The following is a 144,179-nucleotide window of genomic DNA, read 5'->3' on the forward strand; positions in this document are numbered from 1 at the left end:
TTCACCAGCTCCACATCTTTCATTCTGTGAGGTAAATGACTAAAAACAATGCAAAGCAATTAATAGAACACCCTTCAAATCTGTTATTGTGCACACTACTTCTGCTGTATTTTGTTACTTATGCAAGGGTTTTTTAATGAAACAAGTTATGCATTCCCAGAAAAAAAAAACATGTATTCACTTGGCAGAGTAAAAATAACTCTGCATCATGATTTGGCATTAGTAGCAACATGCGGTACATGTACTGTTTGTAAAACATGCTACAGTATTATTGTGCAAAGACAGGGACTGCAGAAGGAGACCCCAAATCTCCATTCAGATATATAGATACTAGGTATTAGCTGAGATGTAAAACAGGACAAATGGCTTAAGCAAACCGTGTAGCATAAGGGAGATTGATGTTTTACATTTGAAAGGCAACTCTTCAAGGGATTTCCACACTCTCTTGCAATTGCACAATATGTGTATTATGACATAAGCCTGAAACATAAATGCATTTAGATAAACCCAAGAAAAACATGCAAATGTGCATTCCCTCTGCTATATGTTGATTTAGTGGTTGAAAATAAATGGTCTTTAGGTTGACCCTGAGCAAATCCCCTAAAATCAGACTGTCCTGATAGATTTTTTTTACATTTACCTAATTTTTGTCATGTTTACCCAGTTATATCAGGATTCAGGACTGCCCTCAAACATATCCACTGGCAGGCCTTTGGAACATGACAGGAGTAGCAGTATATGTACAATTCAATGCTGACTGTTATATTGTATTGCACATGATATTTTGTACTGTGGTTTTTATTTTGTTTTAATGGCATATCTTGTTTTGTTAGACAACTTGGCCTGACCTGACAGGAAGGATGGGTTATAATGGGGAATGATGATGAGAGCACATTTGTGCCCAAAATAAATAAATTCATACATCACCAAACTCCTGAGCCAGTACTTCAAGCAGAGATTTGCTGAAGGTTTGATACAAGGTATCATTGGTAGTTTGAACAGGCAACTGATTCCAGTTCTAACTGATACCAAAATGGCTTCCAGAAGTGAACTTGTGTACCATCCTATGTATTGTCACTCAGTGTGTGAACAGTTAGCCTTACACCTGGGTCTTTACAGAGTATGTAATTTTGGTGGCAGTTGCAAAATAGAAAAAAAACAAGGACTCAGAGCTGGGATGGGCATAGCTTATCTGCTAGCAATAATTCATTAATTTTCAACAGGGCTGACCCAAGCTCCACCCTCAATATCCCTGCACATGCTGGCTCCTTTTCTGACAGGTCTGAAGAAAGATTCTAACTGCTTTCAGTTGAATGTGGTTGGAGTCCTGCCTGCAGTTAGCAGCTTGCACAATCTAGGTTCCCAACTGAAGAGAGGATTCTAACCACGTGTTAGACACAGTTATGATCTCTCTGAGTACCTTCATACTGAAGTCAGGAGAAGGGCACTGCAAGGCTGGCACACAGGGAGACATTGGGGGTAGGCAGTGACCCCACACATCCCACATCTACTACTCAGGTTGAGCACTCATTATTTTGAATGTCTGAAGACAGCTAAAGTCACTGTTTAAGCAGGACTAGGCACATTTTGTTCAGTGTCAAAATGAAACCTGCAGTTGAGCGTATGGGATTTAATAAGGAGCTAAGTAGTTTCTAAAAAAGAAATAGATGAGAAAAGATGAAAAGAAATAGAAAATGAATATAAACATTGGTTCTTTTCAAATCTTTATAACCTTATACTACTAGTTAGTGTTTTTTTGGTAAAAATGAGGCACAGGTACTCACGTCTTGATAAAAGTACTGTGTGTGCCAACACAAAATGGCTGGCATGGGTAGCAAAAAAGAGGTGCTGGTACTCCATACTGATGTGTACTGTCACAAAAAAGTCCTGCTAATAGTATATTATGGGAGTAATTACTTGAATAGTTTGGGTGGGGACAGTGTGCTTGCTGCTTGTACAGTAGGAAGAAAAGCATAGAACAATCCCTGACATGGATAACACTGTTGCATAATGACACTAAATGAAGGCATGAAAGGCCCTTTTCACATCCACTGAATATTTTGATAAAAGGATCAAAATGGATCATGAATGATTTGGAGAAAGGGTGAAAATGAACTAAGGCATCAGTCTTCAGCTTTTTCAGACCCGGAATCCATCTTTAACACAAACATGCATTTGGGAATCCTCTTCTTCTTCCTTCCATATATTTCTATGGGGGTAGTGCTGCTTTTGTGACCCGCTTTAAGAACATAAGAACATAAGAACGTAAGAAGAGCCTGCTGGATCAGGCCAGTGGCCCATCTAGTCCAGCATCCTGTTCTCACAGTGGCCAACCAGGTGCCTTTATATCAGGCCACAACCTGGTAGTAGGTCCCAACTCACCAGATGAAGACCAATGAACTAAGAGGTTGGAAGCAATCAACACAGGCTTATCGTTTAGTGCTCTGGAAAGAAGCCTGGAAACTAGTAAGTCTCATACAAACAGAACCATTTGTTCATGTTAACTTCATTCGTTTTTTAAAAAAATCTGCATAGAACAACCAAGTCAGAGCACCACATGGGGAAATCCATGGATTTCTTATTTTAATTTTTTATTTATTTTTTCTTGCAAAACATCTGCAGGCTGGAAGTTTTGCCAGTGTTTCTAATTAATGCTTGACGTTGCAAGTTAATGGTGTGGATTCCAGTCAGACATTTTACATCACCATCCACTGCAAGATGTGTTCTGTAGATCTGGTGTACACTGTCATTTGACAGTTCTATATACAAAACATGATGCAAACTGAGAATGGGCTGTGCCATATTTAAACAAAAACACATTCAAAATCATTTTTTGAGCCTCTAGAAAACTGGTAAATTTCTCAAAGACACTGCCAGTGAGAATGAATACATTGCTGGAGTCTTTACAATGCTATCAAGGAAAACAGAAACCTTACTTTTTTCCTGTCAACTGCACTCATCTTTCACCTGCTGATGGTTTAGAAGCACTTTTCCCCAATGCTGCCATAGCACTCAGAGGTTTAAACATGGTGGTATTATTTTAAGCAGATTCCCCAAAGGCACATTCAGGGTGGATACCCTAAGGGGGCATTACCATGAAGTGTAGAGAAAATATGGGGGGGGGAGTCGGAATGAACATGCTATTCCTCACCCCCTCTGTTGTCATTTCCATCTCCCTCAACTCATGGAGGCAACTGTGTGAAGCAGGGAGCTCCCTGTATTTGTGGTGGTTCTTTGCCTCACCCCATGAGTTGAGGGTGATGGAATGATTATGGAGGTGGCAGAGCTAGTGCACTCATCCCACTTCCATCTCATGTGTTTTTTCTACACTATGTTAACATCTTCATAGGGTTAGAGCCACTTGTGATTAGGGTTGCCAGGCCTCCGTTTTTCTGCCGGAGTATCAGGGAAAATGGGGCCGTCTCCGGCCTCCGGCCATATGTCAGTCAAACTGGTGGATCTCCGGCTTTGTAGCGGCCCCCTCAGCCACGCATGCGTGAAGAGGCGGTGGCTGTGGAGGCCAGGCTGGGCTGGCTCCTCCTTAGGCAGTTCCCCTGCTCCAGAAAGGAAAAGAACTCTTTCCGGTGGCAGCTCAAGTTTAGCAGACCCGCAGAGCTGGCTCGCCCGGTGGAGAGAAGGCAGCGACTCTCGCCTGGATTCAGACACCCCAATTGCTTCAGCTAGCGGAGCCCAAATGCACAGGAAACTGTTCAAGGTGAGGCTGCCTTGATTTAGCCCTGTCCACTTTGGAATCCGTTTCCTCGCTTTCGTGTTATGTCTGGCCCCGAGATCTCCCTCCCCTCCCCTGTCGCTTCTCCCTTTCTCTCTCCGCCCGCCCCCTTTCCCTGGTAATAACGACACGTATGCCCTCCTGCCCACATTCTAGCAACCGGGAATGTGCCAAGCGCCACAGCAGGCAGCTGCTGCCACCCACTCGCCTTGCCTTGCCTTGCCCTGCCCCCTCGCGCAATGCAACAGACCCCCACCCTGGAATCCTGTGCCCCCTCCTCTTTCCCTTGGGAAAAAGGGGTGAGCCGGTGAGGAAGGGGGCTCTCTTTCAGCCTCCCCCCCTCAATTCAGGGCTCCCAAAGGCTCCCTGTCTCCTCTCCCCGCCCGCCAAGCCCCCGATCAGGGGGGGCAAGGCTGGCATCGGCCGACCTCCCTTCCCTTCTCCTCGCCTGCTGGTCCCCAGCCAGCCTGTGTGGTGCCTGGGGTGCGCACCTCTGCCGCTGCGATGCAGCCACTTGCGGCTGTCAACCTCTCACTCAGCCCCTCCCTGCCGATTGCAGCTCTCACACACTCACACGCACCCGGTCTCACACACATGGTGCCGGGAGGGAGCGCAGCGGCACAGTCAGGGCTCCCAAAGGCTCCCGGTCTCCTCTCCCTGCCCGCCAAGCCCCCGATCGGGGGGGCAAGGCTGGCATCGGCCGGCCTCCCTTCCCTTCCCCTCGTCTGCTGGTCCCCGGCCGGCCCGTGCGGTGCCTGGGGTGCGCGCCTCCGCCGCTGCGATGCAGCCACTTGCGGCTGTCAACCTCTTGTTCAGCCCCTCCCTGCCGATTGCAGCTCTCACACACTCACACGCACCCGCTCTCACACACACGGTGCCGGGGCCCGTGAGGGAGCGCGGCGGCACAGTCAGACAGGCGGAGCCGGACTCGGCGAAGATGGCGGGTGAACACTCACGCCCGGAGCGTGGGTAGCTTGCTGGCTGGTCAGCCGATGCCAGCCTTGCCCCCCCCGATCGGGGGCTTGGCGGGCGGGGAGAGGAGACCGGGAGCCTTTGGGAGCCCTGACTGTGCCGCCGAGCTCCCTCCTGGCACCGTGTGTGTGAGAGCGGGTGCGTGTGAGTGTGTGAGAGCTGCAATCGGCAGGGAGGGGGCTGAGCGAGAGGTTGACAGCCGCAAGTGGCTGCATCGCAGCGGCGGAGGCGCGCACCCCAGGCACAGCATGGGCCGGCCGGGGACCAGCAGGCGAGGGGAAGGGAAGGGAGGCCGGCCGATGCCAGCCTTGCCCCCCCCGATTGGGGGCTTGGCGGGCGGGGAGAGGAGACAGGGAGCCTTTGGGAGCCCTGAATTGAGGGGGGGAGGCTGAAAGAGAGCCCCCTTCCTTGCCGGCTCACCCCTTTTTCCCAAGGGAAAGAGGAGAGGGCGCAGGATTCTGGGGTGGGGGTCCGTTGCATTGCGCGAGGGGGCAGGGCAAGGCAAGGCAAGGCAAGGCAAGGCGAGTGGGTGGCAGCAGCTGCCTGCTGCGGCGCTTGGCACATTCCCGGTTGCTAGAATGTGGGCAGGAGGGCATACATGTTGTTATTACCAGGGAAAGGGGGCGGGCGGAAAGAGAAAGGGAGAAGCGAAGGGGGAGGGGAGGGAGATCTCGGGGCCAGACATAACACGAAAGCGAGGAAACGGGTTCCAAAGTGGACAGGGAAGGACACACTGTTCACTGTGGACTTTCACCGTTAAAACCATTTGGAACAGAAAAAAGATCAGAAGAGCTCTGTATTGCTAATTATAATAAGGAGTTTTGTAAAGACTGCACTAAAGAGTATCAGAGAAGCTATTGTATAGTGACCAGCACTATGGAAGCCCCAAGAGTGTTGACATCAAAAGTGAAGGAAAACCTCTACATAATAACAAAGAAAAACAACAAATTTTGTGGAGGCATGTTGGGAATGCTAGTGAAATGGACAATGGAAAGGAGGACAGTGGATACTCCTCTTTGTTGGCCAGTCAGCACGAGCCCACAGATAATGACGATAGTATGCTACTGGTAGGAAACATAAGTGATACACATATATGCATATTCTTTATCTTTTAAGGAGGCAAGTCCTAAATGGGGGGTGGGGGAGAGAGAACACACACCTCTGCATTATTTTAGAACAATGAAATGGTATATAAATAGTCCCCTGAAAATATATGTAGGTGACATTGTGTACTTTGTAAAGCCAGAAGCAAGTAAGCTAGATTAAATGTTCCCTAAAAGTGTTGGACTGTGACCTGGGAGACCAGGGTTCAAATCTCCACACAGCCATGAAGCTCCCTGGGTGACCTTGGGCCAGTCACTGCCTCTCAGACTCAGAGGAAGCAATAGTAAACCACCTCTGTCTGAATACTGCTTACCATGAAGATCCTATCCGGGATCAACTTGAAGGCAGTCCATTTCCATTTTGCATCACCCTAAGCTTGTGAGAAAGAATGACCTTGTCACTTCAGATGGACCTAGGAACACCCTATTTTAGATAAGATTTCTATTTTAATCTCCAGAGAATTTTTTTTTGAATGGTATGCTCCAAGCAACTGTGGTTGATACAATGTATCATGTTTAATGATGTCACTAGGGCCCGCCCCGTGACATCACTAGGGCCCGCCCTGTGACATCACTAGGGCCCACCCCATGACATCACTAGGGCCCGCCCCATGACATCACTAGGGCCCGCCCCATTTTCTCAGGTTTTTGGATGGTTCCAACCTGGCAACCCTACTTGTGATACCATTATTCTCACCCCAGATGTCACTGCTTTGCTGCACATGCAGGATCAAAATGCCTCTGCACCTGCTTCAGAAATATAACTTCTACAGATGTAGGAGTGGGCTGAAACCTGCTTTGCTCCTTTTTGAAGGTGAGGGGGGGCTAGAACAATTTTCACTAAACTTTTCAGTGTTTTGGATTTCCTTACTTAAATGAAGTGTCAAGGTTTCCCCTTTTTCTGTTTAGTTGGGGCAGGGAGAAGCCTCACATTGCCAACTGGAATGGGTACTAGGTCCCCCAGAACTGCCTGACAGTGCAACATTTCTGGTGATGGTAGGAATCTCCAACAGGAAATGCATCAGGGTCAGGAGATTGTGGTGCACCTTGTGCCTGCTTCCTTCCTTTCCTGTATGTGCTTGAACTATAGTAGGTGACCTTTCAAGATCCCTTCTAGTTCTATAATTCTATATTCCAGGTGGCTACATGAGGGTCAGGTTTGGTTCTAAAGGGCGGCCAGGTTGGGCACTGGCCTGAGGTCCCTGGAGCTACAGGAGCCCCTGAGGGGGCCTCCGCTACCCTTCCGCGATCTGCACACCCCACACACCCCACTTACCTGTCAGCCGGCTTTTTAGCATTGCCCTTAATGAAGATGGGGCCACAGCTTCCCTAAAGTACTGAAGCCGCTGCCGCCATCTTAGTTGATGGCAGAGATGTGCGCACGTAGCATGCACATGTGCCATCAGCAAAGATGGCGGCGGAGGCTTCATTCCCCTTATGGAAACCGTGGCCGCCATCTTCATTAAGGGCAATGGTAAAGACTAGACAGGTAGGGGGCCATCGCGGGGTGCAGGGGGGCACACACGTGCACACGCACACCCACCCACCGGGGGACCAGGGCAAGCTGATGCCCAAGGGCCCCCTTATGCCTGGAGCCGGCCCTGATGAGGCTTGTTCTTTTAAAATTAATAAGGAGGGTTACCTTGTTTAAATAAGCAAATCAAATCCTTCCTCCCCAATGCACACAAATACTAACAGGTTTGGTGAAATTTGCCCACCAATCCTCATCTTTGAGGACTTTCTGTTGTTGACCTGCCCTCCTCTCACAAAAAATCCTAGCTGAAGATTTTGGTTCAGCATTAATCTTGAATTCATATACAGCTCCAGTCCTGCGCATACCAAAGAACACGCACATAATCAAATCAAGATTGTTTGTTTTTATCAGTACAATTTGCAGCAATGTGACTATGACAGTTTCTAGGCACAGGTTTTTCATGCATATTTTTTTTTCTGAATGTTACATATTGTTTTCTCAATCATAAGGGGGAAAATACACCAGGGAGATAATTGAGGTCCAAGAAATGCTTCAGGCCATGTTCCTTGATAGTAAATAGTAGTGGTATCTGGTCTTACATTGTGTGTGCATCTAATTAAAAACAGCAAAGGTATCTCTGCAACTAAAGCTATTCAAATGAAAGTATCTGGACTAGAGTTGGAATATGATACCTAAAGCTCTGTTGCCAATTGCAAAGACAGTACTAGTCTAATATTCAAAACTGATCCATAAGGTTTGATGCTACTTTTCGGAGAGTGGCTCCTTTATTTTTGCCCTTGAAGGGATACATTTACTAGCGGGTGCACAGGCCCTAAGATTCTCCTTGTATCTATATCTGTATGTTTTTAAAAATTCTAATCTGTTTCTGAGTTCCTCAGTGCTCTTTCTGCTTTGATCTGTGCTTCAGGTTCCTAGCTGCTCTGTATTAAATCAAGCGCTGTGGTCCCCATTTACTATAATGGGGAATTTTAAAAGGACGATCCCTTTTCCCCCATTTGGACAACGTGAATGAAATCACAGGCACAGGAGTGGATTACACCTGCCAAATTCCATAAATATAGGTCCAGGGGCTTTTTGATGGAGGAAGTAGCAGGGATTAACTTGCCTCCATAATCCCTTATGGGGGGGAAGGGTTAATAAATAAGAAGTGGTTGAGTGGTGTGTATTCTTGTTTGAATATTTTTTAAAAACTTTACAACTTCACACCAGCCTTTCCATTCCAGTAAGAACATAAGAACATAAGAAGAGCCTGCTGGATCAGGCCAGTGGCCCATCTAGTCCAGCATCCTGTTCTCACAGTGGCCAACCAGGTGCCCGGGGGAAGCCCGCAAGCAGGACCCGAGTGCAAGAACACTCTCCCCTCCTGAGGCTTCCGGCAACTGGTTTTCAGAAGCATGCTGCCTCTGACTAGGGTGGCAGAGCACAGCCATCATGGCTAGTAGCCATTGATAGCCCTGTCCTCCATGAATTGGTCTAATCTTCTTTTAAAGCCGTCCAAGCTGGTGGCCATTACTGCATCTTGTGGGAGCAAATTCCATAGTTTAACTATGCGCTGAGTAAAGAAGTACTTCCTTTTGTCTGTCCTGAATCTTCCAACATTCAGCTTCTTTGAATGTCCACGAGTTCTAGTATTATGAGAGAGGGAGAAGAACTTTTCTCTATCCACATTCTCAATGCCATGCATAATTTTATACACTTCTATCATGTCTCCTCTGACCCGCCTTTTCTCTAAACTAAAAAGCCCCAAATGCTGCAACCTTTCCTCGTAAGGGAGTCGCTCCATCCCCTTGATCATTCTGGTTGCCCTCTTCTGAACCTTTTCCAACTCTATAATATCTTTTTTGAGATGAGGCGACCAGAACTGTACACAGTATTCCAAATGCGGCCGCACCATAGATTTATAAAACGGCATGATGATATCGGCTGTTTTATTTTCAATACCTTTCCTAATGATCCCTAGCATGGAATTTGCCTTTTTCACAGCTGCCGCACACTGGGTCGACATTTTCATAGTGCTGTCCACTACAACCCCGAGGTCTCTCTCCTGGTCGGTCACCGCCAGTTCAGACCCCATGAGCGTATATGTGAAATTAAGACTTTTTGCTCCAATATGCATAATTTTACACTTGTTTATATTGAATGGCATTTGCCATTTTTCCGCCCATTCACTCAGTTTGGAGAGGTCTTTTTGGAGCTCTTCGCAATCCCTTTTTGTTTTAACAACCCTGAACAATTTAGTGTCGTCAGCAAACTTGGCCACTTCACTGCTCACTCCTAATTCTAGGTCATTAATGAACAAGTTGAAAAGTACAGGTCCCAATACCGATCCTTGAGGGACTCCACTTTCTACAGCCCTCCATTGGGAAAACTGTCCGTTGATTCCTACTCTCTGCTTTCTGCTTCTTAACCAATTCCTTATCCACAAGAGGACCTCTCCTCTTATTCCATGACTGCTAAGCTTCCTCAGAAGCCTTTGGTGAGGTACCTTGTCAAACGCTTTTTGAAAGTCTAAGTACACTATGTCCACTGGATCACCTCTATCTATATGCTTGTTGACACTCTCAAAGAATTCTAATAGGTTACTGAGACAGGACTTTCCCTTGCAGAAGCCATGCTGGCTCTGCTTCAGCAAGGCTTGTTCTTCTATGTGCTTAGTTAATCTAGCTTTAATAATACTTTCTACCAGTTTTCCAGGGACAGAAGTTAAGCTAACTGGCCTGTAATTTCCGGGATCCCCTCTGGATCCCTTTTTGAAGATTGGCGTTACATTTGCCACTTTCCAGTCCTCAGGCACGGGGGAGGACCCGAGGGACAAGTTACATATTTTAGTTAGCAGATCAGCAATTTCACCTTTGAGTTCTTTGAGAACTCTCGGGTGGATGCCATCCGGGCCCGGTGATTTGTCAGTTTTTATATTGTCCATTAAGCTTAGAACTTCCTCTCTCGTTACCACTATTTGTCTTAGTTCCTCAGAATCCCTTCCTGCAAATGTTAGTTCAGGTTCAGGGATCTGCCCTATATCTTCCACTGCGAAGACAGATGCAAAGAATTCATTTAGCTTCTCTGCAATCTCCTTATCGTTCTTTAGTACACCTTTGACTCCCTTATCATCCAAGGGTCCAATTGTCTCCCTAGATGGTCTCCTGCTTTGAATGTATTTATAGAATTTTTTTGTTGTTGGTTTTTATGTTCTTAGCAATGTGCTCCTCAAATTCTTTTTTAGCATCCCTTATTGTCTTCTTGCATTTCTTTTGCCAGAGTTTGTGTTCTTTTTTATTTTCTTCATTCGGACAAGACTTCCATTTTCTGAAGGAAGACTTTTTGCCTCTAAGAGCTTCCTTGACTTTGCTCGTTAACCATGCTGGCATCTTCTTGGCCCTGGCGGTACCTTTTCTGATCTGCGGTATGCACTCCAGTTGAACTTCTAATATAGTGTTTTTAAACAACTTCCAAGCATTTTCGAGTGATGTGACCCTCTGGACTTTGTTTTTCAGCTTTCTTTTTACCAATCCCCTCATTTTTGTGAAGTTTCCTCTTTTGAAGTCAAATGTGACCGTGTTGGATTTTCTTGGCAATTGGCCAGTTACATGTATGTTTAATTTAATAGCACTGTGGTCACTGCTCCCAATCGGTTCAACAACACTTCCATCTCGCACCAGGTCCCGGTCCCCACTGAGGATTAAGTCCAGGGTTGCCGTCCCTCTGGTCGGTTCCATGACCAACTGATCTAGGGAATAGTCATTTAGAATATCTAGAAACTTTGCTTCTTTGTCCTGACTGGAACACATATGCAGCCAGTCTATGTCCGGGTAGTTGAAGTCACCCATTACTACCACATTTCCTAGTTTGGATGCTTCCTCAATTTCATATCTCATCTCAAGGTCTCCCTGAGCATTTTGATCAGGGGGACGATAGATCGTTCCCAGTATTAAGTCCCTCCTGGGGCACGGTATCACCACCCACAACAATTCTGTGGAGGAGTCTGCCTCTTTTGGGGTTTCGAGCTTGCTGGATTCAATGCCTTCTTTCACGTATAGAGCGACTCCGCCACCAATACGTCCTTCCCTGTCCTTCCGATATAGTTTATATCCAGGGATAACCGTATCCCACTGGTTTTCTCCATTCCACCAGGTCTCGGTTATGCTCACTATATCAATGCTCTTCTCTAAGACCAAGCACTCCAGTTCTCCCATCTTGGTTCGGAGGCTCCTAGCATTAGCGTACAGGCACTTGTAAGCAGTGTCTCTCTTCAAGTGTCTTTGGCACTTGTGGTTAGGCCTGTGGTAATTTTGCTCTTCTGAATTTATATCCTGTGCCCCTGCTCTCACAATGCCTACTTCTAGGCCTACCCCTTTTAAAATTTCATCATTTCTTTGGTTTTTATCCCAGGGAGGAGGTTTATTCCGAACCGGACCTTTCTCAGCTCCTGTCGGGTTTCCCCCCTCAGTCAGTTTAAAAGCTGCTCTGCTACCTTTTTAATTTTAAGTGCCAGCAGTCTGGTTCCATTCTGGTTCAAGTGGAGCCCGTCCCTTTTGTACAGGCCCGGCTTGTCCCAAAATGTTCCCCAGTGCCTAACAAATCCGAACCCTTCCACCCGACACCATCGTCTCATCCACGCATTGAGACTGCGAAGCTGGGCCTGTCTGGCTGGTCCTGCACGTGGAACTGGTAGCATTTCAGAGAAAGCCACCTTGGAGGTCCTGGCTTTCAGCATCCTACCTAGCAACCTAAATTTTGCTTCCAGGACCTCACGGCTGCATTTCCCCATGTCGTTGGTGCCAACGTGCACCACGACCACTGACTCCTTCCCAGCACTGTCTACCAAACTATCTAAATGATGGGCGATATCTGCAACCTTCGCACCAGGTAGGCAAAACACCTTGCGGTCTACACGCCCATCACACACCCCACTGTCTATGTTCCTAATGATCGAATCACCCACTACAAGGATCCCTCCACCCCCTGGAGATATATCCTCGGCACGAGAGGATAGCTGCTCATCCCCCAAGGAATGGGTCCCTTCTAAGGGATCGTTTCCCTCTTCCTCAGCTGGATGCTGTCCTTCCCCGAGACCATCGTTCTCCATGATAGCAGGAGAGCTATCATCGTTGGAGTGGGACACAGCTATAACGTCCCTGAAGGCCTCCTCCACACACCTCTCTGCCTCTCTCAGCTTTTCCAGGTCCGCCACCTTGGCCTCAAGGAAATGAAGTCGTTCCCGGAGAGCCAGGAGCTCATTGCACCGAGAGCACACCCACGACTTCTGTCCAACAGGCAGATAGTCGTACATGCTGCAGGCGGTGCAAAACACTGGAAAGCCCCCACACCCCTGCTGGCTTCTTACCTGCATAGTTTTGTTTAAGGTTTATTACGTCAATGGGTTGGAGACTGCGGTTTAGTTGAGGTCAGGGAACAGACGGGCAGAGTGGGGGGCCCTGGCCTCCTCGCCCTGCTGCCGAACTCACCCTGCTGCCGAACTTGCCTTGACGCTTTGTCAGCTGGGGCTCCCTCTAGCTCGTGGAGCAGGCTCAGTAGTCGTTTGTGTCCTCTGATAGGCCTTTATACGCCTTATAGGCCTTACTACATTATACTATCTAAACACTGCCTGCAGAGTTTGGAAGAGCTCTGAGTTTTTGTTTTGTTCAAGCAAAGCAATGTAGGATTTTTTTTCAAATCCTGAAATGAAGCTTTAAACTTTTAATAAAATCTTCCACCTTTACAGATGGGTGATGAACTCGATTCAGTTTGCATTTAAAGCCAAATCCAGAGCTTGAAAAAGTTACTTTTTTGAACTACAACTCCCATCAGCCCAATCCAGTGGCCATGCTGGCTGGGGCTGATGGGAGTTGTAGTTCAAAAAAGTAACTTTTCCAAGCTCTGGCCAAATCTATCAAATTTGCACTTTCCCAAACAATATGAGAACCAGAATACAGCCATCCTTCAAAACTTCCACTTCTCTGAATTTTGTGATGCCTTTCTCCAAGCAGTGTTTCAAAAATTGACATATTTGGGGGAAATATGCATAAAAATGAATATATTAGTGAAAATCACATGCAAAAATGCATTATGTTAGAAGAACTTGCTTGCAAAAATATGTACATTAGTCCAACCTGCAGACAAAAATGTTTTTAATAGGAGAAATTTGCACTGAAATATTGAAGAAACAATTCGCAGATTGCTGGAGAAATGGAAAGAAATTAGAAAAGAGATTGGAAAAATGAGAAACCAAGAGAACCAAAACTGACAGATTCTTCCATTCCTACCTGGGAGGAAGTCCTGCTGAACTCAACAGAACTTAATGAATGGTTTTATTATGAGAAATTTGCACTAAAAATGCTGACAAATTTTCATGAGGATTTTAAAAAACATTTTGTAAAAATGTGCAGAACTGAAGGAAAACTGACTTTCAGATTGGAAAAATGAGGAACGGAGAGAACCAACAATTGACAGATCCTCCATCCCTACCTGCTGGAAGAAAAAACCCATCAGAGCTCTTCAGTGAGCTGGGGGGATCACCGTCTGAAATGAGGGACCCTCCAGTATTCACAAAAGGTCCCCAGTGATACAGAACCATGATTTTCTAGGGTTCTATATCATGTGGGGAGCCTTCACAAGGACAGAAAGCTCCCAGCTTCAGAGAGTCTCCCTCCAGCTCATGTAGGGCAACCAGAATAACAACTGGGTGGAAGGGCAGTAGAGCTGGTCTGCTCATCCCCAGGACCCACTAGCACAGATTTACTTAACACACAGTCAGAATGCCTGAAGAGGGCTTATGAGTCATTTCATGCCAGTAGATTTCTCATAATCTATATCACATAGCAAAAATGGAAATAAAAGGGGGGCATTAGCATTATAATTAGAACAAAAACTAATTATACACCTTGGAGAGATACAAAACTGCCAGGAGGCGTCTAATAATTAAGGACTTTAAAATGTACTTGTAAGTCTTGGGCCTGTGTACAATTATTCAAAATCTGGTGTTTTGTTTTCAGTTACTTAGCTGCAATACCCATTTCCTGAAAGTAAGCTCCATTGAAGTCATCGGGGCTTGCTTCGAAGCTGCACCAGCTGCAGTTTCTAGACCAACCTCAAGGGCAGTCCCTAGAGAGCATTACAGTGATCCAGCCTCCAGGTTATCAGTGCGTGGACAACAGTAGTCAGGCTATCCCAGTCCAGAAATGGCCACAGATGTCTTACCAGACAAAGCTAGTAAAAGACACTCCTAGCTACTGAGGTCACCAGAGCCTCTAGCAACAAATATAGGTGCAGGAGGACCTTTAGATTACGAACCTGCATTTTCAGAGGGAGCTCAACCCCATCCAGAGCAGGCATCTGACCAATTATCTGAACTCGGGAACCATCAACCCACAGCGTCTTCATCCTGCTAGGATTCAAAGTCACTTTACTGGCACTTATCCAACCCACCACCAAGTCCAGGCACTGGTCCAGGGCTTGCACAGCTTCTCCCGATTCAGATGTTACAGAGAAATAGAGCTGGTATCATCAGTATACTACTGACACCTCACCCTAAATCTCCTGATGCCTCCTCTCAGTGGCTTCATATAGATGTTAAACAGTATTAGGGACAAGATGTTGCCCTGTGGCACCCCACAGCACAACTGCCAGTGGGGGCAAAAGACAATCACCCAATGCCATTCTCTGAAACTGACCCCAGAGATAGGATCGGAACCAGTGTAAAACAGTACCTCTGATACCTATCTCACCAAGTCATCTCAGAAGGATATCATGGTCAATGCCATCAAAAGCCGCCAACAGATCAAGAAAGAATAACACGGTGGCACTTTCCCCATCCTTCTCTCAATAAAGGTCATCCATCAGAGCAACCAAGGCTGATTCAGTTCCATAACCAGGCCTAAACCCAGATTAGAATGGATCAAGATAATCTGTTTCATCTAAGAGTACTTGCAATTGCTGCTCCACAACCCTCTTGATCACCTTCCCTAAAAAGAGGGAATCTGCAGTAGTTGTCACAAACCAATGGGTCCAGGGTGGGCTTTTTCAAGAGCAGACGGATCACCGCCTCTTTCAGAGCGGCTGAGACCACTCCCTCCTGTAAAGATGTGTTGACCACACCCTGGAAGATAAGGTGCAAGCACTGTGTATATATGTGCTAGAAAGCTGTGATTGGATTCATAGTTTTCACATACCTAGCTATTTAAACCAGTTTGCCAGTTTATATTTACATGGTGCACTTTCTCCCCAAACAGACCTTGCTCCTTACCTCATATACCAAAGCAGATGCTAGCTGTTTCAAACCAGGCAGGAAAGATTAGAGAATAGAAATATTTTTTTGTTTACTAGGCCTCTTGATGAAACAACCACCATCCAACTCCTGTATGCATTACAAAAGGAAACAAAGATTTGTTTGGGTTTATTCTAAACAGAATCAACTCCTTTAATAAAGATGTTTGTACTTGTTTTGCATGAACTGTGTAGATCTGTATTCCATTAGAATCTAAGATAATTCAACCTTTTAGACAATTGATAATGAAGTTCAATCTTTTCTGGTATCTTTGCAGATAATTCGATACATGTTCCTTTGGACTATTTCTTCTGCATTTAAGTATTAGCAGCACTACATTTGACTGCTACATTGTTTGCCGTTCTGTTCTCTTTGCCAGCTGCTTTTGGGGAAATCATAGAAAATCTGAGGCAGGATATATCAAGCCACAGTTGTTGACCAATGTTTTATAGCTCCCTTGTTCTTTATGGGTTTATAGGCTGAACATCTCATCCAGTCTTTCTAAATAAATTGTTCCTCTGCAGGCTTCTAGAGTGTTCAGTTTCACTGTTGGTAGACTGTGTTGCAATCATAGAACAGGTTAGTATCCCACAAAGCCAGTTTTCTTTCTTTCTTTCTTTTTTAGTAAGCTGTTTTTCAAACATGACATTGATACAATATATATTCAATAAAATAGAGTACCTTTTGGACAGAATGAAAATAAACATCTTTAAGATGGTGATTATAAACTCTGCTAATTGCTTCAGACATGCACTTAACCATGTCAGAAACCACACTGTTTTTGGTAGTTTTCAGAGTGATCCAACCCCCCTTTGTGCCAGGCTGGGGAGAGGGGTGGATTGGATGCAGGTGTCCCTCCTCCATCCATCCTGGCCAGCCTCCTCCTGCAGAGTGACACCAGCACCATGCTTCTGGCATGGAGCCACACACCCCCTTCCAATCTAGCACAGCAATCTATCTGCCCCCCCATCTGCCCTGGCCAGTATGCTCAACAGGGCTACGGATGCAGCAGTGACCCTCCTGCACCATTAAACCCTGAAAGGCAGCAGTTGGGGTTAGGATTGCACCCTAAGTTTATTTAATAAACTTTTATATTAAAATAATACTCAGAGCAGATTGCAATAAAAACAAAGAGGTACAATCTAATATTTAACATTTGTATCGCAGTCCCCCTGCTTCCCCATGCAAAGCTAACAAAGTTGTTATATAAAACAACCAAAAGCAACACAATTGTTCTGATCTTTATTACAAATGTATAAGAAGGAAGCCTAGACAAAACAGCACTATGTCCATGAATGACAAGCCCTGAGGAATATTATTGATTCTCTCCAAGGGTGCTGTGGAGAAAGAAAGAAAGAAAGAAAGAAAGAAAGAAAGAAAGAAAGAAAGAAAGAAAGAAAGAAAGAAAGAAAGAAAGAAAGAAAGCTCTCTGACGGTTGTCCCAGGTGTTCCCATCCGAGAATATCTTGCCTTGCTATGCGTATCATTACTACATATAATGTATCATCCTCAAAAGATGTTACCATTGGGTAGTCTCACCAGCGTTGAAAATATGATCCCTTTTGTTTGAAATCTCTCCAGCAGTCCTGTTTCTTTTTCTTATATATGCACTTTCAGTTGGTGAATAGTACCCATCTATGCACTGACATAAGTGAATTTTCTCTGATGCATGCGGAGACCAATTAAAGGGACTTTTGCTGCCACTTAATATTCCATTGCTGCAGCATGTCCAGTGAAGGTCATGTTCCTATATTAACTTAAGCCATTTTAGTCTTCCTGTAGATTTTTCCATTTCTAGAGAGAGAGAGAGAGAGAGAGAGAGAGAGAGAGAGAGAGAGAGAGAGAGAGAGAGAGAGAGAGTTTTGAAAGCAAGAAACAGAACTTCACTCAAGCTTGCTCTGGACCCCTGTAAGGATTCCGCTAATCACCTAAAAATATACGCACGTAATTACATACGTAATTATATGAAACCAGATCTTCCGTCCCTTCTCTGCTTCTAGTATTACTAATTCAAATGCCATAAGAGCCTGATTTACATTTTTTTCTGATTGAGGAATTAGAAAAAGAAAAGATGCATCTGAAGCTACTTTGCTGTCACACCCTCCTTTCTGTCCTTTAGTCGTGCCTCAGATAGAGGCTTGGAGTTGAAAGTATAGGTCACAAAACCTATACAGACCCTTGTCCTTCAAATGTGCAAATTGCTTATATTTAACTACACTGTAAAATGAGGGATGGTCTGCAGAAGGCAATAATGGTGAGAGAAAGGGAACCAGAGATGCTTGCAATTTCCACCACATCTCTGTGGTACCATGCAAAATTGTACAGCATTTTTAAGTGTGCAGAGTGCTTCATGTGCATGTAATCCTTACAACAACCTTGTAAGGCAAATTGATATTGTTATCCTCCACTTAGCTGATAGGTGCAAAAGAGGTTGAGTGTGTTGCTTGCTTAAGATCACTTAGTGAGTTCATGGCAGAAGTGAGATTTGAACTGGGGATCCATAGCTTAGTCTGTTAGCCACAATGGTAACCAATAAAGAATAGCCATAATATGACCCATCTGTTGCTCGTCTTGCTGTCTCCAGTTGAACATAATTTCCAAGACTTTGTCTGCAATAGGCCAAAGATCCCCCCAAAGGATTGCTAGCCCTTTGGCAGCTGTCTTCTAGGCAGCAGCTCCTGGAAGGAGAGGGTGGAATCATGTGGCACCATGTGTAGAAACAGACTTGCAGTATATAGTTGGACTATATTGTAGTTTCAAACTAAGACTTCAACATGTCACTGAAAGACAGATCTCTGGTGGTGCATGCTGAACCTACAGCTTCTGATATGGTAAGTACCATTTCCCAAACAGCCCTTATTTGCTAATAATGTTACTAGTAAGACAGAGTTGTTTGGCTATCAGCTGGGTTTCCCCAGCAAAATTTATAAACTTTAATCACAGCCTCACATGCTTCACTTTCTCTGCAGTTTAGTTTTAGAACTTCAATAAAATATTATTAAAATCAACATCTGGTTATTAAGATGCAATATGATTTTTAACACTTCAGTTATAACATTTTCAGACATGCCCCAGGTGTCGCCCTCCAAATGCCTCTCATTAACAAAAGAGACACAGGTTGGTGGTGCACTAATGGAAGAATCCAGCACTTTATGAAGCTTACCCCAAAATGGGTAAGAGAATACTTAAAAGAGAATGGGGAACTCATGGGAGACTTCTCAGAAAAGACATACAACATGCATACAAACATAGGTGGAAAGATCACTTCCATGGAGCTGTCTAATTAATTTCAACAGCAGCATTTAATTGAATCCAAGAACCTACGATTTGGCAGAAATTAGGCTTCCAGTTATTTTCCTAGAGAGTCTAATGTAATAAACTCCACCATTTTGAGTCAGCAAAATTTTGTTGTGCCTGTTTGCTTCACTCTGCAACCCCACCTAGTCCATGTACTCCCAACCCCTTAACCACCTACCCCCTCCCATTACCTCTTGCCAAAGCTACCCCCCTCTCTTTGCAGGTTACCAAAGCTGCCCACCTCCTCTCTTTATTCCTTGCGAAAGCTACCCACCCCCTCTTTGCAGGTCACCAAAACTACCCCTCTTTATCCCTGGTTCAGCAGGTCTCAAAAATCTGCCATCATGCTGTAGTTTTCAGCGTCACCTGTCAGCAGACATGCAAACTGCAGCTGCATGATGACATCCTTAGAGTTTTATGTATATAGGAAGAAAATGAAAAGATAATGAATTGTCCAAAGCAACAGATAGAATGGATGGAATCTATCTCCTATCACTTCCATACTTACACAATATGTCTCCAGTAAGCCAGGTAATTCTCAGCCTCTGTTGCATCCTCAGTGAATTGCTCAGCAGAGTGGTAAACAGGCTGATCCAGACCAATGTAGCATCATCAACAACAGACCACTCAATAGGCTGTTGTGAGAGATTTGTGAATTACTTTGAGGAGAAAATTACTTGGATCCATGCTGAACTTAATGTCACAATTGGTTCAGGCTTTTTGTAGGTTACTGGTGCACATCAAATTACAGATTGTGGGATCAGTTTCAGTTGTTCCAGCCTGAAGGTATGGACAGGATGCTTATGGCAATGAGGCCAACTACGTGCCCTCTTGATCTTTGCTCATTATGACTGATAAAATCTAGTAGGAGGGGATTGATTGGTTGGGTTTAGGGAGTGGCAAATGCCTCACTACGAGGTGGTGTTTCAATTTATCTCAAAGAGGTCCTCCCTTGAAAAACTATCATCCAGTCTCTAATATGCCTTAGTTACATCCCACTTAGACTACTGTAATGTGCTCTATGTGGGGCTGCCTCTGAAGACTGTTCGGAAACTTCAGTTGGTGCAATGAGCTGCAGCCAGAATGTTAACTGGGGCTGGTTACGGGGACCATACAACTCCCCTACTGCAACAGCTCCACTGGCTGCCAGTCTGTTTTTGGACACAATTCGAAGTGCTGGTTATGACCTATAAAGCCCTATACGGCTTAGGTCCAGGCTATTTGTCAGACTGTATCTCCCTATATGAACCTGCCCGGGTCCTGAGATCTTCAGGAGAGTCCCTTCTCATGATCCCAATACCTTCACAAGTGCAACTGCTGGGGACACGAGACAGGGCCTTTTCGGTGGCTGCCCTTAGGTTCTGGAGCTCCCTCCCTAGGGAGGCAAGAATGGCCTCCTCTGTGCAGTTCTTCCGCAGACAGCTAAAGACTTTTTTCTTCCGGCAGGCCTTTGGAACTGAAAGCTTTAAGGGTAGTGATTGAAGAGGGTGCTGTATATTATTGTTTTAATTGTATGCTCCTAAATTGGGTTGCAGTATTTTAATTGTATATCTATTTGGTTTTAATATCATAATAGTTTAATCCTGTTTTATTTTATTTATTTATTTGTTAAATTTTTATACCGCCCCACTAGCATAGCTCTCTGGGCGGTGTACAACAGAAAGTATATACAATAAAATCACATAAATCGGTACAAAAACATATATATATAAATCCACAAATCTAAAACCAAATTGAACATATTAAACTAAAATGCCTGAGCAAAGAGAAAGGTTTTAACTTGGCGTCGAAAAGATAGCAATGTCGGCGCCAAGCGCACCTCAACGGGAAGACTATTCCACAATTCAGGGGCCACCACTGAGAAGGCCCTGGTTCTGGTAACCATCCTCTGAGCCTCTCTATAAGTCAGAACTCGGAGGAGGGCCTTCGATGTTGAATGTAGTGAACGGGCAGGTTCATATCGGGAGAGGCGTTCCAGGAGGTATTGTGGTCCCGCACTGTATAAGGCTTTATAGGTTAAAACCAACACTTTGAATCTGGCCCGGAAACATATAGGTAGCCAGTGCAAGTGGGCCAGAACAGGTGTTATATGTTCGGACCGCCTGGTCCTCATTATCAGCCTGGCCGCCACATTTTGCACTAGCTGTAGTTTCCGGACCGTCTTCAAAGGCAGCCCTACGTAGAGCGCATTGCAGTAATCCAATCAAGAGGTTACCAGAACATGGACAACTGAGGTGAGGTCCTCCCTGTCCAGAGAGGGACGTAGCTGGGCTACCAACCGAAGTTAGTAGAACGCATTCCGTGACACTGAGGCTACTTGAGCCTCAAGAGACAGGGAAGGATCTAAGAGTACTCCCAGACTACGAACCCACTCCTTCAGGGGGAGTGTAACCCCATCCAGAACAGGGTGCATATCCACCATCTGATCAGAGAAATCACCCACCAACAGCATCTCAGTCTTGTCTGGATTCAGGTTCAGTTTATTAGCTCTCATCCAGTCCATTATCGCAGCCAGGCAACGGTTCAGCACATTGACAGCCTCACCTGAAGAAGATGAAAAGGAGAAATAGAGCTGCGTGTCATCAGCGTACTGGTGGCAACGCACTCCAAAACTCCTGATGACCACACTCAGCGGCTTCATGTAGATGTTAAAAAGCATGGGGGACAGAACTGACCCCTGCGGGACTCCACATTGGAGAGCCCACGGTGTCGAGCAATGTTCCCCAAGCACTACCTTCTGGAGACGACCCGCCAGGTAGGAGCAGAACCACTGCCAAGCATTGCCCCCAACTCCCAACTCCACGAGCCTCTCCAGAAGGATACCATGGTTGATGGTATCAAAAGCCACTGAGAGATCAAGGAGAATCAACACAGTTACACTCCCTCCGTCCCTCTCCCGACATAAGTCATGATACAGGGCAACCAAGGCTGCCTCGGTGCTAAAACCGGGCCTAAAACCCGATTGAAATGGATCTAGATAATCGGTTTCATCCAATAGCGCCTGGAGCTGGGCAGCAACCACTCGTTCCAAGATCTTGCCCAGGAATGGAACATTCGCTACTGGTCTGTAGCTATTAAGGTCTTCTGGGTCCAAGGAAGGTTTTTTCAGAAGTGGTCTCACTACTGCCTCTTTCAGACAGCTAGGGACCACTCCCTCTCGTAAAGAGGCGTTTATCACTTCCCTGGCCCAGCCAGCTGTTCCATCCCTGCTAGTTTTTATTAGCCAGGAGGGGCAAGGATCTAGTACAGAAGTGGTTGCATGAACCTGTCCAAGTACCTTGTCCACGTCCTCGAGTTGAGCCAACTGAAACTCATCCAATAAAACATGACAAGACTGTGCTCCGGACACCTCATTAGGATCAATTGCTGTAAACTGGGAGTCCAAGTCACAGCGGATGCATAAGATCTTATTCTGGAAGTGCCCAGCAAATTCATTATAGCGGGCTACCGATTGCACTATCATGTCCTCAGGGCCAGAATGAAGTAGCCCTCGGACTACTCTAAAAAGCTCCGCTGGGCGGCAAAGAGATGACTTAATAGTGGCAGCAAAGTATTGTTTTTTCGCCACCCTCACCGCTCCTAAATACAGGTTAGTAGAGGCACTCACCAGTGCATAATTACATCCGTCAGGAGTTCGCCTCCACCTCCGCTCAAGCCGCCTCCTATCCTGTTTCATCACTCTCAGCTCCGGAGTGTACCATGGAGCTGTATGAGCTCTACACAGGAGAGGGCGCGCAGGAGCAATCGTGTCAACAGCCAGGGTCATCTCTTTATTCCACAGTTCAACCAGGGCTTTGACAGGAGCGCCAGTCTTATCAGCCGGAAACTCCCCCAGAGCCCTTTGAAAACCTTCAGGATTCATTAGTCTCTGGGGGCGGACCAATTTAATAGGTCCCCCACCCTTGTGGAGGGGAAAAGCCGCTGTAAGTCTAAACTTCAGCAAGCGGTGATCTGTCCATGACAACGGGAGAGATGTAAAACTCCCCACATCCAGATCACCATCCCCATGTCCAGTAGCAAAAATAAGATCTAGAGTATGTCCTGACACATGTGTTGGGCCACTAACATATTGGGACAGCCCCATGGTTGTCATGGAGGCCATGAAGTCCTGAGCCGCCCCAGATAAAGTAGCCTCGGCATGGATGTTGACATCCCCCAGTACCAATAGTCTGGGGGATCTCAGCAATACCTCTGAGACCACTTCCGTCAGCTCAGTTAGGGAAGTCATTGGGCAGCAAGGTGGGCGGTACACCAACAATATTCCCAGTCTGTCCCTTTGACCCACCACAAGGTACAGACACTCTAAACCAGTTGCTACATGGACATGGTGCTTGATGAGAGAGATGGAACTCCGATAGACCACAGCAACCCCACCTCCCCGACCCTCAGATCTACCATGATGCTGAACCGAATAACCCGTTGGGCAGAGCTGGGAAAGACTAGCCCCTCCCTGCTCACCCACCCAGGTCTCGGTAATGCATGCCAGATCGGCTGCCTCATCCACAATCAAGTCATGGACGAGGGAGATTTTATTGTGTACTGATCTGGCATTTAAAAGCAGCAACTTTTAATGCTGATTTTATATGTTTTATATGTTTATATGTTCTTAATGATGTGTACTTATTTTTATCTGGAAGCAGCCTTGAGTCCCAGTTTGGGAAAAGGGCGGGGTATTATTATTATTATATAATAATAATAATAATAATAATAATAATAATAATAATAATAATAATAATAATAATAATAATCCCTTCCTGGGCAAGGTGGCCAGTGACCTGTGACAGGGTATTTTCAGTGGTGGCTCCCAGTTTGTGCAATGCACTCCACAGTGAGGTGCTGTCTCTGCTGCTATTGACTTTCAGGGGGATTTGAAAACATTCCAGGCATTTGATGACTGAAGGGAACTGTTCCTGGTAAACCAAAGATCATTGATGAAAGAATGTTGTTAACTATAATTGTGTTTTAGAATGTTTTAATTATTTTTAGAATGCTCTTCTTTTTCTTGTTAAATTGTCTTGTTAATATTTTTGCTGCCCTGGGCTCCTTCGGGAAGAAGGGCAGGATATAAATTTTAATATTATTGTTGTTGATGTTAATTATCTTACCCACCTATATTTCCATTTTAGCCAATTATCTTTAATTATATTGTTGTTGTTGAAAATCATATTAGACCCTACAGATGTCCTTTTTATTGTGCATTTATGATTATTTGTGCTCATCATGATATCAGGGCAGTTTCAATACTTTCAATACTGTTTTCACCTATAATCGTTTCAGGGTAGATGTACTGGATTGTATTCAACTAAGTCCTATGCAGAGTAGACCCACTTAGTTAGGTCTTTTAACTTGAATGACACTACTTTGAGTAGGAATATCATTGAATACCACCCACTGCCTTGTTTCTGCTCAGTGCATGTCCAATAGCTTCCTGCTGAAATCCTGTAACTTTTCATACCACAAATGTTCCAGGAGTGTCTGTGTGTGGATCCACACAGCAATAATGTACTAACATTGGCGGAGCATTGCAGAACAACTAATAAAGCAGAATGATGTAGGGATGGTCCAGTTTAAATCCTCCACTAATGCACTGTTATTGTGAAATGTCATGTTGAAGAATACACTCACCAACAAACACTAGTCTGGAGGGGCCCTCAGTATTTGGGAACACTGACCACAACTTTGGATTGTAATAATAATAATAATAATAAAATTTTATTTGTTAGTCGCCTATCTGTCCGACTTAACGGACACTCTAGGCGACTTACAGGAATACATTAAAATACACTGTACAATCAAAAACAAAATGATCAATTATTCTAAAACATCAATTTATACATCATAAAACTAATCCCTCCCGAGAATCCCATAGGCCTGCCTGAATAGCCAGGTCTTTAAGGCTCGGCGAAAACCAGTCAGGGAGGAGGCATGTCGGAGACCAAAAGGGAGAGAATTCCAGAGGGTGGGGGCCACAACTGAGAATGCCCTCTCTCTGGTCCGCACCAGCCTAGCTGTTTTGGCTGGTGGGACCGAGAGGAGGTCCTGTGTGGCTGATCTTGTCAGGCGGCATAATTGGTGATGCTGGAGGCGTTCCTTCAGATAAACTGGGCCGAAACCGTATAGGGTTTTAAAGGTCAGCACCAACACCTTGAATTGGGCCCAGTAGACAACTGGTAACCAGTGTAGATCTACTAACACCGGGGTAATATGATCCCGGCGGCGGCTATGCTTGATCAAGCGTGCCGCTGCATTTTGTACCAGCTGCAATTTCCGGACCGTTTTTAAGGGTAACCCCACGTAGAGCGCATTACAGTAGTCTAAGCGAGAGGAAACCAGGGCATGTATCACTTGTGGGAGCAGGTGCACAGGAAGGTAGGGTTGCAGCCTCTGTATCAGATGTAATTGATACCAAGCTGCCCGGCTCACTGCTGAAATCTGAGCCTCCATGGACAGCTGGGAGTCAAGAATGACCCCGAGGCTGCGGACCTGGTCCTTCAGGGACAATCTTACCCCATTAAGCACCATGTCTATATCTCCCAACCTTCTCCTGTCACCCACGAGCAACACCTCGGTCTTATCAGGGTTTAGCTTCAGCCTGTTCTCGCCTATCCATCCACTTACGGACTCCAGGCATTTGGACATGGTATCCACAGCCAACTCTGGTGAGGACTTAAATGAGAGATAGAGCTGAGTGTCATCCGCATATTGGTGACACTGCAGCCCAAAGCTCCTGATGATGGCTCCCAGCGGTTTCACATAGATGTTAAATAGCATGGGGGAAAGGATAGAACCCTGTGGCACTCCACAATTAAGAGGCCAAGGGTCTGAAACCTCATCCCCCAATGCCACCCGTCGGTACCTGCCTGAGAGATAGGAATGGAACCACCGTAAAAGAGTGCCCCCTATTCCCAACCCTTCCAGGCGATTTAACAAGATACCGTGGTCAACGGTATCGAAAGCCGCTGAGAGATCTAGGAGGACGAGGAAGGTGTATTCTCCCCTATCCAACGCCCTCCTCATATCATCCACCAGAGCGACCAAGGCTGTTTCAGTTCCATGTCCAGTCCTGAAGCCCGATTGGAATGGATCTAAATAATCTGCTTCATCCAAGTGTGTCTGCAACTGTTTGGCCACCACTCGCTCTATCACTTTGCCCAAGAATGGTAAATTAGAGACTGGGCGGAAGTTATTCAGCTCTTGGGGATCCAAGGAGGACTTTTTCAAGATGGGCTTTATCACTGCCTCCTTGAAGGCTAATGGCATTGCACCCTCTTTCAAGGATGCATTTACCACTGCCTTGATCCCCTCGCCCAGTGTCTCTTTGCAGCTCATAATGAGCCACGAAGGGCAAGGATCAAGCAGACAGGTGGTTGGCTTCACAGTGCAGAGCACCTTGTCCACTTCCTCAGCAAGGAGAGGCTGAAACCGATCCCATTGGACTGGAATGCAACTGGCCGACTCTGGCCCACTTCTTGTGTCCACGGCATCCGGAATCATGCTCTTCAGGCGCTCGATTTTATCGGCAAAGTGTTTAGCAAATGTGTCGCAGGAGGCTTTTGAATGCTCCATGGGTTCCTGAGCAACTGGACCGACCAGGCTTCGGACCACTTGGAACAACCTCCTGGGACAACACTCTGCAGATGCTAGAGGCAGCAAAGAATTCCCTCTTTGCTGCCTTTGTTGCCACCTGGTAGGCAGCTATTGCTGCTCTAACCAGTGTCCGATCATCTTCAGAGTGCGATTTCCGCCACCGGCGCTCTAGTCGTCTCACCTCCTGTCTCAGACCCCGCAACCGTGGTGTATACCAGGGTGCGATCTGAGTTCTATTCTCTCTCCTGCATTCTCTCTCCTGCATGCTTGGGTTATGGAACATGTATCTAATTTAATTGATGTGGGCAAATCAATTAATCAAAACTAACCTGTTGATCTTAAGCCTGAATATCTTGGGGCGGGGTGGGGAATAGTGGCATCTATATATGAAAGGTACTGTATAATAGCTCAGTATTATTTGCGGCAGAAGACAGGAAATAAATAGGCAACACACATGTATGGGGTAAACTAGGGCCATATTAGCTACAACTTAAGGACATAAGAACTCACAAACTTATAAACCACTAACCTCTAAATTGCATAGGAGAATTGAAGCCATGTGCAGGCAATTCATTAACCCCTGTCAGGCTCCTAAGCCTGTCGTGCCCAGGCGAGCCTATCCTGAAGGGAGTCAAGCTGCCCATGCTTCCAGCTCTTTCCCCCTGCCACACCCTCCAGGTGCAGAGGGAGGTCTTTCTGATTCACACACCCCTGAAGCCCCATAACTCCAGGTGAGTGAGACAGGTTAATCTCAACAATGACCCATACCCTGCCCCCCAAGGTCCCACAGCCCTGTGCACAAGTCTCTGAGATCACCATTCACCTGAAAAGTGCCTCAGGGTACTCACCACTTGTACTCCCCTCTTCCCTTTCCCACACACACCTGTCAATTGGCCAAATTAAACCAATTAACCCATTTATCCAATACCCTCCTCTAACTGCACCTCCCCAGAAATTGCAGTTTGGAGTAGGTGGAAAATCCCCCCCCCGCCAGCCAATCACAGGAGAGGTCAAAAATTCCTACTCAGCCCTGTCTATGGCAACCAGCTAATCTCATACCACTTACTGGGAGGGCGGGATGGGTGTCATGTTCCCTGCAGAAAAAGAGGAGGAGGTCAACAGGGGCATGGTTTTAAATAGCCTATTCCTGCTCCTCCCCTGCATTGGCACTCTTGGTGCCGAAAGAAGCCGGAAGTTGCTTCATGCCCTCCTTCCTGTCCCTGCTGCAAAAGTGCTCCCGCCTGGACACCTTTTGGTGGCAGATAGACAGGAGCAGGATAGGAATAAGGAGGATCTTTGTTGTTTTCTCAATAGTGGTGGTGCTTTCTATGCTTTATTAAATTTAATGCAAACTTTCCCACCTATAGAGAGGATGGGGAACCTGTGGCCCCCCAGATGATGTTGAGCTACAACTTCTATTGTCCCTAACCATGGACTATGTTGGCTAGGCCTGATAAGAGCTGAAGTCCAACACCATCTGAAGGGCCACTGGTTCCCCATTCCAGTTGTAACCGGTTTAAATATTCAGTAGTATGCAGAATCATTATAACCCAGATTTCCAAGTTATTTACTAACTTGAACCAAAGAGGAAGGAAAGAAAGCCAATGGGAATTATAAGGAAGGTGATTTTCTTTGAATGCATAAGAACAAATGCATCTTTAGTGGTGTTTTCTTAAAGGTGCTGTAGGTTTATTTAGTCAGTCATATCCCACACTGTGCCATTTGGAATATGCGCTGACTTTTAAAAGCAATTTAACAAGCGAGCATGTTAGCATATGGCAAGTTATTCCTACTAGAGTCTGTAAAAGGTCTTGGCACAGAAAAGGTGTGTGATAAAGTGCATTCCATAGAAAAAGCTCCAAATTAAGTATTTGACAAGAGCTCCCCAAGGTGTCATGGCAGATTGGGTAGGGGAGAGGGGGAGAGGTGACCTATAGAGTTGGCAAAAGCTCAGATCATTTGTGAAAGCATTACTGGGCTGCCAAAATCCCAGAGAATTCTCCTAAGGATAATTTGCTAAACCAACTGAAAAAGAGGCAGTCATAAATAAAGGATGCAAGCAGATGTCCACTGACTCCAGAGTTAACTCTAAGCCTATTAAAACTTTAAATGCTACCTTCCTGATTGTCCCAGAGGCTTGAAATAGCATACAGCCAGAAGTTCATCGAGGAGTCAAAGCCCGGTGGCTGAACACCTTCAGTGTCTTGTCTGAAGAACTCGAAAGCAACGTGCTTTAAATCAGTCCACTGAGGAGAATCCAAGCAGCTCAGCTCCAAAATGAAGGTCAGGGTCCAGCAAGCTTTAGTGATCTTAGAACCATGACACTTTTGTTCTCAATCTCAACCGTGGTGTGGATTACCCATAGTACCGTGATTTACAGCATTAAGGCGTGTGTAAACAGAGTTGAAAGTGCACTGCTCTTGTTTGCTGGCTTGCTTGCTTACTTCCCTGAGAGCACTGAAAGATATTGGTATGCATTCTATATCTAGCTTCAGCTCATAGTACAAAATGTAATGCTTGTTGATGGCCAAAAGTCAAATGTTACAGAAAGTATGTGTGTATGTGTATGTGGTTCACTTTTTGTAAATGTTATAAAATAACTTTATATGCTTTTAAATAATTTGTAACAATGTGTACAGTATATAAAGTCTTTTTCACAGCATTTATAAGGCTTCATACACACTATACAATTTTAAATGCTTGATTTCCCCCAAAGAATCCTGGGAACTATAGTTTGTTTGGGATGCTAGGCATTGTAGCTATGTGAGGAGTAAACTATAATTCCCAAGATTCTTTGGTAGAAGTCACTTGCCTTAAATGTGTCTTAAATGTGCTTTATGACGTGAGAAAATACACACACATCTGGCTTTGATTCATTCACTTTTTCCCTGAATAGAGAGAAGTTCAAGAGAGGCTCTACAGCAATAGTGGTTAACCTGTAGCCCTCCAGAATTGTTGTTGGGCTTCAAATCCAACAATCGCTGACCGTTAGCTATGTTGGCTGGGTCTGATGGGACTTGGAAGTCCAAAACCATCTGGAAGATCAGAGGTCTGCCACCCAGCTCTACAGGGTCAGTTTTCTTTTGAGAGGTGAACACCAGAAATGTAGGGCACAGTTCAGGTGAAAACCAATATTTTTAAGTTCCATTGATTTCATATGTATTTCCCAGTGAAATAAGTATCACTTTTACTTTTGGCTCCCTCATGCCTTCAGGCTACAACTCTATATACATGCAGTTGGAAATGAGCCACAGTGAAAGCTATGAGATAGGATTGCACTGTGTACATGAAATTGCTTTTCAGAGATTTGCAGGTAGTATTGTGGGGTGGTATTGTGGATTACCTATAGTACACATGTTCCTTTCCCTCCTGAACCATTACCATCTGCAGTCAAACACCTTTGGTCAATTTCTGTGTAACACTTTGTGTGGTACCTGGAAAAGAGCTCACAGCAGCACATCATCAAAGTGCTGTGATAGATGTATCTCATACTCATTTTCATGTCTCTTTTATTTGCACTTATTTGGACAGCAACTACGATAAGTCTGTCTCTCACTCACTCACTCACTCACTCACTCACTCACACACACTCACCACTCACTCACACACACACACACACACACACACACACACACACACACACACACACACACACACACAGAGGTCACAAATGCCTGGAACTGGTTTTAGAGTTTAAACATTTTGTGTGTGAAAAGATGAAAAGAAGATCCCCAACAGCACATCTGCCTCGTGTCTTTCAGAAATATTCAAGAACTTTCTATAGTTTTCTATAGAGTAAATGAATGGGATGGGAAATGAACCACTATCCCACTACAATAGCCACTAACAGATTTTCACCTGGTAGCAAGATTTCTTCCCTTCAGTGATAGCCTGTAAGCAATATTAATATGACATATTTCAGTGAATCTTATTCATCATATTCACATGAGCAACAAATTAGCATAGTCTCCTCTCCTACCCTAGGCACAGAGCTTTAGCTTTGCAGAACTCCACTTTCCCTGAGATCATAATCTCATTTTAAATTTTCTCATGAATATTTCTAAGGGCCAAGTTAACAAGACTTCTGGTGTGTGCAACTTCTTGTGAATGAGGTTGGGTTACATTCTTCTGCTTAAACATCATGTGCCCTGCTAATTGGTTTTGAGTTTTGCCTGGTTGTATGAATCTAATCTAACAAAGAAAGAATCTGAAGTCTTCATTTATGCCGTTAGACTTTTCCAGAACATAATATTGTTGGGCTAGTCTTGGAATGTCTTCCTGGGACTTAACAATACCGAAAACTGACATGGTTGTCTGCTGATGCAAATTAGTGGTGCAGTTCTATTAAAATCAAGACCATTGATTTCAATGGAACTGTGCCATGTGAACCAATGAGGAATGGCCATCTGTGCTGTCGGCTACTCAATCCAGAAAAAACAGATGAAAATATGCAATCATAAAAATGCTGCTGTTATTCTAAATTAGTCTGCCTTCATTTTCCAGAAAGGTTGAAACAAACCTATTTACCCTGCTGATCTTAGCTCACTGAACATGATAAACTATTTTACATTGACATAAAAGTTTCAAAGCTATGCAGGCTGATTGGGTTTTTTTAAAAGCCAGATTTATAAACAGAATATCTCTATCCAGAGAGCCTTAAATACTGACTCCAGATCTCCTGATGTACTACCCAAGTGACATCATATTGTTTTGATCTCCTGTAATTTATGTTGATGTCACTCTATTTATTTAATTTATTAATTGCTTCCCATGAAATATCCCAAAGTGATTAACAATATATATATATATAAAAAAAAGCAATTTCAAATCCAATACAGATTGGGATAAAAAGCTGGTTGGAAAAAGAAGGTCTTTAATAGGCACCAAAAAGATAATCGTAATGATGCTTATATCAGGTGAAATCACTTCTGACAGGTCCTACTCAGTGTATTGCCTTCTTGTTCTAAATCAAGTCAACTCTATAACTACCTCTGTCTTCATTCTTGGGCATGGTTGTATTCAAGTGGTATCTTCTTGACTTGTGATATATAAAAATATAGGTTAGGCCAGTTTATAATGAATCTCCAGTGGTATCTAACAGGGCATTTATTTATTTTGAACAGTCTGCATCCCAAATATTGCCAGGTTAATAGGTCCTTCCAGAACTTCCTGGGTATGAACTATAAAATATTTTTCAAACTGTAAACTAGTGGTCTCTCTTCATCCACTAAATATTTAGATAGCTGCATTAAAACTCTTTCAAACCAGCACAGGACAATGGATCTTATCCCTAGTCAGGGCAAGAACCTCCTTCAGAATATGCATTTGAGACAGTGTTTGGGCCAGCATTTTAGAGCAGATAAATGCATTTGATAATCAATCTCCTTAATATCTTTCTAAAGCGGCACTCCTGTGCCCACATTTACATGGAAGGTTTGCTTCCAACAATAAACATGCAGAAGATAAGGCCAAAAAAGTATTAATTCTTTGTCAACAGAGGTCAGAGAACTTATTGTCTGTGAATAATCCAAATTTCTTGGCAACTGAAGGATATGCTGTAGTGTGCCTGAGCTACAGAGTCTCAAGCTGGAGGCTTCTGAGTCAGAGCCAAGGCTTCTTTCCTCTCTCCAGAGAGAGCGAGAGAGAGAGAGCACAAATGTCTTGTGTGAACATTATGAACATCTGGTAGAACTATCATGAAGGAGACTGCTAAACATACAATTTAACAGAGCTGCTGGGATCTTTTTATTACATTCATTTTCACACACACACACACACACACTCATAAAAAGATTGGAGTTTACTCAGTTTTGCTAATGCTTTTGGAATTTTATTAATCAACATTAATAAAACAATGACACCTTTTAAAAAGCAATGGAGAGGAACGTTTCCAAATTCTTCCAATCCAAATAAATAAGCTTAAACTTCATATTACACATTAAAAAAGAAAAGAAAAAAGAACCCCAAAATTCATGAGTGTGAATTTTAAATTATCCCAATTAATGCCAGACCTAGAAATGAAGGCCAACACCTTAGGTTCTTTCTAAAGCTTCTCAACAGAATGCTGAGGTGCTGCAATATCAATAAAAGAGTGAAGAAGTGGGGGGAGACATCTCTCCTTCCCACCCCCACCCCCACCCCCACCCCCTTTTCAGGCGGAAGTCTGAAGCTCCATTGTTCAGACTGCTCAGCAGAGTCAGTGGGCACTTGCAGATGACCTGTTTGTTGAATTTTCATTCTGTATTGATTGCAGGGAAATTAATTACATTGGCTATATAGCATTCATTCTGATTTGTTTGCAGAAAGTGTAGATGATGTCACTTTAATGCAAGGGTTATCCCACACTTTCTTGTGCATTTCCCCATCACAAAAAACTACTATTTTGGGGAAATAGGTTTGTTGTGCAAGACTTCCCAATCAACTACAGTTGTGCAACCTGAATTTGCTGGCATGTGGCTGAATCCCACCCAACAATAACAACAGTCTGGAAATGCCCAGAATGAGAGTGCTATCAAACTATATGCCAGTGGTTGTATCATGGGGAATATGGGCTTCTGCTGGGAGGAAGGGCGGGATATAAATCAAATAAATAAATAAATATGAGTGGTGTATTGGCTCTAGAACGGCAGGATAAAATTTTTATAGGACTACATAAATAAATCTATGTTTTTGCCATTTGGGAATTTGAAGACATTCCCTAACTATACAGTTTAGTAATCTTGGCATCATCCCTTTGGGGCAAAGCAATTGCTTTAGTTTGGATTAGAGATGGGGGAGAAATTCAATTCAGTGTTCATTTAAAGGCAATTCACTCCTGATTCACATTTACTGAAACAGTACACAAACCAAACAGTCACCCTTTGAAATTCACATTTCTCTGAATTTTGCACTGCAGTTCTCAGCCACATAATGTATACAAAAATGCATATGTCAGTGTAAAGCTTGCATATACCTGCATATATTAGTTCAAATAATATACTAAAAAAAGTTCAGCAAAATGTGTATATTAGACAAAATTACATTAAAAATGTGTATATTAGGAGAAATCCACACTGAAATGATGAATTTTCATGAGGATTTTTTAAATAAAAATTTGCATTTGATGTGGGAATGTGGAGGTAGTAGTTGATTGTTGCTTATGCCCTGGCAGGAACCAGAAAAAGCCTTGTTGTGGCTCTACTAAAAGTTCTAACCCCCTGTTCTGTTTGTGGAATTTTTCGCCAACCATTAATATGTGATGGACTCTTTTTTTTACATAGGAACATCTGGTCCTAGATATTTTGCTGCCTGACACACAGGAAAAGATGGATGGCACCGCTCATGGCACTTGAGGACAGCAGGCTAATTTAGGGTGTGCATGACAGGCCATGTGGCACACACAGCTCTCATCTCCAACAGTGGGAAATGACTGGGGGGCTCAGGAGGAATGGCCAGGGGCTACTGTCACTGTCCCACAACATTTGCCACCTGAGACGACTCGTCACTTTGGCTAATGCTAGGCAAAGTGGCCCTGCCAATGCAGCATTTCGGGACATGAGGTATCAGGTCAAAGGGCCATATTCTGGCACACACCGTTCAATCTGCTGGTACTTCAGATCCTTGTTGATGGTTACACCTCATTTGTTGAGATGCAGACAAGGGCAGTTAGATCTTGTGCCTTGTTGCAACACTCTTCCCAAAGCATCGCTCCAGGCTGATTCCCTTACAGGCTTCCATAAGCTAGCCTAAATTTCCCCAACCCCACCCCCTGGAAAGTATTTTGGAGTGTATGCTTTCTATTTTGTTTAAAACATGTTTGCTTCTTGTAAAGCAGTTAGTATGTTTTAGCATGTTTTATTTTTCCTGTTTTTAGGCTTTTTTGTCTGTAGGTCTCTTTGGGAGTCGAACCGAGAACAGTGGGGTGGAAAACTTAAAAATAATTTTAACCTAGTACTGTCTACTCTGACTGGCAGCAGTGGCAGCTCTCTGTGGTCTCAGTTAGAAATCATGTCCACCTTTGCTTAATGAGATAATGAGATAATGAGGCACTCTCCTCAGGCCTTTATGAAAGCTTAGTTTGTATTCCGCCGTTACTGAGCAATGGCTCCTCAGTCTAAGCTGGGCCAGCTCAACCAAACTATGCCCCTTAAGACAACAGCTTCATGTACCTCTTCTGGGGAACAGTACAGCAGAACCGGGAGTTCAAGAAACAGCCTGATGTAAGACAGGTACTCTTGCAGGGCCAGGGCCAGGCAGGAGGGGGCCCTTGGGCACCAACAGCCCCCATGCAGTGGTGTCAACTTACAAGAGGCTTGGGCACCCTGCCTCCTACATCTTTGCGTGAGTGTGCTAGCATGCTAGTGTGCTGCGTGCACACCTTTGCATGCATGGCAATGCAGGAAGTGGGGTGGCTGGGCCTATTTAAGCTTGCACTAGCTGCATGTGGGTGGAGCTCCGCAATCCGCACCAGTGTCTGGTTGTGGGCTGTGATTTGCAGCCTGGGGGAAGGGGTTGATGTCTGCTGCAAATCACAGCCTGTGATCCAACGCTATCGTGGAGTGGGAGCCCCAGGGGCCCTTGGGCTCAGGCTCTACCTTGTTCCCTGTTGGCACCAGGCCTATACTCTTGTTCCATCCACCTCTGAGAGTATGGTAAATTGGCATTATAGATTGCACAGCCGGAACTATGTTTCTGTCTTTGTTTCGTCTGTTCCTGTGAACAGGGATCGGTCCGGACCAGTCTGAAGTTGCACCTGACTGGAGCGTAGAGTGACTGAAAGCACTGAAATAGTGTGCTGATCTCTGAGGTTGCATCCATCTAGATGTTCATTTAAGAGTGAGTCTGCACCACTTTTGCACAGTTGGGCTCAGCACTCTTATTGCTGAAGGTTGGCAAGATGGATCTTTCACCCAGGATTAATTGGATTTTATTTCACTAAACCATGGTTGCTGCCTTTCTTCCTCCTTTTCTCATAAAATCCTTAGGAGCTTGAAAATGCCTATTTTTAATTATCACTTTCAGAGAAGAACAAAAAACAACTGAGTTTTTAAAAAGGAGTCAGTATAATCTGCATCTCATAGGAACCTAGGATACAGAGTCAGACCATTGGTCCTTCTAGCTCAGTATTGCCTATACTGATTGGCAGTAGCTCTCTGGTAGACTCTTCAGGTAGGACTCTTCCTCAGCCCTACACCCAGCCCTCTATGTCAGAGATTGAAGCTGAGACCTTCTGCATGCAAAGCAAATGTTCTTCCATGAAGCTATGGCCCTACTTTATAACTCATATGAGTTTATTGTTTATTTATTTATTTGATCTATATCCTGCCTTTTCTCCCAGTAGGAGCCCAGGGCAGATAAGGTATGATGTTTGCTGTTTGAAAGTCTTTGGTTGTTATAGCAAGTAGATTTATTTTGTCTGATGAGGTCTTTCCTCAGTAAGTAGAAATCAAAAAATAACTAATGTCCCCCTCCCCGTCACTGCCTTCCATTTGGGAAGGCTCAGTGAGATTATAAGAGGCAAGTGTGTTCTGATTTAGTGAGAGACTGATCCAAATAACTGCTAGATCTTATATTTTCAAAGAGAGAGCAGCCATTGAATGTTGAACCATCCCAGCCCCTACAGCTTCTCTCCCTGAGGGCTTTTGTCCTCAGTCACTGTCAGATACTGGAAGTGACATCAGTCTTGGAGAAATGGCAGGCTCAGGGGGCTTCAGAATTCTTCATACACACACTCCTATTGCTGGCAACATCTACCCCTTATTTTCTACACGATTGGAGCATCTGTTTAAACATATGCAACTGCCACCATCATGTTTAGTTCAGTCTTTATAGATAAATCCACTCACAGCACTATGTGTGGCATTGCCCTCTGGTGGGTAACAAGTAGCAGCCTTCATCCCAACTTTGAAACTGCAGAAATGGACAAAGTTTGTCTGCTGGTGGTCTCAGCTACCTCTCAAGGTCCATGGCTGGGGATTGTTTGACAGATCCGTGTCTATGGACCAGACCAGCAATCTCATTTCTGATAGCTTTTCCTGCTCTGAAACAAGAAAGGCAGGATGGTGAAAGCATCAAACACTGTTGCCTGAAAGCACACTGAGTGCCTTCAGGCAGTGGTGCCCAAGAGTGCATGATCTCTGCCCAGCCTTTCCCAAGGTAAAGGCTGGGAGGCTCAATAGGTAGAAGAGCCACATCCTCAGGATGGGTGTATAGAAGGTGGTGCTGAATGCTTCCCCCCCCTCAAGTTGAGTCTTTGGTCCTCCTCAGGTCAAAACGAGGACTCTGAAGCAAAGGACATTACAATAGGTTCCCAATCTGGATCTAGGCCCCCACACTGGGTATTTGGCAAAAATACCTTGTGCTTTGTTGTTGATGTTGTTAGTTATTAAATTTATATCCTGGCCTTCCTCCCAAAGGAGCCCAGGACAGAAAACACATTATGACAAAACAGCTCGTTAAAAAGCATTTTAAAAACAGTTAAAAACATCCCAAAAGCAGTTTAAACATTAAATATCTCAGAGTTGCTAGGAACAGGGTCTTTCAGCCATCAAATATCTGGGTAAATAGGAATGTTCTTAAATTCCTGCTGAAAGTTAGTAATGAGGGAGATAGACAGACCTCTCCAGAGAGGGCCTCCTCAAATGGGGAACAGCCACTGAAGAGGCCCTGTCAAGGGTCAATGCCAACCGGGCAGCCCCTAGTGGCGGCACCACTAACAAGGTGTCCCCAGCTGATCGTAGGGATCAGATGGATGATTCTGGGGAAGGTGCTCTTTTAGGTTCTTGGTTCCCAAGCCATGTTGGGCTTTACATGCAAGTACTAATGCCCAGTAGCTCACTGGCAGCCAGTGCAATGCTTTCAGGACTGATGACACATGGTCCCATCAGACTGTTTGGCTAATGTCACATGTACTTTCACCGTTTCTTCAGGATTTCTAGAAGGTGAAAATCTCTAAACCCTTATTAATGCTCCTGTTTTGTCAAGAGTGTACCAAGTTGCCCTGCTCCCTGAATGTGTGAAGGCTTCCTTGCAACCTGGAATCATGATAGTGCAAAGAATCAGGTCACATAGAAGCCTTTTCAGTAGGGTTGCCAGGTTCAGGGCCTGAGACTGATCCTGTATCTTTAGGAGAAGAGAAAGTCAGCCAAGTGCAGGTGTTCTTGCAACACTGCAATAGGAAAAACCACAAGATGGAATTCTCCCTTCCCCCTGCACAACTTTTAAAGATACAGAAAACCTCTTGGAGGCCGGGCCTGGCATGAAGGATAGAGGGGTGTGTGTGGGTATAGAAACCTCTGACTTTTGCATAGCTACAAAAACAGCTACACTGTTCAAACATAAGAATCATGTCTGTTGCCTCACCCATTTTTGCCTCAGTGTCATGCAGCCCCCAGAAGGCTTCTTCAAAGGATTGTGACCCTCAAGCTGAAAAAGATTTCCCATCCCAGTTTTAAAGGGACAGGAGTTCTGCCAGAGTCTCAGCAACTCTAGATGCATCATTAAAATATATCTGTTTTAACCCTCACTTTATTTTTCATGGGTGGTAGTGGCATTAAAGTATGGCATCTCTGATCAACATCCTCGTGTCCTAGTGACTGTCACTGGAACGCAGTTCCACTGCACTGGCATTTGTTTCCATTCTGGACAAGGTAAGAGCTCCTCCTGTATTGATCTATAAAACAGAACAGTCTGTTGGAAGAGCTGCTGTAGGCTGCTTGCCAACAGGAGAAATGCTTGTGGTTAACAAGCCCTTGTTCCTACACTGTACATGTTGCAACAGTAAACACAAAGCATAATAAGAGCATGTGCAGATTCAGAGTTGAAAATTAAAGCATTGAGGTCAGTGAGAAAGGAAAACCTGTCAACAATATTCCGTTCTGCAATATGTTTCTGTCCAGGGAACAAGAAAATTACTGAGCCAACTGTTTTAAAGAACTTGGTTCCATTTGTTGCTCTTCAGATTTTCTGGTATGTTATAAAATTCAAATTCCATTAGGGCAGGCCTTGCTCTTTCAATGAGAGATAGGGTTGCCAGGTCTCTGGTTTTGCCCAGAAACTCTGGATTTTTCAGGTGCTCTCCAGGTCTCTGGGTGAGTAACCTTAATCTCTGGACTCTCAGCTTTCATTAAAAAGAAAAATTAACTTTCCAACACCTCAACATCAGACCCACCCCCCCCCACAACTTCAGTTAAATGAGCTCGTAGCTGGCTGCTCTAATGATTGGGAAATTTTGGGATTCGTTGGACCGGGGGTCCTTAAAGAAACTGAAGACACAGGCTTGCAACAAAGGTAGGCCTTTATTGGTTACGTGCACACGGTCAGTCTCCCTTGAGTGGGTGGAGAGCTGCGACATGGCACCGTTTGCCTGGGGTTTTTATATATTCCAGGACAAAGACATTTGCATTTCCCAATCAGGGAGTTACACGTAAACATTATATAGAGGCTACTAGCACATTTCTACTATGAGCTTATGCATTCCAGTGCTGACTGTTCTCAGGCCTTGGAGAGTACCAAGATGTCCAGTCCAAGTGTTCTGCTCCCCTTATCTTGTCTTCTGGGCCAGGCTGTACCATGCATTCCTTGTTACCATGGCTACATGTGCGTAACAGGCAGGGAAGACAGGAGACCAAGGAAAGGATTTTTAGTTGGCCTACTACATTAAATTAAAATATTATAAATCCTATAGATTTCTACAAGAATATATATTGCTTAGTGTTTGTATCTAAAAATTCCTCATTATTAATCCCACACTTTCAGGTTTGTAGCCAATAGGTGAAATCAAGGTTGTGATTGACAAGGCAGTAACTAGAGCCCTTTGCAAGTTAGAAAACTTGTTTTTTCCTGCTTTTCTGAAAATCTCATAAATTGAGTAAGTATATAGCTTTCAGTCTTTTTCTCTGTTGTGTGCAGGAGTCAAACACGTTTAAATTTTCCTGGTTGTTGAGGAGGTCACTGTTTTGAAAATCTTCCCAATACGAAGCTTTAATCCAGTACTTGCTTTTCTGGGAGTAAAGCTGCAATGCTAATCCCACATAGTACTTACTTTTGAGTAGACATGGTTAGGATTGTGCTGTAAATTGATGGGACTTTTGAGTGAACATAGCAAAGAATTGTGTTCGTGTTGTAAATCTTTGTCCCCCTCCAATCCTCTTTTTTAAAGCAACAAGGCAGGGCTTACTTAGGTATCACTGCTTTTATTATGTAGGAAACTAATACTCATTTTTTTTAATGTTCTGCAATGACCAACTGGTTTTGACAATAAGCTATTATATGGGGTATATGTATTTTTACATCTCCAGTGTGTGGGTGTATATGAAGTCTTTCCAACAACCCTGTGAAGTAGGATTGCAGATTGGAAACCAAGGCAGTTCACAATAAGAAATAAATCCCTTTAAAATCCAATAACAAGTATAAACAGTTGCAAAACAGTTTAAAGTGGCGTGATTCTGAATTTTGGGTTGGGCGAATGAAGTCTCATCACTTGAGGTTGCAGTTCTGTGCACACTTCCCTGTTTGAATAAGCCCCACTGGATACATTGGGACTTGCTTTTGAGTATACAAATGTAGGATTGCACTGTAAGTATCTTTACAGGTTGTGTAAATAATAAACATATTTGATAGTCATGCTTATATAAATATTTCTTCATACTATGTCCCAATAAGTACCTGATTTCACACTATGGTTGTACAGTATTACTTCCTCTACATTTTCAGTGTGCCCTTCTTCTTCCTTGGGGTGTTCATGGTTCCCCTCTGTTGTTTTCATCCTGAGGGGCAGATTAGGAGAGATGGTGAGTAGCCCATGGTCACCTAGTAAACTTTATAGCTCATATCCATTTTTTAAAAATTAATTAAAATGAATTACATCCAGACAGAGTTTATGAAGTCAGTCCACACAATGCATTAAGAGCATGTCAAACTTGCATTTAAAGTTTCTTCCCCTAAAGAATCTGGGAAGTGTAGATTTCCCCTTACAGTTATTGTTCCTACCACCCTTAACAGACTACAGTTCCCGGGATTCTGTGGTGTGATTCATGTGCTTCAAATATGTGTTGAATGTGTTTTAAATGAATGGTGTGGAACTGCCCTAGGAATGATGTGCATTCATTAGTGAATTGAAAAGAACAATTTTAAACCGGGGAAGGGCTGTCGCTCAGTGGTAGGGCATATGCTTTCCATGCAAAGGTCCAAAATTCAATTTCTGGAAAAGACTATTGTCTGGAATCCTGGAGAGCCAATGCTAGTCTATGTCATCAGTACTCAGCTAGAAGGCACCAAACGGCCTGAGTCGGTATAAGGTAGGTTCCTTTGTTCCTAGAAATGGAAAGAGACCCAAGGGCCACAGTGACACTAAATTTAATTTATGTATTTTAATTACAACATTTATATACCACTTTATTGTAAAAAAATACCTGACTTTAAAAACATTCAAAATAATAAAACCAACAATGAGTTAAAAATAGATAAAAACACAACTGCTTCTACATGCCTAGGTAGGCTCGCCTAAACAAAAATGTTTTAGCAGGTGCTGAAAAGAGTACAATGAAGGCGTCTGCCTAATGTCAATAGGCAGGGAGTTCCAAAGTGTAGGTGCTGCCAAGCTAAAGGACTGATTTCTTACAAGAGCAGAACAAGTACTATGTGGCACCTGTAACACACCTTGAACGTGGCCTTGTAGCAACTCAGCAACCAGTGCACATTTCAGAGCAGAGGTATTATGTGCTGATAGGGTCTCACTCATGTCAGCAATAGTTGCACAGCATTCTGTACTAACTGTAGCCCTCACGTCAGGTTGTACTGCATGGGGATTTCTGTGACCTTGGCTAACTGACTGTCAGGATTTTGTTAGTTTGGGTTTGGAATCCTGACTGGTTGTGGAATGCTGATTCTTCTGCCTTACTGATAGGAATCTTGTTGTGGTTGGTATGGTGTTGCATTTAGGAAATTACTGTCTTTTGTTTTTGTTTTTCTATTTGCATTTCATTTACCTTTATCCTCACTCCCTTACATTCATAGAAGCAACAACATTGGTTCCATGCACTCAGCTCAACCCCCTTAAACCAACTGATGATGCACCTTGTTGTTTGTTTTTTGCCCAATAGTGGTAAAAGAGTATTCACCTACTGGGAATTGTGGCTGCAATTGTTGTTGTTCCCAAGCTGCTGCCTATGAAGGTAAACCAAACCATGTGTGTTTTCTCTCTGTCAATTATTATTCACTGGAATTGGGTTGGCTGTCAAAGTGAGTTTATAGCAGCTCACTGGGGAGACAGAAAAGAATAGAGAATCTTCTTACTCTTAGTCATTTCTCAGACCTCTTTCTGAAGTGAAGGGTCAAATCTGTAAAGATATTTGAAGCAGCCATGTTAAAAGGTAGGGGCGGGGCATTCCAGGTAGGGGGTTGCCAACCCTGCTTGGATATGGATATCTTTGCAGAGGATCCCTAGTCAGGCTTTACCAAAAACACCATCCAAACCATATCTACTGAGAAGTAAGTCCTATTGAGTTCTATGGGGCTTGGTCCCTTAGTAAGTGTGTTTAGAATTGCAGCCCTTCAGGGGCATCCACTTTTACTCCTGAGTGCTCCCATCTAACATCCCACAACACTAGGCTACTTTCTTTTTACAGTGGCCTTCTGGTGACTGCTGTGGCCTGAGGGCACTTAAACCAATTTGTCAGAAGCAAGTTGGCTAGATTCAATGTTCCCTACAAAGGCTCCAACATTTAGCTAAGATTTCTATCTTAATTTCCAATCAGAGAAATGTTTTTGTTTGAATTGTATGCTCCAAGCAACTGTGGTTGATGCTTAATGTATCATGCTTAATGACATAACTTGGGCCCACCCCGTGACATCACTCAGACCCACCCCATGACACCACTAGGGCCCACCCCATGACATTACTCAGGCACACCCCTATGACATCACTAGGGCCCGCCCCTGAATTCTCAGGGTTTGGGATGCTTCTTACCTGGTAACCCTAATGGGAGAGTTAATTATGTACTTCTCTTTGTTAAAGACATTGGTAAAAATAATACATAAAATATTTTTAGAAGTTTTGAGTAGTATCCAATGTTAGTCCTATTCAGAAAAGACCCACTGAAATGAACAGACATGGCTAACTTAGGTCCATTCATTTCAATGGATCTACTCTGAATAGGATTATCATTGGATATAATGCAGGGCAGGATTAAAAGTCACCACAAGACACTGAAAAGTGTTTGTGTCATGGTCTGTAATCTGCCTCATGCCTACATATTAAAACTAAGATTTATAATCTATTTTTTAAATTTATAAATCTATTTGTGTACCACTATTTCAGTGGTTTACAACAAATAAAAAAACCATACAGTAAACACCTGTAAAAATACAGTAAAAACACAGGTCAGCTGTTGTAAAATGACATCTTCTTAATTGCCTGCATAAGCCTAGTGGAACAGAAAGATTTTCAGCAGGTGTTTAAAAGTTAAAACAGAAGGTGCTAGCTGAATCTCTGCTGGCAGAGCATTCCAGAGAACTGGGCTGATAACACTGAAGGCTTGATTTCATGTCGCTGACAAAAGAACCTTGCCAACTCAGTGGATGACTAACACCACTCCTGTTGATGTCTCAGTAATCGAGCTGGAATATAAGGGTTCAGATGGTCTCTAAGATACCCTGGACCTAAATTGTTCAGGGCTTTGTAAGTTAATACAATTTATGCTCCTGGGAGTAAATCCCATTGAACTGGGTGAGCCTTTCATCTCCATCAGCATGCTTAGAACTGAACAGTATATCATGTCTTCCATTGAATAATTAAAGCAAGATGTAAATCTGTACATGACTCTCACCTAGATTTCATTTCATCTTTACATGGGACAATTTAAGGTTATCGAGAATTTTTTAATCATGTAATAGCTAGAAAAGAACAAAGATGTTCTGACTCTAGACTCTATTAAAGTGAGTTTGTGACCATACATTTCTTTGTTGGATCCAGTTGAATCTCTTTTCAAAACTGTTTTCAGATGATAAATTAGGAGAGTCAAAGAAAAATGTTTATTTAGATGGTGGAAAAGTTTCAATTCCAGTTGAAATGCAATTTAGTTTTCAATAGTTCTTGTAATAAAAGGGAAATACAGACCAAAGAGCCAGCTGTCACATTGCAGAAGAAATACCAAATATATCCAGCAGCATATCCTAGTCATGTAGAATAATGTCTTTCCAAGATTAATGTCCAAACATTTCCCCCCTTTTCTGTTCTGCAAATGGTTGCTGGCAATTTCTTCTACATCCAGAAAAAGCCAAGTAGTGTTTTTAATATACTTTTTGAATTGTAGTGATTCTACAGACTTCCTTTGGCATCACTACAGCTCCCCAAAGCAATTGCAAGACCTAGAAAGAAAAAAATGCACATGGACATGATGTAGAATAATGCCAGTAAGGAGAACCCAGTAGAGAAGCAATCAGGAGTTTTGAAAACAAACAAGTCTTCAGAGCCAAGACATAATACATTTTTTTGTAGGTGATGTTGCCAAAGAACAGCTGGACATCTTGGGATATCACTTCTAATTGATTGATAGACTACTCCAGATTTAGAGAATTCAAATAAAGCAAACTGGCCATGGTGATGGGCAGTTACAAGAACAGCCTTGCAGGAGGCACAGCACCTCCAATAGTGGAGATTGAAAATAGCAGTCATTGCTACTAGCCGTTGATAGCCTTATTCTCTATGAATTTGTCTAATCCTCTTTTAAATCCATCCATATTAGTGATGGTGTCCAACTTGGATGGCTTTATTATTTTATTTATTTATTTATTTATATCCCACCCTTCCTCCCAGCAGGAGGATTAAAAGAGGATTAAACAAATTCATAGAGGATAGTACTATCAATGGCTAGTAGCCATGATGACTGTTTTCTGCTTCCACTGTTGGAGGCAATATGGTTCTGTATACCAGTTGCTGGGAATCACAAGTAGGGAGAGTGCCGAGTGTCCTGCTTGTGGGTTTCCCATAGACATCTGGTTGGCCATTGTGAGAACAAGATGCTGAACTAGATAGGTCTTTGGCCTATTCTGGCAGGGGTGTTCTTATGATCAGACCGAGAGTAAAGTCCAGCATCTGGTTTCCAACAGTACCCAGTCAGCTGTTTCTGGGAAGTCCACCAGGAAGGCACAAAGACAAACAGCCCTTTACTTCTGACTGCACTTTCCCACACATACACTCACATACCAGCAACCTTTACTCTGAGGTTCTATTTAGTGATCATGGCTAGCAACCAGTGTTAGATCTATTCTTCATGAATTTGACTAATTCACTGTTCAATCTATCTGAGTTCTTGGCTTGTAATGCGACAATGGCCATTAACACTTTTAGTGTCAGTGAGTTCCATAACTCCATTTTTTAGTTATTTGAAGAAATACTTTATTTCACCTGCCCTGAGTCTACAGGCAATCAATTTCATTGACTGACCTTGAGTTCTAGTGTTATTTTATTTATATTGCACTTATTAAATGGTTTGTACCTAATAGTGGCTTTGCCGTGGCACTAGGGTTGGGGGAGAAATTTGATTAAATTAACATTCAAAAGTAAACTTACTAAATTAACACTTTCTGAAACAGTATGTGAATTGAAACACAGCCATTCTTTGAAATTAACACTTTCCTGAATTTTGCAATGCAGTTTTCATATATTAAGGTAAAGTGCTCATATATTAGTGAAAACAGCATACAAAAATGCACAATAGTAGGGGAAATTGCTTGCAAAATGTGTAAAAATGACTTCACATTAAAATGCTAACAAATTTTCATAAGAAAGTCCTATAGGCATTTTAAAGATGAATATGTTTCTCACTGAAAATTATAAATCAGGCATGAAGAATGTGTGTTCCTCTAGATGTTATTGGACTACAACTCCCATCATTCCTTCCCATTGGCCCTGCTGGTTAGGGCTGATGACAGCTGGAGTTCAACAACATTTGGAGGGCCACAGTTTCCCCAAACCTATTATAAATGGTGATACAAAAAGGTGGGAAGAGCCACATAATTCATTAGCCTGCATTAACATCAACCAGTCCAGTAGTTGTTTGACAAGTCCAGATCTTTTGCCCAGATTTCCACAGAACATCTAGAATTGTTTTCAGAATCCACTCAGGCTCTCTTGTGCATGCATAACTTTTTGCTGGTTGGTACTATTATAACACACAAGGTACAGGAAGCTTCCATTCATGCCCAGTGAGATCTAGCACGATATGGGGTATGTCTGGAATAGGAATTGGGATGGGTAAGAAATCTGATTCAGTCCACATTTCAAAATTTGTACTTTCCAAAACAATATGAGAACTGAAACACAGCCATCCTTCAAAAATCTGGACTTATTCGAATTTTGCAATGCAGTTTGCCAACCAAACAATGTTTACAAAAATGCATGTGATAGGGGAAAGTGAGCATAAAAATAAATATGAGTGAAAATACCATTCAAAAATGTACTATATGACCAGAAATTGCTTGCAAACATGTGTACATTCATCAAAAGTGCCTACAAAAATGTGTTTATTTGGAGACATTTGCACTAAAATACTGGAGAATTTTCATGAGGATTTTTTTTTAAAAAAAGTGCAAATTGCTGCAGAAATGTGGAGGACTGAAGTTAAGAACTGAAAAATGAGAAACTGAGAGAACTTAAATTGACAGTTCTTTCCATCCCTACTCAGGAATTGAAAAGAAGTGCCACCAGATCTCAGTAATTCTCCCTTGTAATTTCTCTCACAACCTACCACTGAGTTCTGGTTCTAACTCATATCATATGGTATCCGACAAGAAGTAACTCATGCCTACAATTTAGCCTGGTCATGTACAGTATATAGGATTAAATGTTGCAACCTAACCTGTGCTTTCCAGGTAGGAAAAAAATAAATATAAATAAATAAATATAAACTCCAACCCATCAGATCTGACAGCAGTAGTTTCTTATGTGCTTGTGCCCTGCTTTTTCTTTTCTGTTACTTCAGTACTCCTGGATTTCTCTTTAGTTTAATAACTTATAAATTCTAATTTCCTTAGCCAAACATTTTAAGGCTTAAACACTGCAGTACTTGCATTACTCATATTTATTAGGTACTCTCCTTCCCCTTCCTTCCCCTAGGAATGTTACTCTCAGTAACCTCATCCACATTTTTGGATTTCTAGAAAACAACTTCCTTCATGGTGCCTTGTTGGGCTATTAACGTTTACATGCCAATGGCTTCCCGCTGAGATTGTGTTAGCCATCTTGGCACCCTTTCCCTCCACATCTGCTCTTTTTATAAAGCCAGTAATACTTTTGCCAGCAAGTAGTCCTGTTTATATATGTAGTCTAGTTGTCTTTTGGAGCAACTGCCTCTTTGGTCCAAGGCTATCTCAACTACAACCTATGACCCACCTCCAAAAATACAAAAGCTACCCACAAACCACATTCAGTAATTAAACATGTTCTCCTGTCAAAATTAATCAATTCATACATCACAGTAAAACTCAGAAAACACATTCCAACCTGGTACTGGAAGGCAATGAAAAATTATTCTGTTGTACAGAACCAGCCTTTCAATCTTCATTAAAGTTAAACTACATGTTACATCAAATCTTATTTATTTTTATGATTCTATTCTTAAGTTTCACGACTTGCTTTCATGTGGGTACCCAGCTTCTTGATTTATAAGTATGATATGTATCCAAGAACCATAAAATTGAGATGAATGAATTCATATGAATTGCCATCTGTAGTTGTCAGATTTTTACCTGTGGTCAAGTAGTATCTCTGATGTTGCATCCTGTAGGTCCGTTATTTACACAGTTGTCAGATGACCCAGTGTTTATCTCCTAAGAGGCTACCCTGGATCCTACTGAGAAGCATGGACTTCAGCATTCCAGTGACCATCAGGAGCAGGATAATAAAGTGGGAGGACTCAGAAGAGGTAAAGGGGTAAAGAAGGGGAGTGGAGACAGCGGTTTGGTGGACTGCTTGGAGAAGCTCAATACACCTAAAGTGGGGAGGGTCCATAGTTCAGTGGTAGAACACGTGCTTTGCATGCAGAAAGGACCAGGCTCAATCCGTGGCTTCTATTTATAGAGCCAGGAAATATTCCCGCTATGAGATTCCAAAAAGCTGCTGCCAGTCAGTGTAGACAACATTGAGCTAGATGGACCAATGGTTTTAACTCAATATAAGACAACTTCTTATATTCATATATCACAGAGCTGTATCCCATACTTCAAAACGTGGGAAGTGTTAATTACAACTGCAAAAGAACACCCATATAATTACAGGTAAAGTCAGGATCAGTGCTGGTACTAGGTAGAAGTCAAGTGCCGGTTCCAGAAGGAAGGGCTAAGGTGTTTCATATCAGGTCTTAGGGGAATGGAAGTAAATATATTGAGCAATAAATCATGGATATTTGGCATATTCCCTGCTATACTGAAAAGAATGAGGTTATGTGTGTTAGGCACAGGATTAGGTTTAGAGGATCAGCTATTTTGGGTTCATATATCTATGGTAATTAACGTCATGGACATTGTTGCCTTGTGCCAGCTCTCTCGATTTGTCTGTAGACAGAAAGCCAGCTTCATATCTGATTGGCTGGTTCTTTCCTATTGTTCTTCATAGGAACTTAAATAGAAGTTGACTAAGAATGTCAACAATTTGCCTTAGATCTTGTAAAAACTCTGTGGGATACAAAAATGTTTGTGGAACACAAAAATGTAACCAGATCTCCCAAGACCCAGATCAGAACATCATCACAAATTGTTATTTCCCCCATAGCTTTGTAGAATGTTGACAGCTGCATTTGCAGTGATCACAACTTGGACCTTCACAAAAAAAGTATTCCCAATGTGAAGCTTTCAGTTTAGATACATTCACAGTCAAATGACATACTATTTCTGAACATGTTAGAATAGAGTTTGTCCATCGTAAATGACACCTATGACCAATGTTCTATGCTTCCTTTTTTACCTTCCCTGTTGATAGTTATGGATTTAATTCACATTGTGTGAGAATGGAAAAGCATGGGTCATATATTTGACCCATGTTTTTCCAGCCTCACACAAAGTGGATTAAACTCTATTCATGCTCTCTACCCAATTTGTGTTATATTATTGCTACCCTATTGCTTCAACATCTTGCTAACCTAGCCTGAATAACTGAAACCTGGCTGGATGGACTGAAAGCACCTTGGACAGCTTCTTGAAAGTTTGGACTAAAACCCAGAGTGGATTCACTGCCCCACTGACATTGAAGCCACCAGCTTCCACGGGGGGGAGGGGGGGCTAAGATCTCCCAAGTGTGTCTACTAGGTTTCCAGTTGCATCAATGGACATGGCAAAAAGGGACAATAAGGAGAGGTAGCCTTGGTGTATAGGTGCTGGTTTTAACCTTTAAAGCCTGAAATTGTTAGTCTATTTTTTGGACCTGCTGTATCCATACTTGTCTGTCCACTTGCTAAGGTTTACATTGGAGACTCACTTGGTGTACTCACCACTTAGATCAGTGAGGGTAATGGCCTTCTCTAGGTTACCACCAGAGCTTTGGAACTCCCACCAGTGGATTTTTTGCAAGCAACCACATTTCAAGTATTTCAGAAGGCTTTCAAGATGTATTTCTTCCAGCTACTATTGCTGTGGGAAAACATTTTAATTGGCTGGCTAAGTATGTTTTATAAGCTTTTATCTGTTAGGGAATTTGATTTTTTTTACAGTTTTTTGCTTTGGAGTTCCTCTCTCTGCATTTTTTATTATTGTAGGCTGCCTTGGAAAGGCATTGCCTACAAAGGTTGCCTAGAAATGTTTTAAAGCAAACAAAATAAAATAAGTAATATTACATTACTTCAGCACATTTATGGGGGGATAAGCAAAAGCCCCATTATACATGTACAATCCCTTGTTCACGAGAAAAAAATATTCACTAGAATACAGATTACACTTTGCATGCACAAACTGCTGGCTGCATAAGGGACAAAGGCGGGAAAGACAAGCAAGATGGGTAGAACTTTGCTCTACAAACGCCCTTGCTAAGAAGAGGCGCTATACAGTATTCTTTATAATTTCCAGGGGCTATAATTTTACACCTGGCTAGCCTGCTCACAGCCAATTGATTTCAATGAGATTTAAGCAGTGTACCTAGGCATAGGAATAGGTATTGCTACCCAGCGAGAATGAATACAGGATAAACCAGTGAATCGCAAATATGCCTCCCACAAGCATACGATCCATCGAGTACATTTATACTCCCCATCCTGCAACGGAGATCTAGCGCCCTTCAACCAACGCTTCTCAATAGCTCCAAATGGGAATCATCTTCAACCTTGGAATGTCATCTCAGCAACTCACCTGTCCTTCAGTAAGCTCAACAGGTTCCCCAGAGGTTCTGGTGGTGCACTGGTTTCAGCTGGCCAGTCAACCTTGAGGACAGAAAGCACTCTGACGCTGCACATCCAGGGGAAGAGGATGAAGTCATACAAGAAGCTGCCCATCACACCAACAACAATTGGTCCGACCCAAAACACCTAGAATGAAGATGAAGAAACACATGGAAAGGGGGAGCAGTGAGATATGGGACTGGGGGGGCAGCATAGGAATATCATGGTTGATAAAGAAAGTGCTCGCCTTCACCAACCTGAGACTGTTCTTTTAGTTATAAAGCTGGTAGAGAAAATTGGTAGAGTTTAGAGGCAGCACTACTTCAAACTGCAGTAAGATTGTGTGTTAAAAAAAACTAGTGCAGTAGAGAGAAGGGTTTAGCTTAGCCCTACTGTGCTAGTTTACTACATAAAGTGCAGTATTTATTAGAAAGTAATGTTATTTGTTATTTAATTTAATTTGTTATTATAATGTTATTTGTTATTTAATTTAATTTTTGTAAATTGTATTGCTTTTATTGTATTTTTATTGTATTTTTATATTGTATTTTTATACCTGTGTTTATTTTTCTTTGTAACCCGCCTTGAAGGCCTTTGGCCGAAAGGCAGGGTATAAATTAATAATAATAATAATAATAATAATAATAATAATAATAATAATAATAATGCACAGAGCTCTGGATCATAGTTAATTGAATTTAGATCTCATTGAAATTGATGTAAAAATTTAGCCACGCCTTAAGTTAAGTTGATTTCAATGATAACTAAATCCCACTAATTTGGTCTGGCTCTAATCCATAACCCATTCAGTGTGCAGGTTTTCACCTTTAAAGCCTTTCATGACTTCAAGTCAAGACCATTTGCCTCCATATGTACCTAATCGTGCATTAAGACCTAAGGTGGAGGGCCTCCTGTGAGCACCCCCACAATCTGAGCTGAGGCAATTTCCTACCAGAGAGGGGGCCTTCAAGTGGACCCTAATTGTTAAGTGTCCTTCCCAGAAGGGATCACCTGGCACCTACTTTCTTTTTGGTGTCAGGCAAAGACCTTTAATTTTTCCAAGCTTTATACATATAACATTAATCTCAAGATGGCAGCATAGGAGGACGACGCTACAGTCGGAGCTCCATAAGCCAAGTTTTTTAACATTTATTTTACCGCCTTTAACATCTTTTGGGGGCTCACAAGTGAGTGGAGCTGAGCACCCCCCCATTTGATGAGGTCTACCTCCCTTACCTTGAGACGGTGGCGGCGAAAGAGCATTGTGGAGGGTGGCCGGAACATCGCAGCGAGAGAGCAACCGGAGACTGGATGCAGCCTGCCTCCCCTGCCTTTGACGCGGAGGGCCGCGGAAAGCACCGGCCCAGTGGTGGTGAGAGCACCACAGAGGGTGGCTAGGCTTTGGGCGCGGCCCGACGGCAGCAAGAGAGCGCCGCGGAGAGCAGTCGGGCGTGGAGAGGCCGTGGAGATCATCGGCCCGGCGGTGGTGAGAGCACCGCGGAGGGCGGCCAGGCTTTGGGCGCGGCCCAGCGGCGGCAAGAAAACATCGTGGAGAGCGGCCGGGCATGGAGGGGCCGCGGAGAGCTTTGGCCTGGCGGTGGTGAGAGCGCCGCAGAGGGTAGCCAGGCTGTGGGCGTGACCTGGCGGCGGTGAGAGTGCGCTGCAGAAAGCGGTCGGGCATGGAGGGGCCGTAGTGAGCACTGGCCCAGCGGCAGCTAGAGAGTGGCCAGAGTGTGGGCACGGCCTGGCAGCGGCGAAAGAATGCCGTGGTGAGAGGCCAGAGACTGGGTGTGGCCTGCCTCTTTTGCCTCGGCGTGGAACGACGGCGGTGAGAGAACGCCGCGGAGAACAACCGGAGTTTGGGTGCTGCCTGTCCCTTGGAGCTTGTACACAGAGGAGAGGAGGAGACAGAGTATCATCGCTACGGTTACTCTGGCTGCTCCAGAAGAACAGGACTGTGAGGGGAGGAGGACGACGAAGCATTTTAACACTTTTACGTGGATTTGTTTGGGGGTGGGGGATTTTGCTCGAGTCCTAGGCGGGAGGGGGAAATGTGCATATCGGAGAGGGCTCCTGTGGGGAGGGTGGGGGGGCCACGATATTGAGAGGCTAGGCGGCAGATGCTGGAGGGGTGTGAGGGGCAGGCCAGGCCAGTTTCGGGGAACAAGGGATAGATGCATAATATCCATCCCCTGTTCCGGGCCTGCTCACCACCAGAAGACAACTGGGGGATGTACGACTCCATCCAACCTTTGACTGCTGTTATGTAATGCCAGGTCTGTGGTACAGAAAACATTGCTCATCCATGACATGATCGTGGATGAGAACGCAGACCTAATGTGTATTACGGAAACCTGGCTGGATGAGGCCTCAGCTGCTGTGCTTGAGGCCATGTGTCCAGCCAGTCCAGTATGCGCAGCAGCCGAGGATTGGTAGGCGGGGAGTGGGAGTGGCAGTCATCTACCAGAGGTCCTTGAGTTTTGCCAGACTCCCTCTCCATGAGACCAAGTTTGTTGACTGCATGTACTGGAGGTTGGGCCCTAAGGGCAGTCTAGGGATTCTGCTTGTGTACCGCCCACCCTGCTGCACGGCTGCCTCCCTGACCGAGGTGCTCGAGGTTGTCTCGGGCGTGTGGGTTCTCTCGGGCGTGCGGGCGTGGGGGACTTTAACCTGCATGCCGAGGCAGCTCTCATAGGAGCTCCTTGGGATTTCATGGAAACCATTACTTCCTGGGAACTGCACCTTAGTAATTTTGGGCCCACCCATGTAGCCAGTCATGCTCTTGACCTTGTGTTTGTCTCGGGAGGGGGAGAAAGTGCTCTGAAAATGGAGTCTGTTTCTTCGAACCCCGTGTCATGGTCAGATCACTATCTGGTGAACATGGACCTCTCATTGCCGCACACCCTCCGCAGGGGAAAGGGACCTATTAGGATGGTCCGTCCCAGACGCCTGATGGAGCCAAAGGGATTCCTGAATGTGCTGGGAGATTTGGAGCCGTCAGAAGGTCGACCGGTCGAAACCCTGGTGACAGAGTGGAATAGGGAGATCACCAGGGCAATAGACCGGGTGGCTCCGAAACGTCCTCTCCCCATGAATAGAACTCAGATTGCGCCCTGGTATACACCACGCTTACGGGGTCTGAGGCTGGAGGTGAGACGACTAGAGCGCCGGTGGTGGAAATCTCGCTCCGAAGACGATCGGACACTGGTTAGAGCAGCAGTAGCTGCCTATCAAGTGGCAACAAAGGCAACAAAGAGGGATTTCTTTGCTGCCTCTATTGCATCCGCAGAGTGTTGTCCCAGGAGGTTGTTCCAAGTGGTCCGAAGCTTGGTCGGTCCGGTTGCGCAGGAACCCTTGGAACATGCTAAAGCCTCCTGTGACTCATTTGCCAAACACTTTGCTGATAAAATCGAGTGCCTGAAGAACACGATTCCGTATGCCGTGGATACAGGAAGTGGGCCAGAGTCGGCCAGTTGCATCCCGGTCCGGTGGGATCGGTTTCAGCCTCTTCCCTCTGAGGAAGTGGACAAGGTGCTCTCTACTGTGAGGCCGACCACCTGTCTGTTTGACCCTTGCCCTACGTGGCTCATTATGGATTGCAAAGAGAGACTGAGCGAAGGGATCAAGGCAGTGGTAAATGCATCCTTGGAAGAGGGTGCAATGCCATTAGCCCTTAAGGAGGCGGTAATAAAGCCCATTCTGAAAAAGTCCTCCTTGGATCCCCAAGAGTTGAACAACTTTCGCCCAGTCTCTAATCTACCATTTTTGGGCAAGGTGATCGAGCGAGTGGTGGCCACACAGTTACAGACACACTTGGATGAAGCAGATTATTTAGATCCATTCCAATCGGGCTTCAGGACTGGACATGGAACTGAAACAGCCTTGGTCGCTCTGGTGGATGATTTGAGGAGGGCGTTGGATAGGGGAGAACATGCATTCCTCATCCTCCTGGATCGCTCAGCGGCTTTCGATACTGTTGACCACGGTATCCTCTTGGATCGCCTGGAGGGAATGGGAATAGGGGGCACAGTTTTACAGTGGTTCCATTCCTATCTCTTGGACAGGCACCAATGGGTGGCATTGGGAGATAAGGTTTCAGACCCTTGGCCTCTCAATTGTGGTGTGCCACAGGGTTTTATCCTCTCTCCCATGCTATTTAACATCTATGTAAAGCCACTGGGGGCCATCATCAGGAGATATGGGTTGCAGTGCCACCAATATGCAGATGACACTCAGCTCTATCTCTCATTTAAGTCCTCACCAGAGTTGGCTGTGGATACCATTTCCAAGTGCCTGGAGTCCGTAAGTGAATGGATGGGAGGCAATAGGCTGAAACTGAACCCCGACAAGACCGAGGTACTGCTTGTGGGAGACAAGAGAAGGTTGGGAGATATTGACCTGGTGTTGAATGGGGTAAGATTGCCCCTGAAGGACCAGGTTCGCAGCCTCGGGGTCATTCTTGACTCCCAGCTGTCCATGGAGGCTCAGGTTTTGGCAGTGAGCCAGGCAGCTTGGTATCAATTACATCTAATACAGAGGCTGCGACCCTACCTTCCTGTCCATCTGCTCCCACGGGTGGTACATGCCCTGGTCTCCTCTCGCTTAGACTACTGTAATGTGCTCTACGTTGGGTTACCCTTGAAGACGGTCCAGAAACTACAGCTGGTTCAGAATGCGGCGGCACGTTTGATTAAGAACAGCCGCCGCCGTGATCATATCACTCCAGTGCTAGAAGATCTGCACTGGTTACCAGTTGTTTACCAGGCCCAATTCAAGGTGTTGGTATTAACCTTTAAAGCCCTACACGGTTTCGGTCCAGTTTATGTAAAGGAGCGCCTCCAGCATCATCAAATATGCCGCCTGACGAGATCAGCCTCACAAGACCTTCTCTCGGTCCTGCCAGTTAAAACAGCTAGACTGGTGCGGACCAGAGAGAGGGCATTCTCGATTGTGGCCCCCACCCTCTGGAATTCTCTGCCCTATGACATCCACCATGCCTCCTCCCTGGCAGGTTTCTGCCGAGAATTGAAAACCTGGCTGTTTTGGCGGGCCTATGGGACTTTTGGGTAATCTCGTTTTATTCTGTAAAGATGTGGGTGGGTTTTGATTATGTAGAGTTGCTGTTCATTTGTATTTATATGTTATTTTATTCTTTTGTACGTCGCCTAGAGTGGCCGTTTCATACGGCCAGATAGGCGACTTAGAAATAAAATTTATTATTATATTATTATATTAAGCTTTCTGACTGTTTTGTGCTACTTTTAATATCTTGTTCTCTTTCTTTTTATTCTAAGGCTGGTGTTATATGTTTACATTTTATTTGTTTTATTCTTTTTTCTAAATTGCCCTAGGAATATAACTGAAAGCCAACATAAAAATTCCTATAAATAAATAGTTCAGCCCAATGTGTTTCTGACTATTTCAGATTTGTCCATGTTTTCTCACCCCCATCCTTCATACATAGATACATGTATGTATGTATTCTTGTGCTTATTGAAGGCCTCCTTGACACACAATAGTCTATGAAGGCATAATCTTATACAGAAGCTAGCAATGGGCTGCATTTCTGTAATAATTGGATTTGCCATCAGATTAATTATTATTTCTGATATTCTCTGTCTTTGTGGAGAGAATTTTGCAGGGAGGAAATTTGCACCTGGTTTCTGATTCATTCTTCTGCTTTCCTGATTCGTTTTTTTAAAAAAAATACTTTTAAATCATCAATAGTGTGAGTGATACTTTTATTGATCTACTTTCTACGTGAGCTCTTCAAATGTGTATTTCTTTTCACTGATGTCAATGAAGTGTTGATTGTAACTGATAGACAGAAAGCAGGTAGGAATGAGGTGCTGGTTGTAAGCGGGGGGGGATAGACTGACTTGATCTGCTGTGCAATGCACTTGAAAAAGAATGTAAACAGGCAATAATTACAGGGTTCAGAATAAAGATCGATACCAGTGGAGACTTGTGAATAAATAGCTATTATAATAATTCTCTGCAAAGCAAAAAAAAATTGGAGGCGATTGGAAAACATGAAATGATATCGGAGGAAAAAGAAATCAGATTGTTAATGACCACTAAGGGACCAAACTGAAAATGAAATGTAAAAAAAGGAGAGGATTCCATCCCTAATGCAAGCGTCCATATGTCTGTAGAAGTGCATGCCTGAATTAGAATTCTCCTAACCATTTTTTATCTACTGTATATAATCAGCTGAACACTTCCGTAATGTTATGAAATGTTCATAGATATTACAGTGGTAGAATGCAGAGTTAGAACAAAGTCTTGAGAAATTATGGGGTTTTTTTCAGGAAAGTGAAAGGCCTTAAGTTATTCAAGCAGGGACAGGATATCTGAGCACTGCTGGTACCAAGGGTAGTGGTGGAGCAAGAAATATGAAGACCTGGATTTTAAAGAAGAGAGAGTAGCTGAAGGAAGACCACTAAACTAGCTAAACAACCTCAGAAAATATAAAGAGCCAGAAACTTAAGGAAAGTAGAGCAGAGGAGACATGGTCATGAGGAAGTGGTGGAACCACTGCTGGGGTGGACTTAGGGGAATGGCAAATGCTAAAGGAATTTAGACCGAAAAACCCACACACACATATGGATGCTTGATAATCGGGTTTTCACATTAATCTGACCACAAACAGGACATGTATTGATCTCCACCGACCAAATATGGAAAATGCAGATTTTGCAGTTAGGTATGGATGGCCCCCAAACCTCCAACGTTCTCAGACATGGATTGTGGGGTTTATATATTATGCAGAATACACGTTGTGTTTATGAGATGAATCCAAGCACTTTGCAGTGATTCATGTAATTAAGCACAGGTATTTAAAAGCTTGAATGCTGAGTACAGGTATTTGTTTATTCATATTAAATTTATATCCCACCCTTCCTCCCAGTAGGAGCCCATGGTGGCAGGTAGATGTGGCGCAGAGTTTTACCTCTCTAGGTGGTCTGTTTACACAAACACATTGGATGTTACAGTATGCATACATACTTAAAACAAGTGTGCACTCCAATACACACTTACCTGGGAGTAAGTCCCATTGAACTCAATGGAGCTTACTTCTCAGTAGACATGTATTGAATTCTAATCTTAGTAGACTGTTTGCCCTAAACAAGGTAATATTACTTTATAGATTTATTAAATTTATATCCCATCCTTCGTCCTAGAAGGAGGTTAGGGTGGCAAACAAAAACACTAAAAACACTCTAAAACATCTTAAAAACAAAAGACTTTAAAACATATTAAAACTAAATATCTGTAAAACAAAGCTTACTAAAACCAAACATAATTAAAAACTTCTTTAAAACATTAAAAACATCTAAAAAAGTAATTTTAGTAATAGTAGTAGCAGCTGTAATTCCTGTGAAATACCAAAGCGTTTCTTGTATAATTATGATGCATTAAAGAAATTGATTCAGATCCCACCAAACACAAGAGATCGACTTTGGACTTCACTGGCTACAGTCTGCAACCCATTTATTTGAAGGTAACCTTAGAACAAGTCAGTGGGCTGCAGTGGTAGCATTCTATCTAAGCTTGTTAGGGACAAGAGTTCCATCGTAGCCTAACACATCAATTTTGTATGCATGCACTGAGATTTTATATGGGGCAAAACATTCAAATATTCTCTCTCGCTGCAGGCTGAAGTATAAGAGCATGTTTATTACAGTTAACTTATAGTTAACTAATCAGTTGCACAACATACAAAAGCACAGCCTGTCAATAAAACTGATTATAAAAGGTGACAACCTAAGAACTGGCAATCATAACATGTCTTAGATTTATAACATTTTTTGTCAGCTGTTCAGTGATTAAAAAAAATCAAGACAAATCGTCAAGAGAGTCTCTAAAGACAGAAGTTGCTGAACTACAACTTGCACGTGAAACACCACAAGTTCCCCATCCCTGCTGTAAACAGTCTCATGAGAGGCTAAATTATATATTCTCGAACCCCTGAGAATAACAACTAGGAAAAGAACATATAGGTGATAGTTTCTACCCCAGAATGATTACAGGGGAAGCAACTCTAGGAAATCTGCCATCTAAATATTTTGCAGGTAAAACATTAAACACTGGCTAGGTATTGATTTTTTTTAAGGCATACCATTATTAAAGGCAGATCAAGGTGACCATGGGGTACATGCCAAGAGCGGCCCAAGGCATTTTTCTGCCTGAGGCAAAGGATTAGGTGATGCCCTCACATAATACATAGGGAGGCCAACTGGACTGGTCACTGAATTTAACTTCACTGGTGACCGCCAGTAAGCATCCTCCACTGTAATTAAGGACAGCAGGCTAGCTTAAGGAATGACAGGTTGGGTGGCAGATACTACTCTGTCCTCCAATATCTAGCCATCACTTCTCTTTGCTCCCCTCCCCCAAGCATTTGCTCCTTGAGACAGCTGCCTCACTCTTCCTAATCGTAGTGACAACCGTGTACATGCCCCACAGCCTCACACATTTGGCTCTTGCAAATCCACATATTTTATTCTCTTTTTAACTACAAATTTAGCTGGTTCTAAATCCACTGTCGGCAGATAAGATGAAGAGAAAAACCAACAACAGATTGTTTTCATTAACTCTCGCTTCCAGTGAAAGGTAGAGAGAGCGAGAGAGAAGATCATGTGTTTTAGGTCTGATTCATGTGAGGATTGTGGCAATTACATTTTTAAAAATTATTTTTAGGTTATATGTTTTAAGCATGCAGACTAGTAAGGCATGCATAGAAAAACAAGTCACCAGTCTACTAAGCAAGATATACTGAGTTAAAGGAATGCGAAAGTAACATAGACTTTCCATTTTTAACATTAGAAATTGCTGGGAGGAATATGTAGTGGAATTTTTATTTTTTTGCCAGAAGCAAATAAACACATCTGTCAACATGTAGATAATCCAATTGCCCAGAATTCCCTCAACAAGAACAAGAATTGGAAAAGAAAAAAAAAACTCATTTGGACATTCCCTTCTTGTTGTGCATGATATTTTTACTTGTTTGGAGATTAAGTTTTTCAGATTCTTACTTCCTATCATTGCAAGGTGTCTGCCTTTTTCTTCCCCATGTTTGGCATAAGTTTCCAATCAGATGGTGCAGTACCGTCTTGTGTTGTTTTTCACTGAGAAGACCCCTGTGATACTTTTGATTGTCTTGGATAGAAATGCATGAATTGTGATGTTAATTCAATGTTGCTTCATACTGTTCATACTTTGTTTGTGTTAATAAAAGACATTTGGAGACCAAGATCTGTATTCTCACACATATGCCCAAAAGGATTCCATTCATATTTTCAAAAAGAATCATTCAGTTGATATTTTATTTAATTTAAGCGGGGGGAAATAATTGTGTAGGAAGTACAGGGCACAGCTCAGTAGGACCTATGATGGTTGTGATCTTGCAGGTCCCTTCTTCATTCTGATGGAGCTTATGCAGGAGAACTTTCTGATGCGTCATGCCCACACACATTTTTTCCTATGATGTTCCCACGAAGATTCATTGCATTTGGTTCCAAGACAGAATTCCATGGTGAGCATTGTGTTCTTTTATTTGAAGTTAGGTTTGTTAACAGAGACAGATTGATCTCTACACTTTAAACCCCAGAGGGTCTGAACTCTAGAGGTAATTTACCACCTCTTTTGTTTCCTAAAAGCAAATATTACAGTATAATGCATCCAAGTGGTCTGGAAGAGAACCAAAACATTTGGTTTATCAGAAACTGAGGTTTTTATTTACTCAAGGTTACACTGTATATTGCTACATGAGATTCATATTTGTGGATTTGGCTAGTAGTTACTGATAATTTGAGTTTTAGATAATGGAGGACATGCTACTGATATTATTTCAGAAATTTTAATTTACAAATGATTAACACAGCACAGTCCTAACCATGTCTATTCAGATGCATCCTATTGAATTCAGTGGGGCTTCAAGTAAGTGGGTTAGGATTGCAGCCTAATTCTTTCTAATGATACTAACACCTGAAAACAATTTGTTTGCCATAAACAACAAGTTTTAATATATATATAAAGCAGATAATAAATTCTGCAACAATATTTGTATTGTTTATTGAATTTTTATGTATTTTCTAATAATTAATTAAATTATAATAAATAATCAATTCTAATAAATAATAATAATAAATAAATGAATTGCTTTGGGATGCCTCTGGTTCTAGGAAATAAGATATAAATATTCACTAATAGGCAAATGCAAACATAATTTCGGTTGGTCTTTCACAGTCCAATCCACTTTCTGTGTAACTAGGAAGAATTTGGTAACGTGCCTCTGAGCATATGGTAGTGGTGGCAACACCTGCCATCTCCATGGATGGAGAATTACATTTTTGTATGTTTGTTGGTGTTCTTACTTTGCTTCTTTCCTGTGTTACTACTGTTTCCACAGAGAATCTAACCTTGAAAATTATATTTCTCTCATTATTCATCCTAGAAATCTGTGTCAAATATATTTTTATTAATTTCAAAGCCTTTTTATTGGTCAATGTCATATGATGGTGAAGACAGCCTTTTGTGTTTCAAACAGGAGGTTATGTTCTATTTGTATTTAGGGTGCATTAACAGTTGAATGTAAAATCAGTTTGATGTAAAATCAGACTGATTACAATATGTTGCTACTTCAATGGCTCTAGCTGTTCGGGAAAACAAATTTGGCCTGCCCAAAATGCATGTTTTCAGCCTGCTATGCTTAAACCACTCCACTTAAGGAAAGTGGGCATGGTCAATTAAAAACATAGAGCATACCTAGAAATTTGCTAGAATATATTTCACCTCCCACTGTTTTATCTGGTGTAAACTGAGACACTCCTCATGTCCACTGGCGACTATTCTACAGAATAGTCAGTGCCATTATTCCACAATTGTTTTTGGAGCTTTTTTTTTACTGTTGCAAAGTGTTGCTGTACTTCACATATTTACTGAAACAGAAGCAAAAGAAAAAGATTTACTATAGGAAACTTCACTAAAATTGCAAAGTAAATCAAACATATTTAAAGTGACTATCGGAACTATATCAACTATCTTAATATTGTTGCTTCCACCCTGCTAAAACAAGATCAGCACAGCACATGCCTTGCTTCTGTTATTTGGGCTGATTTCAGGTGTTGCCACCACTTACCATATGCTCAGAGGCACATGTTTCCAAATTCTTCCAACCTACACAGGAACTGGATTGGACTGTGAAAGACCAACCCAAATGGTGTTTGCATTTTGACAACTTTGTAGGGCAGTCCAATATCTCAGAAAGGAGGTCAGGTCTCCTGCTCCCCTAGTGCATTCACTATAGCCACCCAATTTTCCTGCTTTTTAAAGTTTGATAGAAATATCTGTTGGCTATAAGTACATTCTTAAACCGTTTGCCTATTATTAAATTTCTCTGCTTTTTAATCCGGGAGGTAAGAAATGGGATCCTGTGCAAGTTTGCTTAGAATGGATTGATTATTTGCATGCTTATTGAGTTCAATGGGATTTACTCCCCTACAATCATGCTTAGGATAGATGAAACTGACCACGGGGGGATGGGAAAGGGAGGAGGAGGAAGGGCAGGAGTAGGGGAGGAGGAGGAATGGAAGGAGGAAGGGCAGAGGGGAGGAGGGGGATGGAAGCAGATGGGAGGGTGAGAAGGGAGGAGAAGGAGGGCAGGTTTGATCATTTGCATGCTTATTGAGTTCAGTGGGATTTACCCCTATGCAATCATGATTACAATAGGTGAAAATGACCGGGGGAAGGGATGGAGGGAGGGCTGAAGTGGGCAGGGGAGGAGGAAGAAAGAAGGGGAGGGGAGAAAGAAGGGAAGAGGAAGGGAGAGTAGAGGGGGAGGAGGAGGGGGAGGCAGGTCTGATAATTTGCATGCTTATTGAGTTCAATGGGATTTACTCCTGTGCAATCATGCTTAGAACAGATAAAACTGACCATGGAGGAGGAGGGGGAGGGAACAGGAGAAGAAGAGGTAAGGAGGGGAGAGGGAATTGGATGGGGAGGGGGAGGTAGGGGCAAAGGAAGGGGAGGGAAGAGGTAAAAGGGAGGGGATAGGAGGGAGGATGAGGGAAGGGCATGTTTGGTCATTTTCATGGTTTTTGGGTTCAGTGGGATTTACTCCTTTAAAATCATGCTTAGGATAGGTGAAATTGACCTGGCGGAGGGGCAGAAAGGGGGAGTAGGGGGAAAGGGAGAGAAGGAGAGGAAGGGGACGGGGGAGGAGATTGGGTGGGTGGGCACTGGGCAAAAGAAAAGCTCCTTTCCTTTCCAAAAGCAAACATTGTGAACAGTATCATTGTTTTTCAGGGCTTCCCCCACCTTTTTATTCTACAGCAGGCACATGTAGCCTCCCACCCAAATTTAAACCAAAGCTGTCCCTGCCCACATCCACACCAGGCCTTTATTTCACTTTAGACTGTCATGGCTTCCCCCAAAGAATCCTGGGAAGTGTAGCTTGTGAAGGGTGCTGAGAGTTGCTAGGAGACATCCTGTTCCCCTCACAGAGCTACAATCCCAAGAAGAGGGGCTGACTGTTAAACGACTCTGGCCACTGGAGCTCTGTCAGAGGAACAGGAATCCCCCAACAACTCTCAGCACCCTTCACAAACTATACTTCCAAGTATTCTTTGAGGGGAGCCATGATTGTCTAAAGTGAAATAAAGGTCTGGTGTGGGTGTGGCCACCTCATTAGCCAAGCCAACCAGCTGTGAGTCTGGCTTTTAGAACACTGATGGTTCTTCTGAGCATGCCTGTGCTGTGATTTGTCCAATGTTAAATTTCTTAAATTAATTAAAAATCAGCCAGGCATTTTTTAAACTGCAGAAGATGAAGGTCAGAGTTTGGGACAAGGGCAATAATAGGATTACAGGTACTCTGTGAACATGGCTGATTTTTAATTAATTTCAACAAATTATGAGACCACTGACAGAAAAAAGTCCAGCAGGGGTCTGGATTTCCCCCCCTCTTGTTTTGCGCTTTGAACTCTCAATTCTCTCTGTTTCATGTATTGCCATGAAAATGTACAGGGTCGTTATGCAAGCGTTTCTGAGTTTAGGACTATAAGTTTTGTAACATGAGCTTATGGGAAGCAGCAGAATGGCATGGGGGTATTTTCAATTTAACATTGCGGAATGCGAAAAATCCATGCTATAGTATACAACCACTCTCATGGCTGTATAATAATTAGCTAGCTAACGAAGTAAGGCTAAATGGAAAATGAGATGGGAAGTGACTGTGCAAGATTACTAGATGGTATGGAGTCTTGCTGCAGTGATATCACTTATATGCTACATCCAAACCATAAAGTTAAAGCACATTTAAAGTACACAGCTTCCCCTAAATAATCATAACTGTATTTTGTTAAGGTTGCTGGGAATTGTAACACTGTGAGGTGTAAACTGCAGTTCCCATGATTATTTGGGAGGTGTTCTTTAAACGTATGGTATGGATGTGACCTCTATGCACTAGCAAGCCTATCTACCCAAACAGTGTAGCAACATGGTGTGTAAAACTGAGACTGGATGCAAGCAGAAGTATACTGAATCAAAAGTGCTTATTCGTTGAGTCAAAATTTCTTAGCCTTTGCATGCAAACATTACAAATGTAACCAAAATGAGCTACCACCGTCACACCAAAGAAAGAGAGAAACCTGGTGTGGGTTTAGGGGTTCTTTGACTGGCTTCCCAGACCTACTAATTTACTCAAGGAATAAAGCTTTTATTGACATCAGTGGGAACTTTCCTCCCAATGCAATATAACAGGCATGGGGATGGCTGATATGGATTGAGACTGGGGGCAAAGGGCTAAGCCTCCTATCTATTTATCAGGGTCCCAATCCAGATTTGGCCCTCTCCACCACCTATTTAGTCCACAAAATACTCTCCACACAGTTGCAAATGTCATGTCTGGTTTGATACAAATTCTATGACATCTGAAAGCACTTAGTGATTGACTAATGCTAAGCAGCTGACCCTGAATAAAAATGGAAAGGTGTCATCAATGTGATGCATGTTATTCAAGAACAAATATTCCCAGGCTCAAACTAGATGTGGTGTTAATCACATCCTTAGCCCTTGCAGGGTTTTTAAAAAAGTATAAAATAAATAACTGTCATAGGAAGAGAGTTTTAGCCCCATTGCTCCCCCATAGTCCTGATCCAAATTGCACTCCCAGCACCTGGTGCTTGTCCCAAGAGAAAAGCTTCCTTTGACACCAATGTAAGTTTCTCTCTCAGGTAAATTGCAGATATTCGGGGGGGGGGGTCAAATCAGAGCCATTGCAGGCCCAAGGGTGAAAAAAAAAGTTCTCCCTGTGCCATGGTCCTGATTCAGTTCATTACAAAATTCATGCAGCAGCTAATGATGTGATTAACATCACATCTAGTTTGGCCCTCAGATAGCGTGGAGACAGCCTAGCAGATCTATGTTTAATTGGATTAGTAGCTAACTCAGCTTGATTTTCTAACTGTTGAAACTACCTTTGGGACACATATATTTTTAACATACACACCTTGGGTTCCACATTAATTAATAAGACGTATCTAATATCTCCAAGTTTCACATTCACAGTCTCTAATAACTGGTGCAAACATTATAATCTATGGATGCCACCAAATCTGATTCCTTCTGGAAAGTGATCTCTGTTATCTGACCAAAGTGTTTAAAACCGTTTACTACACAGATTGCCATGACCATCACACACGCACCATGTCTTGATACACATGCACCATGTGCCTGCTTGGAGGAGGAAGATGAGGTGTACAATCAGGGCCGAAACCAGAGGGCGGCCAGGTTGGGCCCTGGCTGAGGGCCCCTGGGTCCCAAGGGGTGACTGAAGGGCCCCTCCTTATGGTGGGTGGGTAGTGCTCCCTTCTGCAATCTGCCACAGTGTTGGCTCCCAACCCTACTGCAGATTGTGAGAGGGAGCTCCCAAGCACTCCCGTACTGCCGCACAGGCCCATAATGCCCGCCTTCATGCCCCACCTACCTTTCCTTTGACTTAAATGCTGGTCATGCTGCAGGCACAAGCCTGCCATCAACCAAGATGGCAGCTGAGGTTTCCCTAAGGGGCTGATGGCCCTGCCACCATCTTGGTTGATGGCAGGGATGTGCGTGCATAACATGCACATGAGCCATCAACCAAGATGGTGGCAGAAGCATCAGACCCTTAGGGAAGTCTTGGCCACCATCTTGGTTGGTGGCAGGCATGCGTACACAGCGCAGGCAGCATTCACCAAGGAAAAGGTAGGTAGGTGCGGCATGCAAGTGTGTGCCAGGCCTCAGGGAGGCTGGTGCCCAAGCACCTCAGCATGCCCGGCGCCGACTCTGTGTGCAATGTTCCAAGTGTTATGGACACAATCACTTATTATGGGAAAGCTGCTTTTTTATGGCTTCCCTGTTTTGAGCATAGCATGTGCATTGATTCTTAGAATCCCCATAGATGTGAATTCAAAGAGTAGAAGGCAATCCACCTTTGACAATCCTAATTGTCAAAACATAAATGGCCAAAGGATACTAAGCCGTCCACATTAAGCCTGCAATCCTATATCCAATTACCTAGGTGTAAGTCCCATCAGACTCAATAGGCCTAACTCCTGAGTAAACATGTATAGGATTGCACTATAAAAGACCCTGAAGATGTCTCATTAGAGATATATGAAAGCCATTATGGCTTAATATAACTCAAGTCTAGAGCTTCATAAAAGCAGTCTAGACATTTCTTTCATCCCAACATACCAATGTCCTTCATACATGATGGTTCCTGTGATCGAAACTGTTCCTGTGAAACCATCCTATGAAACTGCACTCAAAAGGAATCATGTGTATTATATCCATTTGTGGTGCATTTTACAAAGCATCCTAAATTGTCTACTCAAAAATAAGTTTCGCTGAGTTCAAAGGGACTTCCAGGTAACTGGCTTTAGACTACTCTTGTACAGAGTTGGCTGAGAGTATGCCCAATTAACTCAGTGAAACTTACTTTTGAATAGATACGTATATAGGCCTGCACTGTTGGTCGTGTTTTAGTTATCCTTACAATGAGAAAATATTCTCATTTATTTATTTACTATGAAAACAGCCCTGGGAAATTGAAACCTAGCAACCCTGATTTTACCCAGAAAGAAATGGAAAAAACAGTACATACTGATATTTCTTCTGAATCTCTCACTTGTAAACAAAACATAACATATGTTCGTGGGGGGGGGAAGAATCTTTAAAATTTCAAAATCCAACTTCCACACGAAGAAAAGCAAACAAAGATATTAATTTTTCCTCAGAGACTTTTCTTTCAAATTCTCAAAACAGAGTCAGAAAAGGAGTTTTGATACCTTTGTAAGATGTTCATCATCGCAACCTTTTCTGGCGCTGCCTTGACCTCTCAAGGCCATACTGCCAGCTGTAGTAACTATGGTAACTAATCTCATTGATTGCAATCAAAGCAGCTGTAATCGGACTTGCAAGGAATTAGTTTAATAGTACAGTAGGGCCCCGCTTTATGGCGTTCTTATTTTACAGCGTTCCGCTGATGTGGCGGCTTTCACTTAGGGGAAATTCCCCGTTTTAAAGCCGCTTTTGCACTTTTGTGGCATTTTGCGGCATTTTTGTGTTATTTTCACGTGACGCAACCCATTATAGTCAATGGGTTCCGCTTTACGGCGATTTCTGCTTTACGGCAGGGGCCTGGTCCCTAACCCGCCATATAAGCGGGGCCCTACTGTAGTGTAAAACATACCAGTTCTTCTTTTCCAATCTGAAGAAAATAAAAAGATCCTATTATTTTTGTCAAAACTATGAACACAGTAAAATTATGGTACATAGCCAAATATGCCACACAACTTATAAGAACCAGATCTGCCTGAAAAACAGCTCTATGGAAACTGTTGTAACATACACTAGTCTCTCTCATTATGTGGACAGTTAATTTATGTCACAGCTTGCTACCTCACCCATTAAAAAGAGGAAACACATGAGTATGAGTGTGTGTGTGTGTGTGTGTGTGTGTGTGTGTGTGTGTATCACATGTTTTGCTATGAACTGGCGGCACCTACCCTGTGGAATTCCCTCCCCTTAAATATTAGGCAGGCGTCATCTCTGTTATCTTTTCGGTGCCTTTTGAAGACTTTCCTCTTTTAACAAGACTTTTAAGTTGAGACCTATCCCAGTCTGTATCTGTGTTGGAATTGCTTTTTAATATGATTTTTTAAAAAACATGTTTTTAACCCTTTTTAAAAGATGTTTTAAAAGCTTTTGTTAAGAAATGTTTTTAAAGTTGTTTTGCTTTGGTGTATTTTAAGGTCTGTTTTTATGATGTTTTCATGTGTTTTTAGCGCTTCTGTTTGCTGCCCTGGGCTCCTGCTGGGAGGAAGGGTGGGATATAAATCAAATAATAAATAAATAAAGCAGTGGACACAGTGCTACCATTTAACATTCACAGAGTGCCCAAAGTGTCTGTGGAGTAAGGGCATATGTCATATTAGTACCTCCCCCACACACAACATATTTTTCATACCAAGAGGTAACTGTTGAGTAGGGATGGGATGCATTGGCCTGTACCACCTTGAAAGCATTCCATCAAGCTAACAGGCTGGTATCGATCAAGTTGAATTCATGCTGTTTAACATCTATATGAAGCCCTTGGGAGATCTGGGGCAAGGTGTCAGCAGTACACTGATGATACTCAGCTCTATTTCTCTGTATCTGAATCAGGAGAGGCTGTGCACATACTGGATTGGTACCTGGACTCTGTGGTGGGCTGGTTGAGGGCCAATAAACTGACTCTCAGTCCTAGCAAGATGGAGACGCTGTGGGCTGGTGGTTCCCGAGTTCACATAATTGGTCAGTTGCCTGCTGTGGATGGGGTCGTACTCCCTCTGAAAGAGTAGGTCTGTAGTCTGGGGGTGCTCCTGGATCCATCTGTGTTGCTAGAGGACCAGGTGACCTCCATGCCTACCCGTGCCTTTCACCAGTTTCAGATGGTAAGATAGCTGTGGCCATTTCTGGACAAGGATAGCCTGACCACTGTTGTCCATGCACTGGTAGCCTCCGGATTGGATTACTGTAATGCGCTCTATGTGGGGCTACCCTTGAGGCTGGTCTGGAGACTGCAGCTGGTGCAAAATGTGGCAGCAAGACTGCTCACTGGAGCAGGTTATTGTCAACATGTCACTTCGCTACTGAAATAATTGCACTGACTACCTATTAGCTACCAGGCTAAGATCAAGGTTCTAGTTTGGGGACAGCTTGGGACCAGGATACCTGAAAGACCATCTTATCCTTATATACCCAGTCAGTCACTGCTCTCTGCAGGTAAGGGCCTCCTGTAGATACCATCTTATCAGGAAGTCTGTTCCACACAACATAGGAAATGGACCTTTAATGTAGTGGCACCTACCCTTTGGAATTCCCTCCCTTTAAATATTAGACAGGCACCATCTCTGTTATCTTTTCAACACCTACTGAAGACCTTCCTCTTTCAACAAGCCTTTTAAGTAGAGACCTTATCCTAGTCTGCACCTGTGTTGGAATTGCTTTTTAATATATTTTGAAACCTTTTAAAAATGTTTTTAAAGGTTTTTAAAAATGTTTTAAAGATGTTTTGTTTTAATATGTTTTTAATGGTTATTGTGTTTTAATATATTTCAAAGTCTGTTTTTATTATGTTTGATAGTGTTTTTAGTGCTTTTGTTTGCCTCCCTGGGCTTCTACTGGGAGAAAGGGTGAAATATAAATCAACTAATTAACTAACTAACTGTTGTTGTTGTTATGTGCCTTCAAGTTGATTACAACTTATGGCGACCCTATGAATCAGTGACCTCCAAGAGCATCTGTCACAAACCACCCTGTTCAGATCTTGTAAGTTCAGGTCTGTGGCTTCCTTTATGGAATCAATCCATCGCTTGTTTGGCCTTCCTCTTTTTCTACCCCCTTCTGTTTTTCCCAACTAACTAACTAACTAAATAAATAATGTTTGTTCTTTGTGCTCTATCCACTGCCTTTACTGATCCATTTTCCCCTCCCCAAAAATAGATATAAATATTGATTTTAAAGGAAATATCAATATTTTGAAATGAAATGTTGATAAATGGAGGGAAATCTCAATACAATTATTGTTCTTAATATTGATATTTTAGAGGCATGTTTTTTTTAAAAAAATCAATTTTGAAAATAGCTGTGGTGAATGCTACATAAAAATCCGATCCACAACTACAGTGAATAAGTGAATTAATGGAAAAATTGGTACCAAATCTAAATTGGGTGGAATTCTGTTGAGTTACATTTAGGTAGCTACAAGCTTCAAAGTGTCTGGAAGTTTTTCATCAGAAAAGCAAGTAAAGAAAAAATAAAATGTTGGGGGGGTAAAGAAAAACAAGTAAACTACATGCAGCCTACTTGCAGCATAGTGTAGGAATCACAGAGCTCCATTATATACATAGACACTGCACATGAAATTATAGTGTGTCAAGTGATGTGTTACAAGCAAAAGTTCTATGTTATATCTAAACATTGATCAAAGTGGAGATAATCTGTACATATCTAACAAAGTTAAGTGCACTCAAGCAGCTGTGACTTCATTGGATTACATGTACATATATACAGACGTGAACACAAAGAGGCATTGTGAGTGTAATTTCAAAAAAGAAAGTACTCCTTCAAATAATGAACTCAGATGATGATTGTTGACAGAAAAAATGACACTGAGAAACGGCATGCTCAGAGGAACCCTAAGATTTACAGAAGTGTAAGAGAAGCTTTTTAAAAAAGCCCTGAGGGAACATGCTCAGTAGCCATGGAATACTGAGTATCAGTTGAAAAAGAAAAACAGAATAGGGGGAAATGGAATGGTATATCCTAAGAAAGAACACAACTGACCAGCTGGAACCCTGAGCAAGAGTATACATATGTGTTAAAGTAGGGTTGCCAGGTGAGAAGCATCCCAAACCCTGAGATTAAGCACGATACATTAAGCATCAACCACAGTTTCTTGGAGCATACCATTCAAATAAAAATATTTATCTGACTGGAAATAAAGATAGAACTCTTCCCACTATGTGAATTCTCTTTTACTACTATTGGGCAAGAATCAAACCATTATGCAACCAATAAGGTGCATCATCAGTGTGTTTAAGAGGGTTAAACTGAACACATGAAAATACTGTTGTTGCTTTTATGGATGTAATGGAGCAACGTCAGAGGTAAATGAAATGCAAATACAAAAAGAAAAAAAAGACAGCGATGATTTCCTAAATGTTATACCACACCAAGCACAAGTCAGGATTCCTAACCAAAAACCAAAACTAAGAAAACCTGGCAGCCAGTTAGCCAAGGTCACAGAAATCTCCAGGGGCTGCAGTTAGTACAGAATGCCGTTAGTACGATTGCTGATATCAGTGAAACCCTATCAGCACATAATACCTCTGCTCTGAAATGTGCACTGGTTGCTGACTTGTTACCAGGCCAAGTTCAAGGTGTGCTTTCCATGTTATGCGTGCCACATAGTACTTGTTCTGCTCTTGTAAGTAATGAATCCTTTAGTGTGGCACCTCCTACGCTTTGGAACTTCCTGCTTATTGACATTAGGCAGGCACCTTTTTGGCACCTGCTAAAAACCTTTTTGTTTAGGCAAGCCTACCCACGCATGTAGAAGCTATTATGTTTTTTATCAATTTTTTGCTCCTTCGTTTTATTATTTTGAAAAGTTTAGAAATACCTGTCTTTTAACTGTTTTTGCCAATAATTTCATTGTTTTAATTCCTTAATTAATTCCTTTAATTCCTTTTGTAAACTGCTTTGAGTTTTTTTACTATAAAGTGGTATATAAATGTTGTAAATAAAATACATAAATAAATTTTGGGGTCATTTTCCTCTTTTAGGAACAAAAGAATTTGCCTTATAATGACTCAGGCCATTTGGTACCATTTAGCTCTGTACTGATGACATGGACTAGCCTTGGCTCTCCAGGATTTCAGGCAATAGTCTTTTCCAGAGATTGAATTTTGGACATTTGCATGCAAAGGGTGTGCCCTACCTACAAGCCTTCCCCTATTTAAAAAAGTATCTTTTAAAAGTGTTCTTTTCAACTCACTAATGAATGTGCACTAATGAACTGTAGTTTGTTAAGGGTGGTGGGAACTATAACTGTGAGGGGGAAACTACATTTCCCAGGATTCTTTGGGGGAAGTCATGCACTTTAAATGTATTATGTGGATCTGTATTACTTCATAAACTTTGCCTGCATATAAATTGTTATAATTAATCTTTTAAAATGGAGATCTGCTACAAAGTTTAGCCATGGGCTACTCACTACCTCTCTGCCTAATCTGCCATTCAATTTGAAAATAACAGAGGGGGACCATGACCACCCCAAGGAAGAAGGGCACACTTAAAATGTGGAGGAAATAATAATGTACAGCCATAATATGAAATCAGATACATATTGAGACATAGAATGAAGAAATATTTATTTATGCTTGATTGTCAAATATGTTTATTATTTACACAATCCATCAAGATATTTATAGTGCAAACCTATGCAAGTTTAGTCATAAGCAAGTCCCAATGTATTCAATGGGGCTTACTCAAACAGAGAAGTGTGCATAGCGCTGTGACCTCAAGTGATAAGAAACTTCACTCATCCAACCCAAGATTCAGAATCATGCTACTTTCATGCCACTTTAAGCTGTTTTGCATTTGTTTTTATGGTTATTTGATTTTAAAGGGGTTTATTTCTTGTTATGAGCTACTTTGGTTTCCAATCAGCAACCCTACCTCACAGGGTTGTTGGAAAGACTCCATATATACACAAGTACTAGAGATGCAAAAATATATATGCCCCATATAGAATTGGAAGGGGCGTATAAGGCCATCGAGTTAAATCCCCAGCTCAATGCAGGAATTCATATATTAGTTTATTGTCAAAACCAGTTGGTCATTGCAGACCATTTTTGTAAAAAAAAAATCACTATTAAGTTTCCTACCAAATAAAAGCAGTGACACCTAAGTAAGCCCTGCCTAATTGCTTAAAAAAATTGGAATGGAGGGGGAGAGAAAGATTTACAACACAATCCTTTGCTATTTTCACTCAGAAATCCCATTGATTTACAGCACAACCCTATCCACATCTACTCAAAACAAAGTTCTACTGAATTAAATGGGGTTTTCTCACAGGTATGCAGGATTAGCATTGCAGCTTTACTCCCAGAAAAGTGAGTAAAGGATTATTGGGATGTTTTTCAAAACATACTATGAACTAGACAAATAAACTGCCCTCTTCAACAGCCCAGGAAAATGGAGTCCTTATAATTAGAAAAGTATGGTACATTGTAATGGCATCATAAGCTGCATGTACACTTTTTTATTTCTGTTCAAAAATTATTTGAAAGATAAAATGTATAATATGCTATTTTTGCAAGTAATTAAGAAAACCCCATGTACACTTTTATTATAAACATAACTGAAATTGTTTACTGGGCATACCTACGAAGATCCTTCTGTGACAACCAGGGAAAGGAAACTGTTTTGACGATTTGAAATGGATTCTAATTATTGCCTGGAGGTCAACAAATCCCTCGTCAATCACAACCCTGTGATTGTGATCATCAATCACAACGCCTTATTGGCTAAAAACCTGAAAGGGCAGGGATTAGGGCAGCTGGCTACTAACAGAAGTTGCAGGGCGGTGGCTGATATTTTTGTGTATGTCTCTTGAACCAGACCACCTGGGAACTTAACTTTTTTTTAATGAAAGTTAAGAGTCTGGAGATTGGAGTGACTCACCCAGAGACCCAGAGAGGACCCCCCAAAACTGGAGTCTCCAGGCAAAAACTGGAGACCTGGCAGTGAGGTTCCATTTTGTTGCAGGTCCCACTTGTCATGCATCTGGAAACATTTGAGAGGGAAAGTATGGGTACAAAAGCATACAAATAAATATAGGCAGAACTTTCCATAAACAGAGGGGGGAAATTAGATGGTTGAGTATGGTGGAAGTTTGCACAAAGACAAATTGCTGTCAGTTCAAGATAAGAAAGAGGAGGAAACAGAAAGTCCATAAGACAGAAAGAGGAAGTCAACAGAAAACCCATTGGGCTGGATCTAGATTTAGTCATGCTTAGATTAACTTAAATCCCATTGATATTGATGGGACTATTTGAAACATGGCTAAACTGAGAATATCCATCCCGTTGATTTCAGTAGGGCTTAATTATGTCTAAGTTTTTCCGGCTTAGAGGCCAAATGAATTTACGTCTTCTGCTTTCTATCAGAGCAACATCTGAAGAAGACACTGAGATCACAACATCAGGAAAACACAAATCATTCTGCTTTTCATCTTCCTTTCCTAACTTCATAAATACATTCATTGGCACTCTTTTTGGCTTTCATTGGTTTCAGTAAAATTGTTTCGCTTCCTCTTAGATTGATGCACACTGCATTTTATTACTGGCTTTGGCCATCTGTTGATGTTCCAGAAATTCTTTGTGCTAATGGAATTTCCCAAAATTAAGATCCAATCCAACTTCATCATAATTTCATACTATGCCATAGTATATTTTCTTGTAAATGAATGGCATTTTGCCAGCATCATTGCTTCCATTTCTATTACTTTTGAATAGACATGTATAGGATTGACCTTTCAGTCAGAAGCACTTTTCTTACTTGTGGAAGTTATTTTTAAAAACTAGTTACTGACACAGCACATGTACCAAGGTTGGTTGTTGTTTTCTGTCAAACCTACTGGCAGTATGTTTTGTTTATGCTTATGCATATGTGAAGAACTCAGTCTTGGCCCCCAATTTTTGATCATTTATAGCTAATGCATCCATGTGATCTCAGCTCCTAGGGCAAAGTTTGTGCGCGTATAACTTCCTTTAAAAGTCAGTAACAATACTGACATTCTAATTTCATTTTTTAAAGTCAAAACAGGTTTGTTATTTCACGTATATACCTAAGTGCATATTATGTGGCCTGACCACAATGCACTAAGGAAGATACATTCTCCATCTGCATAGCTGATGCATATGTGTATTTGGATCCACATTTGCATTATGATCTTTCTCCATGCTCCATTGAACAGGCAATGGTCACATTCACATCACATCTTTAAAGGACATGGATTGCCTGAAAGAATCCTGGGAACTATAGTTTATCCTTCACAAAGCTACAATACCCGGCACGTTTGAACTACAGTTCCCATGATTCTTTCGGGGAAGCCATGTGCTTTCAAAGTATGGTGTAGATGTGACTGCTACTATGTGTCTTGTGGAAGGGGAATTTTTTATTATTATTTATTTATTATTTGATTTATGTCCCACCCTTCCTCCTAGCAAGAGCCCAGGATGGCAAACAAAAGCACAAAAAACACTTCAAAAATCATAAAAACAGACTTTAAAATACATAATTGCATCTCCATTGCTGCCAATAGATGTTGTATATACCTAATTGTGTACAAATAAGGGTGCATCCCCATACCCATGAGCTTTCATGTGCCTCCACCAGGGACCAAGCCTTCAGCGTGTCAAGCCTACACTAACAGAGGCTCAGCAAGAACCATCACATCTTTCTTTCAGGCATCTCTTGAAAATTGAACTTTTTAGTCAGGACTTTTAACATTTTTTTCTTCCAATCAATGCAATATTTGTTGATACTTTGATTATTGTTTTTAATGATGTCTTCATTGGTTTTTAATTTTATAACATCTTTATATGTCTTGTTGTTATGTGCCTCCAAGTCGACTGCAACTTATGGCGACCCTATGAATCAGCGACCTCCAAGAGCATCTGTCATGAACCACCCTGTTCAGATCTTGTAAGTTCAGGTCTGTGGCTTCCTTTATGGAATCAATCCATCTCTTGTTTGGCCTTCCTCTTTTTCTACTTCCTGCTGTTTTCCCCAGCATTATTGTCTTTTCTAGTGAATCATGTCTTCTCATGATGTGTCCAAAGTATGATAACCTCAGTTTCATCATTTTAGCTTCTAGTGATAGTTCTGGTTTAATTTGTTCTAACACCCAATTATTTGTCTTTTTTGCAGTCCATGGTATCCACAAAGCTCTCCTCCAACATCACATTTCAAATGAGTTTATTTTTCTCTTGTCCGTTTTTTTCACTGTCCAACTTTCACATCCATACATAGAGATCGGGAATACCATGGTCTGAACGATCCTGACTTTGGTGTTCAGTGATACATCTTTGCATTTGAGGACTTTTCTAGTTCTCTCATAGCTGCCCTCCCCACTCCTAGCCTTCTTCTGATTTCTTGACTATTGTCTCCATTTTGGTTAATGACTGTGCCGAGGTATTGATAATCCTTGACAAGTTCAATGTCCTCATTGTCAACTGTAAAGTTACATAAATCTTCTGTTGTCATTACTTTAGTCCTGCTTTTGTGCTTTCCTCTTTAACTTTCATCAGCAATCGTTTCAAATCATTACTGGTTTCTGCTAGTAGTATGGTGTCGTCTACATATCTTAAATTATTGATATTTCTCCCTCCAATTTTCACCCCTCCTTCACCTTGGTCCAATCCTGTTTTTTGTATGATATGTTCTGAGTATAGATTAAATAAATAGGGTGCTAAAATACACCCCTGTCTCACACCTTTTCTATTGATGTTCAGCTGTAGTCCTGCTTTTGTGCTTTTCTCTTTAACGTTCATCAGCATTTGTTTCAAATCATTACTGGTTTCTGCTTATAAATACTTCAATCAATCAATCAGTCATTATCAGCAGAGCCAGTTCTAAAGGGCGGCCAGGTTGAGCACTGGCCCGAGGGCCCCAGAGCTACAGGAACCCCTGAGGGGCCCCTGAGGGGCCCTCCGCTCCCCTTCCGCTATCCATGCCCCCCCACACCCCACTTACCTGTCAGCCGGCTTTTTAGCATTGCCCTTAATGAAGATGTCGGCCGCAGCTTCCCTAAGGTACTGAAGCCGCTGCTGCCATCTTAGTTGATGGTAGAGATGTGCACGCATAGCACACATGTGGGCCATCAACAAAGATGGTGGCAGAGGCTTCATTCCCCTTAGGGAAACCACGGCCACCATTTTCATTAAGGGCAATGGTAAAGACTAGACAGGTAGGGGGCCGTGGGGGTGCATGGGGGAGACACACACACACACACACACACACACACACACACACGCGTACGTGCACACCCACCCACCAGGGGGCCAGGGCAAGCTGATGCCCAAGGGCCCCCGCATGCCTGGAGCCGGCCCTCAATATCAGGGCTTATTTTATAACAATGATCTAGCAGATGTCCAAAGCATCCAAGAAATCATTCTCAGCTAGCCCTGTGTATATTTTCTAAAGTCCGTATTTGGCCAGTTTCATAGCTTCACATATCGATCTGCCTCTCCTTCAAACTAGCCAGGCCTTTGTTCAAGGGTATGTAAAGACTATAAATACTGAGAACTTGCTAAAAACATTAACATTCTAGACCTTCATTTCCTATTTCTATGACCTGGTGAGTGAATACTCATCACCCATGAAACTGAGTGGGCAGTTATTAGATAAAAACTTTCATTTTATATATTGCCTAGAATAAGAACCATCCTTTTCAGCAGGTGTGTAGGGCTAGTCCCAAGCATTTCGCTGCTTGAGATGAAGGACAATATGGCATTGCCCCCAACTATATGAACATTCACTACTAGGCAAAAGATCTTGCACTTTAAGAATGAACCTATAGCCAACAGATTTCTATCAAACTTTAAGAAGCAGGGAAATTGGGCAGCTACAGTGAATGCACTAGGGGAACAGGAGACCTGACCTCCTAAATTGTGTTTGCATTTTGACAGTAGGGCAGTCCAATATCTCAGAGAGGAGGTCAGGTGTCCTGATCCCCTGGTGCATTCACTATAGCTGCCCAATTTCCCTGCTTTTTAAAGTTTGATAAACAGAAATATCTGTTGACTATAGGTATGTTCTTAAACCAAAAGGTTTTTTGTTTTGCCCTAGTGAATTTCTCTGCTTTTTAATCCGGGAGGTAAGAAATGGGATCCTGTGCAAGTTTGCTGAGAACGAATTCATTATTTGCATGCTTATTGAGTTCAGTGGGATTTATTCACATACAATCATGCTTAGGATAGATGAAACTGACCAGAAGGGAAGGAGGGAGTGCTGGAGTGGGCAGAGAAGGAGGAAGGAAAGGGAGGGGAGGTTTGATCATTTGCATGCTTTTGAGTTCAGTCGGATTTACTCCTGTACAATCATCCTTAGGGTAAGTGAAACTAACCTGGCGGAGGGGCAGGGAGGACGGAGAGAAGGTGAGGAAGGGCAGGAGTAGGAAGGAAGGGGGATGGGGATGGGGATGGGGATGGAAGGGTGGGGAAGAGATTTGGAGGGTGGGCACTGGGCAGAGGGAAAAGCTCCTTTCCTTTCCAAAAGGAAAACATTGTTTGTCAGGGTTCCCTCCACCTTTTTATTCTACAGCAGGCACATGTAGTCTCCCACTCAAATTTAAACCAAAGCTGTCCCTGACCGCATCCACACCAGACCTTTATTTCACTTTACACTGTCATGGCTTCCCCCAAAGAATCCTGGGAAGTGTAGTTTGTGAAGGGTGCTGAGAGTTGCTAGGAGACATCCTGTTCCCTTCACGGAGTTACAATCCTCAGAAGAGGGGCTGACTGTTAAACCACTCTGACCACTGGAGCTCTGTCAGTGGAATAGGAATCCCCAAACTCCTCTCAGCACCCTTCACAAACTGCACTTCCCAGGATCCTTTGAAGTGTCTCATGACTGTCTAAAGTGAAATAAATGTCTGGTGTGGGTGTGGCCACCTCATTAGCCAAGCCAACCAGCTGTGAGTCTGGCTTTTAGAAGACTGACAGTTGGTTCTTCTGAGCATGCCTGTGCTGTGATATAGCCCAATGTTAAATTTCTTAAATTAATTAAAAATCAGCCAGGCATTTTTTAAAGTGCAGAAGATGAAGGTCAGAGTATAGGGCAAGGTCAGTATTAGGATTACAGATACTTTGTAAACATGGCTGATTTTTAATTAATTTCAACAAATTATGAGACCACTGACAAAAATAAGTCCAATAGGACTTCACAGGAGTCTGGATTTCCCCCCTCTTTTTTACACTTTGAACTCTCAGTTCTCTCTGCGTGTTTTGTGTATCGCCATGAAAACTTAGAGGGTTGTCAAGCATTTCTGAGTTCAGGACTATAAGTTTTGTAATTTTTTTTTAATGACCTTATGGGAAGCAGCACAATGGCATGGGTGGTGTTTTCAATTTAACATTATGGAATGTGAAAAATCCATGCTGGCTACAGTATACAGCCACTCTTGTGGCTGTATAATAAACCAACTGGACTGAGAGTTGAATCTTGCTTCAACATGGGCAACAGGACAGTGTCCTCCACTACACTTGAGGTCAGCAGGCTAGTTTTGGGGGCTCAAGGCAGAGGGAAGTAGCAGGGGGTTCAGGAAGAAATAGATAGAGGTATGCCACTGCTCCCCCCCCCACATTCCCAGGGGAAAAAAATCAAATTCTGCTCCTAATTTTTTTTTTATCATTAATTTTTATTCAAATTTTCAAAAACAAAACAAAACAAAACAAAAATAATTAAACAATAAAATAAAATGTTGACTTCCGATTTGTCGCAGATCAGTTATAGGTCTACAATATATAACAATCCTATCTCTAAAATTATATTATAGAATCACTTTCCTCTGGTAGTTATCTTAATTAATCATCAAATCTCATAAACATTATTTTATTATTTCTACAAAAAGTCAAAGAGAGGTTTCAATTCCTTGAGAGATATATCTTTCAATTTTTCTCCAAATAAACATGTCGCTTAATTCATCTGATTCAAATCTGTTAGTCCCAATAATTTCAATAGCCATTCTTCCATTATCAATGTTAATTCCATCTTCCTTCTTCAATAACCCTGTTAAGTCCAATAATTTCAGTAGCCATTCTTCCATTATCAATATCCCATAATAATCTTGCTGTCATAGCCATAGTCATATAATAAGAGTCTGATGGGAATTTCCTTTATCACAAATATTTCCTTGCCATCAATTCTGAATGTGTTGCTGAAATATTGTTGTAAAGTCATATCTCTGTTCTTCTTTTTTACGAAATGCACTGGCACATCTCTTGAGAGTTTTTCCATTGTCACATATCTGTAATTAATTCCATAGATTTTTTCTATGTCAAGCTCCATCACATCATTCCAGTCCAGAAATTTATCCAAGACATTGATAACTTTATCTCTAATATCTTCATTAATTTCTTCAGAGACAACGTTGAATTCCAAACAGTAAATTTTATCTCTAATATCCATAAACTCCAAGTCTTTTTCCAGTTCCACATTTGTTCCAATCTCCAGGGCTTGCATCTTCCCTTTAATTTTTCTTTTTTCATCTTCTAATGCTTGTCCAGTTGTATCTCTGATCTCATCAACTTCCTCTCTCACAAGATCCCCTATTTCTTTAAGCTCCTGCTTCATTTTGCCAAATTCAATTTTCATCTCCTGTCTACCCTGTCTCAGGGTTTGTTTCATTATCTCAATCTCATCCATTATTTTCTGAAACATAATTACTTCCAGGATCTCAGCCACTTTCTTGATTGCCATTCTTAAAACCACGAAGGAAAAAAAACCACTTCTTATTCCAGCAACAATTGGGTTAATATTCCAAGCCTGATGACATCACAGTGTAGACAGCACAGCCTGCCTTATCTCTTATATGTTTAGGAATGCAAAACAAATTTAGTTCACAGCATCAAAACAGTTAGTGGCATCGTGAACAAGCAGATTCGTCAAAATGAAATAGACCAAAAAAAATAGTCCCAGACATATAATACTCCAAAGTTCATAAATCAGATTTATTTATTTATTTTCTCCTCGGAATAGAAATCCCTCATCCGTTTGTATCTTTAAAATGCACAATTCCAGGCCAGCTTTTTGCAATAATAACAAAGATAAGCTTTTTCAATTTCTTTCCTCCTTAATTTCGTGAATGAAAGAGAAGAGTTATAACTCACCCAGGGATTCTTTATAGCTGATTCATTGACAAATCTCTTTTTGCTGCAACAATTTAAACCAGATGATAAAAATAGAAAGAAGGATGCTTGCCTGTTAAAATCCGTTTTCCTTTAAAGAAAAGATAAACGTGTCGCTTAATCAGTTAGAGCTTGTTTGGAAGTCCGTCCGGCACTGCTGGCTGAACCTTCTCTCATAAACTAATGAAATCCAGTCCTCCCAACAAACACAGGCTTTTGTGGTTAATCTCTACGTTTCTCCCTGCCCGGGAGAAAGTCTTTACCAGTCAAAAAAAACATTCTGACTGATTTTAAAACTGAAAAAGCTTCCTCTGAGACGAGAGCTCGTCTCAATGGCAGGCACAGGCGAAGTCACCCTTCCCGGAAGTCCAAAATCTGCTCCTAAATTAAAAAATATCTAGTGGTGAGCCAGCCCTGCATGTGTAAAATTTAGCCTGCTAAAATTTCATATCCCAATCCAGCTAAGGTGCTCAATGCATGTGGGCAAGTTTCCCTGTGTGTAGCAGTTGCCAGAACTGAACCCGCTTTTTCAAAAGTGCATATTTAGAGTGCACATCAGAATTTGGATGCCATATATCTGGACAGCACAGCTCTCAGTGAGATGCACATTACAGGACATATGTCTATCTACAATGGTTGTACCTAGTCTCAAATACCTTTTAAAATTTCAATTAGATCTGGATTAGGATGACAAGAGTTAAAATGTAAATAGGATTTAGAAAAGGAAATTTAAAATCATCATCAAAGCTAGGAAGCTGCCTTGAGTCCTATCTAGAACATCCTAACATCATAATGTAATTAAAAAAAAAAATCTACCCTGCCTTTCTACCATGAAATATGGCACTCAGAGTGGCTCACAATAAAATCATACAAAATAAAATCACAAAATACATAAAATACAGTTAAGAAATCTAGGGAAGTGATCTTAAAAGGAAACTAAAGAGGTAAAACTAAAAAGGGGAGGAAATAAAATCAGTTTCAGGCTATACCTTGATATATATGTTAAAATTATGTGTTAACACCCACCCCTTCAATCTTTTTCAGATTCCTTGGACAGCTCTTGATGTTTGAAACTTAATCTGTTCCATGTTATCAAACATCTTGTTCTCTGCCTACCTGTCATTTTCACAAGTATGAACAACCTGCATAGTGATGTGGAACCTCTGAAAACTAGGGATAGCATCCAGCAAGTACATTTTCCTTCAAATATAGGTTTTGCCAAGGCCAAATAAGTGGCCTCTTGAGCACCCAAGCACCCAGTCATAGGACCAATATATTTTGTGCGTGCAACCAAATGTACCAAATTTGGCAGGGATGGACCTTGGTAGACTGAGCCAGACCCCCCCCCCTTGTCTATATGACAAGGCTAGATAGTTACCATACTGGAAATTCATCTTGCTTTCTTGCATTAAAAAGACAAAAGAAAAGATAATGTGAGGTGAAGTAGAAGTATGCTTTGTCTGTATATTAATTTTGTAGGCATCATGGATGCACAGCAAAACAAAAAAAGGTTCATTCACAACAAGCTAACAAATGTTCTGCAATGTATATACTTTACACCCATTCTTTCTCTTTTCTCCATACCCCCTTTCTCTGCCATTCTACTAGACTCTAATAAAGCACGGTGTGAAGTATTTCTCTAGCATGGTAACAAGAGATTCTTTAACTGGAGATGCTGCGGACTGACCCTGAGTCCCTTTACAAGAAAAGCATGCATATTGCTGAGCTGAGCTGAGCTGAGCTTCCCCTTCCCGCTCAAAAACTTCTGGATGTTGCCTTGTAGAGTCCATATTCTTAGGATAGGACTCTTATATGTCCTATGTGCTCTTTCCTATTGAACTGCCTTGAGACTGTGAGGTATACCTCAATGAAAATGTCAACTCTGTGTGTAACAACTGTGAAAACAGTGGTTTTCATCTCATTATAAAAATGATTTAGACCTAGATCTGGATAAAGTTAATCAAGGCTAAGGCTGCAGTACTAATCTGACTTACCTGGTGGTAACCCCCACTGAATTCAACAGGACTTACTTTTGAGTAGACATGGTTAGACTTGTTCCACATGTTTTTCATTGCAGCAATGAACTTTACCTGGATCAGGGACATTGTGAAAACATAAGAAAAGCCCCTGCTAGAGTAGGACAAAGGTAGTCCTGCATCCTGTTCTCACAGGCCAGCCAGATGCCCATGGGAAGCCCACAAGCAGGACGTGAGCACAGCAGCATTTTCTCCACTTGTGATTCCCAGCAACTGGTATTCAGACGCACACACCTCCCACAGTGGAGGCAGAACTTAGCAATCATGGCAAGTAGCCATTTTGTTAAATTATAACAAAGTATCCACATTGTAAGTAATAAGTAGTATAGCCAAGTATTTTCTTCCAGCACCTTTGAAGCCTTTCCAAACCTCTGCTCTTCCCTAAATAGTGCATTTGTAGCTAGATTTTGTCCCATGGTATACAGTAATATCATTTCAGGAGAAAAGCAAAACAAAACATAGGCTACAAGTTTTTGGCCTAGCGTCCAGCCTTTAGTTTAAACAAAGCTAAGCTTCCATTTAAATTATTTCGATCTGTTGTAGCTGTGCCCATTTCCTAAATACTTAAGCTACCATAAAGTTTGCAGCAGCGCTTTATCTTTTTTTTCCACAATTAAGTTTTTTTTCTCGATACTAATGGCACTGCAATCAAGTGCAGAATTTGGCCACATGGCCAAAAAAAGAATAGAAAACTGGGCACATGCCCATGCTATTGGGTTACTCTAAATCCAGCCTGCCAGGTAAAAGCTGAAGTTTACCATGGGAAATGATTTCAATTAATTAGGGGAAACATGAAGGCTACAGAGTGGGATCATTACCTTTTCAGTGTTTTGGATCTCCAAACATCTGCATACAGCCTGTGGTAATTCTGCTAACAAGTAATATGACATTTCAGAAGTAACAATAAGGGTAGAGGTACTGGAGGTACCTCTGTTCTTTTTCCTCCTTTTCCTTTCCTTTTGCAAAATAATGTGATAGATTGGCAGGCATGCCTCAGTCATCAGCAAAACCTGGAGAACGTACAGCTTAATCAATTAGATAAAGATGTTTGACATTTCTCACCCATAATAAAGTAGCTATAAAATGCAAGGCACTGCATCCCTTGTGTACCACAATCTTGCACTATGAAGCAGATACAGTTTTGTTTTCATTATAATGTTTTAATGAATAATCATTTGGTTGCTGTGGCTTGGGAGCATTTCTTTCTTCCTTGCTCCTCTCTGTCTCTGTCTCTCTCTGTCTCTCATATTAGACAGAACAACAGTGAACCAAGTTGTTTTAGAAAAAGGTTTTTCAAGAACTCTGGGCCTCTCTGCAAAAACCAGCAGCAACAACAAATCCCCACACTACAACTTAATGTTTTTACATATAGCCTATAGCAGGCAGAACCCTTCACATGGTACTTCACATGGTGCCAATAAGATACTTATTTCACATGATGGTCTCATTGTTGAAGGCTCTTGTTCATTTACTGTACTGATAAACTATGATTCAATGGATTTCATTTTAAATTCTTTTTGCTGACATGTAAATCTATATCTTAGTTTTGGTTACCTACCTCATTCTGTGCAGATGCTAGTTTAAGACACTTGATGGGTGCCCTCGAGTTATGAGAGAAGATATTACTTTGCTGCAAAAACTGTAACTTTGCCAACTTTGTAAAATATATTATATAGGAGTTAGGGATGGGAGAGGAATTAGATTCAGTTTGCATTTAAAGGTGACCCTACCTAATTTGCCCTTTCTGGAAAAAGATGCAAACTGAACCATAGCCATCTTTCAAAATTTGCACTTCTATGAATTTTGCAATGCAGTTCTCCAGCCAAGAATTGTGTACAAAAATGCATAAACTGAGGAGTGCACAAAAAATGCATTTATTAGTTAAAATAACACAAAAATGCATTATCTATATATAGCTATATGTAATCGGAAAGCACTCTGCAAATATTGGGCAAAACTGCATAAAAAATTGTATATTGGGAGAAATTCCCTGATGAATTTTCAAAAGGACTTTAAAAAATTGTAAGCTGCTGAAATATGGAGACCTGAACTTAAAATTGTTGGACAAATGAGAAACTGAGAGCAACCAAAATGAACAGATTTACCCATCATCACAGTAATGGCCCATCTAGCGAGCTTAAGCCACGGAACTGCCATCACTACACCAGTGTCACTGCAACTCACCTGGACAGCGATCAGGCAGAGCAGAGGTGAGTCAGCGCTGCTCAAGAACATTGTTGGTAGTGTCATATTGGCTCCATCAATGTGCCCACTCAGCCCTGACCTCACTGTCACTTTACCACTCCCCCATTCAGATAAGCTACAGCAATCAGAAGAGTAGATCCGTGATTCCACCCCACCACATACGTTGCTACTGCAGGAACCTAAGATAAACACAATCTGCCTGTTGCATGTCACTTCCTTCCCAACCAAGTGAGCAATGATAATCCAATAGAAGCCTTGATGTCAGAGTTTAGCGTGGCCATATGTCCAAACAGAGGATAATCCTCTGTTGGAAGGGCTGTGGATTTATACCAACACTACCAACAGAGACACAAACCCAAAGACAGAAATGTACCTCTTCGCATTAACACATCAGCCCTATTTTTCACCAGTCAGAGGGGTGGGGGCCAGGAGGGCCATTTGCCCCAGGGCCTCAAGCTGAAGGGGGAGCCCCTCAAATTTAGACACTTGTTAATTTTTCAGCATTTGATAAATTTTGCAATTTCTTTTTCATCTTAGAGCTGGAAATTTAAGCAAATAAGAGATGTGATTTGGTAAAAGACATAATTCTTTTGTTGACTGATATAGATTTTTTCATATTAAAGAGTTTAAAATTCTCATAAATATTAAGAAAAATATATCAGTTCTGTTGGTACAAGATTAGATCACAATGAACATGTGCTCTCAGATCATTTGATATATAAACAAACTACTCACTCTTTTTTTGGTGCCATATTTTATTTTCATGCATCATCATTTTTAATTTTTTTACGGCTAGCTAGAAGTAGATCTCTGAAAGGGCTTGCTTCCCTCTTCTCCAAGTAGCAAAACAATGCAACACAGGTTTTTAAGATTGCTACTGCAGTTCTGGACACACAAAATATTGCATTTTGGGGAGGTGGGAAGGTACACCATTGATTCATGTGTGCTGCAGTTGTGTGAATCACATTCTATAGCTTGAAGACTGATGTTATATCCCATCTGAAAGTAGAGGCACTTCCACACATCAGGTTACGGTGGAATTGTTGCTGCTCATGCATGCAATTTGTCTGCTGCATCCACACAAAATTGTCCTTCTCAAAATGCCATCACATATTTTCACCATCACCTTTTAATCCATATTTACCATTTTGCTGCTGTTCTTGCTGTTTACTTGTTGGATATTCTGTGCAAGTGTTAAAATTGGATTAACTGGGAAAATAATACAGACAGAATTTTGATAAGGACAATATGTGGATGGTGCAGAAAACTTCATGCATGAGCATCACTGAGGCCACAATAAACTGCTGTATTGGAGCACCCTAGATCATGTAAAAAATGTATATTCAGAGCTACTTCTCTTCACTGTCATCCATATTATGACAAAGGTTGAAAGTGATCCAGAATATTCTGGTGCAAGATCACTTTGCTTTTCTGGCACTGAAAAATGCTGAAACCTTATTCACTCTCCATTTCGGCATAACCTTTCAGAAACAATAACTATGAAATGGAATATGTTAGGGAACTCAGAAAATATGAAACTAACTGCCCTCCCCTTTCATTCAGTGGATGATTAATTGCTTTGTGTGAGAGGTAAGACTGGCTAAGTGGGGAAAGAAAAAAAGAGTTCTGGAAACTGTGAAAAGGTTGGGGCATTGGGACAAATCTTTATTCAGTTTGTACTCAGTTGTAGTGCTTGCCAAACCACAGCTGATGGGAATACAATTAAAAACAGTCAGATATGGTCTGCTATTTGAACCTTGATTAATCAAATCTGCTGATTGTCTGATTTCATTATGGACCCACCATGTAATTCTAAGATCAGCGCAATCCTATATATGTAAATAATATCACTTAGCAAAAACTCTCATGTGCAGGGAGTTGCATTGTGATAATCTTGGGCTTTCATACCCCTTTTCACTCTAAGATTTCCAAATGTATCTATATATTACAGATTTGTGGGAGATGCGTTCTGTGGTGAACATTCTGTTAAAACCACAACAATTATATTCCCTATAAATTCAAGATCATTTGTCCTATCAGTATGAAATTTGGTATGGAGGATCTCTTGGGTAAGAGATAAGAGCTAGTGACTTTTCAGGGAAATTGGTTGAAAACTAAGACCCCATCTGCACTATAAATTTAAAGTAGCATCATCAGGCCCACAAGTGGGCAGCCAGATCGGGGTGAGAACCCTTGCCAAGGGCCCCTGTGGCCCTGAAGGGCCTCTCCTTAGGCTAAGAAAGTGGAACTCCCGCTCTGTGATCCAAGGTAGTGTTGAGTTGTGGGACCCAGAGACCCAACACTGCTGTGGATCATAGAGCAAGAGCTCCCAAGTAACACCCCCCCAATACAGGCAGTGTGGGCTTAAATAGGCCTGCCCCACCTACCTCCTGTGTCATTCCATTAGCATGTTAGCATGCTATGCATGCATTTCTACCATCACCCGATATGTCATTGGGGCATCCCTAAAAGGTTAATGCCTCCACAACCATCTTGGGTGATGTCAGGTGTGCATCCATCATGTGCAAGCGTGCTGACCCAACAACATGGGGCCTATGAAGCCTGTGCCACCTGCATTGGGAGGGAATGTTGGGAAGTATGACACCGCAGGTCTGGGACAGGCTAGTGCCCAAGGACTAAGTCATGCCTGGTGCCAGCCCTGAGTATCATACCACTTTAAACAGTCATGGCATCCCCCAAACCATCATGGGAACTGTGGTTTATTAAGGGTGCTGAGTTGTTAGGAGGCCCTATTCCCCTCACAGAGCCACAGTTTCCAGAGTTTCCTGGGAAGAGGGGTTAAACCACTAAGAATCCATTGTATAGTTAACTTACAGTACAATAGTATACAAGTCTACATGAGAAGAAAGTCTCCTACTGTTTGATGGAGCTTACTCCCCAGTAAGTGGTTGCAAGCTTAGGCTTTGGTTTAGGATTGGCATTGAGGAAAACAGGTTTCTTGTGCCTAACAACTGTATCTCCACAATTAGGACTAGCAGGAAACAGCAGGCTTCCCATGGTAAACATCAGGTTGTCAAGGGGAGGGAAGCAGCAAAGACCATACTTTCTCTCCTTTTGTGTTATGCCATACCATACCTTGCATGGTAGACATTTTGTGATTGGCAGCACCAACATTCTCTCAAAATTTGAAATGTGGCCCCTACTCCAAAAAAGGTGACAACCCCTGATCTACTGAGTCTGGATCTATTTGCGATGACCATTCTTGTGTTGAAAGGACTAAGGCACAACCCACAAGGGTCTTCTTGGAAGATAATGATGGACTGAATAAACCTTGTGTGAAACTGTGCTGTAGGTAAGAAGCTACATGAAGGATTCTGGTGGAGGGAATGTTGTACCCCCAACAAGTTTGGAAGGGGATATATTTGACACTGAAAACAAATTTCATATTGGGGAAAAATAGCTTTGGTAACCTGCTATAGTCCAAAATAAAGTAGCAAACAAGAAATAGAAGAAAGCAAATCAAAAGAGTGTTCAGTGTGTATGTGCTTGGGGGAAGGGAAGTGTTTTGGCACAGAGAATAGCTATGATTATGCCAAAACCACCAAATGCATTTCTCATAGACCCCAAAACAGCCATCAGTCTGAAAAGATACTGGTTGATTTCACTCTTGATATTGTTTTAAATCAATATACTGCACTGTAGTTGAAGTAGCAGTCTATTAAGTCCCAGAAAGTCGCTGATTTTGCAGTGTTGGAACATATCAGATAGGGATTTGGCCTCTTAAAGTGCTGTGGAACAAAATCAAATATACATGCATATACAACTGTCATTTAATGTAGTTGCTCTGACTTCAGTTTAAGAAGACATTGTTGCTGCATTTGAAGCAACATCCTTCAGCTGGTGATTGGCTGTAAGCAGAATTCAACAGATCCCTACAATGATCAAAACTACCCCTACTGTGCTATTTTTCTTTCTTATTCCCACACTAGAAATAAATGACTAAGCAAGGTCACTATGCATCCGTAAGAAGCAGACAGAACCAACAGCTGCAGGCAGAACCAACAGCTAGGGGTGCTTCCAGACTGGCACCCTTATGCAACAAATTAAAAATCAGACTTTTTGCTGTTAGGTAAATGCCTACTGTAAAATGTGGGATAACAATTGCTTGACTTGATATCATATAACCTCCCCACACAAAAAAATCAGAATGAATGCTCAATAAACAGTTGACATTGTATAACCTCCCTGCAAACTTTGTGCAAACAAATCAGGATGAATGCTCCATAAACAGGTCATCTGGAACGACCTATGTATATCTATATCATCTATATCTATATCTAAACATCGGCATTTAATTTAATCAGTAAAGCGAGGAAGGGGAGAGAGGAAGCAAAAACATTAATTTGAAAAATGAAGCAATGTCACCAACTAAATTTAATTTAGCCTGAAATTTTATTTCAAAATGTAGTTTTTGGAAACTCTTTAACAGACCTCTGATTTAATGAATTGGCCCGGTGAAGTAACATCCTATCTCTCAATTTTTTAACTGCATACAGAGTCAATCTGTGCAAAAAGGCAAGCAAACATAGGCTCAAAGTGGTGCAAGGATCCCTCCTTTCCAAAAGAGAACAAACAAAAGGGCCAGTTGACTCTAATCACTTGCATGAGAGAAATGGGGATGAACAGTAGTGCAGGGAGTAGGGATGTGGGAGGAATTAGATTCAATTCAGATTTAAAGGCAAATCTAATTTGCATGTTCGGAAACCATATGTGAACTGAATCACAGCTATCTTTCAGAATTCACACTTTTCTGAATTTTTCAACACAGTTCTTCAACTAAGTAATGTGTACAAAATGCATATACTAGATAGCTTGCATAAAGAGCATAGATTAGCAAAAATAACATACAAAAATGCAGTATATATAGGGAAACTGCTTTGCAAAAAAGGAGGTAAAACTGCCTATAAAATGCATATATTAGGAGAAATTCATGCTAAAATGCTGATGAACATTCATAAGAACTTTTTTGTTAAATTGCAAACTGATGTGGAAATGTGGATTTTAGGATTTAACAAATTAAAAATGGAAAAATGAAAAACTGAAATTGACAAATCTTTACATTCCTTGTGGAGTGTAATGAACCTCCTTCTCCTCCCTCCATTTCAGCACTATTTGATGGTAAATAGTTGGTTTTGTTCTGCTAAACCTCAAGTCTCAAGTGACTTTGGTCCAATACTAGGACCTCTCCTTCCCATCATTTATACCATGAGTGAAGATGAACCTGTGGCCTTGCAGATGTTGTTGGATTCCAGCTCCCACCAACCCCAGTCAGCATGCCAATGGTCAGAGATGATGGAAGTTGTAGTCCAACAACATCTGGAAACCCACAGGTGCTCCATGCCTGGTCCATAAAGTGACTGACTAATTCCTTAAATGTCTGCTCAGAAGTATATCTTATTGAGTTCAATAGGACTTGGTCCAAGGAAACAGGATTGCAATCTATGGTGCCTATTGGCTCTCAGCTGAACAGCAGAACTTTGGACATTATTTCCATTGTACGGACTATATAATGCAAAGTTCAACAAGAACTATGCTCCATTCAAGTCGGCATCTTTCTACATAGCTTATTGCTCAATTGAAGCCCTGTAATTTGGTGGCTACCTTGATTTGAACCAGAAAACATTTCTTTAAATGAAGGACTGGTACATCTATAGCTAAGTGACTAAGAAAATAAGAATAAGGACAAAGCCAACATCATTTAAACACATATTTTTGTGCATTTATTACAATTTATTCTCCACTCAATGCATACAACTGACATATGGTACAATTCCATCCCTGATAGTTCAAAATCCCTGCCGGTTTCCCTAGCTTCATGTAGTAATATTATACTATAAAGCCAATCAAGTATTTGGATGTTAGACAATTAATCAAAGGTTGCCAGGAAGAATTAATTTTACATTTTAATATGCTTTGCAGAATGCTTTGTCTATTTAAATTTGCAGAGATTTCATTTTCATGAAGACTCCACAGTTGGATTGCATTAACGATACAATGGGAGTAAGGGAGATCATTGTGGGGTCAACTTATTTTCTGCTTCTTAAATCATTCTGCCCTTATCCAAGATTTACTTTTCCCTCCTTCCCCCACCCTTTCTTTTTTTGCTAGCAGATTATGAAGTTGGACTTAGTTTAACAGCCACATCTTGATTGTCAGGTGAGAGTTGATTTGTATGTATACTTCCAAAGAACATATAGTGGGCACTACTCCCTAGACAAGAAGTGACTGGGCTCATGCCAATTCTAAACTGTAATGAAGATCACAGAGACTGGATGTGTCAAAAAACTTCATTTTCTGATTTAACTGGTGATTTTTGTGAACGGGAAAGGTGTCTGGAAGAATGGGGGGCCAGAGGAAGAAATGTTTGCTTTGAAATCCTTCCCAGGCAGACAATGAAAGGGAGTAGAAAGAATGTTCATCCTAAGTGGAAATGATTTGCAAATTCCGTCTGTGAAATATATGCATGTCATGGGAATCATTTCCTTCTGTAACCTTCTCATGACTCAGGCATTTTTTTCAGATCAATATCTAAAGGAAAAAATCTGAAACAAAACCACAGCCTGATGTGTGCATGTTTACAGTACAGGGGAGCATCTAATTTCAAACATGTCTATGACTCCCTTCTCTAACTTTGCTCAATTTAGTTTTATTTTATGGTACATTAAAATATCTGGTATGCCCCAAACAGTGCATAATAGGAGCATGCATAGTAGTGTCCCCATTATCTAAACTTTGGCTAGAAGAAAGACTATCCTGTCATTCAAAGTGATTATCAGAACAATAACTCAGAGTGCCTGGCACTGAGCCTGAACCAGAATTACAGAGCAAGAAAGTGAATAAAAAGGTCTGTAGAATCTACCTTTCTAGATGAGTGTTAATTCCTGAGCTGTAGGAATTTTCTCCATCTGTCATGGAAGATTTAGAGAACACACCAATCAGAAAGCTAGACAAGAACTTTATTGTCTCTCTTAAACATGGACAGAAAAGCAGCCAGAAACTCCTGACTCCACCCAGGTACAATTAAGTCCAGTGCTACCAAGTGCTTGAAACACATAATTCATTATTCATTAATAGGCAAAAAGCTTCCAGTTTAAGAACTGGAACAGAAGAACAAGGTAACATTGAAGAACATCCAGACCATGGCCCTCATGGTTTGGCCCTCTGGGCAGGACTGAACCCTGACAAATTCTCTTGTCTACTCCATACTGCCTCCCTTGAAATTGCTTTTTCCCCTGTGAGATGCCAAACAAAAATTTGTCCTTGCAAACATACCTTTGAAACCCCCCTAGGAAGAAAGTGAGGTGATTTGTTTGAGGTGATTCAGAGTGGAAAAGGAGTAAGTGGAGAAAGCATTAAGCAACACTTCCACACTGCCATTTTTCAGCTCTAAATGTCCCCTTCTAGTCTGGGTTTTGTTAGGTGAATCCCTTAGAACCTTGCAAGGGTCCACTGGATTCCACAGTTGTCCTGAGTTCAGGGGGTCATAGAAGAGCCACTTAGGTTCATAAAGAACTTTAAAAACATACCAGAAAAAAGTATGTTTTTCTTTCCAACTACTCTTCATTTAGGGTTGCCAGATCTCCGGTTTAAACCCGGAGACTCTGTATTTTGGGGGTTCTTCTCTGGGTCTCCAGATGAGTGACCTCAATCTCTGGACTCTCAGCTCTCATTTTTTTTTAAAAAAATTAAGTTTCTAGGTGGTCTGGTTCAAGAGATACACACCAAACGCCCCCCCCGCAACTTCTGTTAAATGAACTCATAGCTGGCTGCTCTAACCCCGCCCTTTCAGGTTTGTAGCCAATAAGTAAAGTCAGGGTTGTGACAAGGGATTTGTTGACCTCCAGGCAATAGATAGAACCCATTGCAACTCCAGAAAATTGTTGTTTTTTTCTGCTTGTCTGAAAATCTCATAAGCTAAGTTTATAGCTTTCAGCTGTAGCAAAAGTCTCTTTCTGTCTTACATGCAGGAGATCTAAATGCAATTACAATACGTTATGCTTTTCTAATTATAAACAGTCAAACAAGTTGACTGTTGAAGGCTGTTGAAGAGGGCAGTGTTTTGAAAACCTTCCCAATATGAAGCTTTAATCCTATATTCGCTTTTCTGGGATTAAAGCTGCAATGCTGATCCCACACACCCATTATAAACCTCATTGAATTCAATAGGACTTACTTTTGAGTAGACATGGTTAGGATTGTGCTGTAGATTAATGGGACTTTTGAGTGAACATAGCATAGGATTTTATCTGTGTTGTAAATCTTTCTCTCCCCCTCCAATTCTATTTTTAAAGCATGTAGGCAGGGCTTACATAGCTGTCATTGCTTCTACTATGTAGGAAACTAATACTGATTTTAATTTTAAAAAAAATTCTGCAGTGACCAACTGGTTTTGACAATAAACTATCATATGGGGTGTATGTATTTTATATCTCCAGTTTGCATATATATGGAGTCTTTCCAACATCTCCATGAGGTATGTTGCTGATTGGAAACCAAGGTAGTTCACAGCAAGAAAGAAATCCCTTTAAAATCAAATAACCATAAAAACAAGTGTAAAAAAATAATTAAAACAATTTACATGCAGGCAGAGTTTATGAAGTCAGTCCACACAATACATTTAAAGTACATCCAACTCGCATTTAAAGTGCATGTCTTCCCTCAAAGAATCCTGGGAATTATATATAGTTATAGTTCCTATCACCCTTAACAAGCTACAGTTCCCATGATTCTGTGGTGGGATCCATGTGCTTCAAATGTTTGTTGAATTGTGCTTTAAATGAATGGTGTGGATCTGCCCTAGGTGTGCTGCGCATTCATTAGGGAACTGAAAAGAATAATTTTAAAATATACTTTTTATTTTATTTTATTAAATTTATATTATATATGTGGCTCAGTGGTGGGGCATATGCTTTGCATGTAAAGGTCCAAAATTCAATCTCTGGAAAGAACTGTTGCCTGGAATCCTGGAGAGCCAAGGCTAGTCCATGTCATCAGTACTCAGCTAGATGGTACCAAATAGCCTGAATCAGTATGAGGCACATTCCTGTGTTCCTAAAAGTGGAAAGTGACCCAAAGACCACAGTGACTCCAAAATTTATTATGTTCTGACAGGATCTCACTCATGTCAGCAATCATGCCACAACATTCTGCACTAACTGCAGCCCCCAGGTCAGGTTGTGCTGCGTGGGGATTTCTGTGACCTTGGCTGACTGGCTGCCAGGATTTTTTTAGTTTTGGTTAGGAATCCTGACTGGTTGTGGGATGCTGAGTTTTCTGCCTTACTCATAGGATTTTTGTTGTGGTTGGTATGGTGTTGCATTTAGGAAAACATCACTGTCTTTTGTTTTTCTTTTTTTATTTGCATTTTATTTACTTTTAACCTCACTCCCTTACATTCATAGAAGCAACAACAGTGGTTCCATGCACCCAGCTCAACCCCCTTAAACCCACTGATGATGCACCTTGTTGTTTCCATGACAGTTTGTTTCTTGCCCAATAGTAATAAAAGTGAATTCACATACTGGGAAGTGTGGCTGCAATTGCTGTTTTTCCCAAGCTACTGCCTATGAAAGTAGACCAAATCATGTGTGTTTTCTCTCTGTCAGTTATTACTCACTGGAATTGGGTTGGCTGTCTAAATGAGTTTGTAGCAGCCCACAGGATAGGCAGAGAAGGGTAGAGAATCTTCTCACTCTTACTCATTTCTTAAACCTCTTTATGAAGTGAAGGGTCAAGTCTGTAAAGCAGTTTGGAGGAGCCATAGTAAAAGGCAAGGGGCAGGGCATTCCAAGCAGGGGGTTCTCAACCCTACTTGGATATAGATATATTTGCAGAGGATCCCGAGTCAAGCTTTACAAACAGCACAGTCCAAACCATATCTACTCAGAAGTCAGTTCTATGGGGCTTAGTAAGTGTGTTTAGAATTGCAGCCTTCAGGGGCAGCTATGTTGACTCTTGAGTGCTCCCATCTAACATCTCCACAACACTAGGCTCCTTTCTTCCTACAATGGTCTTCTGGAGACTGGCCTGGCCTGCGGGCACTTAAACCCTTCTTGCCAGAAACAAGTAGGCTACACTAAACGTTCCCTACCCAGGCTCCCTAAGCAGGTGAGAAGGAATGATCCTGTCACTTCAGGTGGACCTGGAAACCTCCTCTTCTAGGATTAAGATTTCTATCTTAATTTCCAATCAGAGAAATGTTTTTGTTTGGATTGTATACTCCAAGCAGCTATGGTGCTTAGTGTATCAATTAGGGTTGCCAGTTCTCAGGGATCCCACTGGAGACTCAGGGATTGCTGTTGCTGTTCTGACCTCCAGTCAAAATCACCTGCATGTCCCTGAATCTCCAGCTTTTGTGGATGCCCACCCAGCCGCACATACGTGTCCTAGCTTCCAGACATGCATACGCTAATCCCCCCTTGCTTCTACCTGCTTCAGCGCCTCCTTCCTTTGCCTCTCTCTCTCTCCTTTGCATGCATGTGCATTGGGCCACCCACCCTGGTAGCACAACAACCCACCAAGCCGGGGACAGGGAAGGACTCCATTTGCCTTCCCAACAAGCACCACCCCGCATTCTCATTGGCTGCCCCTGAGGGCCAATGAGAGCCCAGGTTTCCTCAGCAGCAGTGCAATCAGAGAGAGAAAGTGAGGGAGGAACTTGGAGCAGGTACGGCATGAGTTGGCTGGCTGGAGCACTGGCTAGCTGGGTTGCTGGGAAGGGCCCCTGCTTAGTTCATTAGGTGGCAATCTGGGCAGGCACCGAGCTGCAGAAGGAATTACTTTCCCACTGCCCCTTTTACGTGGCAGCTGATTTAGTTTAAAAGCATGTGGGTGGGATGGAAAACAATAAAAGCAAACACCAGCCCCTCAGCAAGCTAAATTCATTCGTGCCCATCCCCACCCTGAAAACCTGCGTAGTGAGTTCAGCCTCGGATGGGAGGTTTTTTTCCCCTTTTGCAAGAAACCCAACCACCACCAGCAGCCTCCATCCCCCTTCCCCCCACGCTCCCACCTCTTCCCCACTCAGGCAGCCTCCCTTCTCCCCCCACCCCGCCTTTGGAGCATCATTTAATTGACTTGTGAAGCATAGTCAAGAGCCCTGTGGTGAGTTTTTTAAATTATTATTACTATGATGATGGAACTCTCACCAGTTAGCCTGATCCTATACATGCTGGCTTCAGCATATTCTTACTACATTCAGTAACACAGCCTAAAAACCACATAGCATCCAGTTAATCCAACTACCCAGCTTCAATCATAAACACACTTACTATGTTCTATTAAATGCAGTGAGATTTGCAAAAGTAACTGTGTAATCCCCTTCATGTCTGGTCAGAAGTAAGTCTCATTGACTTGAATGGGGCTTTTTGCCAAGTAAATGGGAGGGCAGCCTTTGTGGAAGATCCCCAGTCAGGTTTTAGCAACAGCACAACACTAACAGGCATTTGCCAACTGCTTGCCTAGAATGCCCTCCCTTGTCCTTAACACAGCTGCAACCATATCTACTCAGAAGTAGGTCCTATTGAGTTCTATGGGGCTTAGTTCCTTAATAAGCATGTTTAGAATTGCTGCCTTCAGGGGCATCCATCTGTGCTCCCATCTAACATCTCTGCAACACTAGGCTCCTTTCTTCCTACAGTCGCCTTCTGGTAATTGGCCTGGTCTGAGGGCATGTAAACCCTTCTTGCCAGAAGCAAGTAGGCTAGATTAAATGTTCCCTAAAAGTGTTGGACTACAACCCGGGAGACCAGGGTTCAAATCCCCACACAGCCATGAAGCTTACTGGGTGACCTTGGGCCAGTCACTGGCTCAGCCTCAGAGGGAGGCAATGATAAACCCCTTCTGAATACCACTTACCATGAAAACCCTATTCATGGGGTTGTCATAAGTCCGGATCAACTTGAAGGCAGTCCATTTCCATCCATGCTCCCTAAGCCGGTGAGAAGGAATGACCTTGTCACTTCAGCTGGACCTGGGAACATCCTCTTTTAGGTAAGATTTCTATCTTAATTTCCAATCAGAGATATTTTTTTTAATGGTATGATCCAAGCAACTGTGGTTGATACTTAATATATCATGCTTAATGACAACACTAGAGCCCGCCCCATGACGTCGCTGGGGCCTGCCTCATGACATCCCTTGGGCCCACCCCCATTTTCTCAGGTTTTCGGATGGTTCCGATCTGACAACCCTATGTATCATGCTTAATGACATCACTAGGGTCTGCCCCCATAACATCGCTATCACTAGGGCCCACCCCTGAAATCTCAGGGTTTTGAATGCTTCTGACCTCGCAACCCTAGCTTCATTTATGACCCAAACATAAATTAAGCTTATTTTTATTTAACAAGACTTTATTTCCCTTCACTCTGGATAGTGGAATGCTAACTTGAGAGATTATAGAAACTTGGGAGGTTATAGCAACAAGGATTTTATTTGACAATCCATTATTACTTCGCTGATATCCTTCTGCTGCCAATAATCAAGTAGTCTCTGGTAACTGTGATGACAGCTGGGGGTCCTCCCCCTGCCTTTCACTGTCCCAGGAGCCAATTCCCCATCCTGGACAATTGATCCTGGCAAGATATCCTTCTCTGTCAAGGTTGTGCATGCTCACAACAACCCTGCAGGGTAGATAGCCGCCACCACCCTTTTATACTGGTTAACCACTCTGAGCCAAAGGGAAACTCAGAGCCCAGAAAACCTGCCAGAAATTCCAAAGAGCAAGAGTGAAAAGGACACTCCTTGCCCTGGAGCCTTAGGCAAACACCCAATTGTACAGTAGTGATCAATGGCCAACGTACCAAATTTAGAACCGACCTTCTCCTGAAATAAGCACACACTGGTAAATAGGAGTAAGTTTATTAAAGAATAAAAGAGGTGCACAGTTACAGCAGCAAAATGGTTCCTCAATATCCACCCCCAAGAGGGGCAAGGTAAAACATAGAGAGTTCAATCACAATAAAAAAATAACAAAGACTAACTAGCCTGAGCTAACACTTACCAAAAAAAAAAAGCTTTCAGTTGTTTAGTCACCTCTCCTCAAAGAGATAACAGTCAGGATAGTCGATGGTAAGTTGGAACCTAACCGGGCCACATCACGTAGGCATGATGGACCCCAAGAGAGGAACAAAACTTAGAATTTTCTGCCCATACTTATGGCAAAATCCTTAGAAACAAGTCGGAGGCCATTATCCAATCAGGGACTTCTTTATGAGGTAAGGGCTCATTAATCGCCGGCCAAATGGCACATCCTCCCTGGTGCTTCCCAGGCTTTACGACCTTGATGGAACCAGGCCTTTTCCTGATAAGAAGGTGTTAGGCTGGGCCTCTGATTACCTGCAGCTGGGGTAGTAAAACTGCCAACTCATGCCGGTTAGCAAAAACCAAATGTTAACCTATGAAGATCCCACACTGTCAAAAAGAAACTCCACAATTCCCTGCTCTACAGCCATCTTAGATGCGGGCTCACATGTCAGTAACATTTAAGGATTCCTCTTCCCACCACCCTTCATTAGCTGCACAGATTTTATTATGGCCCTTTCCTTGCCCAGCAGAACTTTTTAAAAAAGCATTAACATCAGGTCTCTTATTCTCTGACTTTATAAAGGCTTTATTTATATTATTTATAGAGAGAGAGAGACATGGACTGCATACCCACCATACATTTAAACCATATTTGCTTCCCTAAAAGCACTCTTAACAAACTATAGTTTCCAGGACTGTTTGGTGGAAGCAATGTGCTTTAAATATATGGTGTGTACACAACCATGTACAAAACTCTATATAGCTTGGGGCCAGAAGAGCTAAAAGGTCAGTGACCCAACCAATCACTCCATGGAGGAGAGAGCCTCCTGTAGATACCATCTCATCAGGAAGTCTATACTGCACATTGAAGGACTTGGGTCTTTAGTGTGGCAGCACCTATCCTTTGAAACTCCTTTCCACTACATATCAGACAGGCACCACCCCTATCCACTTTTTGGTGCCTATTGAAGACCTTTCTTTTTCAACAAGCCTGGAGATTTTTATCCCAATTTCTATTTGATGTGAAATTGTTTTCATACATAAAATTGTTATAATTCTTTAGCTGTTGAATTGCTTAAATTGCTTTGAGGTGCTTCATAGGAAGTGATTCATCCATGAAACGAAATAAATAAATACATTTATTTTTCAAAGAGTGATTTGAAGAAAACTTTCCTCTTAGGTGGATCTACCACAAGCAGTTTGGGACAGCTACCTGGCGCTAGCATTGTAACAAGGCCCATCAATGACATTTGCCTTGAGCTTCCTCTCTAGGGCTCATCCAGACAACTGTAAAATGTGTGACATGATCACTTTGTGTTTTCATTATTTTTCAGTTGTCCATATGACGCCGCGCGCTTTTGTGCATTTTCATGCAGTTAAATCCGCTCCTGCAATACCGCAAATCATGCAATTTGCTTTTTTAAACCGGGAATCATCTGCTGTACCTTCAGGCGCTCGGATGCAATACCGCAGACTTTACAGCTGTGGGCGTTTGATGGGCGGCTCCCCATATCCCTTCCCTCATTCTCAGCCAATCACGTATTTCCACTGTTGCGCATGTGCACGAATGTCTGGGGAAAGCCCGGGAAAAAGGAACCTATCAGAGCAATGGTGTGGTGTTGGGGAGGCCCCCTGCAACTTCTACTGCGCAGATGCAAAAAAGCGCATTTGCGCAGAAGCAGCAACAGCGGTTAATTTTTAGCCAGCCTGCAAACTGGGCAGCCACTCAGGGTGAGATCTGCAATTGTGGTTGTTTGGAAACTTTTTCAATGGAGAAAATATTTATCTTTGCCTAACCTCCACCTCCCACCCCTCACCTCCTGCATCAAATGCCCTTCTTGAACGTATTGGTCTTTGCTTCCAGTCACCCAGAGTCGAGGGAGAGGGGGGAAGAAGACAAATAGAGGCTTTCCTCTTGGATTACAGACACTCACGCACCCTTAGTCAATTTCACTTTCCTGCCTGCAAGGCTACTCTGTTTGAGTCTTGTCAATTTCAACCACAGCCTGCAGGTTCTCTGCAGCCCAGCTGAGCTGAACAGTCGCTTTTGTGAAATATCGCAAATACAAGCAAAAAACCCGCAGGAATTATTGGCATATAAGTGGTTTGCTAGAGCCACCCGCAACCATAGAGACTAGTGGTCTACCTTCCTAGACATGACACATTGTTACTTGCTGTTCTGGAGAAATAAGTGGAATTGCAATCATGTGTATCTCCAGAAATGTTAAAGGTAGAAAAGCATACAGTTGGTTTTGTGAAATATCACAAATACAAACAAACAAAAATACAGGAATTATAGGCATATAAGTGGTTTGCATGTTTCTTTTATCAGAGGGAACACCACAAAGCCCATGCTGGTTGCTTCAGCACAGATTGACACAGCAGCATGTGGGGCTGTTTGCCCGCATTCCCTGCCCAGGCCAAGAGCGGCCACCCGTGGGGGGGGCTGTTTGCTTCCCTCAGGGGCAGCATTCCTACCACCGAGCCGCATAATGGTCCGGGGCTGAACCCTGCAGTGAATGAGCCCAAGGGTTACGGGGGGATTCGCCCAGCGATTACAAGCACTGATCCCTTGCACTGCCCACAATCCCCCTGGATGGTCAGGGGCACCTGGAAACACCCCCCCAGCCGGCACTGCTCCAGAGTGGTGAGCGACAAGGAACTCCATTACAGCCACTACTACCAAACCATCAGGAAATTCAAACGTTCACGCTCGTACGTTCAAGCACATGCGCCTTGTTGTGCTTTGTTGCAAAGGGGGAGAGGAGCATACATCATATTTTTGCAGACCAATTGGCTGATGGGGGGAGTGTTATGGGTGGAGCTGGGAAAAAGTGAGAAGAAGTACTGGTCCTCTCGCTGCATGTGTGGGCGCAAAAAAAGCGGGGGGGTTTATTGGGAAAGAGCGAACAAACAGGCAAAGTGAGGACTGTCAGATGACGAACCGAATATGGAAAACGTGGATTATCCCGCTCTGTTTGGATGAGCCCTTAGTTTTTCTATTCCGGGTAGGGGTGTTTGAGATAGTGCTTGCATTATTGCCCCACCCCTCCGCATTTTAAACCATTGCATGTTCAGGTGAATGCCTTGATAGGGCTACAAGTAATTGTCAATAATTTGTTAAAGGCTAGAATGTAACATGGCTTTCATGCAAAGAGATGTGGGATTTCATCTTGTTTAGAAATGAGGCCTTTGTGTGAGTGGAAAATTTTGCTGTTTCGTTCCTCAGCAGCTGCAGCTAATTAGGAGATCTTTGAAGACACCTGCTTATCTCTGGGAGCCTAGCACCAAAGTCAGCCTGGCCTGAGAATAGAGGGGCAGACGTGCTTGTTAGGCATGAAGACCTTCTTCTTCAGAATTGCACCATGAGAAAGCCCCCTGATTGGCTTAGTGTGGTCTGTTATTCGGGATTTTTCCATACGTATAGGAGTGAAATCTTTAGCCTTTGTTCTCCTGAGTTCCATCTTGCATAGGTGGTTACCTGTGTGGGTTCCATTGCCTTTACTACCCATACTATGCCTCTCTGGGGAGAGGTGAGACTTTACAACAACTACCTCTTCAGTTATAGAATAGGTTAGTTAGTTTTGTTATTTTCTGTTTGTGATAGAACTCTCTGTCTGCTTGTATTTTACTTGGTCTTCTTTTGGGTATGGGTTTTAAGAAAACATTTTGCTGCACTTAAATTTTTATTCAATAAAGCTGCTACTTATTTACTTATGTGTGTTAAGAACATAAGAACATAAGAAGAGCCTGCTGGATCAGGCCAGTGGCCCATCTAGTCCAGCATCCTGTTCTCACAGTGGCCAACCAGGTGCCTGGGGGAAGCCCGCAAGCAGGACCCGAGTGCAAGAACACTCTCCCCTCCTGAGGCTTCCAGCAACTGGTTTTCAGAAGCATGCTGCCTCTGACTAGGGTGGCAGAGCACAGCCATCATGGCTAGTAGCCATTGATAGCCCTGTCCTCCATGAATTGGTCTAATCTTCTTTTAAAGCCGTCCAAGCTGGTGGCCATTACTGCATCTTGTGGGAGCAAATTCCATAGTTTAACTATGCGCTGAGTAAAGAAGTACTTCCTTTTGTCTGTCCTGAATCTTCCAACATTCAGCTTCTTTGAATGTCCACGAGTTCTAGTATTATGAGAGAGGGAGAAGAACTTTTCTCTATCCACTTTCTCAATGCCATGCATAATTTTATACACTTCTATCATGTCTCCTCTGACCCGCCTTTTCTCTAAACTAAAAAGCCCCAAATGCTGCAACCTTTCCTCGTAAGGGAGTCGCTCCATCCCCTTGATCATTCTGGTTGCCCTCTTCTGAACCTTTTCCAACTCTATAATATCCTTTTTGAGATGAGGCGACCAGAACTGTACACAGTATTCCAAATGCGGCCGCACCATAGATTTATACAACGGCATTATGATATCGGCTGTTTTATTTTCAATACCTTTCCTAATGATCCCTAGCATGGAATTTGCCTTTTTCACAGCTGCCGCACACTGGGTCGACATTTTCATCGTGCTGTCCACTACAACCCCGAGGTCTCTCTCCTGGTCGGTTACCGCCAGTTCAGACCCCATGAGCGTATATGTGAAATTCAGATTTTTTGGTCCAATATGCATAATTTTACACTTGTTTATATTGAATTGCATTTGCCATTTTTCCACCCATTCACTCAGTTTGGAGAGGTCTTTTTGGAGCTCTTCGCAATCCCTTTTTCTTTTAACAACCCTGAACAATTTAGTGTCGTCAGCAAACTTGGCCACTTCACTGCTCACTCCTCATTCTAGGTCATTAATGAACAAGTTGAAAAGTACAGGTCCCAATACCGATCCTTGAGGGACTCCACTTTCTACAGCCCTCCATTGGGAGAACTGTCCGTTGATTCCTACTCTCTGCTTTCTGCTTCTTAACCAATTCCTTATCCACAAGAGGACCTCTCCTCTTATTCCATGACTGCTAAGCTTCCTCAGAAGCCTTTGGTGAGGTACCTTGTCAAACGCTTTTTGAAAGTCTAAGTACACTATGTCCACTGGATCACCTCTATCTATATGCTTGTTGACACTCTCAAAGAATTCTAATAGGTTACTGAGACAGGACTTTCCCTTGCAGAAGCCATGCTGGCTCTGCTTCAGCAAGGCTTGTTCTTCTATGTGCTTAGTTAATCTAGCTTTACTAATACTTTCTACCAGTTTTCCAGGGACAGAAGTTAAGCTAACTGGCCTGTAATTTCCGGGATCCCCTCTGGATCCCTTTTTGAAGATTGGCATTACATTTGCCACTTTCCAGTCCTCAGGCACGGAGGAGGACCCGAGGGACAAGTTACATATTTTAGTTAGCAGATCAGCAATTTCACCTTTGAGTTCTTTGAGAACTCTCGGGTGGATGCCATCTGGGCCCGGTGATTTGTCAGTTTTTATATTGTCCATTAAGCTTAGAACTTCCTCTCTCGTTACCACTATTTGTCTCAGTTCCTCAGAATCCCTTCCTGCAAATGTTAGTTCAGGTTCAGGGATCTGCCCTATATCTTCCACTGCGAAGACAGATGCAAAGAATTCATTTAGCTTCTCTGCAATCTCCTTATCGTTCTTTAGTACACCTTTGACTCCCTTATCATCCAAGGGTCCAATTGTCTCCCTAGATGGTCTCCTGCTTTGAATGTATTTATAGAATTTTTTGTTGTTGGTTTTATGTTCTTCGCAATGTGCTCCTCAAATTCTTTTTTAGCATCCCTTATTGTCTTCTTGCATTTCTTTTGCCAGAGTTTGTGTTCTTTTTTATTTTCTTCATTCGGACAAGACTTCCATTTTCTGAAGGAAGACTTTTTGCCTCTAAGAGCTTCCTTGACTTTGCTCGTTAACCATGCTGGCATCTTCTTGGCCCTGGCGGTACCTTTTCTGATCTGCAGTATGCACTCCAGTTGAGCTTCTAATATAGTGTTTTTAAACAACTTCCAAGCATTTTCGAGTGATGTGACCCTCTGGACTTTGTTTTTCAGCTTTCTTTTTACCAATCCCCTCATTTTTGTGAAGTTTCCTCTTTTGAAGTCAAATGTGACCGTGTTGGATTTTCTTGGCAATTGGCCAGTTACATGTATGTTTAATTTAATAGCACTGTGGTCACTGCTCCCAATCGGTTCAACAACACTTCCATCTCGCACCAGGTCCCGGTCCCCACTGAGGATTAAGTCCAGGGTTGCCGTCCCTCTGGTCGGTTCCATGGCCAACTGATCTAGGGAATAGTCATTTAGAATATCTAGAAACTTTGCTTCTTTGTCCTGACTGGAACACATATGCAGCCAGTCTATGTCCGGGTAGTTGAAGTCACCCATTACTACCACATTTCCTAGTTTGGATGCTTCCTCAATTTCATATCTCATCTCAAGGTCTCCCTGAGCATTTTGATCAGGGGGACGATAGATCGTTCCCAGTATTAAGTCCCTCCTGGGGCATGGTATCACCACCCACAACGATTCTGTGGAGGAGTCTGCCTCTTTTGGGGTTTCGAGCTTGCTGGATTCAATGCCTTCTTTCACGTATAGAGCGACTCCGCCACCAATACGTCCTTCCCTGTCCTTCCGATATAGTTTATATCCAGGGATAACCGTATCCCACTGGTTTTCTCCATTCCACCAGGTCTCGGTTATGCCCACTATATCAATGCTCTTCTCTAAGACCAAGCACTCCAGTTCTCCCATCTTGGTTCGGAGGCCCCTAGCATTAGCGTACAGGCACTTGTAAGCAGTGTCTCTCTTCAAGTGTCTTTGGCACTTGTGGTTAGGCCTGTGGTAATTTTGCTCTTCTGAATTTATATCCTGTGCCCCTGCTCTCAGAATGCCTACTTCTAGGCCTACCCCTTTTAAAATTTCATCATTTCTTTGGTTTTTATCCCAGGGGGGAGGTTTATTCCGAACCGGACCTTTCTCAGCTCCTGTCGGGTTTCCCCCCTCAGTCAGTTTAAAAGCTGCTCTGCTACCTTTTTAATTTTAAGTGCCAGCAGTCTGGTTCCATTCTGGTTCAAGTGGAGCCATTCCCTTTTGTACAGGCCCGGCTTGTCCCAAAATGTTCCCCAGTGCCTAACAAATCCGAACCCTTCCACCCGACACCATCGTCTCATCCACGCATTGAGACTGCGAAGCTGTGCCTGTCTGGCTGGTCCTGCGCGTGGAACTGGTAGCATTTCAGAGAAAGCCACCTTGGAGGTCCTGGCTTTCAGCATCCTACCTAGCAACCTAAATTTTGCTTCTAGGACCTCACGGCTGCATTTCCCCATGTCGTTGGTGCCAACGTGCACCACGACCACTGACTCCTTCCCAGCACTGTCTACCAAACTATCTAAACGACGGGTGATATCCGCAACCTTCACACCAGGCAGGCAAAACACCTTGCGGTCTACACGCCCATCACACACCCCACTGTCTATGTTCCTAATGATCGAATCACCCACTACAAGGATCCCTCCACCCCCTGGAGATATATCCTTGGCACGAGAGGATAGCTGCTCATCCCCCAAGGAATGGGTCCCATCTAAGGGATCGTTTCCCTCTTCCTCAGCTGGATGCTCTCCTTCCCCGAGACCATCGTTCTCCATGATAGCAGGAGAGCTATCATCGTTGGAGTGGGACACAGCTATAACGTCCCTGAAGGCCTCCTCCACACACCTCTCTGCCTCTCTCAGCTTTTCCAGGTCCGCCACCTTGGCCTCAAGGAAATGAAGTCGTTCCCGGAGAGCCAGGAGCTCATTGCACCGAGAGCACACCCACGACTTCTGTCCAACAGGCAGATAGTCGTACATGCTGCAGGCGGTGCAAAACACTGGAAAGCCCCCACACCCCTGCTGGCTTCTTGCCTGCATAGTTTTGTTTAAGGTTTATTACGTCAATGGGTTGGAGACTGTGGTTTAGTTGAGGTCAGGGAACAGACAGGCAGAGTGGGGGGCCCTGGCCGCCTCGCCCTGCTGCCGAACTCGCTCTGCTGCTTAACTCGCCTTGACGCTTTGTCAGCTGGGGCTCCCTCTAGCTCGTGGAGCGGGCTCATTGCTGGAGGAGAATTTTGACTCTGAATCTGGTACCTGGGCCACTGACCACAGATTACCGTGTTTTGGGTCTGCCTGGGGCTCCAGGATGAGGAGTGCCTATTTGGCTCTTGCCTTGTGGAATCCCTGGCAGGGCTGTTCCTGTGCTCTGGGTTTCCCCTGACTCAGAGTGGTTAATCAGACTAAGGAGTGGTGGCAATCTACCTACCTTGCAGGGTTTTTGTTGGATCGCTCAACCTTGGCAAGGGGCAATATTTTGCCAGGATCAATTGCCCAGGGTGAGGAATTGGGTCCTGGGACTGCACGGGAGACCAGTCTGGTGGCCATAGTGCATGACAGTAATATCACAGCTAGTTTGGCCCTTAGGCACAGGTCAGGCCTGCATTTCAAGAGAAAGGAAGGGAGCACACAAAATCACCGTGACGAAGGGGTCAAAGAAGTTACATATCTCCAATGTATCTTGAAATCATCACAGTCCAATTGCCTTTGCCTTAATGACTGCCTGTGCTTTTTAATAAGGACACTCACTTTAGAATGTGAAAACCACATTGTTAGAGAGAACACCAGAACACGACAGACACACAATGTCAAGCTTCACTCAGGCAACTAATTTCATGGCTAAATCAATCACTGCAAGGTTAACATAAGATACACATTGGTTCAAATCCACGGCGGACAGATAGTTAACACATCTACACATTTTTACGTTTGTCCCTAGGTGATATTTGATCTGTAGTCCTAAACAGAGATTTGATCAGAGCAACAATGCCAAAATCTTGAGTCTGCCACATTCAGAGCTTTCTGACCCTAATGGAAAAGATCCAAATAAAACAGCTCTACTAATTCGAACTTCCTTATAAGCTTCTACATAGGGGCCTGAAGTTACACTATAAATATTAAAATATTTTTTTCCTCAGTAGGAAACTAGAGGCATACATGTATTGGCTCAGTTTTACCCGCAATCCCAATTAAGAACATCCTAAGGGGGTTGGGGCGTTTTCAGTTCCCAGGAGTTCCTTTGAAAGCCAAATCAAACTTACAGCAACACAGACTTGCTTAGATTAGACATTTTGTTATCATATCTTGTATGTATGTTGTGTTAAGTTAAACATATCATTTGGGATCCAAAGCACCACACAACTACTTCTGCACAGCCAGAGGGCTTATGCAAGGTTGGATCCAAGTTTGGTGGGCCTTCCCCTCCATCTGTGGTCTTCGTGGGCTTACTTAGTGAGGGCAGAAGTGGCAACAAAGAGCACACCAAGTGCAGGGTGGCTAGCTATCATTTAAATGTCCCCTGAGCATTGTGAGAATTTTAAGTGGCAGCTAGAGAGCTCTCACAGTGGTCGATCAGATGCCTATGGGAAGTCTGCAAGCTGGACCTGTGTGTAATTGTACTCTCCCACTTGTGATTCTCAGGAACTGGTATTCACAGGCATACTGAGTCGGACAGTGAAGGCAGAACATAGACATCGTGGCTAGTAGCCATTGATAGCCTTACTCTCCATGTATTTGTCTAAATCTTTTTTAAAGCCATCCAAGTTGGTGGCCATCACTATTTTGTGGAAGAGTGAATTCCGTAGTTTAACTGTGTGAAGAAGTACTTTCTTTTGTCTGTCCTGAATCTTCCAACATTTGGCTTCATTGGTTGTTCAAGAGTTCTAGTGTTATTGTGAGGAGAAAAGCTTTTGTACATCTACTTTCTCCACACCATGCATAATTTTATACACTTATATCATGTCACCTCCTTCTCGTCTTTTCTTTAAACTAAAAGCCCCCAAATGTTGTAACCTTTCCTCATAGGGGAGTTGCTCCATCCCCTTGATCATTTTGGTTGCCTTTTCTGAACCTTTTCCAGCTCTATAATATCCTTTGTACACAGTATGCCAAATGTGGTTGCTTGTGCCATAGATTTGTATAATGGACTTCTTCTGGGAGGAAGGGCGGGATATAAATTTAATAATAAATAAATAAATATCAGCATTTCTGTTCATTGTCAGCTGCAAACGTTTGCCTTCTAAATGGCATGTGCATTTATGTGTTCAAATTATATTCATTCAAATTTGTTTTCTTTTTGAAAGCATGTTTATGTACATTTCATACTGATGGATTATGTTGACAGATACAATCCTATTATATTTGGTTTGTTGTTGTTTTAAATAATGGATTTATTCTCCAGATCTCTTAACACCACAGTGAATTCCATGTCAGGGATCATTAGGAAAGGGACCGGAAAAAAGTGCCAATATCAAAATGCCATTTTGCAAATCTATGGTGTGCTCATACTCGATATTATGATATTGACAGTTTTTATTTTGAGCAGTTTTCTTTTCAGTTCCTTTCTTAATGATCCCAAACAAGAAATTCGCCTTTTTTCACAGCTTCCACACACTGAGTCAACATCTTCATCAAGCTATCCATTAAGTCTCCGGGGTCTCTTTCCTCATCAGATGCTGCCAGTTCAGACCCCATTAGCATATACGTGAAAAGAAGGTTATTTTGCCCCAATGTGATCACTTGTCACTTGGTTATGTTGAATTGCACATGCCATTTTACTCAGTTTGGAGAGCTCTTCACCAGTCCCTTTTTGTTTTAACCATCCTGAGCAACTTGGTATTATCACCAAACTTGGCTCCTTGCTCACCCCTACCTCTAAATTTGTGATCAAGTTACAAACACAGGTCCCAATCCCCAATACCGATCCTTGGGGGACTCCACTGTCTCTGTCCCTCCATTCCCTCTTTCCCAGACTGCTGGCTGAGCGGGTGGTTTCCTTCCTGCTCTATTGCTTTTCTGCACTGCTGTGTTTTGTTAATGTTGTTATTGCTTAGTTTTGTGGTTTTATCATATGATTTTAGTGTAATGCACTGGGACTATTTGACGAAGGCTGGCCTAGAAGTAAAAACAATAAATCAGTCCAATAAAACACTACAATATCTATCTCTCTTGAGTTGTCTACTGCTTATATATTCCCAAACATCTTTTCAAAGGAGGGTTAAGACTGACATAAATACACTGGAATGGATAACTACAAAGTTACTCTAACTATAATTGCACTAACAATGTAATGTGCTAGCTATTTGGTTGAAGCAGTCTACAGTTTACAGACCTTCTGCTTAGTGGCCTTTTTCTCACTCATAGTGCAAATGTATACATGTTTCCTCAGAAGTAAGCTCCAATGAGTTCAATAGGGCTCACTCTGAGGTAAGGGTGTATATGTGGGATTACAGCCTTGCAGTCCTTTTTTGCAGCGTTGTGTTGAGCAAAGAGCAGATTGAAATCAATGGGACTACCAGTAAGCCCCTATACACATTTGCCATTTAAGAATATATACACTTCACTAGCAGTAAGTTCCATTTAACTCAATGGAACTTAACTCTAAGTAGACTTTTAAAAAATCCTTACACTTCTATCACATCTCTCTTTCCTCCTAGAGCCCAAGGCAGCATAGATGTGGTTTCCAGATGTCACCCATCCAGGTACTGGCTACCTGGCTTCAGCGGTGCTTCTTTAGACCATACTCTGAACATGCATAGGGTATGTATACATAGGATGCCCCTACTTTCACTCTGACATGCAAGGCATATTGATGGATTAAGTTTCCATTCTTTCATGAAAGTGAGTCAGTGACTTGGTGTTATTTGACCTACATATAGTTTAGATGTAATACACAGTATTTCTTCACCTTGCGTAGGCCTTTTAATTCCTTCTCATTATGCCTTATCTAATTAGTTGGGTTATTCTAGCCAAATTTACAAGCAGGTGATGTAGCCAATTTGTTACACAGCCATAAAACTATGTCTTTTTTATTGTTATAAGGGTTATTTCCCAATTATGTCTCAATTCTATGAGTATGAGACATACTTTCTCAGGTTAATGCTGCATTATTAAGAAATTGACTAGTATAATAAAAGCTGGAGACATACACATGGTAAATTATCTCATTTTGTATTCTTTTGCAGCATTATCCTAATTTTCATTCATATCCGATACTATAACTATGCTAATTAAAAAATCACATGAGGTGTCAGCAGTATGCTGACAATACCCAGCTCTATTTCTCCATAACATCTGAATCGGGAGAGGCCGTGCAAGCCCTGGACTGCTGCCTGGACTCAGTGGTGGGCTGGATGAGGGCCAATAAACTGAGTCTGAATCCTAGCAAGACAGAGGTGCTGTGGATTGGTGGTTCCCAAGTTCGGATAATTGGTCAGTTGCCTGCTTTGGATGGGGTCATACTCCCTCTGAAAGACCAGGTCCATAGTCTGGGGTGCTCCTGGATCCATGTTTGTTGCTAGAGGCCCAGGTCACCTCCGTGCCTAGGAGTGCCTTTTACCAGCTTTGGCTGATAAGACAGCTGTGGACGTTTCTGGACCGGGCTAGCCTGACCACTGTTGTGTTTGGTATTTTAAAAAATATATAATGAAATAGGAAATGGTTTCATGGTCCTATTTCTTAGCAGAGACATAAACGCAAGCAGCAGAGCGAGAATATAAACCAGCCCACCTTTCCTTAGGCACAAATAACAGCAGACACAACCTTCTTAGGTAAAAATTTAAAGAATGTTTACTCATGACCTTTCATATGTTCAGGAAACATAGGCTCTAGCTTAGATGAAAGAAAAATAGAAGTCTTAGTCCATTTTAGTCTTTAGTAGTGATGCTCTCAGGAGAGCATCTGCCATGCGGCCTCTCCCATAGATAAAAAGCTCAGTAATGGAGATTATGCAGGAATCCCCAGGACAAAGGAGAAGGAAGCCAGGTAACTAATCCCACCCATTAGGAAGTTACATCATGGTAAACAGGTACATGGGATATTTCCCAAATATCCCTTAAAGGGAACATCTCCCTTTTACAAGGGAACATGCAAGTTTGCCTATTCCAACATGTTGTCCACACACTGGTAACCTCCAGGCTGGATTACTGTAATGCACTCTATGTGGGGCTGCCCTTGAGGTTGGTCCGGAAGCTGCAGCTGGTGCAAAATGCAGCAGCAAGACTGCTCACTGGGGCAGGGTATCACCAACATGTCACCCCGCTGCTGAAAGAATTAGACTGGCTGCCCATTTGCTACCGGGCCAAGTTCAAGGTTCTAGTTTTGGTGTAAATAAAATAATAAATAAATAAAGTATCTAAATCATCTGGATATAAGGAAACAAGTTAAATGAGTTCAGAGACCTGCCAAAGCAATTTTAAGACTGCATAATTCTTGAGCACACTATAACAATAACTTCATAAAGTACAACTACAGCATACTATTTTATTGTGCTACCTGATTTCTCAGTTTGTGCCAGTGACAGCCAAGAAATAGTTCATTTTGTTGGCCATAGCTGTCAACAGTAATGCCCCCAGTTGCGCAATGGCGATCTGTGAAAGGGTCCTTTATGAGCAGGTGATGTGAATCAGGTCCAACATTTGCCAAGCAGGTGACTAAAGCCTACAGGGCCAAATATGGGAAAGGGCTGCAGCTCAGTGGTAGAGCACATTATTTACTCATTCCCTGGGATCTCCAGGTAGGGCTGGAAAAGATGCCTGCTTAAAAACTGGGAGAGCCGCAGACAATCAATATAGGTGACTTCCAAATGACCTGTTTATTAATCAGTGGTCCTGATTTGTTTTCACAAAGTTTGCGGGGAGGTTAGAAGACAGCTGTGTACACACCATATGATTAAAGCACATTTAACACACATGGCTTCCCCCAAAGAATCCTGGAAACTGCAGTTTACTCCTCACAGAACTATAATTCCCAGCACCCTTAACAAAATATAGTTCCCAGGATTCTTTGGGAGGGGGAGTCATGTACTTTAAGTTTGCTTTAAATGTATGGTATGCAGGCAGCCAACACCAGCCATTTATTAATTTTGATTGGTTGGTGGGGAGGTTACATAAAGTTGTGTCATGCAATTGTTATCCCACACTCTCCAGTGCATTTTCCTGTCACTTTTTTGCTATATGTAGTTGGATCCCACATGAACATAGCAACAGTCTGGAAGTGCCCATAGACAATATTTAGCTAGATGGGCCAATGGTCTGATGGTGTAAGGCAGCTTTCTGTGGTCCTGTTTGCTCAGTTGCTGTGTGCAATAATGTCTAAATGGGGTTCTTCTTATCTAACAAATAGAATCTTACGAATTCTGGAAAACTAATAATGGGATTTGAGAAGATTCGAAACAACCGAGCTGTTGAAGTAAACCAGTTTAAAGCATATTGAAATTAGTGGAAAAAGACACAAATGTTGCAATTTAATGGGAAAAGCTATGAGTCAACCTGATGTGGAGAAGACTGTGGTATCAGCTTATCCCACATGAAGTGAGAATTCTCACATTAGACTGGCAGCATGGAAAAATAAAAGATGGAGGGGGATACTAAGATTATCTCAGAGAACAAAGGGGCAGTAGATGGTGAACTGCAATGGCTGCACCTATTGGGATGGATCTGAGTTAGTTACACTCAGCCCCCATTGGAATCAGCAGGACCAGTTAGGCTGTTATCCTAACCCACTTACTTGGGAGGAAGCCCCACTGAATTCAGTGGTAATTATGTCTGAGTAGATATGGTTGCAAACTTAGTCATGACTTAAGTTCTTTTGATTTCAATGGAGATTAGGCACAACTATCTTAGACTGAAGCTAGCAACCATTACATGTACTTGGTCCAGATGACAACATTTTAATTTGCCCAGACTTTTTAGATCTTGTATTAGCACTGGAATTTTTCTTTTAATTGTTTAACTGAGTTGGATGTAAAGCAGAAGCCGTGGCCCTTGAGATGTTGCTGGATTCCATTAGGCCCAGCCAATATAGCTAATGGTCAGATTGTTGGGAGTTGTGGTCCAGCAACATCTGGATGGCCATAAATTAGCCACCCCTGATCTAAAGGTTCAGTTCCCCTCACAAAAGGAGGTTCTGTTCACAAAAAGACCCCTTCTGTGAACAGAGTCTCCCTCTTTTTATGGAGCAGAACCTTTGAATCTAACCCATTGATTAATTGCTGCTGTTTTATTGTACATTGCTGTAGGAGCCTTGGGGCTGAAGATACGCACAATGACTATTCACGACAACAGATAAGTAAGACTAATATACATTTGCATTTCTGGAGAAAGTTTTAACATCATGAGCTAAATATAATAATAAGAAAGCTGTTTTCTGCTTTACTCAACTTTTTACAACAGCTATTCAAAATGAGGTGATAACCTGCACATTTGTTCTTTTGTTCATTAAGGAAGTTTCTGGGGTGGAGATATAAACCGATGGTTCCCATAGATACAGTATGGTGAAGAACAGACTTACTTTACATGATATAACACTGGGACCTTGAAATGTACAATACTGGTGGCCTGGCTGCCTTTAGTGCTTCAATGCATTTTGCAATAATTGTTTCAAGCAGTTTGTATAGTCACTGGACTTCTTTTTTATTTTGTATGTTATTTCAGCAATGCTTACATTAAATAATGAAGCAATCTAGAAACTGCTCACTCATTAGAAATGGGACTACTTGTAAGTGCTTTAAGGCTGCAGCCAAGACTGCAGAAGACATATTTCTCTATTCAAGCCTAACTACACTTAATCCTGGAGAAATTAATGGAGAAAAATGGTTTCTAAGGCAATGGAAATATTTAATGGTAGTAATAACCTGCAGTTGCATTCTTCAACATAAGAAACAAAGCACTGGCAAAAATGAATGGATTATATTAATGACAATAATGGTGGGATGGAAATTTGGACTGGTGTACAGCAGGATACCACCCTAGCAGAGATCACCCAGTCCATAATACCATTAAATCAAACGAAGTATGACAATGAAATCTTTTGGATTAAAAGCAGATAAGACTGTAGGGATGGGGGAGAAATTCAGTTCAGATTTAAAGGTAAACTTACTAAATTCACAAATTTCCTTCAAAATTTCCAAAATAACACACAAAACACAGCCATCCTTCAAAATTTGAACTTCTCCAAATTTTGCAATGCAGTTCTCTAGCCAAGTTATGTGTCGAAAAATGCATATAACATACAAAAATGCACTATATTAGGGGAATTTGTTTTGCAAAATTGAGTGTATTCAGAACAAATACAAAAGCATACAAAAAAGTGCATATAAGGAGAAATTCAAACTATTGTTTTTTTTATTCATTATTTGATTTATATCCCACTCTTCCTCCCAGTAGGAGCCCAGGGCAGCAAAGAAAAGCGCTAAAACACTTTAAAACATCATAAAAACAGATTTTAAAATACATTAAAATAAAACATATTTTAAAATATTTCTAAAAAAAGCTTTAAAAACATATTTTTTAAAAAATGTTTAAAAACATATTAAAAAGCAATTCCAATACAGACACAGACTGGGATAAAGTCTCAACTTAAAAGGCTTGTTGAAAGAGAAAAGTCTTCAGTAGGTGCCAAAAAGATAACAGAGATGGTGCCTGTCTAATATTTAAGGGGAGGGAATTCCAAAAGGTAGGTGCCACTACACTAAAGGTCCATTTCCTTTGTTGTGCAGAACGGACCTCTGATAAGATGGTATCTGCAACAGACCCTCACCTGCAGAACACAGAGATTAACTGGGTATATAAGGGATAAGACGGTCTTTCAGGTATCCTGGTCCTAAGCTGTATAGGGCTTTGTATACCAAAACTAGAACCTTGAACTTAGCCCAGTAGCTAATAGTTAGCCAGTGCAATTCTTTCAGCAGTGGGGTGACATGTTGGCGATACCCTGCCCCAGTGAACAGTCTCACGGCCTCATTTTGCACCAGCTGCAGCTTCCAGACCAGCCTCAAGGGTAGCCCCACAGAGATTACAGTAATCCAATCTAGAGGTTACCAGTGCGTGGACAACAGTGGTCAGGCTACCCCTGTCCAGAAATGGCCACAGCTGTCTTACCAGCCAAAGCTGGTAAAAGGCACTCCTAGCCACTGAGGTCTCCCAACAACTCTCAGCATCCTCTACAAACTACAGTTCCCAGGATTCTTTGGGGGAAGCCATGACTGTTTAAAGTGCTATGATGCTGCTTTCATACAGTGCAAATGGGGCCTGAAATGGACATATTTGCCTAGCCCTAGTTACAAGATGCTCATAAAAATGTCCCATTCTACAATGCATACTATGGAAGGTCAGGCTTAATTTTCATCAGAACACATTAAAAGCCATTCAGAGAAGGGCAAATGAGGCACACTTCAGTCTTGAATATTAAGGAGAAGCTGAGGTTTTTATTAGAACTTCCAAAAACAAGAAGCAAGCAGACAAACTGATGCTTATAGGTACAGATAAGCTCCAGTTATACTGTACTCATCTAGATTTTTCTCTGCACAAATTTTCACATTTGAATATTCCATAAAATATAAAATGTAACTTGCTTTGTATATTCAGGCCATTGCAAACCAAGTAATTTAAAGAGAACCCTATATATGGTATATTTGACATATTTTGCCAACTATTTTAAACAGGTAAATCTGTACAAAATGCAAAAGGTTGGGAATGCTCAAAGAGTGGAGAGATGCCAGATGGTTATTTTTGACACAAGTTCACATTTGGGCAAAAGATATACATGTTTCATATTTGATGATGTAGGATATAGTTGCTGCTGCCTTCAACCGCAATCTTTTTTATTTAGCTTTGTGTGTACCTCGTGCATAGCCTGTTTTGTGTCACATGAGAGCTTGAGCATCCTCAGAATTCAAGAATTGTTGTTGTTGTTGTTGTTGTTGAGTTCAGAAGATGCTCCCATGCTTTGAAAGAATTTGTGAAAGGGCTCTGTGGACTAGCCTTGCCCCTTGCCCTCCACTTGGCTGGTATGTGAAGGGGCTCTGCAGGCATACTGACTGGGTCAGGTTTCCCCCTTGTGTCAAGGAGTTCTGCCTATGTACATCAATGCACATGTACAGCCTCTTCAGACAAAAGAGTGGGATGCTTGGTTAGCCCATGTAGTCTCATGATCCCCTTCATGTGTTCTTTCTACACATGAGGGAGGGGTCATCAGAAGACCCTTACTGTTGTTCTTTTACCACTTTTCAGTATTAAGAACTTGGGATCTATGTGAATAACATTCTTAAAACCTAACAGAGCCTGACATTATAATTTTACAGTTCAAGGTTGCCTTTTTTTTTTTAATGAGATGTTATTGATGCTGGAAGGTTTTATTATTCAAAACCTCCACTGAGTTAATTGGAAGCTGGTCTAACACACTCCATTTCCAGTTCCATGTCAATTTCACCAGTAACTCTCATGATGTATCCCATGGCCAACACTGAACAGCTTACATTTTTGCTTGATAGAACATAGGTCTTCCATCCTTGCAGGCATAATTTTTCAGCTGCAAACTATTCTGGTTAAACTCCCTTATTCCAGTGGTGGTTATTATGTTGTTACACATCTAGCCACTCAGTCAGGAAGGTAGTAATGTAGCTATTTTTTGTAAGGCGAGTTTTAATAATTAAATATTCACCATCTGGAGGGATTGGAGGAAACGGACAAGTGTAAAGCTACCACTAATATGTGGAAAAACCAGGTAGCCCCAGTGGTATAACTATAAAACTGTGTTTGCGTCTTCAGTTACTTATTTATTGTTCTCCACCTATTGCATTTTAAGGAAGAGATTATTTTGTCATATGAAATCATTGTAAGCATTTTTCAGGTGTTTCAGATTCAGAGCAATGTAACACTTAACTATAAACAGCTGTCATCGTGATGCAAATGTTTATAATCATACCTTGATTAGGTAGAAAGTAGGCATAAAAACTACATCCATCAAATCTGCAAATGATAAAAAGCTAGAACAGAGTAAAAATACTGGACACAATTCAGCTACATTAAGCACCCACTAGGGATGGAAGGATCTATCAGTTTCAGTTCTCTCAGTTTCTCATTTTTCCATTCTTAAATTCAGTTCTCCATATTTCTGCAGCAATTTGTGCTTTTTTAAAAGATATGAAAATTCTTCAACATTTTAGTGCAAATTTCTCTCGATGAACACATTTTTGTATGCAGTTGTAACTAATCTACAGTTTTTGCAAGCAGTTTATTCTAATATAATTTATTTTCTTTTTATTTATAACAAAATTCATATACCATTTGATTGTAAAAACCTCTAAGTGGCTTACAAGACATTAAAATGATCGATAAAACAGTTAAAAATTTAAAACAATCAAAACAACAAACTAAAAAAAAATTAAAACACATCAACATCTGTGTGGTTGGATAGCCTTGCCTAAACAAAAAAGTTTTAAGCAGACGCTGAAACGAATACAGCAAAGATGCCTGCCTGATGTCAACCAGCAGGGAGTTCCAAAGAGTAATTGCTGCCACACTAAAACAATGATTTCTTTTTTTTTTACAATAATTTTTATTCAAATTTTCATAAAACATACAAAACAAAATCATAAAACATTCAAAGACAAAAAACAAAACAAAACAAAAATAATTAAACAAAAAAAATAAAATATTGACTTCCCATTTGTCACAGATCAAATCAGTTATAGGTCTACAATATATAACAATCCTGTCTCTTAAATCATATTATAAAATAACTTTCCTCCAGTAGTTATCTTAATTAATCATCAAATCTCATAAACATTACTTTATTCTTTCCACAAAAAGTCAAAGAGAGGTTTCAATTCTTTAAGAAATATATCTATCAATTTTTCTCCAAATAAACATGTCAATTAATCCATCTCGTTAATAATTATAATAATCTTATTGTCATAACCATAGTCCAAATAAACATTTCGATTAATCCATCTCATCAAAATCTGTTAGGTTCAATAATTTCAATAGCCATTATTCCATTATCCCTATTAGTTCCATCTTCCATCTTCAATAGTCCTGTTAAGTCCAGTAATTTCAGTGTCCAATCTTCCATTATCAGTATTCCATAATAATCTTGCTGTCGTAGCCATAGTCATATAATAAGAGTCTGATGGGAATTTCCTCTATCCCAAATATTTTCTTGCCATCCATTCTGAATAAGTTGCTGAAATACTGTTGTAAAGTCATATCTCTGTTCTTCTTTTTTACAAAATGCACTGGCTCATCTCTTGAGAGTTTTTCCATTGTCACATGGCTGCAGTTAATTCCATAGATTTTCTCTATATCAAACTCCATCACATCATTCCAGTCCAAAAGATTATCCAAGCCATTGATAACTTTATCTCTAATATCTTCATTAATTTCTTCAGAGATAACGTTAAATTCCAAACAGCAGATTTTATTTCTAAAATCCATAAACTCCAGATCTTTTTCCAATTCCACATTTGTTCCAATCTCCAGGGCTTGTATCTTCCCTTTATTTTTTCTTTTCTCATCTCTCATCTCATTCTCCTCTCTCACAGGATCCCCTATTTCTTTAAGCTCCTGCGTCATTTTGCTCAGTTCAATTTTCAGCTCCTTACTGCCCTGTCGCAGGGTTTGTTTCGTTATCTCAATCTCATCCATTATTTTCTGAAACATAGTTACTTCCAGATTCTCAGCCACTTTCTTGATTGCCATTTTTAAAACCACAAAAACAAAGCAAAACAAAAATAAAGAAGAACCACTTCTTATTTCAGCAACAATTGGGTTAATATTCCAGGCTTGATGACATCACAGTATAAACAGAGCAGCCTGCCTTATCTCTCTATGTTCAAGAATGCAAAACAAATTTAGTTCCCAGCATCAAAACAGCTAGTGGCGTCGTGAAGAAGCAGATTCGTCAAAATAAAATAGACCAAAAAGAGCATAGTCCCAGACAATATAATATTCCTCGGAATAGAAATCAGGAATAGAAATCCCTCTTCTGTTTATATCTTTAGAATGCACTTCCAGGACAGCTTTTTGCGACAGAAACAGAGATAAGCTGTTAATTTCGTGAATAACAGAGAAGAGTTATAGCTCACCCAGAAGTTGTCCAAAGCCGATCAATCTGACAAATCTCCTTTGGCTGCAACAATTTAAACCAAGTAAAAAAAATAATAGAAAGAAGGGTGCTTGCCTGTTAGTCCGTTCTCTCTTTAAAGAAAAGATAAACGTATCGCTTAAACAGATAGAGCTTGTTCGGAAGTCCGTCCGGCATTGTTGGCTGGACCTTATCTCATAAATTAATGAAATCCAGTCCTCCCAACAAAAACAGGCTTTTGAGGTTGATCTCTACGTTTCTCCCTGCCCGGGAGAAATTTCATCAGTCAAAAAAAAATGTTCTGACTGATTTATATCTGAATAAGCTTCTTTTGAGGCGGGAGCCCGTCCCAAAAGCAGGCACAAGCGAAGTCACCCTTCCCGGAAGTCCCTAAAACAATGATTTCTTACAAGTGTGGAACAAGTATTATGCAGCGCCTGCAACAGGGCCAGTTCTGCAGATTGAAGTGCTCGAGTGGGCACATATGGGGTAAACTAGTGCCAAGCTGTTACAGACTTTATATACCAGTAGTAACACCTTGAACTTGGTCCAGTAAGAAATTGGCAACCAGTGCAGATTTCTGAGCAGAGCTGTTATATGCTGACAGGGTCTCTGGTTGCAGCATTCTGCACTAATTACAGTTTCCGGCTCAAGTGCAAGGGAAACCCCACATAGAGTGCATTGCAGTAATGCAGTCTTCAACACCAGTGCCTGAACTACTGTGACCAAGCTCTCCCAGTCCAGGAATGGTAATGTTTGTCTTACCAAGTGCAGCTTATAAAATGCACTTCCAACCACTGAGACTACCTGTGTCTACAGTGACAGAGCTGGGTCCATAAGTACCCCCAGACTTCATCAGGGGGAGTGCAATTCTGTCCAGGGCAGGCAATTTACCTATTTATGACCACCTGACCAATGCATTTGTGTATGCTGTTTTCAATAATATATTCATTTTTATGTTTCCCCTAACATATGCATTTTTGTAAATATTGTTTGGTTGGAGAACTGCATCGCAAAATTCCAATAAGTGAGGATTTCAGCAGATGGTTGTGTTTCAGCTCTCATATTGTTTGGATAAGAGCCAATTTGATAAATTAGGCTTTAAATGCAAACTGAATAAAATTTCTCCTCCATCCCTCCTTCTTAATTCCATTGTTGGTGACATGCTTAAAATCTCTCCAGCTAAAAGCAATGGGACTTAAAACTTCTCAACTTGGTCAGATCATTCCCTCCTTTTTTAAAAAAAAATAATTAATTAAAAATAAAGTAACATAAAAGCCTCCAGCTGCAAAACATGATACATTTAACACAATTATTTTAATAGGGATGGGTTTTAAATCATAATGTATCAAACCTGACAAACATCAGGCTTCATAATTTATAAAACCATAATTTGTGAAAGCAATTTATGGTATAAATAATGGATTTTTCCCTACCTTTTTATCTGTATCCTCATAAAATTGTGTATGTCTTCAGATTCAAAGGACAACTGTGAACTGACATATTTTTATGAGCAACATATGAACCAATAAAAGATGTTGCAATGACAATACAGTAAAGGAGAAGCATTTTCTAGCCACTAGTTTAGCATTATAATACAAATCTGAGACAACAGACTCAACATAGCTCAGCACGTAGCACATCTGCTTTACATGCACAGGATCTCAGCTTCAGTTCCCAGCAACTCCAGGTAGGGCTGGAAGAATCCCTTATCTGAAACAACTGGAGAGCAGCTGCCAGTCATTGCAGACAGTACTGAGCTAAATGGACCAATGAGCTGACTTAGTATAAAGCAGCTTCCTGTGTACCTATGTAAAGGTATGGAGAGTCTTTCCAGGCATGTTTCTCAAACTTGTGCCTGGCCCTTCCGATATTGTCATTCGTTCTGAGAAAGAATAGTCGTCTGCAAGTACAATAACATTTTTAGTTAAAGGGGGCTCTCTGTGTGTCTGGACAGGTTGCAATTCTGCCTTGCGCAGTCCAGGTGGCATCTGAAACATTGTTTTAATAGCTACTTTTCTTTGGAACCAACAGAGGAATGGCTCTTGTAGTATCCGTTGGATAGAGCAGACTAGCACAAAGGTTTGTGAAAGAGAAGCTGCCTGGATGACAGAAGGGGGAGAGGCTTGCAATACACAAACTGTTCTTGGTGCTGAGAGATGTTCGTGGGAATCTGAATCTTACACTGAGCTGAAGCCTTATCTAGTTAAAAGTGAAACTAGCTTTCAGCAGGATGTTGAGACACAGTTAAATCTTATGGGCAAATGAGAAGTATTGCATGTGAATAGTCCAGAACTTTTGACTGATGCTAGGAATGGGGATTGTAATATTTGTTGTTGTTGTTATAATTTAGATTTCTATCCTGCCCTTCCTACCAGAAGAAGCCTAGGGCAGCAAACAAGGGACAGAACTCTAAAAACTCTTTAAAACATCTTTAAAATAAAACATCTTTAAAAAAAAAAACTTTAAAAACATCTTTAAAAGCAATTGGGTGATGTGTAGTTTTAAAATTGCTGCCTTGAGTTTCATTTGAAAAGAAGGTGGGACATATTTTTTTAAAAAAATAAAACAAATAATAATAAATAGATACTTTGGAGTGTACCCTAAGTCTGTCTTAAAAAAAAAATTAGTACACCATCTCGTTAAACCAGAGCACAAACATTCACAAACATTGAAGCCTCTCATTGAAGCCAATGAGGCTAAATGGACTTAAACTCAAGTCTTATCTGGCTCATAAGTTAGCAGCCAGAGACAGAAACCTTTTCACTGAGATCATTCTGCTATCAGTCCTCAGAAATTCAGTCATGAAGACTGATAAGCGTGTCCCGGCCAGTTCCAGCTGCTATAACTTTTGCTATAATATCTCCCATTATGATGACATTGCCAAGAGTGCTAATAAAAGGCCAAAGACAGTTAATGTTCTGGGTATTGAAATAACAGACCTGCTCAGGAGTGTTACTTGAAATTCTACTTCTAGCAAACCTGCACTGGAAAACTCTTGGTTGACTCTGGGGAGAAGCTGAGGTCTGCTCTTTTACTGAGCTTGTCATCACTACATCCCAATAGCGTCGCTTAGTTTTCCATCATTAAGTCAGGATTCATGAGCACATGGCCACCTGCTTGCAGAAACATTAAGGACAGCTGTGTTATAAATGTCATTACTTTCCAATCAATGAAACTGAAGATATAATTATTTTCTTACAAAAAATTAGCTTTTCCTTTGTATCCAGTAGGTCTCCAGAGACTCAGCTCTCAACTTTTGGTTTAAACAGGTCTCATCGTTACTAAAAATGAAATGGCAAATTCTGGATCTAGCTGATTTAGGTTTGGCATGAGTTGCTAGGACAGAATTGGTCTTGTGCAAAACATCCAGGCAGAATTCCATTTTGCTGGTCCCAAGCATTGTATTCTTCATCTGCCTATTTGGGTTTAGCCAGTTCCGTTTGTGCTGTCAATTTATTCAAGAGTGTTAATAGCTAAATTCGGTTAAAAACCGCATTTATTTCTTAATATGTGTATTGTGATTTTAACTTATTACTTTATGAAGTTATTTAACTTATTACATTTTTAACTTGTCTATTGGTTTTTATGGGTTTTAATTTGGTATGGTTTTAAATTTGTATACTTGTTTTTAATGGTTTCAATTGTTGTAAACCGCCCAGAGAGCTTTGGCTATGAGGCGGTATATAAATGCCATAAATAAATGCAATAAATAAATAAATAAATAATCAGGATAGCACTGCATCATGAGTTATGTCAGTCTTCTTTAAATAACACTGGTGGCTTGGTGCAAGTGGGTTGCTGCAGTGCGTGGAGCACATGATTTGCATGCTGCCTGAAAATCCAGTGTTCTATCCATGGCATCTCCAGTATGCAGGATCTCAGACAGAATGGCTGGGAAAGATCTTGGATAGCAACTACCACTCAGAGTACACAGTAATGTGATAACCTATGGTCTCACTCAGTAACTGGTCATTTTTATTTGTTGTTTTGGGCAATGGTAAACCACCTCTGAATACCACTTATCATGAAAACCCTATTCTTAGGGTCGCCATAAGTCAGGATCAACTTGCAGGCAGTCCATTTCCATTTTCATTTAGTTTTGTTATTTTTCTGTGAAAAGAATAAATTACACAAAAATATTCTGTAAGTCTATATAACTTTAAGGAAGAATTACATGAATAATGAAGAGCCCTTGTGGATCAGATCAAAGCCCTATCTAGTCCAGCATCCTGCTTTCACAGTGGACTGCCAGCACTCATTCGACTTGTGCTCTCCAAAAACTTATATTTGGAGACATATCACCTCTGATACTAGAAGCAGTACACAGCCATAATGACTGGCAGCTATTGACTACTGTATCCTCCATGAATTTGTCAAAATATGACACATATTTGAATGTCTACCAGAGTTTTGTTTCAGAATATGAGACGGACAGAACTGAAGTATTTGACTTGAACTCTGTGCACTCCCCACACCACCAAAATGTTCAGCTTCTGTTTTCAAGCCACAACCTTTTCATTTGGACTGCTGAATAAATGCTAGTAGAAACTCTTATCACAAAGTCAGTTGCACACCCAATTCAGCAGCCCTCTGGTAAAAATCATTAAAAAGCCAAGCCACCTGCTCTTAGAACTTGGTGGTTTGTTGGCTCATAGTAGTTTAAAAGGCAATCTAGTATCAGGAGTGCTAGAAAGTGATATCATTATCTATTGTGACCGCCATTCATGTCTCATCAAGGGAGATGGGTTTAGCTAGCTATGCTTGGCTATAACTGGGATTTTTTTTAACATTTTATGGGCATTATGTTATATATGTATCATAAAATACCTTTGAGTGAAGTGGTATATAGATTTCTTAATAAATAAATAAACTAACATGAGAACTCTTCCCTTTCTAAATATGACATAGACCCAGACACCTTGCAAAAGTTCTCTTTCTATCTTCAGATGTAGTGCAAGACATTGAGCTTGGCCACATTCTCTGGGAAGACTGGCTGTTAAACAACTCTGGGAATTGTAGTTCCGTGGGGTGAAATAAGGGTCCCCCAACAACTCTCAGCACCCTTCACAAACTATATTTCCCATTATTCTTTGGGGGAAGCCATGACTGTTTAAAATGGGATAACAGTGGAATAATGTATGATGATGATGATATCTGCCCTTCCTCCCAGTATGGTGTGTATGTGGCCCTTGTTTTGTCAGCAGGATCAAGGAATGTGCAACACTCATGTTTGAAACTGGTTGCCGTATTATTTTTTATTTATTTATTTATTTTATTTAATTAAGCTTATATACCGCCCGACTAGCAACAGCTCTCTGGGCAGTGAACATTAAAAATACAATAAAAATAACACAAAACTGTACACAAAACTGTACAGTCTAAAATCAAAATATAATAATTTAGAATTAACAGGAATTAAAATGCCTCAGAGAAGAGAAAGGTTTTAACCTGGCGCCGAAAAGATGATAGTGTCGGCGCCAGGCACACCTCCTCAGGGAGACCATTCCATAGTTCGGGGGCCACCACTGAGAAGGCCCTAGATCTTGTCACCACTCTCCGGGCTTCCCTATGAGTCGGAACCCGGAGGAGGGCCTTCGTAGTAGACCGTAGTGTACGGGCCGGTTCATATCGGGAGAGGCGTTCCGACAGATATCATGGTCCCGTGCCGTATAAGGCTTTATAGGTAAGTACCAACACTTTGAATCTGGCCCGGAAGCATATTGGAAGCCAGTGCAAACGGGCTAGCACAGGTGTTATATGCTCAGACCGCTTAGTTCTTGTTAGCAGTCTGGCCGCCGCATTTTGCACTAGCTGTAGCTTCCGAATCGTCTTCAAAGGTAGCCCTACGTAAAGCGCATTGCAGTAGTCCAGACGCGAGGTTACCATAGCATGTACCACTGATGAGAGGTCCTCCTTACTCAGATAGGGACGTAGCTGGGCTACCAACCGAAGTTGGTAGAACGCATTCCGGGCCACCGAGGCTACATGAGCCTCAAGTGTGAGGGAAGAGTCTAAGATGACTCCCAGACTACGCACCTGTTCCTTTAGGGGGAGTGTAACCCCATCCAGGACAGGGTATATATCCACCATCCGATCAGAGAAACCATCCACCAACAGCATCTCAGTCTTGTCAGGATTGAGTCTCAGTTTGTTAGTTCTCATATTTGGAGACCAAAGTAGCATTACTTTGGCAACAAGCATTAGCTGCCAGAAAAAAAAGCTGCATATGAAATGTCTTCATCTTCTAGTCTTCTCCTACAGATTCCCATATGCTTTCTATTGTCATTAGGAGGCTGCCTTAAAGTCAGATCATTGGTCCATCTAGCTCATTATTCACCACGCTGACTGGCAGCAGCTCTTCAAGATTCAAAGACAGTATTTCCGGACCCTACCCTGGAGTTGCCAGGATTGGAACATGGGACCTTTTGCATGCAATGCTCTACCATGAAGCAATGGTCCTTCTTCACAGGAACAGCTTGCAGATCTTTCTATTCTTTGGAATCTATTTCCAGCTGTCTGTTTTTTCTGTTTAAGGCACTACAGGTATATTCCAAGGCTCTTTCATAACATGATTTTGTATTTTATGTTGGAACTGGAATTTTTTTACCAACGGAACTACACGTTTCTTGTTAAGGAGGTGTTTGCCATATCTCAGAAACAGATGGTGCAAGCCACATTACATTCCGGGAATTAGGGGTCACCAATGTAGCACTGTGGGCACCAGTGTTACAGCCCGTGCTCCAGAGGAAGAGGGCTGCAGGGTGTTTTCCAAGGTGGAGAGCCGCTCATTACAATAGGCTCCTTGCATCCTTTACACATTTGTTAACATGTGTTCAGTAAGCTTCTGTTCTAACTAATTCCGTTCCTAAAACTTGCACTGTAAACTCCCCAGAGCAGGAAGGGTTAAACTGGGGTGACTGTGTGTGTGTGTGTGTGTGTGTGTGTGTGTGAGAGAGAGAGAGAGAGAGAGAGAGAGAGAGAGAGCTATTTCTCATTCTTTCCTTGATTTTAATTCTGTATCCTTCCTTTTTCGTTTTCTTTCCTTAAACACATTGTGTTTTTATTTAATTCAGGGATCCGCAGCCAGAGTTTTGCAGATGGAATGCATAATTGAACATTACATTTGGTTTTGGGGAAATATACCATAAAATTAATATTTAAACCATATTCCCATATAGACACTGAGAAAGCAATCAAAATAATGTGTTCCCCTAAAGCAATTTGTGTACAATCTGTAGAATATTTTCCAGGCACTAAAGCAGAAAGATTTGATATTAACTTAAATTTGAGTGGGTGGGGGAAGAAGTGTCTCTGGTGTACTGACAATACTTCCTTACACTTATTTGCCTTTGGCAGCCACATGGACCAGAAACCAAGCTGAACAGGGAAAGGAAAAAGGGGGTGGCATCTGTGGAACTTTTAGACTCACTTTGCTCATTATGAGCATTGCTGGGTTGATCCTCATTCTAGTGATATGGACTACCAGCAGCAGCAGGGCTACTATCATAGCAAACAGCTGTGGTTTCCCTAATACCCTGTAATAAGAAATGCTTCATGTTGCTCAGACTAGTAACCATGATGTTTTGGCTGCTGACATCTGGAAGGGACCCTCGTTGTCCCTGTTTTCTAAGAAATCTCTTTACATGTGCAGTATCAACACATGATCTCCTCTTCCCCCATTAAGTCAGCCTCTCCTGCTGTCGAAACAAAATCTGAAGCAGCCCTCATGCCAAGGATACAGTGGAGGAGAGCCACTTGTCTGGCAGATGCACGCTGAGTTTCCTGCCACCCTTCGGCTCCAGAAATAAATTGTATGGGTGGTTTGTATGGGTGAAATAAAAGCCCCGTTGATTACAGCAACCAAGGGTTGGCATGGCAGCAGGGCAAAGATCTTTCTTCCCAGTTCTGTGCTGAGAGAACATTTCCCTAACCATCAAGCAGCTGGGGAGGGGGGACTTCCGAGGAAGCTGGCCAGCAAAAGCCAAGGCAGCTGGGTTCCTGCTGGGCAAACAATGGGAGAGGATGCATGCCATATGAGATCAGGCCCCACCTGAGCTAGGGGCATTCCTCATATGTCTCCCCCACTAGACCCCTTACAGGGGTTTGATCCTGTTTGATCCTGCCAAATGCCATTTCTGCTACAGCTGAATGCAAATACCTAACATCGCAAAGACTGCAAACACCTAAGACTGCAAACACCTAACATTGTCAAGCAAACACTGATGGGTAGGCAAAAAATACCCTACTCAACTGGGAGCCAGATTAGGTTGAAAGGAAAAATTCCTATCTGGCCCCGTCAACCAGCAACCCAATAAGCTCAGTGCAGCACTAAAACTGAGGGAGGGCCATGATGGGAAAATGTGGCTGGAGAATATAGAGGCCAGTTGAATGTAGAGTGAGGCCTTAAATAGCTCCCGCCCTCTTCTCGCTTCTTGTGAGGCCCAGAGCTTGGAAGATTACTTTTAAAAAGTAATAAATTACAGTTACAATTACGTGGCCCAAAAATGTAGTATTGCCATTACAATTACAACTACTCTGAAAGTAACTGATTACTTTACTTTTTCTCAAAAGTAATCACTACAATTACATTTCAGTTGCTTTAAAAAAATGCCTACAAAGTGCTGTCCTTGACTGTGCACATCTTAGCCTAAAACAACATTAAAAATAAACACACACATAGAGAGGGTAGTAGAATAACTTTTTTAATCCAAGATTAACAGAATGGCATAACAGAATCTCACATCCCCCCACCCACCCCCAGCAATGATGATACCCCAACACTTGAAATCAAATTTTACACTTGAAAGGCTGTTTTTATAATACATTTTTGTTGTGCCTCAAAAGAACAAGATGCTCAAAGAGCACGTCAGACAAGGAATGTCTTTTTACAGTCATTACGTTGCCCCCGGTACTGAACAGGCGTTCTAATGCGGCGCTTGAAGGCATGCCTGTGTTGTGCTGCAAAAAACACCACAGCACACGTGGAAAGCCATGCAGTGATGACACTTCCCTGCTGGGAGACCTCAGGTACCTCAACAATTCCTCATCAGCAGTGTCCACTGCTGACTTCTTGCCCTGGGGCTGAATGTTAAAGAAGTCATGTTCCAAATCATCTCCTTCCTGGTCTTTGTCTGAAGACTGATCACTGTCCTCATTAAGTGCACCCGTCTTTATTTCAGCTTTCAAGAAGGCTTCCATTGTGTACCTAAGAAAGAGAGAGGATATGTTAACACATATATGTTAGGAAACCACCATCTGCTCTTGATTTCCTGATGCTTGTCATGTCCCCTGGTTCAGGGTCCAACTGTCAGCCTGAGCCTGTGGATGATGACATGGAAGGCAGGAAGGTGGCCAAGTCACCACACTAATGGGGCAGCAGAGCAGGCCCTTAAGGATGACCTGAAGCACCCAAGGTTGTAATGAGGAGCCCCAGGAAGAAAAGGCCCAGCCCCTGCCTGCCACCTTAAGCCCTCTGATGCCTCCCTTGAGACAACATTTCACTTGGAGTAATCCATCCAAAGGGCTTCCCTAATGTTCTTACTTGTTGGTATGGGTGATTGCATGGCACAATTCCAGCCACTCTAGTTTGAAGCGAGGGTGTAGGCAGGCTGCCAGAAGAAGCCTCTTGTCCTCCCAGATAGCTGCAAACCACTTTCTTAGGGCTTTGCGCACATCTCTCAGCAGCTGAAAACAGTTTGTGTACCTCTCAGGTTTGTTTTCCAGCCCTTCTAACTTACGGTCCAGATTGTAGAGCGGTGGTAGCAAATACCTCTTTATTATGCCATTCTCCCATTGCAGGATGTCTAGGGACTGGGCTAGTGGCCCCATAATCTCTGTGTATTTCTGTACCACTACAGTCTCAGCAGCTGTGATCCTGGACAAGGAGCACTGGTCCACTATGGTGTGCATTTTTAGTGGCACAGTTGACAGGAGCTCATGTAGTTGCTTCAATTGATCAAAGGTGGAATTCTACCTGGTCTTATTTGGTACCTTCAGATACACACCACATTGCACATGGATATACTCAGCAATCTGGGCTGACTGGTTCTGCTTGGACCACAACTTGCTGCACTTTCCCATCAAGGAATGAAAGTGTTTCTTGAAAGAACCAAGCAGACTACTTTTGGAGGAGTCAAAAAGCATGCCCTCTATGTCTTGTGTTGCCACCAGGTTGAGGGTGTGGCTAGCACATCTCTGGTGTGGTGGTAAAACAAAATCTTCTCCTGAGTCTGCAGCTTCTTCCTCTGCCTCAGGTCCTGTATCCAGGATCTCACAGATGGGCACAAACTCCACCTCAGCCTCCTCCTCTTGGTTATCACCATCATCATTTGCACTGGCGTCTGCAGCTTCTGCTGGTTCTTTGGCCATGAAAACTCTGAACTCTTCCACAAAGTTGGAGCTATTGTCTATAGTAGTGCACATAACTTTGTTGTGAATCCTTACTGCACATGCACACCATTCAGTGCTTTTTCAAGGACATCATATGTATGGCGCCTGCAGATGCTTGCAAGCCAAGGCCCAAACCTTACGTTTCAAGGTAGTTGGGTTGATCCAGTGGGCTGTTACCCCAAACTAACTCTTTTTGCCATTGGTCCAATAATCTGCAGTGGTTGCTATATATGCCACAGCACCCATTCGGTTTGCAGGAGTTTCTCTCATGTGGCATACTCTCTTCTCAATTCTGTCTCTCAGAGTCTTGGCACATATGATGGTGACATCTTTTGGGAGTCCATTGCGAACCAGACTAACGAATGATGGTTTGTCCACAGTCTGAAGTGGTAATGTCTCCTCTTCAATGAAATCAATGATTTTCCTGTCGAGATTGCTCTGGGTGACAGCCTCCCTGCCGGATCCCCACCTCTCAAGGGTTGTCTGCTGCTGCTTTAGCATTTTGGAAGGAGGGGTGTCATGCATTGGTTCAGGTTGGCCACATCTCCTTGCCTTTATTGCTTCTTCAGTTGCTCTCAGCTTCTCAGGGTGTATCCTCTGAGGAAGAAGAACAAAGCATGAATCCAAGAAAAAAAGAGGCACTTCACAATTTAAGCATAAATAGACAATGGACACTCTTTGAGGACCAGCATGACAAAGGCTCGGCTCGAAACGCTTCTTCACATTGGATGAGGAGGAAACAGCTGATCTCGAGTTTTGATCCTTGGAAGGCAGTAATTGCATTGTACAACGACATTTCTCCCACTCTGGCTCACAAATGTACAAGCTTTCTCAAACCCAAACCATGGTACTTGCTGTTCTGCAGATGTGGCTGTTGGCAACTGACACTGCTTCATGTTGTCCTCCTCCTCATCCACAGGGCCTCCTTTGTGAACTTCACTTTCCAGTTTCACCTCCTCAGGATCAACAAGCTGTAACTCAAGTGGCTGCACCAAATGGCTGTTGCTCTCAGCAGCAAAAACTGCTACAGGCTTGTCTGTAATAAATAAGAGATAATGCTCCTATATGGGTAAACTTCAGCTGTGATGCCATGTGAAGTGTGCCCCCATCTCTTTCCTATCCTGCAAGATCCCCCCAGTCAGAGTGGAAGTAAGCAGGTCGATAACACAATGAAAAGAGATCCTATTTGCATAATTTTTGCTCACTGAATAACCCTGCCCGAGCCAGGCTAACCAACTAGCTCACAGGATTGTTGTGAGACTAAAATGAAGGGGGGAGGAGAGCCATGTACAATGAATTGACGTAGGATTTGAAGATGATGATTATGATGATAATAAATCTGCAGCATTTCAAATTAATTCTATGAGTGGGCAGGTGGGGGCAGGTGAGCAGGCAGGGGGCAAGAGAGCAGGGGTGGGGGTGGTAGGGTGAGTGAGGTAATGAGCCAGTGGGGGTGAGTGAGCAGGCAGGTAGGGAGTGGGTGAGCAGGCGAGACAGTGGGGGCAGTAGGGCGAGTGAGGGAGTGAGGGAGTGAGCAAGTGGGGGCAGCCAAATTGGGGGCAGGCAAGCAGGCGGGGGTGAGAGAGTGGGGGTGGGGACAGTAGGGCAAGTGAGGAAGTGAGTGGGTGGGGGCAACTGAGCTGGTGGGCAGGGGGGCAAGTGAATGGAGATCCACCATCCAAAGTGAGTGGATGGGTAGGGGGTGGGCAAGCAGGTGGGGGATGAGAGAGTGGGGCGTGGTAGGGTGAGGGAGGGAGGGAGCGAGGGGGGAACCAAGCAGGGGGCAGGTGAGCAGGTAGGGTGAGAAAGTGGGGTGGGAGGCAGTAGGGCAAGTGAGGGAGTGAGTGAGCAGGGGGCAACCAAGCAGGCAGGTGGGGGGCGGGCGAGCAGGCAGGGGGTGAGAGAGTGGGGGTGGGGTGGTAGGGCAAGTGAGGTAGTGAGTGAGCGGGCAGGTGAGCGAGTGGGCGGGCAGGGGGGCGAGTGAGAGTAAGAGTCTCCACTATGGAGGCCAAAACCACACATGCATTTGATAGTGCGCTAATCATCACAAGGAATCTGCCCACTGTTTCAGTTAATTCACAATACCAGCATTTACAGTTCTCCCACTTTGAATGCCATCACACCCATTCCAACAAGTATGGGAAAAGACTTGCCTACATCAGGACATGCTTGGGAAAGTGCAATAGCTCAGCGGTACAGCATCTGCTTTGCATGCGGAAGGTCCCAGCCTGATTCAGTCTCTTGCATCTCCAGGTAGGGCTGGGAATGTCCCGTTTGAAATTCTGGAGATCTGCTGTCAGGCAACATAGACTTTAATGGGCTAGATGGAGCAATCATATGATATGATTCAGTGTAAGGCAGCTTCCTGTGTTCCTGTGTGACAATGTGAAATGTGTAACTCCATTTCTGTATAACCTCCCTATCTATCCCACAAGCATTTCTTTTATAATTCCCTCCTTCCTGGTCTCCAGAGAAACTAACACGGTCAAGGAAATGCCTTCTGGGTTGTTGCTGTTGTTCTTAAAATCTGTGTAAGAGTTCTAGTGCTTTTAAAGCCATTAACATAACACCAATTTTAACATCATTAATACCCTCCATCATACTTTGGGCCATCTCCCGTCTGGCAGATCTAAAGTGGCATGATAGGCAAGGATCAAGCTTGCAAGTGGTAGGCTTTACCTTTCCAAAGGTTCTGTCACCATCCTGGGCTGCATAGACTGAAAAGCATCCATCTAAATTTGATAATTGGAAGCTACAGGAACATTTAAGTACAGGATCTGTCATTAGTATGAAATCCAAGTTGGAGCAAATATGATTGACACTCTCTCTCTGTGTGTGTGTGTGTGTGTGTGTGTGTGTGTGTGTTGCAAAGTGGTCATAGCAGGCTACTGAGGATTCTTCCATCTCCACCACCACCACCACCACCCCACTCTCCCTCAAGACCAAGAGATAATAAGACTTTCACAACTAAAGGATAACATTGTGAGGTCTCAATAGTGGCCAAAAAGTGTCGCCATCACTGCCACACAGTAGGCCCTAAAATAAGCTTTAGACAATCAGCACCCTACCATTTCATCAATCTTGAAAACTAGGAAGATACATGAGCTCTGACAAGTATGAGAGGTCATCTAGAAGAAAGTGTCAACCATCCAAATCATTTTCCAGTGAGGAGGATTCTGGCCACCATTCCCTTTAGGCAGGGGAGTCATGTAGACAATAGTGAATAGAACTGCTGTAGCAGACTGAACATGTGCCAAGGACACTGATATCGCAGGAATGCATAGAGGAGGGTAGCAGGTACAGGGGGCAGAGCATCACAGTAGCATAGAATAATTGGATGAAACCATTGCTATGACTATGATGATGTAGGGGTATATATATGTCCGTACCCAACTGCCATTTTAGTTGAGCTATGTACTTTGCTCCAGTAAAGCGCTTTGCTGAATAAATAACCTTAAACCAGGCTTTGGCTTTGTTATTAAGTCACCTCCAAAAAGAACCTAGTCGTAAATTCCACGACACCTATTCCAGAAGGCAACCAGGATCATGAGCTACAGCGACTGGGTGCCTCCCCCTGAGCTGTCAGGAATCCATTTTGATCTATCGTTGTCCAGGGGTGGACCATTCCAATCAGTCCTGGAGAGATCAGGAGTACCAGTACTAATCTAAGGTATATTATATCCCTCTTCTTCTAGATAGATACACAATCAGGGCCAGTTCTAAAGGGTGGCCAGGTTGGGCACTGGCCCGAGGGCCCCGGAGCTACAGGAGCCCCTGATGGGCCCTCCGCTCCCCTTCCATGACTCGCGACCCTCACGCCCCCCACTTACCTGTCAGCCAGCTTTTTAGCATTGCCCTTAAAGAAGATTGCGGCCGCAGCTTCCCTAAAGTACTGAAGCCGCTGCCGCCATCTTAGTTGATGGCAGAGATGTGCGTGCGTAGCATGCACGTGTGCCATCAACAAAGATGGCGGCAGAGGCTTCATTCCCCTTAGGGAAACCGCGGCAGCCATCGTCATTAAGGGCAATGGTAAAGACTAGACAGGTAGGGGGCTGTGGGGTGTGTGTGGGGGCATGCACATGTGCATGTGTGCACACCCACCCACCCACCAGGGGGCCAGGGCAAGCTGATGCCCAAGGGTCCCCTCATGCCTGGAGCCGGCCCTGTACACAACCATAGGATAACATCCAATTCCTTTGTTTCCTTCTTCTTATATCCACACCATTGCCAAGTCTGGCCATTTCTTTCTCCACAAATAGGAGGAAAGTAGGGGAAGTACCAAAAAGTAAAGAGAAAAAAGAAATAACCTCACACTCTTGCTTAGAAAATAGACTTGCATTGTACTGTGTTGTATATGAAATGCATTTTAACTTATTGCCTTGTTTAGAAGAATGAATAGTTGCCTTCTTTAGAAGCAAGCAAATCTAAGCACAAGCATGTTATTCCACTGCTTTGCAGCAATCATTCACTCAAACCCATCAGCTACTATCACCCATGCTTTGTTCATCTCTTTTGCAGTCTATGGCAACCTCTTACCTACTCTCTCCTTCTTCTGCTATTTGTACATTATTTATTGTTACCATATTTTTAATATTCAACTTATAAAGTGGTTAAGAGTGCAATCTTATACATGCCTGCTCAAAAGTAAGTTCAGTGGACTTTAATCCTGAGGAAAAGTATATAAGATTGCAGCCATATTACATCTGAAACAATGCAGTCAATTAAAATCAATAAAACCAATAAAATTTAGGCAATTCAGTCATCAGCAGCAACAGCAGCAAGCTCAATTCTTATAATCAAAGGTATGGCAGACCAAAAATGTTTTTCCTTTAAAAATAGTTAATAAAGGAGGATAATTTCTGCATGTATTAGAAGATGAGTTAAGATATTGTGTAAACAAATAAGTAAATTTGCCTCTAAAGGTGTCAGATTTATAGAATAAATTGTATTTTTATTTTTGAATATTTATTTGTAATTGGTGCTATTCTACTAATGTATCCCATCAGTGTAAGAATTACCACTAGTGAAATGGGACCTCCCCTCTCCTCTTCCCCAGCATGACCCACACCCTCCCCAAATCTGCTCCAGAGGGTTGGGGAAACTTCTAGAACAGATTTAGGTGGTGGGCAGGGGAGGGAGAAAAGTCCCATTGTGTTAGCAGTAATCCTTGTGCTGATGTGACCCTGACTTAGCACAACCCTGTGTTCAAAATGAATTAATATTTCTTAAGAACAGTACAATTAAATCTTTAAAAAAAAAAAATCTCCAAAAGGAGATAGGTGTTGAAGTCGAATGGATTCTTGACTGATGTCATACCACAGTATAGGAATGACAACTGAAAAGAACCTGCTCCTAGCAGGCACTAATCTTTCATCTACAAAAAATGGTACCTTGAACTAGGGATTCTTAGCGCATCTCCAGATGTCCCTTTTATTGTATATTAATGATGATTTGTGCCGATGACAGTAACAGGGCAATTATACACAATCCTGCTTTAAGATTGTTTGCACCTGCAAAACATTCAGCGCAGACATGCTGCTTTTTTCCCCAGTTGGTGCATTTCCCATAGTTTCCTGCCAAAATCCTGCAACTTTTCATATCACCAATATTCTGATTGTTGTTGTTTCTGACCTGCTTTTGTTGTACCATGCAAGAATGCTCCTCCAGATGGCCATAATGTGGTAATGTTGGGAAAGCATCATAGAACAACTAATAAAGTGAAATGATGTGTGGATGGTCCAGTATAAATCCACCACTAATACACTGTTATTATGTCAATGACATATTGCAGAAATACACACACACACACACACACCACCAGACTGGGGGAGAGGGGTTTAAAGGCCAGGAGGTTTGTACAGGATAAGATACTTCAGTTATTTATTTTAATTCCCACATTATATAGATTCTCTGGCAATGTAAAATAACTTAAATTAAAAACAACTTTAAAGTATCACAATGATCCAAATGCACACCAAACGCCAAAGTAGCGTGAAATAATAAAACAAGTCCAAACATGTTTTATAAAATAAGCTAAAACCCCATTGAAAAGAACCAACAAACCACCATTAAACAGTAAATACAATGATTAAAAATGATGATAAAAGTTATTGAAAGTTTATCTAAAACTTATTAACAGGCCTCGGAGAATAGGTCAGGAAAAGGCTGTGGTGGCCTCATGACTCTGGAATTCATTGCCAGCTGACCTCCAGAAAGCTAGCATTCCCCAGAGTTCCTTTAGAAGGTCTTAGAAGACTTGTTTGTTTCAGATGACTTATGCATGAGGAATATTTTCTGTTTTTATGGTGGTCCTTTTAGCTAATGGCTGGGTGAAATGCCTTGTGTTTTATAGTCTGGACCAGAGCTTGGAAGTAACTAGTTACAAGTAACAAATTACTTGTAATTCATTACTTTTTGAGTAACGAGTGGGTAATTCCTTTACATTTTGATTGTAATGGAACTAGGAGTAACTTTACTACTTTTGTGGAGTAATTGTAACGTTTCCAGAATTACTTTTGGGCATTACTTGGGGGGGAGCAGGGGAAGTCTTCTGCTCCTCTGATTTGTCGATGAAAATCATGTGCCTCAAACTGGGCTTCTGTGCAGTGTTGCTCTTTCCTCATGCTCTGTGGGTGGATAGGAGGCGACGAGGGAGGAGGCAGAGAGTGAGATGGGGTGGAGTGGAGAAAACAATTATTTTACAGAACAGATAGTGGTGGTGAAGAATGGAGTGGAGGGAAAAAGGATCCGGAGGTCAAGAACATGGATAAAGGAGGAGAAGGAGGCAGCAGCAGAATGGAGTTGAAGAACTGTGGAGGTGAAAGATGACGTGTGTATGTGTGAATGAGTGAGTGAGTGAGTGAGTGAGTGAGTGAGTGAGTGAGTGAGAGTGAGAAAGAGAGAGAGAGAGAGAGTACTGTGTTTGCACTTGTCACATAAAGTGGCCTCCACTACCGTCTCTGGCTACTGTGCTGCATTTGCAGTATTTTAACTTTTTGCATCTCAGGGAAAAATGTTTGCTTGAGTGAGTGTCCCTTAGTTGGTGGCAGGGCAGGGTCTGGGTGGTGGTTAAGTGAGAGAGATTATGCTGGCTGGCTGAGTGGGGGCGTTGCACTTGGTTTGATGTGCAAAGATCTGAGTAGTGGCCTCAGCCTCCCTCCCCACCACCCTTACCAGAGGAGAGACCACCATTGCTATCTTATGAATAAAAATCATTATTCTACTACCTCTGTATGTTTGTTTATTTTTAATGTTGTTTTAGGGTACTTAGATGTGCAGCAGCCAAGGCCAGCACCTTGTAGATGTTTTTTAAAGTAACTGAAATGTAATTGTAGTGATTACTTCGGAGGAAAAGTAAAGTAATCTGTTACTTTCAGAGCAATTGTAATTGTAATGGTAATTACTACTTTTTAGGGCCATGTAACTGTAACTGTAATTTATTACTTTTTAAAAGTAATCTTCCAAACTCTGGTCTGGACTGTATGTGTGCTTTTTAGTATTGCAAGTTTATTCATGTTGTGCATGTCGTAGAAATTTTATTGTATTTTTATTCTATTTTTATTGTATCATTGTTGAAGCTGTAATTTTTATATAAGTTGCCTTGAGAATGGTTTGTTCAGAAAGGTGGCCTTTAAACATTTCAAAATAAAGTATTTGGCACTGAAAAGATATTCAGGGATATTCTAGGGAGAGCTTTCCTCAATCAGGAGGCCACCACCAAAAAGGCCCTCTTCCTTGTAGCCTTTCTCAGTAATTTAGAATTAGAGGGCTTCAAGAGAAGGACCTCTGTTGATGCTATTTTATTTAGGGCTTTAAAGATGAAAATTAGCACTTGAATTATGCCCAGAAACACAATGGCAACCAATTAACTTGTAAGAATGGGATAATACACTCATACAAATCTGTGCCAGTCAAAAGGCTGATAGTAGCATTTCATACCAATTGACGTTCCTGGACAGTCTTCAATGGCAACCCCATGTAGAGTACATTACAATACTCTGGAAGTTGCCTTAGGCAGGAATGACATCTTTACATGCCAATTGTGACTGTAGCTGGTGAATCAATTTTAAAAATGCACTCCAGAAGTTCCAAAAGCAAATCTGGGTCCAAGAGTATCCTTAACCTATGAACCTGCTCCTTTGGGGAGAGTGCAGTCCAATCTAGAATAGGCATTTCCCCAACTAACAGATCTACTGTGTGGCCCATCATCAATATTTCTATCTTGTCTGAATTTAGCTTAAATGTAGTCACCTTTATCTAATCTGTTACTGAGTCCAAGCTGCTGTTTGGGGATATTCACTACTTCACTTGGTTCTGATGAAACCGAGAAACAAAGCAGGCTGTCATCAGCATTTTGATGACACTGTACTCCATGACCCTGGACAGCCTCTCCCACTACTGTCAAACAGATGCTTAAAAGCATTAGAGATTAAACTGATCCCAAGCAAACCCTCTATGGCAACTCTCATGGGGAGGAACAACAGATTCCGAGCACCATCTTCTTAAAACTGTCTCCCAAGAAGGACCAGAATCACCACAAAATGATACCCAACCCCAGACCTAACTATACTGGTCCAGGGTATGGTCTAAGCAGGGGTTCCAAAACTGTGGTGCATGGACCACCAGTGGTCCTTGAGCTTCATGCAGATGGTCTGCAGCATGTCCACATTAAATATTCATATTGATTTTAATTGTATTTTATTGCTTCTTTTATTTCTACAGTTGTATTTTATTGTATTACAATTTGAATTCTAAGGAATGCAAATTGCAATATTATAAAACACAATATAAGAAGTAAAAAGTAATAAAAATACAATCTTACACAGCACATTGCAATAGCTACAACAGGCAGAAAAATCATTCAGTGGCTCGCCAAGACCATCAGCAATTTTCAAATGGTCCATGGGGAAAAAGGTTGGGAACCACTGATGACCAATGATTGGTCTAAAGGCACACGAGGCCACCACTTTGCTGAAGCTAAGCAGGTCTGGGTCTGGTCATTGCCTGGACTGGGTGGCTGTACATCACCTTGGGTTCTACGATAGAAGGAAACCATCACAGAACAAAATTCAAATTAAAAGTTCCAGAAGGATGCCATGGTAGCTGGTTTCAAAAGCTTCTGATGGTGATTTAGGGTATTGTTTGTTCAAGAAGTCAACTTCAAGGACAAATTTCATATCAAGGAGAGACTGAAATGACCCCTCCTTTAAATATACTCACTCCTTGAAGTCTCTCCCCCCATTTTCTTTTTTTCTTTCTTTTGCACCTTCTGCTACCAGATATATTGGAATCCAAATTTATCCTTGGGTTGGTGGGCTTGTTTGTGCAACATTTTTGGTTTACTTCAGCTAGTAAACTTTCTCTCTCTTTTTGAAGGGTAGAGTGAATTGCCCAGCACTGCTTACATTAGGATAAGTTAAGTGTACATGAAAGGTTCAAGGCAGGTATATGAGTCAAATGAAAAGTTAAAAATAGTACTACCCAGTTGCATTGCTCATAGTCAAGAAAACATAGCCTGCCTGGGGGGCAGGAAGAAAGAAGAAATACATTTCACAGCTGTCTCCACATAATGTTATATTTATTGAAGATTTCTAAAATAGGTTTGACAAGCCTTGACTCATTGTGCAGAGCTGGTAATAGCACTTAGGGTGACTCGTTTCTATGATTTATAAGAGACCACTGTGACTAGTTCCAAAACTTTTGCATACACATGCAATAACTGAAACAGAAGCCTACAAGGAGAGCAAGGAGTTTACAGCATTCTTTAGCCTGAATCACCAGTGTGGTTAGCAAGGAAAACAGGGCTGGAAATATTTTGGGAGCAAAATATGAATGTTCTAATATTTTAGAAGCTGAGATCAGTTTTTACAGGCTTAGCGTATCTTTTAAATTAAAAACCATATACACGGAGCCTCACTGTAATGTCTATGATGGCATTTTCTATTATATGCATGCCAAATGTTTTGGTAAAGGTCGTCACGGTTTCATTTTTGAAAAATGTTGTTTTTTTAAAAGAGGCTGGACTAGCCTTCGAGGCATTTCAAACTAGCAGAGCATCCCTGTGCAGAATTGGCAATGACACCATATATATCATGGATGAACATATTGCACTTTCAACATTTCATGTAAAAGAGGCACACAGCAATGCGATAAATGAAGAAATAGGGCCTCCTGAGAATAGGGGCAAGGGATTCAATCCCTGAGTTTGGGAGAGCCAGGAGTGTATCCATTCTGCTACAACCAAACTAGGATTGCAACCCTAGCAAAGCAATCCTACAGTGGTGGTAAGCATCCATGGCAGAGCTACTGTCCCTGCCTATACCCTGCTTGTTCATTGCAGCCAGGGCGGAAAGTGGAGGAGCAGCAGCTTTTATCTTCTTGTTTCTCTTATCTCTACCTCTTTATGTTTTGTCTCAGCACCAATGTGGGTGGGGGAGAATTAACGACAGCAGCTCCAGGATTGCTGTCGTCAATATTTCTTGGGGGCATCATGGAGGAACAAAAGGGTTTTGGATCCATGGTGTTTCCAATACAGCCCTTGCCACCACCACCACTGGTGGAACATGTTGACAGTATACCTATGCCTACAGAGCCTCCCAGAGGCTCCTGTGTGGGTGTAGGTGGCCATTCCATTGGGTGAAGCTCCTGTCTGCCAGCAGAGCAACACTTATGTATGATCCTAAGACCCCCTCAGCCAATTGAATGCCAGTTGTAACATGGCAGCCATCCAGTGGAAGCTGGTGGCTCCAATGTCAGTGTGGCACTGAATCTGGACTAAAACCCGGAGCGGATTCACTGCCCCTCTGACATTGGAGCCACCAGCCATCAGTGCTTAGTTTTGGCTATATCAACAATAAATGGAAGGAAAGTTTGTTTCATAAGGTGTTTTTTTCTGAAGGCATGGTTCCCCTTTCTTTGAGAAAAAAAAAGTGCATGCTCTATATAGCTGCACTCATCATTAGGGACAGAGACTCTTAATGAGAACCTCCTAGATGAAGTCTGCCCTGTCATTCGGCTTCTGTGATATACATTTCACAGCTTATAAATCAGAACAGAGTTATCCATAACCCTTAGTTTCCAGGGTTGCATTTCTGTCTTTTTTAGCAAATACATATCTAAATTACATATTTTTATTGATCATGCATATTGTCCTTTCAGTGTGTCAAGGGCTTTATCATCTTTACTTTGTTTATTGATGGGAAAGTTTGAAGAGATTTATTATCACCAGCAAGGGCAGTTTGTTAAAGGGCGGCCTGTTTTTCTGGGGAAAACACAGCCCTGTAAAATCTAGCCCTTTGTCTGATTCTGGATTAGTGTGCAACTGTGCATATAAAGATATAATTTTATTTTATCATGCTTCAAGGCTTCCAGTGTGGCACATGGAACTGACTTCACAGGGCTAATGAGATGAGGCCTAACTTTGACCTGCTAATGTCTCTGAGCTACCAGAGGCAGTAGGTGTAATGTGGCCTAGGGTTGCCCTCATCTTCACTATGCCCACCTCCTTCTTTTCTTAGTTTTTAATTATGCCTCCATCTCTATAGGCTACTACATCAAAAGCAACAATATTATTTAAAACCACAGCACCCATCATACCAGCCATTTTGTACAATAAACTGTCTCAAAAGAATCAGAACACTGATCTTATTTTCCAGTTTTGCTTTATGTCTACAAAATCAACAGAACACGTCTGGTTTCACAATCTGTTATGGCCTGGGGATTCCAGGCAGTATAAAGTGATGAAGGTGTCCCAAATGCAACAGAAGAAAAGATGGAACTGCTGAATAAAGAATAAGACAATATTGTTCAGCATTGTGGAATTTAAACCATCACCTAGCACATAACAGGCTAAATGCACATCTAGGAAGAATTAAGGATTAGTTATCATTTCAATCCAACGAAAGAAGATCTATATTTCTCTTTCAGACATGTAATTCTCAAGGGAACAGTGTTTGCCAACCCTCTGAAAAAATAATCTTTCAGAATTCTTACAAACCCGCTGTGTTATGATTTCATCTCATGAAATACAACACCTTTACATTAAACCCCCATAAAACCAAATCTTACTGGATTTCCTCCAGGTTCAGAGAATAAACAGCTATATTGGTGATGCCTTGAACAGTAAAAGCTGGCCCACTGTCATATGGCAGGCACCCATTAAGAGAGGGAGGTCTGCTTGCACGCAGCTCACTGCACTCTGACAAAGTTTATATTATAGAAGTAATGAACTTCTCACATAATAGATCTAACAAATGCTTCAAGGAAGAGGAATGCTTCCCAACACTCCAGGGCATTTTTCCTGCTATTGATTCCACAGATGTGTGAGCATGCGCTCACACACATAGTGTCATATATACGCTTTCAACAAGTGCTGACTTGTCTCATTTCTTGGACAGCAAGACATAGTTTAGTTGTACCCTGATGTTTAGCAAACACTCATAGGAAAATGTATAAGTGTTTGCCAAACCATCCAAAAGTAACTGGTACAAGTTCCATTTAGATCTAAAGCCTGGTTACTTTGACATTACAGGCCCATCCAGATTGTTGGGCTTGCCTTTGTGGGTATATTGTGCAACATGTTCTTGACACAGTAACAGTCCCTCAGTGGTGAACCATCCACATATCTGCTTTAGTAGTTGTTCTGCGATGCTTCCCTAATGCTACCCCATCATTGCTGTCTGGAGTGGTTATAGCACAACAAAAGCAGGACAAAACAACAACAACCAAGAGACCATTTACGGTATGGAAAGTTATGGGATTTCAGCAGGAAGATACAGGATATGCACTGATTAGAAAGAAGGAGTATGACCGCCCCAAAACTTTTGCAGGTGCAAAGAGAATTGACCACCATAGTGAGCACAAATAATCATTTGTATTTGCACAATACAAATTACATCTACATCCAGAAACTGAAGGAGATATGGTCTTCATGTTAATTATTCCAAGGTGCTACTACTGTTGTTGCTACTGCTACTGTTATTAGTAATTGTCATTCAGTGTTTAGTTGTTTTGTGTTCTTAAAGTACTGTGTTATATTTATGATGTTTCAGCATTTTATCTATTTGTTTTGTTGTAAACCACTCTGTAGCTTCTGCAAAGGGTGGTATATAAATCATCAAAATAAATAAGATTGAGGTAGGATGAAGCATTGTTTTGATCCCACCCTTATTTATCCATGGAGGGCCAAATTAGATGTGATATGGAAGTAAGACAGAAGGATTGGTCGAAGTTTCGGCTCTTTCCATTTCTCATTTTTCCAGTCCTAAATTCAGTTCTCCACATTTCTGCAGCAATTTGCCAATTTGTTTTAAAACAATCCTCATGAAAATTCTTCATCATTTTAGTGTGAATTTATCTTAATAAACACATTTTTGTATACAGTTTGAACAATGTACATATTTTTGCAATCAATTTCTCTCCATATGTTGCATTTTGGTACGTTATTTTCACAAACCTGTAAGCGTTGTTATGGCATGTGGCACAAAATATAGGAAATGTGTAAATGTGGTTATGACATGTGGTACATAATGTAGGAAATGTCTAGTTACTGTATAGTCAGAGTCTTCAAGGTATGCATAATCACATGCTGATGGGCATTGTGGTAGCAGACTGGTTCACATAACAATGTTTATCATTCATTTATTCATACTTGTCAGAGGTTACTTTGAACACATAGAGTGGGGAAGTGGAGTCACACTTGTCGACCCAACTCCCTACATGTTTGACATAATGTCTGAAGGAGCCTGTGCGTTCAAACAAATGCACATGCACAGCCTCTGTAAGCATGGCTGGGGACACCCTTAAATTGGCAGGAGCCTGTGCAGGCATGAGCAGGCACGATCCCAGGCCTTCCTCTATACTATTTCAGACAAAGATCTGAACAGTGCTATTGATTGTAGCAATGAATGACTTCCTAAAGGCATTCATCTCCCATCATGAAGGGAGCTTTCATATCATGCTTTTCAATAGAGACAATTCACACCATCAGCAAAGCCCTGCTTTTAGATTACACAGCATTAATGGCATACTTCAGGCAGGCTTTTGGGGTTGGCTAGATTTTATCTTCATTGTTTTTAGATTTTTAATGTCTAGGTATTGTATGCCTATTTTGTACGTCTTCCACAGTGGCTGGACAGCCAGCCAGATGGGCGACTAATAAATTCAATAAAATTATTATTATTATTATTATTATTATTATTATTAATAATAATAATAATAATAATAATAATAATAATAATAATAATAATAATAATAATAATAATAATAATAATGTGATCATATCCTTCTTCATTTCCAGGAATGAAAGCAAAACTGAAGTTGTTTCCACAAAAGTGCCTTATGTTGATTTCAGTACCCTGTGAACATTACTTATGTGTAGGTCATACCCAAGTACAGACCAGAGCAGGGGCCACACTTTTAGCCCCACCCCTTCTTCCTTCAACAGCCCCATATGATGCACAGTTGCCTGCAGCTAATTTCTACATGCAAGAGCCTGCTTGCATGTTGGAGCTCCATGCAATCTGGTGCTCACACATAGAAATTTCTCTGCAGACAGATGTACACAATGTGTGGCTGTTGCAGGGGGAAAAGACCCAATGGCACGGGCAGGGCTAACAGTTTGGTTCTGCTGTGCAATCTACAGGAATATGCCTTACACACAGGCGTGTAGTCATCCGGGGTCTCGGGGGGTCTTAGACCCATAATTTTTTTGAGAGAAGGGTCCTTATGACTCCAGCATCCTACCAGCCAATCAGCATAAAAGGGGAGTCTGTTAGCCACTGCAAAGAGTCTTCTAACATGCTTCCTTGTCGTCTCCTGATGATTGGAGCCAATCAGAATGAAAGGAAGCGAGTCAGACACTGAGAAGACTCTTTTCAGTAGCTATTGCTCTCCCCTTTCATGCTGATTGGCTCCTAGGGATGTCTGTTGTTGTGGCATAAAGCATTCACAAGGATCTCATTCTGAACCCAGCAGCAAAAGAAAAAAAGGAAGAAGGGGTGTGGCTGTGACTATCATGAATGGACCCTGCGCTTCTGAATTTGCTACAAAATTACTGCTTACACATGAGTAATGCATGAATAGGGCTGAAGTATCCCAAATATGCAGAACCCTTAAACGTGACAAGTTGCTCGTGCATGAGTCTTGCCATACACACAACTGTGCATAACCCTCAGCTGTTGAAACAGGAGTGGGGAACCTCCAGCCCAGGGACCAAATGCAGCCCTCCAAACTTCTCTCTTTAGTCCTTGAAATTCTCCTGAAGCCACAGCTGTCAGTGGCTCTGTCTCACACAGTGTTTTTGCCTGGCTGGAATGTGCCCTTGAACTCTGCAAAGACCTCTTGCTTGTCCAGATGGAGCCAGAAAGGGACACGCAAGTGTGTGTAGAAACTAGACCACTCTACAAAGACAAACATTTACACTTGTTAGTCTGGTAGTAAATGAGGAGAGGGGAGTACTGACTTATTATTCATTCTGTAAGTGCGGTAAATTCTTTTTAATTGCTTGCGAAGATTGAAACAGTCAGCAGTGAACCAATGTTTATCAGGATGCCTTTTTGTACACTGCTGTGACTCTATCCTTGAACTTGATGCCTGCTGGAGAGCTAAAACGAGATTCTCAGATCCCATTATGCCTTTCTGAGAGGACTCATACACAATGCTCTGATGGTAATCAGTGCACTTTCTGAGTTAATGATCACCTGGAAGGCTTCTTCTGTTTTACCTGACCATCTAATTCTACCACCATTAGAGGAGATTAAATTAGGTTTATCCTTGTTGCTCCACCCACTTTTGCATCTGGCTCCACCCACCACTGGC

At 42.2% G+C, this 144,179-nt stretch overlaps 1 long non-coding RNA gene across 1 annotated transcript; it reads left to right on the forward strand.

Annotated features, from left to right (window-relative positions):
* The first annotated feature begins 3,596 nt into the window (after nt 1-3,596).
* On the forward strand, nt 3,597-74,582 carry LOC133364366 (uncharacterized). The gene is made up of 4 exons (XR_009757923.1): nt 3,597-3,715; nt 35,149-35,261; nt 37,973-38,074; nt 74,513-74,582. It is a non-coding gene; the product is annotated as an uncharacterized LOC133364366 (long non-coding RNA).
* Nucleotides 74,583-144,179: the final 69,597 nt, after the last annotated feature.

Source organism: Rhineura floridana, chromosome 9 (genome assembly GCF_030035675.1).
Source record: "Rhineura floridana isolate rRhiFlo1 chromosome 9, rRhiFlo1.hap2, whole genome shotgun sequence".
Lineage (NCBI taxonomy): Eukaryota > Metazoa > Chordata > Lepidosauria > Squamata > Rhineuridae > Rhineura > Rhineura floridana.